Genomic DNA, 117,756 nt, shown 5'->3' with positions numbered 1-117,756 from the left:
TGCATGTTGAACTAACACATACGATATGTTGCATGTTGAACTAACACATACGATATGTTGCATGTTGAACTAACACATACGATATGTTGCATGTTGAACTAACACATACGCCTGCCTAAACTAGGATACTTTCTTACGCAACAAGAATTCAAATCAATATAGCTCCCTTATTTTGTTGAAATATGGACACAGAATAATTAAAGACATAAATATTAATGACTGTAAATTTAATTGCAATTGATTGACCAGAACGAATAAAACAAAAAACAAATGAAAAAACCAGTTCAAAAGCCAAATTCTCAAAATCGTGCAACGTAAAATAATTACACTGTGAAAAGTCATTAGTATAACAAATTTGAGTGGCTAATTCCTTGGGTGTCCTCTTTTGACTGTACCAACGTGAGCACATCTTTTTCTCATTGAAGCCACACATTTGTTTATAAAACTTTGAGGGATGTTTCCTCACTCTTCCACATGGGCCTACACTTGGTGTCTGTTCTATTGCATTTTTTGTTAAGCTTGTGTATCTCAGCTATAAATACAGATTTTGACTTAAAAATGTACATGAGATCACTTGTGCCTACATTTTGAGAAAGCACGCGATACAATTATTTATCCCAGACGATCGGACGCTTAAGCATATGGGCAAGGTAGCATGCAACATGCCAATTTCGCGGTTGCGCTACAGAATATTAATGCGATCCATAGTGTTTTTTTAATTAATTTTATGATTTCCTGGTGTAAGAACCCACTTATAATGTAAAATCGAAATTAAAGTATATTTCAATCGCGTTTGAACATTTTCACGTGCAATAAGATCAAGCGATACCTTTCCCACGTGCTTAAGAATCAGTTCGTCATGGATGAATGCTTTTATCGCAAGCTTCCATTGATTGTAGTGAACTGATCACATGTAAAATTTTTAATCAAAATCTTCACTCATTAGTGCGATATTGAATTTTAAAAAAGTGTTGCGTTAAAAAGATCTTCAAGTGTAGATTGCAGAGCAATAGTAAACAATGTGTCAATGTTCAGTTTATTTGAAATTACATGTATGATGTTAACATGAATACGTATAATTATTTAATCACGTGCAACCAATTTATCTGTGAGTGTTCAATCATTTGGTATGCGTCTCACAGAACCTCTGATAGTTCGAATCAAGATACAACGACAGCAGAAAGCGGAATGAACTACAATTCACTTAGCTATATATGGACAACAACGTGTAACCCTCATAGAAAGTTGTTTTTACATTAAACGCTGATAATTGCTGATATATCCACGACGCTATTAAACTAAAGGTCAGTGTTACGGAATCCCGAAAAGCCAGCGCTTATGCATGGATTGATTTTAAGATCTATATTACTACAGTACAATGATGATAATGCAATATATTCACGTGTCATCACCGTTGTAGAGTCTCGTTATCGGCATCTCGCTGTCGTCGCGTTATTATAATAGAACTGTCGCCTTCCGTTGTGTTTTCGCATATAACCAATAAATACAACATACACTTGATGTATGTAATTTTGGAAAACCTAGTTATATTGTTTGATTTATTAATGTTTACACGAAAATGACAACATATTCATTTATTCTATTAGGATATATGAAATCGACACTATGTATATACGCTGCTTTCACATGGGAATTAGTTTTAATTTGTTAGTATTACCTTTGGTGTACTCATTTGCATATTAACCTATTTAACTATTCAATAAACTGGTATATAAAAAAGAATTTAACTCAAAACACTATATCAGGATATATTTATTTTAGTTTGGACTTCTTATATAACAGAACACCAAAAACTAAAGTCATACAATTATTAAAACTTGGATCACCGGCTAGGAACAGTAATTGCAAACCCGAACCTCACACTTACCCCAGAAATAATTGCGTTATGAACGCTTTTCTAAAACCTTCACAATCAAGTGTATTTTGTATTTTATTTTCAGACAGAAAATGTTAACATATCATTTAATGTTTCTAGCGTCGTGAGTATCGGATACCAATTCAAATGATAAGGGATAGATTTTTAATTTATAAGTATGAAAAGAAATATGGCCCATCTATGAAAGACATTACTTAATCCAATAAGCGTTTCATATACAGAAACGTGTCAAACAAACTAGGTGTTAGCAACATCGCAAATATGTTTCATCCCCAATTAATAGCTCTACTGCTTTCATCCTCCTACGCCTGAAAAAGGAACAAAATTGAAGATCTGTATGTGGATACGTTCTACTGCAAACACCAAACTGTTGTATTATCGTATATAGGAAACGACCAACATAATTCATGTTGATCCCCATTTGTTATTTCATGTTTGTGACAGATATCGATGTGACAATAAAACTTCTTATTTTGCCATCGCGTGTCGTAGCCGCGTTGAATTGTCAATGAAAACTCAATATAATTAAGCTTTTTGTCTACGAAATCATGAAACATGACTTCCATTTTTTCTATAAAAATATAACGGTTTACGTTCGTAAACGTTGAAATAAGAACAAATGGACTGCTCTACACATACATTTCCTATTGACTGCGTAAAAAGTCTGATACGGTAGGTTACAGTAATGTTAGTATCTTATGTATGAATCAGTGCGCTGGAAAATGATGTATAGCGCATATAGTCCTCGAAGAAATAACACGTCTCCGTGGTCTTTACCCATATTTGATCCGCCATTGCAGCCATTGTAAATGCCTGCATAGAGGAACACGATTGGACGGTATCAATATGCTCGTACGAGCACGAATGTATGAGATCACCCTCCTGATACACTGCCCGTTGCAGTGTTTTCCCTTGGTGTACAATTTCCAGGCCGGAATACTTCGCATCTTGTATGCAATGTTGAACTGTGAACACATACAGACCAGGGACTGACACGGTGAATCTGCCATTGGACCGGTTATAACCTTGACCTTCGTTGACAGTTACATTAGTAAAAATTACGTCTTTCCCTTGCGACATGGTTAGCTCTGCTGGGGTTTGGGCGTAGAAATATAGCACAGGAACCACTAATTGATCTAAAATAAAAATTAAAGTTTAGTCATTCAAAGATATCATTAAACTATTTAAAATGTGTACAGATTGCACTAAAGGTTTTCAAAATCACATGTTATCAGTTTCATTCCCAAGTTATTGATACATGATTTGTTATCATTGTTTTATTGTGAAGCGCGTTGAATGAACTTTTAAGTTGTGTGTTCAACTTTTCTTCACTAAGGTGTTTTAACAGTGCCGTTATTCTGATTCTGGTTTAATTGCATTTTGGATCAACCGGAATGTGTTTGTACCATGAGATGCGTTTTATAGACAACGGCGAGTCTTTCGGATAAAATTTATATAAAAATGACATAATAATGGCACACTCAAATAACAAGTACACCGAAATTTAATATTCTTCCTACATACTCTGTCAAATCATGAGCCATTAATTGCAGTTGATTGAGTTTCTTAAATGTATGATCACAGCGATTAAATATGCCTAATTTGAATTTGTTAAATACATAATTACCGAATACATGAAATACTTACTATGTTATGTATTCAACGCAGACATCTGCGTTTGTTTCCCAAATCGAGAAATCCAGATACTTAACACAAATGGGGTTCATTACATACTTTGCATTTCCTGTTTAAAGCTACTGCATTAAAGCTGTATCGATCTCACTTCGTTTCGGTGGCAAAGTAAGGAGTAACACCCTCCATGACCAGTGTGTTTACCATATTGTTCGTGGATGCTGTGTTTTAAATAACTAGCAGCGGATTAAATACAATAAAGCACAATGCCATTAATATATTAATAAATGCAATTAAAAAATGACGACATGTGATTAATACCTGATTTAAGTACGGTCCAACCTGACCTAGCGGTCACCCGAGTATAGCGGTCATCTGATGTAAACGGTATGTCTAGATCAACCCCCATTTCAAGCCCCAAAACATAAAAATTATAATAATTAATCTTTATTACACCTGAATATCACGGTCACTTGACGTTATCGGCCATTGTATAACAAGACTTTAACACTTTCTTAACACGTGTAAAGCGGACACAACCAGTCATTTCGAGGTGCGGAACAAAACACTTAAATCGATCTGCAGTGTTGTCTCTCATCTCTGTCGTCAATGTTCGGTTAAATAATCTGATTTTGGTAACTGCTTTTTATATAACTGTAGTAGGGTGACGTATAAGGGACACTAATACTGCCTTGCTATATGAGCTAGCTTTTATGGCGACGCGGTAGAGCGTTCGCTTAAGAACCGGGAGGTCCCGGGTTCGAATCCCATGGCGGTGGGGATTTTCCAGCCCTGCTACAATGGCGTCCAACTGGTTGTGACATTCAGTGTTTTTTAATTAAAAGGTAAAGTCAATATTGTAAGTAATTTGGTAATTGCTCATGAACATTTTGAACGAGAAATATACTTGATCTGAGACTTCAAACCAGTTTGAGGAATCCTGCTGGAGGGTTCAACGCACCGTGGCAAGTGATAGTTTCGGGAGCAGCATTCCAGTACGTTAGGACCAGACAAACGGGGTATCGAGGACGAGAACACGGAGCAGCATTCCAGTACGTTAGGACAATCCAAACATGGTATCAAGGACGAGAATACGGAGGAATAAACTATAATATGACACTGAGATGATATTGTGACATTTTGAGGTTGACAAAGGAACAGTGTGGACTTGAATATAATTGTCTGACAATTGTGTTTTAATAACAAGTGGCGGACCGACTGCTGTTTCGGGTATTTGTGAGTACCTATTGTTTGTTATTGAGCATAATTGGTACATTAAACACACTTTTATTGATTATTTTATGAATTTTATCCTTTTGTCAAATCTGTAATCACTACACAAGTAAGTTAATAATCCTTTCTGGGTGTGGTTAATTTATTAACATTCCATATTATTTAATAATCCCATTGCACTAACTATTGGTGTAAGCTCTAAAAAAAACAAAAAAACAACAACAAAAATAAACAAAAAAAACAACAACAAACTATCCTATCAACATATGAAGCTGTCTTGAACCATTGTTCAGAAACAAAACATCCAATTCCAGAATTGGGGCATGTGCACTAGTGTTCATTATACATGATTGTTTACATATTTGATAAGTGATTATAAGTTGAGAAAAAGTAAATATTTCATTGCAAATATTTGAAGCTGGTATTGTCCAGTATGTTTGCAAAACTCTAGTTAATTTTCATAGATTTTTTTATTAGTTATTAATTTTTTCAGTAGAACTATTTCTAGTCTGGTGTAGCGATTTTCTTTGGGATTCCACCTGACAGGACTATTTTTGCATATTAATTAGCCCGCCAAGTTTCTAGCGATTTCATTGGTTGACTGACTGAAGAGACTGTGACTTTTTGGGAATTACCGGTCTATAAATAACTTGTCTTAAACAGGTTCCGGTTTAAATAGGAATAGTACTTTCGTGCATCGAATTGAGAAGTGGTTATAAACAAACATTGTTTTAAGGTATTTATGGGTTAATAATTTATAAATTATAGGTATAATAACATTCTATAATAGTTTAACTTCACACTGCCTGGCGTTAAAGAACATTCGTCATTAGGTAGGTAATTAAATTGCAGAAGACAGATACGATCAACTTTGCTGAAATTTACAGGTCAGTATTGTGTTGTGTTTAGACTGATAACTGATAAAACTTTTGTTTTTGTGTAAAGGTTGTTGCTTGATACATTGACAGTGAATGTGTATTTAGTATAGAGTTGTCATAGTTATATTAGATTAGTAGAGGCTTTGGTTTCTTGAATGATAATTATTAATTGAACTATTTTTAAATTGAATTGAAAACTAATTACAACTTTACTGACACTAGTTTCTGTTTACAGTAAACAATTTATTTAATTTATGGACTGCAGTTGGTACTTGTTTATGTTTTGAATAATAGTTTGATTAATTAATAATAAATTAACTTTACTGGTGTTGACAGAAAATAGATTTTGACAATTTTTAATTTAATTAAAATCTCATATTTTTTAACATGTGTTTGCATACTGACAGTGTTTTATATACTGTGTTGTGCTTGTATTTTATAATGTGTAATTAAAATGTTTAATACACATTTATAGACAGTGATGTGAAACGCTGATAATATTATGTGAATATCTAACGTGAAAGACATTGACTCTGAGTGACACTAGTTATGTATGTGTGACAGTTAAGAAAGTGATTATTTTTGGTGACATTTAGTGATTGACGCTTTATTGTGAAAACATTTTGACATAGTATTTATAACTTGTGTGAGTAATTCCATTTGAAAATAATGGCTTCGAAGAAAAGTGAAATTGAAGAAATTGAGACTGTTGGTGAGGAACAGATAACAACAGCCATCTCAGAAGAAGATAAATTGTTGTTGGATGCATTTCATGCTATGAAATTAAAGAATCCAAAAGTGAATAAGGAACAATTGCTAAAGTTAATGATGGAAGAAGACAACACTGTTTATGAAGATGAACATTGGAACCCGAGTACAATATCAGAGGAGAAAGATGAAGTGAAACAGAAATATCACCTGGCATCATACCATTTCCCTAAACTTTCAAAGTTTTATGGAGATGAATGAAAGGGAGAGGTCACATGGCCTACTTTAAAGTTCGAGCTGGAATCATTGATAGTTGAACAGATATTCAGTGAACAACAGATCTTGTTAGGACTCAGAAGAGCACTGATGGGCACAGCGGGAGACATCCTGCGAAGATTAGGTCCCAAGGCTAGTGTACAGAAAGTAATCCAGAAATTCGAAAGTACATTTGAAGCAGTAGATACCAAGGAAACAATTCTAAGGAAATTTCATGCCAGTCAACAACTAGACAGTGAAAGCATTGCTGGATATACTTCAAGAGTGGATGAAATTTACACACAGGCAATAAAGCTAGGAGGCATACAGATGGGAGATGAAGATAGCTTGAAGAGTGTTGTTTATCAAGGTCTTAAGAAAGAAATGAAACAAAGAGCAGCTTACAAATTTGACATCATAAGTGATTATGATAAATTTAAAATAGAATTGAGGAAGATTGAACAGGAAATGAAAACTGAAAAACCAGAACAGAAAAAATGCAATGCTGCTGTAAACATTGAAGAAAGAAAACAGACAGATATGGAAGAAGTTAAATCTTTATTAGGGAAACTTAACTCAAGAATAGATATCCTGGAAAAAGAAAGAATTCAACTTAAAGAAGAATTGAGACAAAATGCACAACAATTAACGTATCAACAATATGCAGGACAACATCAGCCATTACGCTACAACTTTAATCCAGGCGGGAAAAACAACTTTAACCGAGGAGGAGGAAACAACTTAAACAGAGGAGGAGGAGGTAGAAGTGATGTATCATACAGGGGACAGGGTCGAGGAAATTTAAGATATCAACTACGAAGGCCGGTTGCTTATAGAACATTCACGCCAACTTGCTATCGTTGTAATGAAAAGGGTCATATGCAAAATGAATGCCCAAAAGTATAGGTGCCTGCAAAGTAGGGTCAATTGGGGGCACTAAGGTAAAACAAGACCCAAAATTAGTGGGAGAGATAAATGAAGTAAATGTACTAGTAAATGATGTAAATACGCAGGCTTTATTGGATAGCGGTAGTTGTGTCAGCGTCATAGCAGAATCATTTTGGAAAGAAAATTTAAAAAATGAATTGAAATCTTTAGACAGTATTTTAAATATTGAATGTGCCGATGGACAACAGCTCCCATACATTGGATACATTGAAGCAGAGTTGAAGGTCATTGATGACCTACCAGAGGCCAAGCCTATTAGCTGTTTGTTTTTGGTAACAGCAGATACCAAATACTCTTTGAAAACTCCAATAATATTAGGGACACATATACTTGTCGAACTCTTACATGAATGCAAAGAAAGATTTGGACATCAATTTTTACAAAAAGCTAAGCTTCACACACCTTGGTTTTTGGCTTTCAGGTGTATGCATTTAAGAGACAAGAAACTTCAACGAAATTATAACAGAATTGCTTTATTAAAATCAGCTGGAACTTCAAAAATTATTTTAGGACCGAATGAGTCGACGGATATATATTGTTACACAGACAAGGAACTTGATTTACAAACAACACCTGCTATGACATCTGATAGTACTGAAAGTGGATTACCTGACTTTGTGGATATCACTCCAGGACTTGTGAATTACAGTTATGGGAAAAATGGACATATAATCGTCAATGTCTCAAACTTGACTACCAACAGCGTGGTGATTGCACCAAAAACTAATATTTGTGAACTGCAGCCTGTAGTTATTGCAGATGATGTTTTGAATGAAGAAAAAAAGACAGAAACAAATTTAATTAACAATTTAAACATTAATGAAAGTAAACAGTTGAATGAGGAACAATTACAAGAAATTAAGAATTTATTACTAACACATGTGGATGTATATTGTAAAAATGAAGAGGATATTGGAAAATGTAATTTAATCAAACATAGGATTGATTTGATTGATAATACACCTTTTAAGCAGAGACACAGACGCATACCACCAGGGATGGTTGATGAGATAAGGAATCATCTTGAACAGTTATTATCAGCTGGCATGATAAGAAAATCAAAGTCACCATATAGTTCTAATGTAGTACTTGTCAGAAAAAAGAATGGTTCTTTGCGGATGTGTGTTGATTATAGGCAGTTAAATAATATTTCAGTGAAAGATGCCTATGCACTTCCTAGAATAGAAGAAGTGTTTGATGTATTAAATGGTGCCAAGTATTTTTCAATTATAGACATGAAGTCTGGCTTCCACCAGGTAGAAATAGAAGAACAGCATAAAGAGCGGACAGCTTTCACAGTAGGACCATTAGGTTTCTATGAGTTTAACAAGATGCCTTTTGGTCTTTCAAATAGTCCAGCTACGTATCAGAGGCTTATGGAGGAATGTCTTGGAGATTTAAACATGAAAAACTGTATAATTTATTTGGATGATTTGATAATATTTTCAGATTCTTATGAGCAACATATTCAACGTCTTGACCAAGTTTTGACCAGACTAGCAGAATGTAATTTGAAATTAGCAGCAGACAAGTGTCATTTCTTTCAAACTAAAGTACATTTTCTTGGTCATGTAGTCAGCAGTAAAGGAATTGAGACAGACCCTGCAAAGATAGAGAAGATAAAGAACTGGCCTACTCCTCGGGACGCATATGAGTTGAGATCTTTTATTGCATTTGCCGGTTACTATCGAAGATTTATAAAAGACTTTTCAAAGATAACCAAACCATTAAGTGACTTATTACCTCCTTCATCAATTAAGAAAGGCTCAAAGAAAATGCAGAAAACATGGACATGGACTGAAACTGAACAAAATATTTTTGATAACTTGAAAACAGTATTAAGTTCACCACCAATTTTAGCTTATCCTGACTTTTCTAAGAAATTTGAGTTGCACACTGATGCTAGTGGAACAGGACTTGGAGCTGTGTTGTACCAAGATGGTAAAGTTATTGCCTTTGCAAGCAGGTCATTGACCAGATCAGAAAAGAATTACTCAGCCTTTAAGTTGGAATTTCTAGCACTCAAATGGTCAGTTACAGAAAAGTTTAAAGATTATTTAGCAATACAACATTTCCTAGTTTATACCGACAACAACCCACTTTCTTATGTTCTAACTTCTGCAAAATTGGACGCTACCGGTCAAAGATGGGCATCAGCATTGGGAAAATTTAATTTTGAAATCGAATATAGACCAGGATTGAGAAATGCAGATGATGATGGAATGAGTAGATACCCATATGAACGTATCAAAGATAGAAACTCAGAAGAAGTTATTAAAATTGATGATCTCACAGTTAAAGCCATTTGTGGTTCTACTGACAAACCACCATACATTGAGACAATCACATGTAATGTAAACATAGTGGAGGCTACTGATATGCCTGGCCATCCCATGGCACAAGTTGAAATGAGGCAGATAAGAACTGCTCAGAGAAATGATTGGTTAATTGAAAGGTGGAGAAGAGCAGTTATTGATCAGGTTTTGCCAAACATTCATCAATATAACACAAAAGAGGACAAATGTATGAGAAAACAATTTAATAATTTCAAAATGATAAGAGGAATACTGTATAGGGAAATTAAAGATAACGACAAAACATTGAGACAGTTGGTTTTACCATCTATATTTAGAATAGATGTGTTACTAGGATTACATGATCAGATTGGTCATCCAGGGAGAGACAGGATATTATCTTTATTAAAAGAGAGGTATTACTGGCCAAACATGACCTCAGATGTGGAAGCTTGGGTCTCAAAGTGTGACAGATGCCTCAGAAGAAAAACATCCACAAACATCAGAAGTGGACTTGTAAACATTGTGACAACATATCCAATGGAATTAGTGTCTATGGATTATCTCACATTAGAACCTTCAAAAGGATATGGTAACATATTGGTAATCACAGACCACTTCACAAAATATGCATTGGCTATTCCAACGCGCAATCAAACAGCAAAAACAACAGCTGAAGCGTTTTATAATAATTTTATTGTAAATTATGGTATCCCTGCAACACTTCACACTGATTAAGGGGCTAACTTTGAATCAGATTTGATAAAGGAATTATGTAATTTGATGGGGATAAAGAAATCAAGAACAACACCATACCACCCAATGGGTAATGGTTGCACAGAACGGTGGAACCGTACATTACTTAACATGCTTGGTACACTGGATCCTGATAAGAAGCCAAATTGGAAAGCGCATATTCCATCTTTGGTTTACGCTTACAATTGTACCCAACATGAAAGCACTAAAGTGTCGCCTTTTGAGTTGATGTTCGGAAGAACGCCTAAACTACCAATTGGTTCATTATTTGAAGCTGTGGATATCGACAGTAAGACAAATCAGACATCTAAGGAGTATTTAGATCAGTTGAGAAATAGGTTAAAGCACTCACATGAAGTGGCAAAACAGTATGCAGATACTGCAAGAGATAAGCAAAAATCTGAGTATGACAAGAAAGCTAAAGCAGCTAAACTGTTTGTTGGAGACAAAGTTCTATTAAAGACTCTGTTTCACGAAAATAAGCACAAAATAGCAGACAAGTTTGAAATGGACACTTACACAGTAATTGAACATCCAAGGGAGGATATTCCTGTGTACAGGATAAGGTCACAGGCTGGAATGGAACGTACTATACATCGTAATCATTTGTACCCAATAGAACATGGTGATGACAGAAGACGATATGTTAATGTAGAGGATATTTCTGGACTAGTAGATGGACATGTCAAAGCAGTTCCAAAGGATAGTCAGAAAGTAGATGGCGGAGATATAGATATGTTAGTAGAAAACAAAGTAGATAGTGACGTCACGGATCAGGTATGTGATAGTAATGGTCATGTTAAAGAATGTGATCAAGGAAATAGAGATGATGAAGATGATGATGATGATGACGATGATGATGATGATGATGATGATGATGATGATGATGATGATGATGATGATGATGATTGTGTACTTTGTACACATGATAGTAGAAAAGCCCATATGTATGAGGCAAAGAAATCTTGTCTAGGTAGTTTAAATAAACACCAGGATGCGCATCCTAAACCAAAACCTAGAGTTAGTTTGAAAAGCGGTACCAATACGAATTTTCAAGGTCAAGGTAGTCAGACAGACAACCAGGTTCAGCCTTTAGTAGATATTATAGCAAATCATAGAGAATCATTGGGGAATAGAGGTAGTGCTAGTGAAGTACAAGTAGATGTACATGCAGGACTGGGTACAGATGATATTGAACAGATGAGTGAAAGTGAAATACAGGCTCAGCCTAAGCCTTTACCACGAAATTCTACAAGGATTAAAAAGCCACCAGTTAGATATCGTGATTATCAGATAAGTCAAATGGTTTTAAGACCAAGAAACTACAAGGTTCATGCATTAGAAGTTATGGTATCTTCAGGTGTATTAGATGAACTTGATTCGGATGTTGTAAATAGCATAGTGAAAGCCGTTATGCAGTGAGCAATTATATGAAGTCATTTAAAAAATTTATGTTTTATTTATGATTTACTAATATATCTATTTGACATTTTTTTGAGAATTTATTTCCCTTATATTGTGTATAATATATCTATTTAAATGAAATAGATGTTGTACTAAGTACTAGTATTGTACATGGAAAATAGCAAAGAGACATGACATGTTCATTGATTGAACTCATGGTACAGGTAAGTATGTAACATTATTTATCTTTAATTGGGCAGTACAATTAGACCGATTTAGTGGGCAAGGTAAGTATGATGTCATAAATGTAAATGTATATACCTTTTATTTTATCATCTTTTAGTAGTCAATGTGGGTATTGAGATTTGTTTAAGTTGAATGTTAAATGAGCTGTGTTGTGAATATATGACCATTGACAAAGGACATTCCTAGACTAATGACAGTAGGTTTAGTATCGTGAGGACACGATCTTTTGTCAAAGGGGGCCGAACATAGACGATTTTATTTTTGTATGACTGTTTGGTTATTCTTGAATGGTTGAATACAACTGTATTTTTTATTGAGATTGTAGTTATATTCATTTTTTGACCAAATGACGAGACGTCATTTAACGGACAGGGGGAGTATGTGTCAGGGTGGATTTCACATCAAAAGTTTAGTATAGTTGTATGTAACCTGTTTTATGTGGTTACATCTTTTGTGTAATGTACGGTATTGTTTCACGAGCTCGCGCGCCAGAACAAATATGTCAAGAGACTAGTGAACATCTGTCAACTTTAAACTTCTTTAAATTATTAGGTATCATTATACAATAGATATGTACAAATGTGTAAATAAGTAATTACTGATTGAAATGCTGTTGCACATGCTTGTCAACTGTCATAAAGATTTATTTAAGATCAGCAAATTAACGTATTTATGAGATTTGTAATTCTTCTATGGTTCAAGATGGTTTCTATTTAAAATCACATTTTTCTTTTTTAATATGTGTGCACTTTTTAACAGCTTGCAGAGTAACATCACTTGCGGACACGGATTCGGAAGAAGCGCTGCGACGCCAGATTCCATAAATTTGTGAGTAAATGTGTGTTGAACTGTGTATATGTATGTATGTGTTTCACATATGTATTTGTGTTTTGAGATATGTATTTGGATGTCTAGGTCAATCAGTCGGTCTGGTCGCCACAACATTATTCTTGATGGAAATATATTTTATTCTGTAATTAATCTTATGTTGTAAATAGTACTAATGAGTTAAATGATTGTTTCATCATTTGTTAATATATTGATCTATATATTGTTGTTATATTTGCTGTTATAAATACTTTTCATATATATCGTATTATTTTACAGCAAGACAGCAATATTTATAATTTTGTGTTATATGTGTGTTATTGTTTATTTGCAGGACGTCTATTGATTCCTTCTTCGGATCAGAATGATTGTATTCCTGAATTAATTTATATTTATATAACACTGAACTGAAAAGAAATAAGTAAAGAAGAACCCACGACTTTGTGTTTTCCATTTAACCAACTAAACATTTGGAGGAAAAGTACATAAAGTTACAATTGGCGCCCAACGTAAATAACCAGCCCTGCTACATAACATATGCTGTTAGAAAACTAAATATATGAGTTAACAGATGGTGTGTTTTACTGGGGAACTTTCCGACAAAAAATTATCAGAGTATGTAACATGTTTTAAATAATGACCGCTAACTAAATAATCGGTAATGAGTACTTGACAACATTAAACAATTCCATAATAAAATATGGATTTGAACATAACATTGTTAGATCATTCTGTGTTTGAATATACTTACATCTGTTTTCATTACATGATGTTTTGCACATCACATTTTGAACATCAGACCCAACACAGAATTCTGCATGTCTGTCGTTCCACTGCAGTTCATATACCGCTCCTTGAAGGCCATAACCACACGTGTCTGAACAAGAGCTCCATGATCCACAATCCGTCAAAGCTAACAAAACAACTTAAACATTAAATTTACTTATATAATGATTATGTTTACTTAATTGTCATGGCATGTAAGACTAGTAATTGTAGAAAGTCATAGAAACAAATGACATTTCCAATTTATAACTTACAATTTATATTAATTTTTATAAATCGTCATTATTCTTGTTATCAATACATTTCGTACGATGGTAAAATGTTATGAAGCACAAGCGGACAACTATCGTAACATATTACAATGCGCCGTTTTATTAAAATAGCAACATGCAGGTTTACTTTAGGAAAAACATTACTTAATGACACCGGTGGGGTTTTACTTTTCGAACATATGGGTTTATTTATTGAGAGATAAACATTAGCTCTTGGCTATAAAATACAATTAATTGTCTATGTCAGTTGGTTGATTTGATAACTAGTTTATATTTAAAAATATGAATATAATAATTGCGCATAGAAACGTAAAATCGTAATATAAATCCACCTTATTCGCGATTGGCTTTTTGTTTAGTAATTATACGGTGCAGAAATTGTTTCAATAATTAATTATCGAAAAGACCATAACTATAAAGAAACAACTTGTTTGTGTGTCTGTTTTAATAAAATTATGCGTATACATAAATGTTTTGATATTACTGTTCTATGCGTGAACTGCACAATTTCCACAAGGATTACGATCGGTTTTCATCTTAAGTCTGCAAAGTTACTAACTGTCCACGATTTTATTGTGGAGGGGTACACATTACGGACCAATTAGTGTGCTTGGTATCTTGACAAGGGGTTATTCACGCGTGACTATTTCGCAACCCGCGCGAATTTTCGCTACCTTGGAGCCATTTTCCGATACTACTCGGGTTTGGTCAAGGGGCAATTAAGAAGTTATCAATAAAGGCGAGTGGCGGCGTTTGCCTTTGAAAAGGGCAGAGTTGCGCTCAAAAAATGCGACGTGGCGCTGCACAACGCAAAACGGGCCTAGGAAAAACACTAAATCAATTATATTGTTATGCGACATAATGGCACTAAATGGGTACGAGAAGACTAGCGCAAAAGTTAGGTTACTTTAAATAATGTTCGTTTGGAATAACCCGACCAACTTCATAAAAGGTTCGATCGGTAGGTTAGTGTTTTAGTTATTGTTTCGCTGATTTTCCTTTATTCAGGAATGTATGTTGATCAATGTGTCTACATTAATTATTAATCAAATTAAATGCGACTGAACATATAACTGCTGATATTAGTTGACATGTATAAAAGTCCACGAAACTATCATGCTGCGTGTTCAGCGTCTCATCTTCGTTTCGCTCCCGATACGCGAAATTCGTATGACAAGCACGTTCATTCTGAAATGTTGCTTTACTTTCACGATATGGCGGATATAAATTTCTCCAAATGACACATCGCATATATTGCATACATCTATTTTCATTAAGTTATTTACAATAATTATGTGAGAAAGCTATATGTTCGACACTTTTTAATCCGAATCACCTAATCTAAAATAGACTCTCGTACTGGATTGACGGTGCCTTTAACCTCAATATTTCGGAACGATCAGAAAATTGCAAATTTTATGCGCATCGAACATTTTATCTGCATGAAATACTTGTATATATTTTATAAAGTTACAACTTGTAACAAAATTGATTTTAGTTGTGTGTTTTTCGTATGTGTTTTATTCTCGTTTTTTGGTGTTTGGCATAAAAAAAGCCTGAATTTGTGTGCACAAAATGCACGCTATAATAACCGTCGATGTAACCTGAAAAACTAAATTAAATTTGGGAGGAATATACCATAATCCCCATTCACAAGATTTGTCTGAAATAATGTCGAAGGACGGTTACCCATATGTTACATTTGAAATCTCGAAATCCCATCCAGAAATACTGCCCATAGTGAAATCAGTGAAAAGAGCGATAGGGAGTACGTTATCAAGATTATACGCGAAATACTGTCACAAGTGCTCAAGGTGGTGTGACAATATTGTTGACACATTTTTTATACCGCCTGTATAATATTCCCCAAATAGCACGCATTATTGCACTCGTCATTCAAACTTGCGGGTTAGACTTACAATGGTGCAGTTTACCGCTTGAACAACACGCAGATATATGTGTGTCGAACGTTTCTCAACCCGTCAAATTTATAAATGATTAACAGCTATATCGTTAATTAAAGTGATACGTTAATATGGTATATATATATATTAATATATATATATACAGTCCAACCCCTACTTCCGGTCACCCCTCATCGCATTATTTTTTGAATGAAAATTTTGTTTTATAGCTGATTTTAGAAAGTAAGAAATACAATTATTTTAAGTCTATACATTGTTTAGTATATGTACACATATTTACCATTTTGTTTATACAAAATTGAACGTTATAAATTGCACTCGTTAGACTCAACTCCAACTCAAGACTCCCTATGACCAACCCTCTCTTAAGAGGCCACCCCGCTTAAGCAGCCAATTTGGCCGTTTCCCTTGACTGGCTGCTTAAGAGGGTTGGACTGTATAAATAAATATAATTAATATATTTAATATCGCCATATAAGAATAAATAAAATAAATAAGGCGCTAAATAAAAATCAAAAAAAAAAAAATATATATAAATATATATATATATATATATATATATATATATATATATATATAATATATATATATACATATATATATATATATATATATATTATTTATATAGAATATATGTAATAGGAAAATAGTGCGTTTCACAACAAAAACACCAAGGCTGCTATATCCGATCAGATCTGGGTAAGATCAGCAGCCTTCAACAGTTATCTCTATGACAATAGCTACCTGTTCACATCGTTTTCTGGTGTGTTAATTCATGTGTAATATTCAAGCGGTCCATACTTTTCATCTTTCTGAAATTTATGCATGAAACGAAAATGCTGGTATTTTTTTTTTACATAAAACGTACTGATCTTTATGCTTAACACCATAACATACCGATATATGATACAATTCATTACAAGGATAAGGGAAGTGTGACTTGTTGACATGGGTAATGACACAATCGTAATAAAGAAAAGCGCAAACGTTATGAATCCGCGATCAGAAAACATTCTTTTCGTTAACTTAAAAAAAAACTTGTTTTTCGTCTAAACGTTGTATCTGATATATGTTTATTCGTGTTACATACGGAACTTCCTACAAAATTATTGCATGTCTATTAATAAATCACCAGATGTGTACATTTCAAGTACTCACTGGTTTTTCTTTTTCTGATATTTATCGTTTGGACTGACATGTATTAAACACATTATTATTTTAAATTTATCTTTATGTTGATCCTCCTGTTAATGTTGGTGGTATTTAAACTACGTATGTATGTGGTATTTTAAGAAATAGTTTAAAAATCTTCACGCAGCGTTGTCGTTTCTTGCTCTCATGAACAATTGTTTTTGGATTTTTTCCTAAGTATTATATTATCAAAAGTAGTATCAATGTATTTCTTTTATATTTGGAAAATAGTGTATAAGTTAAGGTTCATAACAAAAAATAAATTACCCAAATCAAAAAAGGGAAATATAAAAATTGTAAAATTAGTGTTTCACGTGGCTATGCTCTCATCACGTGATTGGTTATGAAGGCAGGGATTCGATCCAGCTATGCTGGTTGCAGTCAAATCTCTGCGCGGAAATCGATAGTTTATGGTATGTTTTTCAACTCTCCATGTCGTATTTCAGTCAGAAACTTGGTTCTGGTACACGACCCATTGACCCTCCATACCATCCCTTATCATAATCATTTCTCGCAGTTGGCTCAAAAATGGCTGTGCAGAATTTCAATAATGAGCTACTCTAGTTTAGTAGAATATTGCAATGTGCTGCATTTATTATCATTATAATTGTTAGTAGTAATAGTAGTAGTAGTAGTAGTAGTAGTAGTAGTAGTGGTAGTAGTAGTAGTAGTAGTAGTAGTAGTAGTAGTAGTATTTGTTGTTGTAGTAGTAGTAGTAATAATTATATTATATTATATAATTATTATTACTATTATTATTATTATTATCATGTATTATAATTATCATTATTATTATTATAAGTTCGGCTGTTTTCGGAGAAAACCCGAGGTATTGTCATAGCCAGCTCGTCATGTCGTCCGCCGTCCGCCGGCGTCGTGCTAAAACTTTTACATTTTGTTCTAAAATCAAAGTGCTTCCACCTACAACTTTTAAAACTTTATATATAGATGCACCTTCTACACCCCCACACCCATTTTTGGGTCACTAGGTCAAAGGTCAAGGTCACTGTGACCTCTAAAAAAATAATCTGACAAGCTTTTATTTATTCAAAAATGCACCCGCAGCCAAGCGTTGACACCCGTTATGAGGTGCTCTTGTTATTATAATAATTATTATTATTATTATTATTATTATTATTATTATTATTATTATAATAATAATAATTATTATTATTATTATTAATATTGAATGTTTGTGTAATAAACAAAGATTATAGTTGCATATGAACACGTTTTTAGTAAATGCAATGAGTACAGTAGCCAGTAGCCCGTCTATTGAGCCGGTAAAATAGGGATCAACACAGCAGAATGCTCATACAAAGTGTAGACTATCGCTTTTGCTTTTGTTGCTGTTTTGTTTGTTTTTTGTTTGTTTGTTTTTCTTGTGTGAGGTTGTTGTTGTTGTTTTTTGTGGGTGTGTGTGTTGGGGGGGGGGGGGGGTTCAACTAGACTCGATTGATTAACTTAAGCCTTTAATTTTAAACGTTCAATTAAAATGCAGTTGGTTAAACGTTCTTGAAATATTTTGAAATCTGAATGTATGTACCGTCCATTAAAGTAACGAGATCATGAGCAATTTTGAGTACAACAAGCGAGCAAATACACTTTTCAAAGTTGTTTTCCCTTTATAATTTAGCAACTATTTATTGATTGAATATTTGATACATATTTCAAACTCAACTACTCAAACATCTATTGATATAAAGAAGTTTTGCATTCTTAAAAGATTATCTCACATTAGAACCTTCAAAAGGATATGGTAACATATTGGTAATCACAGACCACTTCACAAAATATGCATTGGCTATTCCAACGCGCAATCAAACAGCAAAAACAACAGCTGAAGCGTTTTATAATAATTTTATTGTAAATTATGGTATCCCTGCAACACTTCACACTGATTAAGGGGCTAACTTTGAATCAGATTTGATAAAGGAATTATGTAATTTGATGGGGATAAAGAAATCAAGAACAACACCATACCACCCAATGGGTAATGGTTGCACAGAACGGTGGAACCGTACATTACTTAACATGCTTGGTACACTGGATCCTGATAAGAAGCCAAATTGGAAAGCGCATATTCCATCTTTGGTTTACGCTTACAATTGTACCCAACATGAAAGCACTAAAGTGTCGCCTTTTGAGTTGATGTTCGGAAGAACGCCTAAACTACCAATTGGTTCATTATTTGAAGCTGTGGATATCGACAGTAAGACAAATCAGACATCTAAGGAGTATTTAGATCAGTTGAGAAATAGGTTAAAGCACTCACATGAAGTGGCAAAACAGTATGCAGATACTGCAAGAGATAAGCAAAAATCTGAGTATGACAAGAAAGCTAAAGCAGCTAAACTGTTTGTTGGAGACAAAGTTCTATTAAAGACTCTGTTTCACGAAAATAAGCACAAAATAGCAGACAAGTTTGAAATGGACACTTACACAGTAATTGAACATCCAAGGGAGGATATTCCTGTGTACAGGATAAGGTCACAGGCTGGAATGGAACGTACTATACATCGTAATCATTTGTACCCAATAGAACATGGTGATGACAGAAGACGATATGTTAATGTAGAGGATATTTCTGGACTAGTAGATGGACATGTCAAAGCAGTTCCAAAGGATAGTCAGAAAGTAGATGGCGGAGATATAGATATGTTAGTAGAAAACAAAGTAGATAGTGACGTCACGGATCAGGTATGTGATAGTAATGGTCATGTTAAAGAATGTGATCAAGGAAATAGAGATGATGAAGATGATGATGATGATGACGATGATGATGATGATGATGATGATGATGATGATGATGATGATGATGATGATGATGATGATTGTGTACTTTGTACACATGATAGTAGAAAAGCCCATATGTATGAGGCAAAGAAATCTTGTCTAGGTAGTTTAAATAAACACCAGGATGCGCATCCTAAACCAAAACCTAGAGTTAGTTTGAAAAGCGGTACCAATACGAATTTTCAAGGTCAAGGTAGTCAGACAGACAACCAGGTTCAGCCTTTAGTAGATATTATAGCAAATCATAGAGAATCATTGGGGAATAGAGGTAGTGCTAGTGAAGTACAAGTAGATGTACATGCAGGACTGGGTACAGATGATATTGAACAGATGAGTGAAAGTGAAATACAGGCTCAGCCTAAGCCTTTACCACGAAATTCTACAAGGATTAAAAAGCCACCAGTTAGATATCGTGATTATCAGATAAGTCAAATGGTTTTAAGACCAAGAAACTACAAGGTTCATGCATTAGAAGTTATGGTATCTTCAGGTGTATTAGATGAACTTGATTCGGATGTTGTAAATAGCATAGTGAAAGCCGTTATGCAGTGAGCAATTATATGAAGTCATTTAAAAAATTTATGTTTTATTTATGTTTTACTAATATATCTATTTGACATTTTTTTGAGAATTTATTTCCCTTATATTGTGTATAATATATCTATTTAAATGAAAAAGATGTTGTACTAAGTACTAGTATTGTACATGGAAAATAGCAAAGAGACATGACATGTTCATTGATTGAACTCATGGTACAGGTAAGTATGTAACATTATTTATCTTTAATTGGGCAGTACAATTAGACCGATTTAGTGGGCAAGGTAAGTATGATGTCATAAATGTAAATGTATATACCTTTTATTTTATCATCTTTTAGTAGTCAATGTGGGTATTGAGATTTGTTTAAGTTGAATGTTAAATGAGCTGTGTTGTGAATATATGACCATTGACAAAGGACATTCCTAGACTAATGACAGTAGGTTTAGTATCGTGAGGACACGATCTTTTGTCAAAGGGGGCCGAACATAGACGATTTTATTTTTGTATGACTGTTTGGTTATTCTTGAATGGTTGAATACAACTGTATTTTTTATTGAGATTGTAGTTATATTCATTTTTTGACCAAATGACGAGACGTCATTTAACGGACAGGGGGAGTATGTGTCAGGGTGGATTTCACATCAAAATTTTAGTATAGTTGTATGTAACCTGTTTTATGTGGTTACGTCTTTTGTGTAATGTACGGTATTGTTTCACGAGCTCGCGCGCCAGAACAAATATGTCAAGAGACTAGTGAACATCTGTCAACTTTAAACTTCTTTAAATTATTAGGTATCATTATACAATAGATATGTACAAATGTGTAAATAAGTAATTACTGATTGAAATGCTGTTGCACATGCTTGTCAACTGTCATAAAGATTTATTTAAGATCAGCAAATTAACGTATTTATGAGATTTGTAATTCTTCTATGGTTCAAGATGGTTTCTATTTAAAATCACATTTTCCTTTTTTAATATGTGTGCACTTTTTAACAGCTTGCAGAGTAACATCACTTGCGGACACGGATTCGGAAGAAGCGCTGCGACGCCAGATTCCATAAATTTGTGAGTAAATGTGTGTTGAACTGTGTATATGTATGTATGTGTTTCACATATGTATTTGTGTTTTGAGATATGTATTTGGATGTCTAGGTCAATCAGTCGGTCTGGTCGCCACAACATTATTCTTGATGGAAATATATTTTATTCTGTAATTAATCTTATGTTGTAAATAGTACTAATGAGTTAAATGATTGTTTCATCATTTGTTAATATATTGATCTATATATTGTTGTTATATTTGCTGTTATAAATACTTTTCATATATATCGTATTATTTTACAGCAAGACAGCAATATTTATAATTTTGTGTTATATGTGTGTTATTGTTTATTTGCAGGACGTCTATTGATTCCTTCTTCGGATCAGAATGATTGTATTCCTGAATTAATTTATATTTATATAACACTGAACTGAAAAGAAATAAGTAAAGAAGAACCCACGACTTTGTGTTTTCCATTTAACCAACTAAACATTTGGAGGAAAAGTACATAAAGTTACAATTGGCGCCCAACGTAAATAACCAGCCCTGCTACATAACATATGCTGTTAGAAAACTAAATATATGAGTTAACAGATGGTGTGTTTTACTGGGGAACTTTCCGACAAAAAATTATCAGAGTATGTAACATGTTTTAAATAATGACCGCTAACTAAATAATCGGTAATGAGTACTTGACAACATTAAACAATTCCATAATAAAATATGGATTTGAACATAACATTGTTAGATCATTCTGTGTTTGAATATACTTACATCTGTTTTCATTACATGATGTTTTGCACATCACATTTTGAACATCAGACCCAACACAGAATTCTGCATGTCTGTCGTTCCACTGCAGTTCATATACCGCTCCTTGAAGGCCATAACCACACGTGTCTGAACAAGAGCTCCATGATCCACAATCCGTCAAAGCTAACAAAACAACTTAAACATTAAATTTACTTATATAATGATTATGTTTACTTAATTGTCATGGCATGTAAGACTAGTAATTGTAGAAAGTCATAGAAACAAATGACATTTCCAATTTATAACTTACAATTTATATTAATTTTTATAAATCGTCATTATTCTTGTTATCAATACATTTCGTACGATGGTAAAATGTTATGAAGCACAAGCGGACAACTATCGTAACATATTACAATGCGCCGTTTTATTAAAATAGCAACATGCAGGTTTACTTTAGGAAAAACATTACTTAATGACACCGGTGGGGTTTTACTTTTCGAACATATGGGTTTATTTATTGAGAGATAAACATTAGCTCTTGGCTATAAAATACAATTAATTGTCTATGTCAGTTGGTTGATTTGATAACTAGTTTATATTTAAAAATATGAATATAATAATTGCGCATAGAAACGTAAAATCGTAATATAAATCCACCTTATTCGCGATTGGCTTTTTGTTTAGTAATTATACGGTGCAGAAATTGTTTCAATAATTAATTATCGAAAAGACCATAACTATAAAGAAACAACTTGTTTGTGTGTCTGTTTTAATAAAATTATGCGTATACATAAATGTTTTGATATTACTGTTCTATGCGTGAACTGCACAATTTCCACAAGGATTACACTCGGTTTTCATCTTAAGTCTGCAAAGTTACTAACTGTCCACGATTTTATTGTGGAGGGGTACACATTACGGACCAATTAGTGTGCTTGGTATCTTGACAAGGGGTTATTCACGCGTGACTATTTCGCAACCGCGCGAATTTTCGCTACCTTGGAGCCATTTTCCGATACTACTCGGGTTTGGTCAAGGGGCAATTAAGAAGTTATCAATAAAGGCGAGTGGCGGCGTTTGCCTTTGAAAAGGGCAGAGTTGCGCTCAAAAAATGCGACGTGGCGCTGCACAACGCAAAACGGGCCTAGGAAAAACACTAAATCAATTATATTGTTATGCGACATAATGGCACTAAATGGGTACGAGAAGACTAGCGCAAAAGTTAGGTTACTTTAAATAATGTTCGTTTGGAATAACCCGACCAACTTCATAAAAGGTTCGATCGGTAGGTTAGTGTTTTAGTTATTGTTTCGCTGATTTTCCTTTATTCAGGAATGTATGTTGATCAATGTGTCTACATTAATTATTAATCAAATTAAATGCGACTGAACATATAACTGCTGATATTAGTTGACATGTATAAAAGTCCACGAAACTATCATGCTGCGTGTTCAGCGTCTCATCTTCGTTTCGCTCCCGATACGCGAAATTCGTATGACAAGCACGTTCATTCTGAAATGTTGCTTTACTTTCACGATATGGCGGATATAAATTTCTCCAAATGACACATCGCATATATTGCATACATCTATTTTCATAAAGTTATTTACAATAATTATGTGAGAAAGCTATATGTTCGACACTTTTTAATCCGAATCACCTAATCTAAAATAGACTCTCGTACTGGATTGACGGTGCCTTTAACCTCAATATTTCGGAACGATCAGAAAATTGCAAATTTTATGCGCACCGAACATTTTATCTGCATGAAATACTTGTATATATTTTATAAAGTTACAACTTGTAACAAAATTGATTTTAGTTGTGTGTTTTTCGTATGTGTTTTATTCTCGTTTTTTGGTGTTTGGCATAAAAAAAGCCTGAATTTTTGTGCACAAAATGCACGCTATAATAACCGTCGATGTAACCTGAAAAACTAAATTAAATTTGGGAGGAATATACCATAATCCCCATTCACAAGATTTGTCTGAAATAATGTCGAAGGACGGTTACCCATATGTTACATTTGAAATCTCGAAATCCCATCCAGAAATACTGCCCATAGTGAAATCAGTGAAAAGAGCGATAGGGAGTACGTTATCAAGATTATACGCGAAATACTGTCACAAGTGCTCAAGGTGGTGTGACAATATTGTTGACACATTTTTTATACCGCCTGTATAATATTCCCCAAATAGCACGCATTATTGCACTCGTCATTCAAACTTGCGGGTTAGACTTACAATGGTGCAGTTTACCGCTTGAACAACACGCAGATATATGTGTGTCGAACGTTTCTCAACCCGTCAAATTTATAAATGATTAACAGCTATATCGTTAATTAAAGTGATACGTTAATATGGTATATATATATATATTTATATATATATATACAGTCCAACCCCTACTTCCGGTCACCCCTAATCGCATTATTTTTTGAATGAAAATTTTGTTTTATAGCTGATTTTAGAAAGTAAGAAATACAATTATTTTAAGTCTATACATTGTTTAGTATATGTACACATATTTACCATTTTGTTTATACAAAATTGAACAGTTGGCCATGCACTCCCTATGACTCAACTCCAACTCAAGACTCCCTATGACCCAACCCTCTCTTAAGAGGCCACCCCGCTTAAGCAGCCAATTTGGCCGTTTCCCTTGACTGGCTGCTTAAGAGGGGTTGGACTGTATAAATAAATATAATTATATATTTAATATATATAATTAGATAAATAAATAAATAAATAAATAAATAAATAAATAAATAAATATATATATATATATATATATATATATATATATATATATATATATATATATATATATATATACATATATATATATATATATATTATTTATATAGAATATATGTAATAGGAAAATAGTATTTCACAACAAAAACAACAAAGAGAAATTCAGATTCTACGCGGTGCATTGTAAATTTTACACCAGTTATGTCACAAATCATGTTGATTTAAAATGATGTATAAGTATAACGCTGTTTTACTGATAATTTGTCAATGAAAACGATGCATACAACGTGATTTTTTAATAATATATTTGCGTACAATTAAAGATTGCTGATAAATAGGCATAGTGTTATGAGAGGAGGACTGCAAGTTCATCACAAAATAAAACAGCTGCTTATAGTTAAATCGTACGCAAAAAAGTACGGACATTAATACAACGTTGGGCCCGCTTAATAGAGAGAGATAAACCATTTTAAGGTATGGCTTCATATATTTAGTTCACTAAAGCGTCTGCCATGACTAAGATGCAAATAAACTACAGTATGCTCTTACTACAAACTAATTTTTGGAAAACACATTGTTATTTACTTGCAAAAACTGGCTTTGAGCAGATCTCGTAATCGATGCTGTCTCCAAAGCAAGGGTCTCCGTCACTTGAAGGCCTGGGATTATTACAAGCTCGGTCACGTCTCCTCAAACCCACTCCGCATGTGACACTGCACGATCCCACGCGGTACAAGCACCATGGGCCATATATTACATAACCAATTTAGCAGTCAATAAGTTTCACCAAAAGCATATTTGATACTTAAATGAATTATGTACAATGTAATTCATTTCATCTTGACAAAAAATAAGATGTGAAGGCAATGGTAATTTTAAAACAAATACTAGTACATGCAATGTATAAGATATTCTTTGTGCAGTTGTTATGAATGTCGTATGACTCATCGGACGACATTAGATTCGCCTAACTTGGACATCTGTTGAGAAGACATTGTCCATTGTGCTGTGAAGGACCCTGACAATCCTCTCGTCCATTGAGAGGTCTTGGGTTGTCTGGTCCTCGATATTGTTCCGTTGCCACATGTGACGTCACAGATCAAAAAGCGCTCTACATTGACCACCCGCCGTTGACTATGAATAGCAATGCATGTACATGCCATTGTTCATTATATAACACAAGCATTATCTATAGTTGTCTTGTTACATGATGCCAAGAATTGCAGCTTTGATTTATATCGATCGTCTTCTGGAGGCAATTTTGCATTGAAAAAATTAAAACAACGCTTTAAAAATCGTCCCAGTGCGTAATATTATGCAATAGAAATCTTGGAATGCATTTGTAATCTATTTAATTTGTAATCTATTTAAGTGCGTAACCGGTTAAGCCAATAATCCAGTTGTGCGTTAAGTGTAAGGTAACCTTTGAATCAAAAGTAAGTAAATCAAAAATGCCGTGTAATTAAATATGGCGCCCAAACCTGTTCTCGGTTCGAAAAAGGGACGTCTCAAGCAAACAGCGGCTCCTGCAGGAAGTAACTGTATACAATATGTCAATAGAGGTCAATCTTATGATGCTTCTAGAATTGTTAGTCATTTAGTTTTATTTGTGTATACATGTCAAGCATTTTACAGTTCAATATAATCAATGCATTACAATATCGTAACATGTTAAGTACAAATACAAATACTACGATATAGCTTACATTGTAACTTCAAGTGTAAATGCGCAAATCAACGAACCCTTTAATTGTTTTACCTTTCTATGTCATACGATAGTTTATTTTGTGGTTCTTTAAAAAAACATACCAGTACAAATTGGATAATGAAAATGCTGTCAAATATCTTCCCCAAATTATTTTTGGAGCAAATATCGGAACATATTACGTGTTTGTATATTTTCGTAAACAGTGTTTCCTTAAGATATATAATTAAACACACAACTAGAACTATGGGAATTGAAATATATAGAGGATATTTGTTGGATTCAGTTATGTCGTGATCATAGAAAATATATATTTTCACTCGTGGCTGCGCCATTCGTGAAAATATAATTTTCTATGATCACTCGTGAATTAAAATCGATATTCCACCAAATCCAACAAATTTTATTTTTATTTTATGCTTTTTTTCATCGTTTATTTACATTGTAAACAAATTTAACTGGAGAACTTCGCTGGAACAATGACGTCATTTCGTAAAAAAATGACGTCATTTCACAGTACAGCTGAAAAATATCGATAATTTTTACTGTTATTTTTCACTGTTTGCAACAGTGATATATCAGTTTTAATTCACTGATAGTTCTATATTAACCACATGAAAGCATACAATACAAAGAGCTATTTCCGTAAACGCGCACAACAGTACGAGCCAATTACTGCCGTCATCGCAACTCTGAAAACTGGTTTATAACGTTATTCGTTTGATTAATTTTGCATACAAATTTAAATAATAATAATAAATATAGTCTCAGGCGTCTTCATGAAGGAATTTCATGGCTTAATAAAAGACTAATGGCACGCATTTGTCTCTTGTTAATGTTTTACAGCATCTTTATGGCTATATAAGATATGCTTATTAAGTTTTCGTAAAATCTGCTTATATTTGCAACTATTTATTCTATCAACTCAGCATACCTAAAAACAAGCGTTTTTCTTAACGCCAAATTCAAGTTATAAATTGTTGCTTCGTTAGATTATTATTTTCGTTAGTTTTTCGCTATTAATAATATAATTCCATTCGCTTATACAGTACACACTCCTCGTATGTTAACTTAAATTATATATTTCATGACTGTTTATTTTCAGATGAGCTCGTGCTTCCACAAGTTCATTTCTTCGTCCGAATTGCTGAAGGTCCATTGACACTATCGCCATATCAGAATATCATCTTCAAAAAGGCGCAAATCAACAAAGGGCAAGGTTATGACGTGGCATCTGGGAAATTTACTGTCTCCGTCCCTGGGTTGTATGCCTTCGCAGTTCAGTACTGCGTTCAGGCGAACCAAGCTGGTTACATTGATATTGTAAAGCAAGGCACCATTCTGCAAAGATCACTTTCTGAAAAAGGCGGTGCTGGAAATCAGTGCGTGTCCATGCAGGCGTTCACCAAGGCTGCTATATCCGATCAGATCTGGGTAAGATCAGCAGCCTTCAACAGTTATCTCTATGACAATAGCTACCTGTTCACATCGTTTTCTGGTGTGTTAATTCATGTGTAATATTCAAGCGGTCCATACTTTTCATCTTTCTGAAATTTATGCATGAAACGAAAATGCTGGTATTTTTTTTTTACATAAAACGTACTGATCTTTATGCTTAACACCATAACATACCGATATATGATACAATTCATTACAAGGATAAGGGAAGTGTGACTTGTTGACATGGGTAATGACACAATCGTAATAAAGAAAAGCGCAAACGTTATGAATCCGCGATCAGAAAACATTCTTTTCGTTAACTTGTTTTTCGTCTAAACGTTGTATCTGATATATGTTTATTCGTGTTACATACGGAACTTCCTACAAAATTATTGCATGTCTATTAATAAATCACCAGATGTGTACATTTCAAGTACTCACTGGTTTTTCTTTTTCTGATATTTATCGTTTGGACTGACATGTATTAAACACATTATTATTTTAAATTTATCTTTATGTTGATCCTCCTGTTAATGTTGGTGGTATTTAAACTACGTATGTATGTGGTATTTTAAGAAATAGTTTAAAAATCTTCACGCAGCGTTGTCGTTTCTTGCTCTCATGAACAATTGTTTTTGGATTTTTTCCTAAGTATTATATTATCAAAAGTAGTATCAATGTATTTCTTTTATATTTGGAAAATAGTGTATAAGTTAAGGTTCATAACAAAAAATAAATTACCCAAATCAAAAAAGGGAAATATAAAAATTGTAAAATTAGTGTTTCACGTGGCTATGCTCTCATCACGTGATTGGTTATGAAGGCAGGGATTCGATCCAGCTATGCTGGTTGCAGTCAAATCTCTGCGCGGAAATCGATAGTTTATGGTATGTTTTTCAACTCTCCATGTCGTATTTCAGTCAGAAACTTGGTTCTGGTACACGACCCATTGACCCTCCATACCATCCCTTATCATAATCATTTCTCGCAGTTGGCTCAAAAATGGCTGTGCAGAATTTCAATAATGAGCTACTCTAGTTTAGTAGAATATTGCAATGTGCTGCATTTATTATCATTATAATTGTTAGTAGTAATAGTAGTAGTAGTAGTAGTAGTAGTAGTAGTAGTGGTAGTAGTAGTAGTAGTAGTAGTAGTAGTAGTAGTAGTATTTGTTGTTGTAGTAGTAGTAGTAATAATATTATTATTACTATTATTATTATTATTATCATGTATTATAATTATCATTATTATTATTATAAGTTCGGCTGTTTTCGGAGAAAACCCGAGGTATTGTCATAGCCAGCTCGTCATGTCGTCCGCCGTCCGCCGGCGTCGTGCTAAAACTTTTACATTTTGTTCTAAAATCAAAGTGCTTCCACCTACAACTTTTAAAACTTTATATATAGATGCACCTTCTACACCCCACACCCATTTTTGGGTCACTAGGTCAAAGGTCAAGGTCACTGTGACCTCTAAAAAAATAATCTGACAAGCTTTTATTTATTCAAAAATGCACCCGCAGCCAAGCGTTGACACCCGTTATGAGGTGCTCTTGTTATTATAATTATTATTATTATTATTATTATTATTATTATTATTATTATTATAATAATAATTATTATTATTATTATTAATATTGAATGTTTGTGTACTAAACAAAGATTATAGTTGCATATGAACACGTTTTTAGTAAATGCAATGAGTACAGTAGCCAGTAGCCCGTCTATTGAGCCGGTAAAATAGGGATCAACACAGCAGAATGCTCATACAAAGTGTAGACTATCGCTTTTGCTTTTGTTGCTGTTTTGTTTGTTTTTTGTTTGTTTGTTTTTCTTGTGTGAGGTTGTTGTTGTTGTTTTTTGTGGGTGTGTGTGTTGGGGGGGGGGGTTCAACTAGACTCGATTGATTAACTTAAGCCTTTAATTTTAAACGTTCAATTAAAATGCAGTTGGTTAAACGTTCTTGAAATATTTTGAAATCTGAATGTATGTACCGTCCATTAAAGTAACGAGATCATGAGCAATTTTGAGTACAACAAGCGAGCAAATACAATTTTCAAAGTTGTTTTCCCTTTATAATTTAGCAACTATTTATTGATTGAATATTTGATACATATTTCAAACTCAACTACTCAAACATCTATTGATATAAAGAAGTTTTGCATTCTTAAAAGACTCGTTACGTTATTTTTTATGAAAAGATCCCTGGAAGGATATATGTCTTTAACGCAAAAAATTACAGCGGTACTTGAACAGAATCGTATTTATGACGGTAGTAACACATTGATGTACGTCAAATTAACGTCTATACCGGGACACCATTGGTTGGTCGGCAAAATAAAAACATCTGTCCCTGGCTGATTTTGTCTATATGTGATAACAATCCAATGTCGCGACGTCAAAACTCAATTAAAGTAAAAAAAAAATACGGCTAAATTATAAAACATAAAGTTTAAAAATCTATCATGATGGTTCATTTCACTGCATTTGGACGCTCAAACTTACATAGCGACAGAGAATATCATTATATATAATGGAAATTATGTTATGATAAATCAAGATTTATGAAATGATGAAAATATAAGAGATAACTTCCAAAATTAACTATATATACTTAATACAGACGATATTTGCATTCAAGATTTATATGCATTCTTATGAAGTAATTTCCTTGGCTATCTGTGTGCGAAACATATATTAGTTATGCTGCTTTAATGTTATTTTTACAGTATTTTTTGCCGAAACATATTGGCAATTTAAAATCTTATACATTTTAACACATTATAAATAACTATAAGATCGAGAACACATACATGTTATATCTATAGTGCTGGCATTTTTAAAATAAATTAATTTGATTAACGCCACTTGAAAAGGTCATGTGATAATGATATTACACCTTACAACTACAAACCAACGTATTACCCCAAATCGGCACACAGCTCACTACAAACCAACGTATCACCCCAAATCGGCACACAGCTCTAAGACTCTTCAGATAGTACCGAGACTTTGTTTGTATACCCAGTGGATAATTGAAGATGTTTTGTCTTCATTATTCAAAGGTAAATTTGTGTAATTGGCCATAAGGGTGTTTATGAATGATTATATGCTTTAATCTTCGCCTGGGATTTCCGTGAACAATTGCTCATGAATTCAAATGAGGGAGGCCTGTTATAGAGTAAGCATTATATTGAAAATATCATTCATGACAACCTCCAGGCCCAGCACACCTGCATTTCCATCGGTGACAGACCAATATGTAACTTGAGATTCTCTGATGACATTGACCTATTGGATGGCATGAGCAGTGAACCCCAAGACCTCACCAACATACTCTATGAAAGCAGGAGCATACGGGCTGGAGGTCAGAACTGAGAAGATCCATGGTAAAAAGCACGAAGAAGACCAGTGTAGTTATCACCATGAACGACAAGAAGCTGGAAATTGTGACAAGCTTTAAATATTTTTAAGAAATCCTGTCCACGGATGGAACCAGTACCGCTGAGATCAGAATAATAATTGCAATTGCGACCGCAGCGATTGCACAGACTGAGCAGGTTGCGGACAAGCAGCTTCATCAGCTTCGCCAGCAAGCACGGGCTCTTCAAGTCCCTCGTAATCTAAATCCTTCAGTACGGCTGCGATGATGATGATGATGATGATGCTGATGATGATGTTGATGATGATGACGATGATGATGATGATGATGATGATGATGATGATGATGATGATGATGATGATGATGATGATGATGATGATGATGATGATGATGATAATGATGATGACGATGACGATGGCGATGATGATGACTTTGACGATGACGATGATGATGGTGAAGGTGATGGTGATAGTTATGGTGATGATGATGATGATGCTGATGATGATGATAATGATGATGATGATGATGATGATAAGGATGATGATGATGATGATGATGATGATGATGATGATGATGATGATGATGATGATGATGATGATGATGATGATGGTGATGATGACGATGATGATGATGATGATGACGATGATGATGATGATGTTGCCGCTGCTGCTGATAATGATGATGATGATGATGATGATGGTGGTGGTGGTGATGATGATGATGAGATGATGATGATGATTTTTTTTTATTCAATATAATACATACAATGTATACATGTATATTATCATACAACATAGTGGTTGTACAAAGCAATTAAGTTCAGACATGTTATACAAGATATGCTAATATATATTTTTTTAAAGAGAAAAAAAAGAACAACAGAAGAATAGTTATGAAAAATGATGAGTTGTATAAAGTCGGAAGAAAGCATACTGGACTTGTGTGTTTTGTTGTATATTCACAATGATCTTATAAGATGGAAAAAAAATATATACAAAAATATTTTAGTAATATAAACTAACATTAGAGTGAAATGTATATAAGTGGACAAACATTATAAGAATTTAATCCGATTCCATTTTTGTTCAAAGATTTGTAATGTGTCATTACTGAGGGCTATTTCTTTCTTAATCTGGATTTTTAGTTTAAGACTATTGACAAAACAATTAAAATTTGGTACTTGTTTTTTGTACTTCATGTTAAAGATAAAATATTTCATCAATATAAGAATAAAATTCACAATATTATAACAGTCTATTGATTTCAATGAGTAAATTCCGAAACTTACATTTAAGAAAGATAGTTTAACGTTTAGTTGCTGTTGTTCAAGAAAAGATACTAATTGATTCCAAATAGGCTGGATGTGTTTGCACTCCCAAAAAAGATGTTCTATAGTTTCGATGTTTTCACCGCAGAAGTCACACAGATTTGAGTTAGATAATTTACATTTAAAGAGATATTTATTTGTAGCTATAATTCTACTGATGTATTTATATTGAAAATTTCTCAGTGTGCTTTCAATAGTTGCTTTATATGGCATGGTAAATATGTGTTTCCAATTAAGTTCATGTTCTCCGAAAAGGGCTTGCCATTTATTTTGGGTTTTGGAGTTTTCTGTAGGTTTTTTAATTTGCAGTGTGTAAAATATTTTATTCGGTTTGTTTTTTCTTCCAAGTATGTTTTCTACGAAAGTTGTTTGAGTACATGGTGTATTATTGTATTGATTTCAGATTTAATATGCATGGGTATGCTTTTGATTAGTGTGTAGTACTTCAGAAAATTATTTGAAGGTATTCCGTATATGTAGCATAATTCGTCAAAAGAGTAGAAATCCTTGATTCTGTAGTCATATAATTGGTCGACATATTTAATGCTTCGTTCAAACCAATCTTTATAGAAAAACGTCTTATTGTTTGAAGTTATGTCTTTATTGTTCCAAAAAATAGTTTTACTGCTGGTTTTGGTTTCTAGGTTAAGAGTGACATCACTCCATGCTGATAGAACATCAGACAGAAATATGTTTTTGTTTGCAATTTCATGTAAGATAGTATTGCTGATGTTACATTCAAAGAGTAAGGAGTCACCATATTGTTTTAGGATTTTCTGGTAGAATAATTTCCAATTACTCGTATTTGTATTATCTTGGTATCTTTTAACCCAGCTGCATTTGATTGCATTCAAGAATGAGTCAATGTTCGTTAATTGAATACCTCCATTTTCTACAGATTGAATTAACTGAGTTCGTTTTATTTTATCAGGCTTACCGTCCCATATGAAATTAAATATTGCTGATTTTATATCGTTAATAACATCATTTGGTGGATTTGGGAGAACTGTTAATACATAAATTAGTTTAGGAAGTGCAAATGTTTTCAATACTGTGTTTTTTCCGATTAGTGTAAGTTTACGGTGATGCCATGATTTTAAGCAGTTTATGAAATTCTGTAATTTAGGTAGTATGTTTTTAAGAACTGTATCCTTTTCATTATTTGTGAAAGTAATTCCTAACGTTGTGGCTTCATCGGATGTCCAATTAAATTTCATTTCTTTTTTATATACGACATTACTTTGTTTTAATTTACCTACTCGTAGCACAGTACATTTACTTTTGTTTAGTTTAAGACCCGATGTCATTCCGTAGATGGTTAGTGACTCTATTAGGTTATGGAAAGAATCGTAATTGTCGTTTAAGAAATAAGTTGCATCGTCAGCAAATAGGGACTGTTTGATATCTTCATCAAGATCTAGTGATATGCCTTTTATGTGTTTATTTGATTGGATGTGATGTGATAGATACTCGATGCAAATAATGAATAGCGATGATGAGAGTGGACATCCTTGTCGAACCCCTCGTTCGATGTTAAAACTATTTGAAAAGAAGCCATTGTTAATGATTATACTGTTAATATCGGTATAGAATAGTTTAACCCATTGAATGAGACTTTCACCAAAGTTCATATTTTCTAAGCAAGAGAACATACATTAATGATCGAGTGAATCGAATGCCTTTTCAAAATCTGCAGAGAATATAAGACCAGGATTGTTTGAATTGTAAAAATAGTTTATGCATTCTTGGATAAGACGAACGTTTTCACCAATGTAACGTCCTTTTATGAAACCAGATTGAGATTTTGAAATGATTGATGGTAATATTTTTATTCTGTTTGCTATACTTTTAGTTGCAATTTTATAATCATTATTTAGTTAACTAATCGGGCGCCAGTTTGATAAGGATTCTAAGTTTTTTCCAGGTTTTGGAATAAGTGATATAATACCTTGTTTTTGTAGCGTAGTTAAGTTTTCGTTGTTAAATGAATAGTTAAGTGAATTAATTAGATGTGTTTTTATATCATTCCAGAATATTTTATAAAATTCGATTGTGATGCCATCAGATCCTGGGCTTTTGTTATTTTGCATATCTTTAAGGGCTAATCGACATTCATATTCATTAAGTAATCCGTCGCACAGTTGTTTTTCCTCTTGGTTTAAAGCGTGATGTGTATTTTTAAAAAGGGTGTTATTTTCAACATTTTTTCGTTTATAGAGGGTTTCGATAAATAAACGTTGTTCTTCTAGTATTTGAGTCATGTTTGTTATATCTTTGCCATTGACTACTATTTTGTGTACAGTTTTTTGTTCACTTCTACGTTTTTCAATGTTTGCGAAGTATTTTGTATTTTTTTCATTGTGTTCAACATGCTGTGCACGCGCTCTTAGTATTATTCCATTGAGATGTGTATGATAAATTCCGTCTATTATTTGTTTTTTAATGTTATTTCATTTTCAATGTCGGTGGTATCATTTGTGTTTGTTTGATGCAATTGTTTTTCAAGTGTTTCAATGGTTTTGATGGTTTCAGTTTCAAGTTTGTGTGTTTCTTTACGTTTAAATGATGTGTATCTTATTGTTGTGTTACGTATATTTCCTTTAATTACTTCCCATATGGTGTTTGGGTTTGCATCTTTATTATTTTGAACTGTATTTAATATTTCCTGTTTTATTTGTATTTGATATTGTGTATCCAATAAGATGCTGTTGTTAATTTTAAAGTATCCTGGGCCTCTTTCAGGTTGTATATTGTGCAGTTTAAGTTCAACTATAGAGTGGTCAGTCATAAATCCTGGTTTTATGTTACATGTGTCAATAATGTTGCAAAGAGATTCAGATATTACAAAAAATAGTCTTATCTACAAAATATTGTTGGTTTTGTGTTTGAGTGCCAGGTGTATTTGCTTTCGTTTGGGTATACTGTACGCCAGATATCTATTATATTGTAGTTTTCAATTATGTTATTTAAAATGTTTCATTTTTAGGATGAGTATAAATGTTTCCATTCTTGTTATCTAATAATGGGTTCAGGACAGTATTGAAATCACCGCCGATTATAATATTTTTATCTTGGTTACTAATTATAAAGGATTGTAATGTTTCGTAAAATGCGGAATCATCTATGTTAGGACCGTAAACGTTGATTAATGTTAGTTCTGTTTCATGTATTTTGATATCTATACTTGCTAGTCTGCCAATTATTATTTCGTTAATGTTATCAACTGTGATCCCTATGTTACGTTTTATCAGAAAGGCAATGCCTTGTTTATTAGTATATTGTCCACTGAGGAAGATGTCCCCGTCCCATTCATTTTTTAAGGTTTGCGCTAAAGTGTGTGTCAAGTGACTTTCTTGTAATAAGCATACATTATATTTTTTTTCGTTTAACCATTTGAAGATTTTTATGCGTTTATCTTTGCTGTTTAGCCCTTTTACATTTAAAGTACATAGCTTGATCATTTAAAAAAGGGTGATGTAAATGATAATGTATGTGTGCTTGTCCAGTTAGTTTCTATTTGAAAACGTGTCGAGTTGGTTTCTATTATAAGAAGTAAGATGTCTACACAAACAAACAAAATTAGAAAACAAAAATAAGGGATACAAAAGGATGAATATTCCATAAAAAAGAAGGAGTAAAAAAAAATAATCATAAATGTGAGATTATAACAATAATAAGCGACTGGTCTCCAATAGAGACATAAAAAGCGCATTTCCTTACACTGGAAATACACAAACTAATTGAATTAGTGATCTGAGATACAAAAAGTATATATGTATAACACCGTAGATTATATGGTAGCTTATAGTAATAATGATAATACTAATTTTATAGCATACATGAATATGCTAGTCCTTTTCTTTCTTTTTTTTTATCCTTTCGTTTTTGCTCCCATATAGACCGCGACAGTTCAACGACGCAATATTTATATCATTCATTGACAAAAATAGGTGGCATTAAATTATAAACACAGTGTTTTTGTCTCTTCTTCAAAAGATATTTTAGTGAAATAGAAATAAAGGTCAGATAAGTACACTGTACACAACAATTCACCATCCAAGTTACAAAAATAGCTATTTCATAAAGAAAACACATTGTGTTTTGCTAAACATTATCATATGTAAGAAGATTTTTCTTCTAAACAAACATACATAGGTTAAAAGAAAACAACACAAAAGGTTATATGTACAAACAAAATACAAATATTATGTTTAGGGATGATGATTAAATACGGTTCTGTCAACATCGTATAAATGTAGGTAGTGATCTGAAAAAAAACACGTATATATGGCACCGTTCAATGGATGATGACTCTTTGAAAAAAAAAATCACTGTATAGCGAAAGTCGTTTTTTACCTAATATATAGCATTATAAGTGTACGTATCCTGGTTTCCATGTGATGTAGATTTATATTCAAAAATTAAAAAAGAGTCGATCAACTAACGTACTGCTATCGTATCGACATCAACATTTAACTAGTTACACGTAGCCATGTGTGTTGGGGGGGGGGTACGTGGGTGTGTGCGAGCTTGTTGTGTGCGTGTGTTGTGCTGTTACGGGTTTGTGTGTGTAAGCGCAAGTTTGTGTATGCGTGTGTGCGCGCATGCGTGTGTGTGTATGTGCTTGTGTGTATGTGTATGTGTATGTGTATGTGTGTGTGTGTGTGTGTGTGTGTGTGTGTGTGTGTGTGTGTGTGTGTGTGTGTGTGTGTGTGTGTGTGTGTGTGTGTGTGTGTGTGTGTGTGTGTGTGTGTGTGTGTGTGTGTGTGTGTGTGTTGTGTGTGTGTGTGTGTGTGTTGTGTGTGTGTGTGTGTGTGTGTGTGTGTGTGTGTGTGTGTGTGTGTGTGTGTGTGTGTGTGTGTGTGTGTGTGTGTGTGTGTGTGTGTGTGTGTGTGTGTGTGTGTGTGGTGTGTGTGTGTGTGTGTGTGTGTGTGTGTGTGTGTGTGTGTGTGTGTGTGTGTGTGTGTGTGTGTGTGTGTGTGTGTGTGTGTGTGTGTGTGTGTGTGTGTGTGTGTGTGTGTGATCGCGTATGTATCCGCACGTGTGTGTGCGCGTGCGTGCATGTGTGTGTGCATGTTTGAGTGTGTGCGTGTGCTGGTTTTACTTTGCGTGCGCGCGAGCGTGTGAGTTATGGGCATGCGTACGTGTATATGTTTGTGCGTTTTTGCGTGTTGGTTTTTGCGTGTGTGTATGTTGTTATAATTATTAAGCGTTGATTACAATAATAACTAAATAAATATGGCTATTGTAATTACAAAATATTGTTAATATCAAGAGACACATGCTCTATAAGAAAAACAAATGATTTGTATGGTAAAGCTGTAAAATAACAGATGTACACAGGTACTTTTTCACATCCGTCTCTTTGTCGATCCAAATATACGAAAACGAAATGTGCTTAGATCGACTGACGGATACTCACGCGTTTATTAAATAAAGGGAGACATGTTAGAAGTTATCTACGATTGGAATGTAAATCTCATATTGTATTCAGTCTGTATCCGGCCGTCAGTTAATCTAGTTCCGAAAAAAAGATGAACTAGACTAACCACCGGATGTGTTAATACTAAACTATCAAAGTTATGAGCGTTAAACTCTCAGTAGGAAAGTTGTATTTGGTAAAAAAAGAGTTCGAATACTTTTAATTATGTGAACATCTGTATACCATGCCTTTAAAGTGTACCTGTAATAATAATAAAGCACAGTAATACTACTGGAAAAGTATCTTGAAGAAACTAACAACAACATGGAAAACAAAAAGAAAACATACATAAATAAATATATATGTAAGTGTACTGGATGTATTCAGTACAATAGTTGGCAGGTCCCATGACAGGAAGAGAATGATCTGAAATTATAGAATCAATAATTATGAAGCTATATCAGTCTTTTTTTTAATTATGTGAGGAATCTTCAATTGGCCCATTTAACCGCTTCCAAATAAAGTATAAAAATCATTTTATTCTAAGTAGTGTTAAATAGAAAGATAGAAATGGGGCCATTGATTTATTTAGGTAGTAAGACTTCGCATTTTATTAACATATAAACATAGAATGAAAACAAAATTTGTTTAAATGAAATGATGCCATGTAGCATGGTGTAAAAGCTGAACTATTAACACTTAGAGCATTATTTCTACAATTTGAATAGTTATATTATAAACAGTATTTAAGTAATCGTACTATTTAAAAAAAAATATGCACGATACTCTAAAGACAGATAGATTAAATAGACTATACATGTATACTAGTAACAGGCGTATATTTTTTTTCTTTGAAAAGGCAAATCTTAACAGTTATTATGCGTTTTGCTACTAGGACATTCATAGATGTTATATTTGCTTTAAAAAAGAAAACACGCATCAAATATATTCAATATAAATTATTTTCTATAATGATGATGATGATGATGATGATGAGGATGAGGAGGTGGAGGAGGAGGAGGAGGAGGAGGAGGCCTATACTTATACATGTTTATTTTGTATTAATTAAGATATTTGTATATTATTAAATACAAAACAAATCCATTCAAGGAGAGAAGATTGTGTAACGTAACGAATAAGTCGGATATCATTGTATAAATGGAATAATCAAATTTTGATTAACGACGGCCTGGCCGACGACGATAACTATGACAATGATGATGATAGGCAAGTAGGCCAGAAACTGCTCGCAATAGGAAACGTTCAATCTACAAACAGTAATCAATTTTATATTAATAGGTTATTGAATTGACTTTCCATTTGGAAAGTATAGGGTATGAACAGGGATACAGCAGTGCGTTTTGCAACGATTTTACTGCGTGTTCATCATGTAACAAGCTAAGAACTGCGAAGATCGCTGTATTTGATCTTATTGATATAACTTTTTATCTTTCAACAACACCAAACACAATCAACGCCATATATCTTTTTTAAGGTATATCTTAGTTTATTTTAATCATAAATATATATTCCTGTAAATTTCCCAATAAATTCTCGTATTCGTGTAATAGTCCTCACTGTTTAGTTTAAAAAGTGAATTTTAGAGGCATCATTTCTGGCTTCATCAAAATCTCGACTCTTCGTCAAAATATCTAGTAAGTCAATACAATAAAATGTCATCGAAATAAAAACAAAACAATAAACTCGATATAGTTGCAGGTTCATTCTACGTAATGACAATATAAGATAGATTGTGTAGCAGGCTTATTCAGCCCGAAGCTTCTTCGGTGTAGGCCTAAAACATGTGATGATTCGGCCTAAGGCTCATTCGACCCCAAATAAACGGAATATATTCGACCCAATCTTTAACTATGAATATACTTTTTGACACACCATTATCTTTTAATTGTTATTATATTGTATTTGCAAATATACAATATTTTTTCTCCCAAACAAAATTGCATTATAAATGTTGTCTCTGACCTAAGCTTTCTTTTCAATAATTTTCTTTCCGCTTATTTACTTTTATACGAATGATGTCCCCTGAAAACTTATTCGAATTAGTCGGAAACATAAAAATAATTTATTAATTTTTACAGTTGTATCGAGACAGACTTTGTTCAAGCTTAAAGGTGATGGTTATTCATATTTATTGCATATAATTACACGTGTCCGACATCAAAGTTTCGCTTTCCACATAGACGATACCATGATCATGTTATAAAACTTTAACAATCTTTTTAATTCAAAATCAAATTCCAGTTTTGATATTAAAACAATTGGATATTATGCTCAAAATACAGAAATTGAATGCATAGGATATTTATCTCTTTATCGAGGCACATAATGTAAAAAATTCAGATTTTAACCAATATAAACTCAAACTGAATCTTGAAAAATTAATTCCTGTGAAATGTCCTCGGCTAGGTTTACTAGATTTACCGAAAGCGCGCGCTTTCGGTATCGGTACCGAAATCTCAATAGAATTACCGAAAGCACATTGGATATACTTTTAGTATTCCGAGCGTCGGAAACTTTAAGTATCTTGGCGTAATGAGTGCAGTTATGCGACATTTTTGTTTACTTCCGTGATCTTGGTTGTAAAGCGTCTGTATGAAACATGTATGTCGTAAAATTAAAGCAAGCTGTAATAATAATAGCAAATTAAGCACGTAAAAATAGACGCCGTACACGCACTAAAAGGAATAACTTACCCGGTATTTTTTAGTTGAAACAAAAACATTCCAAAAATATCCAGATGACTGAAAATATTTTTTAAGTCGCAATAGCGTTTTAATGTAATCTATTTAAAGCTTTTGAAATCGGCTCGTTCCGTCATTCGCCGATTGGTCACGAATGACAAAATTACGTCATGCTTTGCGAGGTAAGCACAACTAAATCGATAAATACGCATACCCCTCTAGGAGAATAATACGGGAGGTAATGAAAGGCATATTCAACAAATACGAATACCCCCCTTGGAGACTTTTTCCGACTCTAGTTTTTTCCAACCTATTAGAAGGCTCGACGAGTCAAATTTTTTTACTTTTTTACAAAGTTTATATATTATTCTTGGTGGGGAATTTTTCCAGTATTGGGGAAAATTTTGGTCAACTTAGGGGAAAAAAGTGGTTACTTCGGTTGGGGAAGCGGCCGATATTCGGCTTCTTCAAAGAAGGTTTCTTTGGCCATGTATGGGTAAATGATTTATTCTTCCTTACAGTTGTATGGAATGCCATTTTCTTGGGCAGCCCGACGGATCGATTGTTTTTCAGAAATGATGCCTCTAAAATGCACTCTTTAAACTAAACAGTGAGGACTATAACACGAATACGAGAATTTATTGGGAAATTTACAGGATAATATATTTATGATTTAAATAAACTAAGATATACCTTAAAAAAGATATATGGCGTTGATTGTGTTTGGTGTTGTTGAAAGATAAAAAGTTATATCAATAAGATCCAGCGAACGCCTTTTTCTTCGCAGTTCTTTGCTTGTTACATGCTGAACACGCAGTAAAATCGTTGCAAAACGCACTGCTGTATCCCTGTTCATACCCTATACTTTCCAAATGGAAAGTCAATTCAATAACCTATTAATATAAAATTAGATTACTGTTTGTAGATTGAACGTTTCCTATTGCGAGCAGTTTCTGGCCTACTTGCCTATCATCATCATTGTCATAGTTATCGTCGTCGGCCAGGCCGTCGTTAATCAAAATTTGATTATTCCATTTATACAATGATATCCGACCGTATTCGTTACGTTACACAATCTTCTCTCCTTGAATGGATTTGTTTTATATTTAATGATATACAAATATCTTAATTAATACGAAATAAACATGTATAAGTATAGGCACCATCACCATCACCATAATCATCGTCATCTACATCGTCATAGTCATCATCATCGTCATCGCCATCATCATCATCGCAGCCGTACTGAAGGATTTAGATTACGAGGGACTTGAAGAGCCCGTGCTTGCTGGCGAAGCTGATGAAGCTGCTTATCCACAACCTGCTCAGTCTGTGCAATCGCTGCGGTCGCAATTGCAATTATTATTCTGATCTCAGCGGTACTGGTTCCATCCGTGGACAGGATTTCTTAAAAATATTTAAAGCTTGTCACAATTTCCAGCTTATCGTCGTTCATGGTGATGACTACACTGGTCTTCTTCGTGCTTTTTACCATGGATCTTCTCAGTTGTGACCGCCAGCCCGTATGCTCCTGCTCTTTCATAGAGCATGTTGGTGAGGTCTTGGGGTTCACTGCTCATGCCATCCAATAGGTCAATGTAATCAGAGAATCTAGAGTTACGTATTGGTCTTCCACCGATGGAAATGCAGGTGTGCTGGTCCTGGAGGGTGTCATGAATGATATTTTCAACACAAGGCTTACCCTATAACAGGCCTCCCTCATTTGAATTCATGACCAATTGTTCACGGAAATCCCAGGCGAAGATTAAAGAATATAATCATTCATAAACACCCTTATGGCCAATTACACAAATTTACCTTTGAATAATGAAGACAAAACATCTTCAATTATCCACTGGGCATACAAACAAAGTCTCGGAACTATCTGAAGAGTCTTAGAGCTGTGTGCCGATTTGGGGTGATACGTTGGTTTGTAGTGAGCTGTGTGCCGATTTGGGGTGATACGTTGGTTTGTAGTTGTAAGGTGTAATATCATTATCACATGACCTTTTCAAGTGGCGTTAATCAAATTAGTTAATTTTAAAAATGCCAGCACTATAGATATTGCATGTATATGTTCTCGATCTTATAGTCATTTATAATGTGTTAAAAATGTATAAGATTTTAAATTGCCAATATGTTTCGGCAAAAACATACTGTGAAAATAACATTTAAGCAGGATAACTAATATATGTTTCGCACACAGATAGCCAAGGAAATTACTTCATAAGAATGCATATAAATCTTGAATGCAAATATCTGAATTAGCTATATATATTTAATTTTGAAATTTATCTCTTTTATATTTTCATCATTTCATAAATCTTGATTTATCATAACATAATTTCTATTATATATAATGATATTCTCTGTCGCTATGTAAGTTTGAGCGTCTCAATGCAGTGAAATGAACCATCATGATAGATTTTTAAACTTTATGTTTTATAATTTAGCCTTACTATTTTTTGACTGAAATTGATTTAAAACGCGATTTCGTTTTTTTGACGTCGCGCCATTGGATTGTTATCACATATAGACAAAATCAGCCAGGGACAGATGTTTTTATTTTGTCGAACAACAATGTTGTCCCGGTATTGTCGTTAATTTGACGTTCTGCTGTGTTGATCCCTATTTTACCGGCTCAATAGACGGGCTACTGGCTACTGTACTCATTGCATTTACTAAAAAAGTGTTCATATGCAAATATAATCTTTGTTTATTACACAAACATTCCATAATAATAATAATAATAATAATAATAATAATAATAATAATAATAATAATAACAATAATAATAATAACAAGAGCACCGCATAACGGGTTCCAACGCTCGGCTGCGGGTGCATTTTTGAATAAATGAAAGCTTGTCAGAATATTTATTTAAGAGGTCACAGTGACCTTGACCTTTGACCTAGTGACCCAACAATGGGTGTGGCGTGTAGAAGGTGCATCTACATATGAAGTTTCAAAGTTGTAGGTGGAAGCACTTTGATTTTAGAACAAAATGTTAAAGTTTTAGCACGACGCCGGCGGACGGCGGACGACATGACGAGCTGGCTATGACAATACCTCGAGTTTTCTCCGAAAACAGCCGAACTTATAATTATAATAATAATAATAATAATAATAATACATAAAAATAATAGTAATAATTATAAAAATAATATTAATATTAATAATACATTGTAATAATAATTATCATAATAATAATAATAATAGTATTAATAATATTACTACTACTACTACAACAACAACAACAACTACTACTACTACTTCTACTTCTACTACTACTACTCCTACTACTACTACAACTATTACTACTAACAATAATAATGATAATAAATGCAGCACATTGCAATATTCTACTAAACTAGAGTAGCTCATTATTGAAATCCTGCACAGCCATTTTGAGCCAACTGCGAGAAATGATTATGATAAGAGATGTTATGGAGGGTCAATGGGTCGTGTACCAGAACCAAATTTCTGACTGAAATACGACATGGAGAGTTAAAAAACATACCATAAACTATCGATTTCCGCGCAGAGATTTGACTGGAACCAGCATAGCTGGACCGAATCCCTGCCTTTATAACGATTCACGTGATGAGAGCATAGCCACGCGGAACACTAATTTTACAATTGTTACATTTCCCTTTTTTTAATTTGGGTAATTTATTTTTTGTTATGAACCTTAACTAAAACATTATTTTCTAAATATAAAAGAAATAAATTGATACTACTTTTGATAATATAATTCTAAGAAAAAAAAATCCAAAAACAATTGTTCATGAGAGCAAGAAACGACAACGCTGCGTGGAGATTTTTAAACTATGTCTTAAAATACCACATACATACGTAGTTTAAGTACCACCAACATTAACAGGAGGATCAACATAAAGATAAATTTAAAATAATAATGTGCTTAATACATGTCAGTCCAAACGATAAATATCAGAAAAAAGAAAAACCAGTGAGTACTTGAAATGTAAATATCTGGTGATTTATTAATAGACATGCAAGCATTTTGTAGGAAGTTCCGTATGTTATATGAATAAACAAATATAAGATACCACGTTTAGACGAAAAACAAGTTCTTTTTTAAGTTAATTAAAAGAATGTTTTCTGATCGCGGATTCATAACGTTAGCGGTCTTTGTCCTTGTAATGAATTGTATCATATATCGGTATGTTATGGTGTTAAGCATAACAATCAGTACTGTTTTATGTAAAAAAAATACCAGCATTTTCGTTTCATGCATTAATTTCAGCACGATGAAAAGTATGGACCGCTTGAATATTACACATGAATTAACACACCAGAAAACGATGTGAACATGTTTTCATTGTCATAGAGATAGCTGCTGGAGATTCCTGATTTTACCCAGATCTGATCGGATATAGCAGCCCTGGTGAACGCCTGCATGGACACGCACTGATATGCCTCACTCCTTCTTTCAAACATTGATCTTTGCAGAATGGTGCCTTGCTTCACAATATCAATGTAACCATATAGGTGCGGCTGAACGCAGTACTGGACTGCGAAGGCATACAACCCAGGGACGGAGACAGTAAATTTCCCAGATGCCACGTCATAACCTTGACCTTCGTTGATTTGCGCATTTGTGAAGATGATATTCTGTCCTGGCGATAGTGTCGATGAACCTTCAGCAATTCGGACGTAGAAATGAACCTGTGGAATCACTAGCTGATCTGAAAATAAACAGTCATGAAATATATAATTTAAGTTTACATACGAGGAGAGTGTACTGTGCACGCGAATGGAATGATATTAGAGCGGTGGCATCTAATGCCGAACGTGCATCTAATACCGAACACTTTACAATTATCGCTATTATCAAGCTGCTTGAAATGTTATAACATATAATTAATATTTCATTTCAGCTATGATCGATTAAGTTCTCTATTCAACACTGCTACAGAATCGGTAATTAGTGTCTTTGCGCTTGTATAGCTTCGTTCAATTTTGATTCCGTAAGCGCGTGCAATTTACAATGATAGACACGTTAAATCGTGAGTTAAAGGGATACGTTTAACATTTAACAATCTTGCCCAAGCACTGTGATCCTAAATACTTAAAAAAAATATTATTGATTTTATTAACTTGAATACCTGTTCTTGATTTAATTCCATGCCTATGAGGTTGAATATTTTAAGTCTTAGCGGAAACAACGTCTATGAAATTGACATTGCATGTGACTTCCCACTATCTAGAATACGTGTAATAGGATAAACGCAGTCCTGTTACACAACCAAAACAACAAAGAGACATAATTCAGATTCTGCGCGATGCATGGTAAACTTAACACCGTCTTTCATCTCTGACATCAATGTACGGTTAAAAAATCTGATTGCAGAAACTGCCTTTTATATAATAAATGCTGTTAAAAATAAAAATATACGAGATAATAGAAGGTTTGTTTTACTTGGTAACTTTCCAAATAAAGTTTATAAGTGTCCGTAACATGTTTTAAATAATTACCGCTAACTAAATAATCGGTAATAAGTACTTGACAACATGAACTCTGGATTCGAGCATAACATTGTTGGATCATTCTGTGTTTGAATATACTTACATCTGTTTTCATTACATGATGTTTTGCACATCACATTTTGAACATCAGACCCAACACAGAAATTCTGCATGTCAGACGTTGCACTGCAGTTCCTATAGCGCTCCCTTAGGCCATAACCACAGGTGTCAGAACAAGAGCTCCAGGATCCCCAAGCTGTCCAAGCTTAAAAACAAAATTAAAATAAAATTGACTTATATAATGATTATGTTTACTTCATTGGCATGGCATGTAAGACTAGTAATTATAGAAAAAAATGACATTTCCAATTGATAACATACAATTTATCTTAATAGTTATACATCGTCATTATTCTTATTATCAATACATTTCGCACGATGGTTAATGTTATGAAGCTCAAGCGGACAACTCTCGTAAAATATAACAATGCACCTTTTAATTAAAAAAGCAACATGCAGGCTTAGTTAAGGAAAAACGTTAGTTTAAGGACATCAGTCGGGTTTTACTTTTTGAACATATAGATTAATTTATAGAGTGATAAGCAGAAGCACTTGGCTATACAATACAATAATTGTTTATGTCAGTTGGTTAATTTAGTAACTAGTTTATTTGATTATAAATTTCCATTAAATTAAAGTTGCTTACACCCATTGTATGTTTGTTTTAAGTTTACATATATATTTATCTTCCTCGGGTGTGTTTCTATTATTTATTCTTAAAAATATGAAAACATGTATTACATGTATGTTAGAGCTCACACGGGTCAAAAATTTTCTTCGGGTCGGGTCGGCGGCTCAAAATTAAAATACTCGATAAAATTCGGGTCGGGTCAGATAATACTTAAAATAAAACTACATTTACTGTCATAGCATGTTTAAGATTTCTTCAATATTCAACGGTTTGTTAAGTATAATGTTTAGAATGTCATAATTTTTATTGTTTTGATTTATTTAATTATGAATAAAAAACTGAACTGCATAAACAAATTAATTAAGTTTACACAACGTTGTTGAATTAATCAGCAAACGTAAGTATTACTTGAAGTAGCGATCAAAAGTGCTTGCACAGGAAAAACAACCTGTCAAGCAAAAAAAAAGCTTGTCTTATTTTGAGGAGAGAAGCCAAAATAATTTTCACTGTAAGCTCTAACTGCATTTTTTTACTTTGAAGTCAATATATTTTAAAATACAAATTTCGGTTTTTAACGTGACTATTTTGGAATCTGAATATCAAATTTAACTCGACATTTATGCTTTTGGTGCGTCACTTCTATTCATTTATGCTTACCCGGTATTTGTAATAACAAAACTGCTTAAACAGATAAAAGGTAGTGATTTTACTTCACTTGTTTAAAAGAGATGGTTTGACTACACGTTCAACATGTAATCTTGTACTTCGTAGCTTGCGACCCGAACCGGTATCGTTCGCAGAAACTTTGACCCGGATTCGCGGGTATTTTTTTGACCCACGGATTCAGATTTTTTCGGGTACCCGTTTGGGCACTAATGTACGTTATTCGATATAATGACATTAAAGAGTGCTACAAGGGGTAAGAATAGGCTAATATGACAGTCAGGCCTTCCGTAGAAAATGCTTGGAATAACCCGACCAACTTCATATCAGGTTAGTGTTTTAGTTTCGATTGAATATGGCTTTAACCTAGATATTTTGGGACTGAATAGAACAATTGCGAATGTACTGCACAACGGAAATTATATTAGTAATAAATACGTGTATATATTTTATTAAATTGCAACATGTAACACATTTATTATGGTTGTAAGTGGTATTGCTTGATGTGTATTTCTTTTTCATTTTTGATGTTTGACAAAAATGTTTTTGCCTGAATTTGTATGCCAAAATGCACGCTATAACGTCAGTCGATGTGTGTTGAAAACAATAATACAATGAGGAGGAATATATCACAATCCCCCTTCTAAAGTCTTAGTGGAAACAACGTCTTTGAATTTGACATTGCATGTGGCTTCCCATCATCTAGAATACGTGTAATAGGTTAACCGCAGTCCCGTTACACAACAGATTCTGCGCGGTGCATGGTAAACTCTACACCGGTTATTTGTCACAAATCATGTTGCCTAAAATGAATCTGTGTTATTAATGTGTCAAGGATAAACGATACATACACCGTGAATTTATATAATATATTTGCAATAAATTACAGGTTGCAAATAAAAGTGGCAAAGGAAGATATAAAGTTTCCGTATTATTTTCCTATAAGACAGACGCAGCTAAATATATTTTACTCGCTTGATAACAGTTAATCGAGGAGGACCGCAAGATCGTCATAAAGTAAAACAGCTGCCTATAGTGAAATCGAGGGCAAAAAACATACAAGTACGGACTCTAATACAAATGTTGGCCGGCGCAATAAGGGAGAGTTGATCGTTATATCCCAAACGAACAATTTGTAAAGTATGGCTTCATATATTTAGTTCACTAAAGCGTCCGCCATGCAATGACTAAGATGCAAAAAAACTAAAATATGCGCTTACTTTAAACTGTCTTTTGGAAAACTAAATGTTATTTACTTGCACAAACTGGCTTTGAGCAGATCTCGTAGTTAATGTTGTCTCCAAAGCAATGGTTTCCGTCCCTTGAAGGCCAGGGATTATCGCAAGCTCGGTCACGTCTCCTCAGACCCGTTCCGCACGTGACACTGCACGACCCCCATTCAATCCACGCGCTCCAAGCCCCATGGGCTATATATTACATAACTCGTTTAGCATTCACTGAGTTGCACCAAAAGCGTCTTATTTGATAATTAAATGATGTGTGTACAATGTGATACATTTCATCTTCACACCAACTAAGATGTGAAGTGAATGGTAATTTAAAAACAAAAAAACATTAGTTAATTATGTGTGAGGTTGTTGTGTATTTCTCATTGACTCATCGAACGACCAAAAGATAGATTCGCCTTACTTGGACAACTGTTGAGAAGACAGTCTGCATATTTTAAAGAAGGACCCTGACAATCCTCTCCTCCATTGAGAGGTTTTGGGTCGTTACACTGTCTGGTCCTCGTCATTGTTCCGTTGCCACATGTAACGTCACAGATCCCATCATCGCTCCACATTGACCATCCGCCGTTGACTATGAACAGCAATACATGTATATACCATTGTCCATTATATAACACTAGCATTGCAACTGACTAATTGTCGTGTAAAATGATGCCAAGAAGTACAGCTTTGACTTATATATATCGTATTATGGAGACAAAAACATCACGTAAGGTTGACAAAAATGATGTCAACACGATGTATGTCATTTGAGTTGAATTTACGACTTGGATCAATATAATTACAAGACTCGCGTTTTAAAGACATATTGCTTTCTTATAAATAAGACATAACATTTGCAATGAAGTAGTAGTCCCCGTTGTGACCTGTATAAAAGAGCTCCTATAATTCTTATACAAACCCATTTTTCAAACATTTCAAACATATCAGTCGTTATTATACGATATTCTACAAAATTGTTTATGCGTATTCAGATACGTACCTAAGTTGCATAATCCGCAGAATTTGCGACATGTCTGGTATGCATTATGGTGGTCATTGCAAACTCCGTAACTTTTATTGAACACATCGCAGCTCTGAGCCTGGTCAACGCATGCTTTACATGATTAAACATGAGGTTATTAATATTCGCAGCAATCTAAGCAATTACAAGTGTATACAGGTATGATATATAGGTTTTACTTAACTAAAAACTAATAATTCAACCATTTATATGATACGATAATTAAATCTAAAATGTATGTATAAAATACAACATACACATGTTGCATACTTTCTATGCAGACAACATAATATCCACAATTATTTTCAGAACTTACCATATGTAGGGGTCGTGTCCAGCAGAAAACCTGAAACAGATTTAATATGACTTCCTGAATGACGCTGTTATTTAAAAAGCAAAAGAAAAACACTTAATCCATTGATAAACAATAACAATTCATACCACATTCATTTACCTGACAAAGGGCAGCAAGATAAAACGATCACGCAGACGAAACCTGAAAGTGATACGTAAATCAAGCACACTATCAATACAATTGTATTAGCGCAATGAATTATGGAAAATATATATTTTCGCAATAGCATTAACAGAAATATTTTACATGCAGTTAATGTGTTAATGTTATATATCATATATGACATTCGAAACAAATCTTAAATGGCATTTTTACAACGTTTTTTTTCACTTAATGATTAAATATGAAATTAATTCATATTGATGTTAATCACGTTTATAAACCGTTTAAACAAACCATTAATGAAATGATAAGCCATGACTCGATCTCCAAAAGTTTGCTTACACTATAATCTTGCTACATGGGCTCAACACTACTTATATAGTTTTACTGTTATCTTGCCTAGTCATTGTCGAATTTGCGTAACCAGACGAAATAGCAATGAACGTAATAACAAAATAATTTATTAAAATAAATATAGATATGGACCGGCATGTTGGCTTGTTAAGCATTCTTTATTGGTAATCATTCTAAGCCGTACGTGCTTTTATGATGATTTTGTAACAAACACACTTTGTCCCTGTTGTTTAATAATCGTGATGCTTGATAGATAACAGTAATAAATGATAACCCGTATTGGATATACACAGACGTTTAAGACGTACATGCCTTTCACAGACTAGGTTACAAATACTTAGACAAATACATTTCTTATATCATTATAAATTAATCACACCGCAAGTGTCTAAAATGAGGTTCCTAGTTGATTAATACAAATAGCAGGCTGACATTACCGGCATCCGAGTCATACGTTGTTATGTTTGGACGACATAACTTATAGCATGTTATAATGTACCTGATTTCACGACTTGCACCGAATATACTTTACATAGGCGTTTGTTAAAATAATTAATTAAGTATTTTTTAGTATAAGAGTGCTTGCACAATGTAAACACATCATATTAATAAAATGTCATAGCGTGTCATCTTTATTACACCTTATTGTTTAAGATTGTTAATGATATATTCTTGTTGAAAAGTACTTTGTGTGTCAATATGTATTGACTATATCATATATGAGTGATGTTATCGCAGAAATATGGCTAGCATTTAGTTTTAACGGTTACTTCTTTGTTGTAGATTTTTAATTCGTTTGTCGGACACATATCAATGTTGGTTATATACGCATGTAATTAAATATTTCCATGTGCTTAATAACGTTTCTCTAGCAAAGTGATTGTAATCAAATTACACATGCCAGGATCCGCGTTTCAGGACACTTCGAACAATTCCTCATACTGGTTATTTAAAACCAATATTTACTTTAGCTCGATTGCATCGAAAGCCTATATCTTAAAGAAACGCTCTCGAGTCCGTTTCCTGGGCCTAAAACCGGTCTTTGGTGTCCTTGGGGAAGATCGAGAGAACGCTCCCCGAGTGGGGATCGACTCCGTGACCTCGATAGGCGGACACCGTATCAATTACGCCACGGCGAACATATTGCTAGTTAAATTTGTTTATGCTAAAAACTCATGATCGAAAAGAAAAAGCAGATTTCTGCGGCCCATGATCATACTGTTGCAATTTGCTATATATTTGTATTCACGTTGTAGATTTACAAGTCTTACATCGGACTTGTTTCTTAAAACCTTTCGGATCATATCATAAAAAAATAATGTGACTACGTTTCTAATTAAAACGTTTCACATGTTTATTGTGAATTATATCAAGACTAACTTGATTTCGTTAAAACAAATCCAGCGACTATTATAAAGGTTCAAATGCACTAAAGTTTTTCATGTTTATTTAACTTACTAATCCGTAATATGCACGTCTAAATACGTACACAATACTCTGCATCCATACTTAATCATGAGAAAGAACATCTAGTGATATTAGGATATTAGGAGTTGTTACTTCCAAAACAGTTGAAACATGAATTTGTAAAAGAAGTGATCATCCATGTGTTTCGTGTTCCTGCAAAATCATTATCATTATTGAAATTGAATAAAAAAGTGATGCAATGTGTTAACCTTAAAAAAGTATATTTATATGCGAACCGTTTTTAATTTTTAAATTTGCAGACTTTTTTGTTATAGGTTTTGCGCTGGAGGAACTCAATCCCAACCTTCAAGGTTTATTTTTACATGATTCTGTTACGTGTAAATGTCATATGAAACAACGTTCGCAATCCTAATAAAAACTTAACCATAAAGTCGTTCAATTTATGTTCATGCAAGTATGCAACGGAGCAAATGAAGAATGCATTCACAGGTAAAATGATAACATTTTCCTGTGCATGGGTATGCCTATGGAAGGGAATTTCCGCCAGTACATGCATGCTGTTAAATGACAATCTTATTTAAATACAGAACATGCATGCTGTTTTATGACATTCTTATTTTAACTACTGTAATATGCTTTCTGATACATGGTAGTTGCATTTTGCCTAGTTACATTTGCTGTGTAAGCACTTTATCCAATTGTCACATATTGATAAGTTTAGAATTACGTCGTATTTATCTTTACTTCGTTAGTGTTATTGACAACTGCAGTTAAACTTCTGGAATTTGTATTAATGCTAATTTAAACGGCGTTCTTTGATTGACTATGAGCATTTGGTAATTTTGCAACTGAATTTAACTAGCTTTTAAAATCTTTATTGATCTATATTACTTCTTAAGTCGATTGCTAGTGCGTATCTTATTTAGAATTAGTTTTCGATTTTGCATACACCGCCATTATAAATAGTTCAGGTTGCAAAATGGTGAAAAGACCATGCATACAGATTTCTGCGGCTCATGATCACTATGTTTACAATGTGTTGTATTTTTAGTGACGAATATTAAAGATGCTTATATCGATCTTATTTCTGAGGACCTTGCCGAAAAGTAACTTTGTTATTAACATTATATGGGACTAGATTTTTGTACTTTCAAATATGTCTATTCAAAGTTCAAGCACGTTTATCAAAATGTGTAAAGTGTTGTGAGTTATGTAAATGATTACTTATACTCGTTTACAGAAAGTTAGGTTTAATCGTAATTTTCCAAATGCACCATTTGGATTGTTTTGTTAAATGTTTTTGTTTACGTTTCTTACCAGGTGTATGTACGACTAGATAAGTACGTCATACATTTTACATAAACTTAATAATGAGTAAGAACATTAAGTGGCATTAGTATTTTCTACTTTCAGAAACTTGAATTTGTACAAGAAGTGACCATCAAACCCACAACACTGCATAATGTTATAGCGTTCAAATTACAATGGTCATGTTCTTAAAATTTTGGACTGAAATTGGTTGGGTGTAAAACTTGTTGAGGCTGAATTATTTAATATGCAAATGCACAACTTTGTATCATAAAGCACAACGCCTACTAGTGTGAATATATGAGTAAAAACGTGTTGTCGTGCTCTGTCGGACAATATTGTATTTGCAAAAAGTTTAATTAAGTGTTGCAATTTATAAATTCATTGTATGCGATCAATTCAAATGAAAAGTTTATAGAGAAAACATGTTTCAGGTACATGATGGGTTTGTCTGATGTTTATTTTTCAGTCAAAGGTAAATCATCTTATCTCTCCACACACCACTATGTCTTAAATATGTTATATGTTCTTGTAGTATCATAATTGTTATTAAAATTAAAGAATATTGACATGCAATGTGTTAAAACGTTAAAACGTTTATTTATCTGCGAACTATTTAAGAGTGATGTGTTTAGATTTTTTCTTGTCATTAGGTTTTGTGCTGCATGAACTCAACCGCACCATTCAATGTTCATTCTAAAATGTTACTGATTCTTTTGTATGGCACATAATACAAATGTCATCAATACAAATGTAACCACCAAGGCGTTCATTGAACGCTCATGCAAAGATATAAATATTCATATATAACCGTATAACAATATAATGTAAATATGTTACAAACTCTTAACAAACAAGATATGTGGCCTATTCTCAAGAAACAACGAGTTATTTTTTTAATTCAGTATTTGATAAGATAATGTTTGTTTTTTAAGCAGTAAGAGGTTGACTTCTAATAGGCGACTGGATTGTAACTCGTCAATACCCTGATAACGATATGAAGTCTATGTCAAACATAACATGAGGAATACACCATGTTTTGACAAGGCGAAATAACTGAAGTTAAAAATTATTAATTCATTTCCATTAACAGGGATTGATATCATGCAAATTCATCGAATTTGTTCTAGCGATAATAAATGTTTGGTAAAAAAAATATGTATAGCCTACAAATGATTGAGGCCCATGGGGAGTTAAAAATTACCACAAGCTTCGTATTAAATGGTTTGTTTTTGTGTGCTTCAACTGAGTATCAAATTTAGCCAGATATTCCGTAAAAAAAACTACCGGCTAAGTTAAACATACCGGCGGGTGTCTTTTAATCTATATCGTGTCATATCGTCGGAAATGAAAGAGCAACATGTCTTGATTATGTAGATGCCATCTGTATCTGATTGCGCATATACTATACACTCACTGTTTTGCTTTATGTTACACATAAACCTAGGTTCGGGTAGTTATGTCCCAATTTCAAAATGCTTATTGATCCTAAATACAGTCTTGGAATTGTGCAGGTGACAACACAGGAAATGGCATTGCAGTCGTTGTCGTCTTTCGGTAGAAAGGTTGGAAATACCATAGGATTACCATATCTCTGAATCCCTCTTGACAATGAGCTCTGATGTACTGTTATATTAATCAAATCAATACAATCAATCTTTCCTTTTTATTTTAATCCTTCAATAAGACGGGTGTCACACATGTGTAACACTTAAATACAATATATACGTTTGTTATTTCAAGAACTTCTAAGGTACTCTGTTTATCGAAGGCAGAAACGTGACTCATGTAGATTAAATTTTAGTGGCAACCTCGCCATAGCAAAAAGTGTTTGGTAAAAGCATGTGTGATCGCACTGAGTCCGTCGTTGTGCGTTTTGCTACGTGCGCCTTCAATCCCTACACGAAAGTTCGTCTAAACCGCAAGGCAAACTTGTATGCGACTTTGCAGGATCTGAATTTGAGTGATGCTCTACAAATGTTTCGTAAATTGTTCCGGTCGGTCGCATAAATATGTGACTTTGCAAAAAGTTAATTTATCTGTGACAAAGATATGAATGATTCCCTTCAGTGTATACTTAAGTCTCGAGAACCTAAACTATATTTCGTAAATAAATATTTTGAGTAACATCTCCCCCTCCAAAGTACAAATGGATTTTTACAAGATTTAACAAAAGTGATATTTTGAAGGCCATGGGCTTTTATTACATTGTCATTATGGTGTACGCATAACTCTGGTTTTCGTTGCAAGTGATAGCAAAAATGTTAATTTAAGAAATCTAATTAATGCCAATCGGATTCAATTCAAATATAGCGTAAATAGTTCATATGTGTATTGTGAATGTGTTGTCTGAATGTGAAAAGGTGTGTTTCTTTCATGCACGGTAAATGTATGAATGTCGAATTCAGATATGAGTACTATATCGAAACTTAACAGAAAAGTTGTTATAACACAGTTGGGCCGGTACAGTTACGTGTTTACTTCCAAATATTGGATCAACATGAGTTGGAAAACACGCTGACGCCCCCTATGTGACAAGCAAATAGTAAATGAAATATATAACATTCAGGAATTAACACATGTATTGTCTATATTCTCCCATTACAAATAATTGTATTAATTCCAACCAATAATAAATGCATTTAGTAAAACCCTGAAGAGACGTTTAATGTTGATATATATATACTGAAATATGCAATGTTGTTCCTTGATTTTGTTAATGTTTGCATAGGGTCCATAGAGTCCGAAATCAGCATTCCATTTATCGCCCCAAGTCCATGCGGAGAAGCAATTAGTTAAAAAGGTATCAATTATTCCGACTGCATTTGTTCTTCGCTTAAACAATGAATGGTTTGAGTGATGATACCTTATATTGTTTTCTATGGTAAGAATGTTTCTTTAAATCGCTTGATGGATTTAAATATGATTACACAAGTGCTAATAAACTGTATTTGAAAACCAATACATGACAATATTTTTATTGCATATTTCGTAATTGATGTTTTCACCAAAGCAGTTGTTTCCGTCATTTATCACTCTGAATAAGTCTTCAAATGGGTCAATTCGCTTGAATCTTGATGACTTTGTAATTTATTTGCTTCTTACTTCCAGAGTTGCTGTAAAAAACGAAGTACTAATAGGCGTACCCGATTGAGAATATATGGGAAGTCGGAGTTTAAATACCTTACCTAGACTAGGTAATTATATATTGTTAATACTATTTATATGCGGTTTACTTAAACTATGTTTCGCGTTGTCGTTAAGATTTAAGTATGTAAGAACCGGCAGTTGTGATATTGATCATTAATCGACTAAAACTAAATACATATGATTGGCCCAATTGAGTATACTACTATAAAAATTATGTTTTATTTAACCACACACATTCATGAACCCGCACTTTTAAGGTTCATGTAAAGTCCCAAAATGACCCCACATAGATGAAATTTTAAAATATAAAAATGATCAGTAATACCCAAAATAAGTTAATGAAATTTACATATAGTTGCAATAATCACATTTTTATTCCATATATGTATACAATTAAAAATAAAACACTCACAAATGTTAGTGATAATGTAATTATTAGCAAAAATATTGCAACGTATGGCAAATTCTCAATTTCATTAAAAAAACACAAATGCACCAAATAAAAACACCAACAGTATATGCAAGTTATATGTAAGGTACTCCTAGCATTGAATTGCGTCAATACATCCCCACAAAGACACTATGCGTATTTCAAAATGAACATGTCAATGCCAAGAGTAGCTATTTATAGATTTTGGAAAAATACTAACTTTCCACGCGCAAATCATGCGATCAATAAGAGTTATGATCTTAAAAAATAAAATTAATGAAAATATATCATTTTCATAATATCTCCATAACAATGACACTTACTTGAAACGCACTATTTGAAAAGAATCTTGATATAATTGACTCTCCTTCCGATTTAATTTCATCGGTCGTCCATGTTGGTCAGAAATGTGTATTTATTCGTATTTGCGAATTTATTAAATATTGCTTATATTAAATTTTTTCTGTATAACATAACTTGAAATTACCTCATAAACAAATCATACAAATTTTAGAACAAACGGATCGTGAGTAATTTATAAATGATCGATTTTGAAACGAAATATTTTTCGAATGTACTTCCGGCAAATAATGGCTACCTGAACAAGTAAACATGACAAGACAATAACAAATGCATTTTTTGATCGATGGCAAGGTTTTTATAGAAATGTAAGTGTTCAGTTGGTTTAATATGTACGTGTGCCCAACATTTTTATAATTCATTTTTCCGATCCCACAAATATAATGCCTAGATCGTTAAATGAAATATTGTTATGTCGACTTCCTTGAAACCGGATGTTTTATGCCCCACATGTTTAACTAACGTGTATGGAGTTCGAGATGTGACATAAACATGTTGTAATTTGTTTAAGTAAGCCAATTAGTCGTCGTTCCGAGTCCTATATATTTCAAATGAACAATCAAAGTGTTTCCCTTTTGGTAATATAGTTTATTATTTGTAATTGTGTCATTTTTTGACTATAATGAGTACTGTATTGCGAGTAAATAAGCAATTGTGAAAATGAAGGTTCACTGGTAAGTCCACCATACTTAAAGTTGTTCCCAATTATTGTGTTAACTCTTGACATTTTTTTATGTTTTTCTTTTGCATATTTTAGGATTGTTGGTGTGTGTTGTGTGGACTTTTCATTTGTATTACCTAACATTAAGTGTATACAATATTTTGACCAAAGGAATTTGTTCAATTTAACTCCGTTTGTTATTTTGATAATTTCATGCATGCGCTGTATATTTCTTCAAAAGCAACATTTTGCATCATATTTTTTATTAGCATTTTCGTATATGTTGTACAAGTGTTTACGAGGCTATTGACTTATAAATTGAATTTATTGCCATAATATCTATTGAAGTATTCCTATGTGAAGAATACGCCTTTTTACACTTTACATGAACCTTAAGTAAAACGATGAACTGTACGAGAACTGAGAAATGGCTATAGCAAACTCTAGCCGAATGTGAGTTGTTAAGTGAGCCTGCGAGGCAAAAGCCAATCGAATCAAGGCTTTTAAAGTTCACAATGAACATATTTTAGACATCACTGCCGCACATTATCGGAATGCGTGTCTTTTCCAAAATTCACTGTGTCGGAAGCAGTGCATTATTATTAAATGTCTTAAATAGCGTTCGTATATATAACAAAATACATTACACTGCACTGGTGCAATAATTTATATAAGGCTCCGTCTACCTTTACTGATCTGATATTGAACACCGAAAAAGTAGCAGCATTCTCAAACGAAATCATGATGATTTTCAATATGTACATCGAATATGCAGTGGTTGTTCGATATTTAATGTTGTTTAGCACTTCAATTGTTTACGTACTTTCTTTTTTATAAGGGCGATATACATAACTTGTGCATTATATTTCTTTCTTTGTTCAAGTAATCACGATTTGAAACGAAATACTAAGTATCGTCCAAAGAAACTTTGGTGTCTATGGTTTGTACGGACTTGTTTTTAATTGCCATATGGGTATTACTAACTTCTATAATTGGTACTTGTCATTTATTCCTCGCAACTAACTTAGTTATCGTATGTATGATTAGGTCAGTACGGCACATAATATACACATTACAAGAGACATCTGTTGATATTAATTAAAACTAGAGGTTTTCACTTTTGAAACAACTTTTTCGCATTGCCGCATTTCGTTATATGTCATAAGGCATATGTTATACAAGAAGTTGAAAATGCGACATTATTTGTGCTGATATTAGTTTTAATTATATGCACACATCTTTATATCATAAAAACGATACGCGTATATTAAGTGTATGTATACTTTTTCGGACAGGTGTTTGTCAGACAGACATGCATACATTAATGCAGACAGAAAATGCTTTAAAACGATTATTGTACGAACGACGTTAATTTGTTCATATGCGGTACGCCATAATTATTATAACAAATGTTCAATCATCTAGTATTGGTCTCGTATTAACTTTGAAACTTTCGAATCTTGGTAAAACAAAAAGAAAAAAATATGTTTAAGTGTAACTAAAGTTTGTATTATGTGCGCATATCTTGAGCGTCACTGCAGGTAGGATGGAATACGTGGTCGTTAAGGAGCACATGCAGTGCCACGTGCGATGAAGTAATCACGAGACGCGACAGACGCTTGATAATCCCGTGTCCTCTGAAGATGAGCTACATTGCCGAGGCGAGAACATCAAGTACGAGACATAGGAGCATCCTAGCAGCACATATATGTGACTTTATTAATGTCAATCTAATACGTGTTTGAACAAACCCCAATGTGTCATGTTTACGTTAAAATGTCAACATCACAATCTTATTTGAGCATGTTGCATTTAACATATACCAATGTAATCTCCAGAGTATAATACTAGAACATGATGTTGCTCATAGATAAAGCTCGGAAAAAAGTTGACGTGATTGATCGCAATAATTAAACACTCGTCCATTGATCATTATATGGTTTTCTATAGAACTTTTAACAAAAGATGACCATCATATGTTTATGTATGTTACATTGTCAGGTTGTCTTCATATCTGGAATTCCATTGATTATATATGCAGCACTATATAAAGTAGAGACAATCTGATATAGGTTTGAGTCTTTATAAAACTCAACGGAAAATTCGAACCCGCACTTATGGAACACTATAATAATAAAAATGCATTAAATAAATATTATTATATAAATAGCCACACTCATGGAACACCATAATAATTAATATTCATTATATAACATCCACCAGTGACAACTCTAAGACAATTTCGTAAAACAAATGCGTGATTTTATTGTTTATTTTGACAATATGTAGCCCGGGCTCAAGTCTTGAAATCCCTATAGAAACCAGATGTGTGACCCATTGTGTATGACACTTGTAAAAACATAGTTTTCTTGATAATATCGAGGCCGATTTCGAAACTTGGTAATGAGCGCTCAGAAAGAAGTCACCCAATCAAATCTCAGAAAAATCATGTTTCTATATAGTCCACATTTTTCAACTCAATCCTGATAAAATTTGGTCAGAATGTTTTTCTTGACAATATGTAGGCAGAGTTTGAATTGGGGCCACGTGTTTCCAAAATATTGGTCACCATGTCAAATGTTAGAAAAATAAATTGTTACCATACTAGATGTCACATGTATGACTTAATCTTTCTGAAACTTTGCCAGAATAGTTATCTTTGGAATATATAGGCCCAACTCGAATCTAGGTTATATGAGAAAATCTCGAGAAACCTTGTTTCCACTTTACAATATATGTCTCAACCTAAACCATCTAGGTCATCACATCAAGTCTTTGAGGACTGGTGTACCTGAACCTCATGCGACCTGCTCCGAACCGTAATAAACATTTTGTTTAATTTCATAAATATGAATTTGTGAAATTGGAAAAACAAACATATATATGTGTGTTTTCAATTTATATGTTCTTAATTTTAACATTCGTTTTCTTTCTTTATAAAGTACCGGAAGACGGCACTTTCTCAATTGGGAACAATAAACACATTTCCCATTTGCTGTACACACAATTCGTCATGTAGGTGGGGGTACATAGATTCTAAATAGTCCTTCGGTATATCTGTTCAACTTGTGTGTGTTGCGCGTAACTCAAAAACTATTGATGCTAGATGAATGACATTTTGCGAACATATAAACATGCGTGTGAAGTGTGAAGTTCCGCATCTCTATATATTGGTTAAAATATTTTTGACATAGTCAGATTTATGGCAAAAACTTAACACTTAGTAAGCTGTGTCACGCGTTACTCACTCATTATTTTGCTAGAGGGCGGACACTTTAATATGAGAAAAGTCACAATAAACTCATTTCATTTACCAGCGTTCAAAATTCCACACATCCATTGTGTGTCTTTTTTCGATATGAATACAAAAGGCGGAATATTGGGGTCCTTGCCATACGGACACATTTGAAGCTCATTTCAGTATCATAAGTTTGCCTTATGTTAAGCCTGCACGATTATTGTTGATGCTTTCAAGAGTGTAAGTGTCGCTGACCTTTGTTGTCGCTGACCCAAGGATGTCCACTCTTATCGGTCCGCCTATTGCAGGCAAGCGCTCTTTAGCTCTAATACCACATGTTCGAGATGGGGTTTTCAATATCTGATTAACCCAATATATCTTTGGTTTTATACTATAGGTACTTTACATATAATCAGGTTTGTTGTAATTTAAAATTAACAGTGACATGATCAAATTTATTATTTTGACTTTGGTACTACCTTATTTGAATGTAATTCAATGAATATGATTATGAATATTCAATGAAGACTTCCATGTCGAGGTAACAATAGATACAATAGAAAGTATGCCCAATTGCATGAAGTTACGATTTTGACTCTATTAGTTTACCATAAATAATGAATGTTAATATAAATTTCAAATAACGTCAATCGAGTAATTACAGTTTTGTGAGGGCATAATTGTACTGTAATCATATTCCAGCTATGGTACGCGATGATTGTATCGTACCAATATTCCATAATGGTCATACAATGATTGTATGGTACCAATATCCCTACTTGGACACGCAATCATTGTATTTTACAAGAATACCATAAAGGGTCATGCAAATGATTGTATTGTACCAATATCCGTGCTTGGCCATTTAATCATTGTACCGTACCAAAATCCCACATATGTCATGCAATTATTGTGTTGTACAAATATCACTGCTAGGCCGAGCAATGACTCTATTGAACACATATTCCAGCTAGATCACGCAATTGTTGTCTTGTACTAATAAGTCATCAAGGCCATACAATGAAACACTAATGTATGTGTGGTATAGTCCTGGTGGTATCTTACTTATTAACATGATTTATAAAGTTTAAATACATTTTACAGAATAGTCCTTTGTTGATTTGTTCTACCACATATTCACTGTCTGTATATATTTGGTAATGTTTATAAATTAATATACCGTATGTACAATTTGTTGGGTAAATAAACGTTCTGACTCATTTCACTGTCTATATATAATTTGGTAATCTCTGTAAATTAATCTCCCGTATGTACGATTTTTTTGGGAAAATGAAACGGTCTAACACATTTTCTCTCTCTGTATATATTTGATGATTTGATATATATCCAGCTACCGTATGTAAGATTTGTCGGGTAAACACAACACAAATACGAAATATAAATGTGATAACATTTGTTGTGAATAATTTTGTGGGTTTTTTTCACGTAGAAAACACATGTGTACTATAATTACCGACTCCTCAAGAAAAAAAAAACACGAAAATACATTTATTTACCGTCATCAATTTTCTGTTCGCTTCGCCATCGTTTACATAGTTGATTAAAAGCATCTGTAAAAATTAAGATATAACTGATATAACTGATTAACACATGTACATTATTAAGTCATTAACACATAAGGACAAAATGGCATTTTTTGGAATATAATTTATTGCATGGCACGATATTTATCATTGCGACGCATTTATTAATGCTGATTATGCTGTCTTTACACGTGTACCAATGCTCCCGTAAACGAATTTCGTCTGAAAACATCATCATTTTGGAACGCAGATGTGGTAAAATCTGATGATTTCACCCAGATCTGGTCTGACACATCAGCCTTGGTAAATACCTGCATGGACACGCTTAGATAATTTCCGTTCACATTCTGATCCTCGAACGAAGACTTTTGTAACGTTTTATATTGATTTACAATTTCTAAATAAGCTGTTTTCTGATTTTCAGTGCAGAATTGAACTGCAAACGAATACAGTCCAGGTACTGACACAGTGAATCTGCCGCTTGACGGGTCATAGCCTTGGCCTTCGTTTGCCTCGACCGTTGTGTAAACAACAGTCTGACCTGTTGATAAAGAGAGAGATGCTGGTGCCCGGGCGTAGAAGTATATCGTAGGGATCACCAACTGGTCTTTAAATAGAAAATGCATTCATTATAGTATTTGTTGTTCAATTGGCATAAGGTGATAATCTTGCATAACCGATGAAAATTGAAATATGAATGCAGACTGGCGACTATTGTAACAAATAGGATATATGAAAATTATAAGAAGGAGTTATCTTGTGTTTTTTAAGAATAAAAGAAACGCACCATTTTCAAAAATGAAAAACAACTTATAAACGATACATACTTGAAAATATTAGGCAGAAAAACGTTAAACTTTGATACCTATAAAACATGAATTCAAACTAAAATTCAAGTAAATTAAAATGCACACGTGCCCCTTATGTTCAATAACTATGACAACATGAACTATACTCTGGCCATATATTTGCTTTGGATTTCAATAAAATTCAAAAATGGGTGATAGCATGAATCATTTAAAGAGACTATTTTTATTGTTTTGTATGCATTGAACACTGTACACAGATATGACTGATGGAAAAATACTAATTTAATTTCGACGAAATTTTCGCATAGGCATTTCTTGAGAGACCCCTAATACATATATATATCAAATGCAATACAAAAATAGTGTTTTTAAACAATTCAACCAGTATGATTGGTTTTATGTCATATACTAAAGTTTGACAAAGACATACACGGCTGCAAATGTCCTCTTCAGATTGCTGAACGGTTCATCATATAATTATTCGTGAGAGTAGCAAGTGCTTTTAGTTTATATTTCATTCAAAGAAGTAATGTTGTCCGTGATCTACCATCAAAACAATCATCTTACTTAAGATATAACCCGGGATGGCCAATATAGCTGTTTAAGTCATGAACAACTTCTTACATTTTGAAATAACTGGTAGCATATTCACAAAACATAAGTTATGTTTTTTGTATACATGACTTTTGGTAAATTTAATCTAGTATTATAACAACAATTTACGAACAGCGATTTCTGATAACAATTGTGTTTTAAGTTTAATGTAAAACAAGTGTTCTCCTCATAATGGATGGGACTCAAGATATGTAATATTCTGAATTTTGCTTGGTATAATGAATTAAGAATTAATATTAAAATATTCAAATTAAATTATGATTGTTTTCGCCAACACTGATTGTACTAAAATACAATATTTTAAAAAGCTTTGTTTTCGATATAAAAATACCAAACTAACGTTTTATCGCACTTAACAAAATATGTATAATACCACTTCGTAGACGCATAACGTAGCATTTCAACACAACCAACACATTGATTTTTTTAACTACATTCCATAACGAGCCTAAACTTGAAAGATGGCGTCAGATTGACCTCTTTTGGATTGAATTTATATGAACACGACATAAAACAGAATACTTAAATAATCATCACACCGAAATGTAATATTCTTCCTACATACTGTCAAACCATTATAACTCGTGGGCCATTAATTGTAGTTGATTGAGTTGGTCGACCGATCCACAAATGCATGATCACAGCGGATTATTGTGCCCAAATTTGAATTTGTTCAAGATATAATTACCAAGACATAAAATACTTACTATTCATCGTATTCCATGCACACTTCTGCGTGTGTGTACCCAATCGATAAATAGGGATACTTAACATAAGGGAGTTCATTACACACAATTTGCATTTCCTGTTTAAAGCTATTGCATTGAAGCACCATCGATCCCATTTACTTCGTTTCGGTGGAAAAGTAAATATTAACGCTAATTGTTAGCACCCGCCATGACCAGTGTGTTTATTATGTTGTTCAGGAATGCTGTATTTTAAATAGCCAACTAGAGACGGATTATTATTATACCGGATTAAATGCAATAAATCACACTGATATTAATGCATTAATAGATGAAATTAAACAATAATGACATTTGATTAACACCTGATTTAAGTACAGTTCAACCAGACCTAGCGGTCACCCGATAATAGTGATCATCTGATGTCAGCGGAATGTCTAGATCAACCCATACCCCTCAAGCCAAAAAAAAATTATTATATAATTAGTCTTTATTACACCTGGATATCATGGTCACTTGGCGTAATCGGCCAGTATATGACACAATTGCACACTTTCTTAACACGTGTTAAGCGGACATGTGGCAGTCATTTTGAGATGCGAAAAGTAAACACATTAATCGATCGGCAGTGTTGTCTCTCATCTCTGACATCAATTTTCGGTTTAATAACCTGATTTTGGTAGATGACATTTACATAATAAATGATGTTAGAAAACAAAATATAATAGTTAACAGAAGGTTTGTTTTACTGGGGAACTTTCCAAATAAAGTTTATCAGAGTAGGAAACATGGTTTACATGATTACCGCTAACTAAATAATCGGTAATTAGTACTTGACAACATGAAGCAATTCCATAATACAATATGGATTTCAGCATTACATTGTTTGATCATTCTCTGTTTGAATATACTTACATCTGTTTTCATTACATGATGTTTTGCACATCACATTTTGAACATCAGACCCAACACAGAAGTTCTGCATGTCAGACGTTCCGCTGCAATTCCTATAGCGCTCTTTGAGGCCATAACCACAAGTGTCAGAACAAGAGCTCCATGATCCCCAATCCGTCCATGCTAAAAATAACATTAAAATAAAATTGACATATATAATGATTATGTTTTCTTTATTGTCATGGCATTTAAGACTAGTAATTGTAAAAAGTCATAGAAACAAATAAAATTTCCAATTTATAACATACAATTTATATTAATTGTTATAAATCGTCCTTATTCTTGTTATCAATACATTTCGTTCGATGGTAAAATGTTATCAAGCAAATGCGGACAACTCTCGTAACGTTTTACAATGCACCGTTTTATTAAAAAAGGAACATGCAGACTTAGTTTAGGAAAAAGTTAGATAAGGACATCAGTCGGTGTTACTTTTCGAACATATGGGTTCATTTATTGAGTGATAAACAGAAGCACTTGGCTATACAATACAATAATTGTTCATGTCAGTTGGTTAATTTGGTAACTAGTTTATTTGATTCTTAATATCCTTTAATTACAGTTGCTTACACCCATTGTATGTTTATTTTAAGTTTACATATATATTTATCTTCCTCGGATTTGTTTCTATTATTTATATTTAAAAATATGAAAACATGTATTATGTTATATATATAATGATATTAAAGAGTGCTACAAGGGGAAAGAGTAGATAAGTATAACTGTGAGGCCATCCTTAAAAAATGTTCGCTTGGAATAACCCGACCAACTTTATATCAGGTTAGTGTTTTTGTTTGAATTGAATATGTCTTTAACCTAGATATTTGGGGACGATCAGAACAATTGCGAATGTACTGCACACCGGACATTATATCTATTCTGCGCGGCGCACGGTAAACTTCACACCGGTTTTAAGTTCCAAATCATGTTGATATAAATAGTTGCCTAAAAATGACTATGTGTTTGTCAAGGAAAACGATACATACACCGTGAATTTAAATAATATATTTGCATATAAGTAAAGATTTAAAATTAAAGTGGCCTACGAAGACATAATGCTTCCGTTTAATTTTTATATATTACAGACGCAGCGAAATACATTTTACTCGCTTGTTCAAAATTAATCGAGGAAAACCGCAAGATCATTACACAGTAAAACAGCTGCTTATAGTACATTTGTGTGCAAAAAACAAACAAGTACGGACTTTAATAAAAAATTGTGCCAGCTAAATAAGGGAGAGTTGATCGGTATATCCCAATCGAACAATGTTTAAAGTATGGCTTCATATATTTAGTTCACTAAAGCGTCCGCCATGACTTAGATGCAAACTAATTAGAATAAGCGCTTACTTAAAACTACCTTTTTGAAAACACAATGCTATTTACTTGCACAAACTGGCATTGAGCAGATCTCGTAGTTTATGTTGTCTCCAAAGCAAGGGTTTCCGCCCATTGAAGGCCATGGATTATCGCAAGCTCGGTCACGTCTCCTCAGACCCGTTCCGCACGTGACACTGCACGAACCCCATTCATTCCACGCGCTCCAAGCACCATGGGCTGTATATTACATAACTCTTTTATCATTCAATTAGTTGCACCAAAATCTTCAGATTTAATTATTAAATGAAGTGTGTACAATGTGATTCATTTCATTTGGACACAAACTAAGATGTGAAATGAATGGTAAGTTTTAAACAAATGCATGCATTTCATCAAATAGTCTTTGTGACGTTGTTGTGTATGTCGTATTGACTCATCAAACGACCTTAAGATTCGCCTTACTTGGACATCTGTTGAGAATGCATTGCCCATTGTTTTGTGAAGGACCCTGGCAATCCTCTCCTCCATTCGAAGGTTTTGGGCTGTTACACTGTCTGGTCCTAGTCTTTGTTCCGTTGCCACATGTGACGTCACAGATCCCATAATCGTTCCATATTGACCACTCACCGTTGACTATGGAAAGCAATATATGTATGTGCCATTGTTCATTATATAAGGCTAGTATTACCACTGACACATTGTCGTGTTACATGATGCCGAGAAGTGCAGCTTTGATTTACATCTATCGTATTCTGTAGACAAATGCATCACGTAAGGTTGAATAAAAATATGTCAACACGATGTCTGTGAATTTAGTTCAATTAACGACTGAACTCGATATAAATTTAAGACTCAGTGCGTTTTAAACACCTATTGCTTTCTTATCAATAAGACGTACAGTTTTCAATGAAATAGTAGACTTCATTGTGACCTGCATAAAAGAGATCCTATAATTCTTAAACAAACTCATTTTTCAAACATTTCAAACATATCAGTCGTTATAATACGACTTTCTACAAAATTGCCTATGCGAATTAGGATACGTACCTACGCCACATAATCCACAGAATTTTCGACAATTTTGGTGTGCATTATGTTGGTCTTTGCAGACGCCGAACGTCGAATTGAATTCATCACACTTCGGCAGGTGGTCAACGCATGCTTTACATGATTAAACATTGGGTTAATAATAATCACAGCAATCTAAGCAATTGCAAGTGTATACAAGTATGATATATAGGTTTTACTAAATATTTAACAGTTTTCATTGTTTCGTATGATACGATAATTTCATTTAAAATGTATGCTTTAAAATACAACATAAACATATTGCATACTTGCTATTCAGACAACACACTCTTCACAATTATTTGCAGAACTTACCATATGTTGGGGTCGTGTCCATACTTGCTATTCAGACAACAAAATCTTCACAATTATTTGCAGAATTTACCATATGTTGGGGTCGTGTCTATACTTGCTATTCAGACAACACACTCTTCACAATTATTTGTAGAACTTACCATATGTTGGGGTCGTGTCTATACTTGCTATTCAGACAATACACTCTTCACAATTATTTGTAGAACTTACCATATGTTGGGGTCGTGTCTATACTTGCTATTCAGACAACATACTCTTCACAATTATTTGCAGAACTTACCATATGTTGGGGTCGTGTCTATACTTGCTATTCAGACAACATAATCTTCACAATTATTTGCAGAACTTACAATATGTTGGGGTCGTGTCCAGCAGAAAACCTGAAACGGATTTAATATGATTTCCCGAATGACGCAGTTATTTACAAAGCAAAAGAATGAAATGAACCAATTGAAAAACAATAACTATTCATTCCAAATGCATTTACCTGAAGAAGGACAGCATGTTAAAACGATCACGCAGACGAAACCTAAAAGTGAAAACGTAAATCAAGCACACTATACATGTGTATTAGCTCAATGAATTCTGGAAGATCTATATTTTCGCAATAGCAATTACAGAAATAGTGTACATGCATTTAATGTGTAAATGTTATATATCATATATGACGTTCGAAACAAATCTTAAACTACATTTTACAACTATGTATTCCAAATATTCCTTATAAGTTGCATTGATTCATATTGTTACTTATCACGTTTATAATTTTTTTAACAAACCATTAATGAGATGATAAGTCATGACTCTATCTTCAAACGTTTGCTTACTCTATAATCCTGCTACATGGGCTAAAAGCTACTTATATGGTTATACTGTTATCTTGCCTAGTCATTGTCGAATTTGCGTTACCAGACGAAAAAGCAATGAACGTAACAACAAAATAATTTATTACAATTAACATGGATATGCACCGGCATGTTGGCTTGTTTAACACTCAATATTGGTAATCGTCCTAAGCCTTACATTTGAGAACGTGCTTTTATGATGAGTTTGTAACAAACACACTTTGTCCCTGTTTCCTAATAATCGTGAATCTTGATAGATTACAATACTTAATGATAACCCGTATTGAATATACACGGACGTTTAAGACAAAAATGCCTTTCACACTAGGTTACAAATACTTAGACAAATATAGTGTTTACATCATTATAAATTAATCACACCGCAACTGTCTACAATGACGTGCCTAGTTGATTGATACCAATAGCAGGCTGACATGGCCGGCATTCGAGTCATGCGTTGTTATGTTTGGACAGCACAACTTAAAGCATGTTATTGTGTACTTGATTTCACGATTTGCACCAAATATGCTACGTAGGCGTTTGTTAAATTAATTAAATATATTTTCTGTATAAGAGGGTTTGTACAATGTAAACACATCATATTAATAAGATGTCATCGCGTGCCATCTTTATTGCACCTTATTGATCAGGATTGTCAATGATATATTCGTGTTGAACAGTATAAGTACTTTGTGTGTCAATATTAATTGACTATATAATACATGTGTGATGTTATCGCAGCAATATGGCTAGCATTTAGTTTTAATGGTTACTTCTTTGTTGTAGATGTTTAATTCGTTTGTAGCACACATAATAATGTTGGTTATACACGCATGTAATTCAATATTTCCATGGGCTTAATAACTTTTCTCAAGCAAAGAGAATATAATCGAATTGAAAACGCCAGGTTCCGCGTTTCAAAACACTTCGAACAATTCCTCATACTGGTTATTAGAAACCTATTTATTATAGTTCAATTGCATCGAAAGTCTAAGACTTATAGAAACGCTCTCGAGTCCGTTTCCTGGGCCTAAACCCGGTTCTTGGTGTCCTTGGGGAAAATCGAGAGAACGCTCCCCAAGTGGGGATCGAACCCGTGACCTCGCTAGGCGGACACCTTATCAATAACGCCACGGCGAACTTATTGCTGGTTAAATTTGTTTATGCTAAAAACTCATGATCGAAAAGAAAAAGCAGCTTTCTGCGGCCCATGATCATACTGTTGCAATTTGATATATATTTGTATTGACGTTGTAGATTTACAAGTCTAACATCGGACTTGTTTCTTAAAACATTTCAGAACATATTCTAAAAAATGAATGTGACTACGTGTCTTATTATAACGTTTCACATGTTTATTGTGAATTATATCAAGAATAACTCGATTTCGTTAAAACAAATCCGGCGTCTATTATAAATTATCAAAAGCACCAAAGTTTTTTTATGTCTATTTAACTTACTAATCCGTAATATGCACGCCTAGATCAGTACGGCACACCCTGCATCCATACTTAATCATGCGAAAGAACATCTAGTGATATTAGGATATTAGGAGTTGTTACTTCCAAAACAGTTGAAACATGAATTTGTAAAAGAAGTGACCATCTATGTTTTTCGTGTTCCTGCATAATCATAATCATTATTGAAATTGAATAAAAAAGGGATGCAATATGTTAACATTAAAAAAGTATATTTATATGCGAACCGTTTTTAATTTTTAAATTTGCAGACTTTTTCATTTTAGGTTTTGCGCTGGAGGAACTCAATCCCAATCTTCAAGGTTTATTTTTACATGATACTGTTACGTGTAAATGTCATATGAAACAACGTTTGCAATCCTAATAAAAGCTTAACCATAAAGTCGTTCAATTTATGTTCATGCAATTATGCAACGGAGCAAATGAAGAATGCATTTACAGGTAAAATGATAACATTTTCCTGTGCATGTGTATGCCTATGGAAGGGAATTTCCGCCAGTACATTCATGCTGATAAATGTCAATCTTATTTAAATACAGACCATGCATGCTGTGAAATGACAATCTTATTTTAACTACTGTAATATGCTTTCTGATACATGGTAGCTCTAGTTGCATTTTGCCCAGTTACATTTGCTGTGTAAGCACTTCATCCAATTGTCACATATTGATAAGTTTAGAATTACGTCTTATTTATCTTTACTTCGTTAGTGTTATTGACAACTGCGGTTAAACTTTTGGAATTTGTATTAATGCTTATTTAAACGGCGTTCTTTGATTGACTATGAACATTTGGTAATTTTGCAACTGAATTTAACTAGCTTTTAATATCTTTATTGATTACTTCTTAAGTCGATTGCTAGTGCGTCTCTGATTTAGAGTTCAAAGTTCAAGCACGTTTATCAAAATGTGTAAAGTGTTGTGAGCTATGCAAATAATTACTTATACTCGTTTACAGAAAGTTAGGTTTAATCGTAAGGTTTCAAATGCACCACTTGGATTATTTTGTTAATTGTTTTTGTTAAAGTTTCTTACCAGGTGAATGTACGACTAGATAAGTACGTCATACATTGTACATAAACTTAATAATGAGTAAGAACATTAAGTGGCATGAGTATTTTCTACTTTCAGAAACTTGAATTTGTACAAGAAGTGACCATCAAACCCACAACACTGCATAATGTTATAGCGTTCAAATTACAATGGTCATGTTCTTAAAATTTTGGACTGAAATTTGTTGGTTGTAAAACTTGTTGAGGCTGAATTATTAAATATGCAAATGCACAACTTTGTATCATAAAGCACAACGCCTACTAGTGTGAATATATGAGTAAAAAAGTGTTGTCGTACTCTGTCGGACAATATTGTATTTGCAAAAAGTTTAATGAAGTGTTGCAATTTATAAATGCATTGTATGCGATCAATTCAAATGAAAAGTGTATAGAGAAAACATGTTTCAGGTACATGATGGATTTGTCTGATGTTTATTTTTCAGTCAAAGGTAAATCATCTTATCTCTCCACACACCACTATGTCTTAAATATGTTATATGTTCTTGTAGTATCATAATTGTTATTATAATTAAAGAATATTGACATGCAATGTGTTAAAATGTTAAAACGTTTATTTATCTGCGAACTGTTTTAGAGTGATGTGTTTAGATTTTTTCTTGTCATAAGGTTTTGTGCTGCATGAACTCAATCGCACCATTCAATGTTCATTCTAAAATGTTACTGATTCTTTTGTATGGCACATAATACAAATGTCATCAATACAAATGTAACCACCAAGGCGTTCATTGAACGCTCATGCAAAGATATAAATATTCATATATAACCGTAGAACAATATAATGTAAAAAATATACAAACTTTTAACAAACAAGATACTTGGCCTATTCTCAAGAAAAAACGAGTTATTTTTTAATTTTTTAAAGCAGTAAGAGGTTGACTTCTAATAGGCGACTGGATTGTAACTCGTCAATACCCTGATAACGATATGAAGTCTATGTCAAACATAACATGAGGAATACACCATGTATTGACAAGGCGAAATAACTGAAGTTAAAAATTATTAATTCATTTCCATTAACAGGGATTGATATCATGCAAATTCATCGAATTTGTTCTAGCAATAATAAATTTTTGGTAAAAAAACATGTATAGCCTACAAATGATTGAGGCCCATGGGGAATTAAAAATTACCACAAGCTTCGTATTAAATGGTTTGTTTTTGTGTGCTTCAACTTAGTATCAAATTTAGCCAGATATTCCGTAAAAACAACTACCGGCTAAGTTAAACATACCGGCGGATGTCTTTTAATCTGTATCGTGTCATATCGTCGGAGATGAAAGAGCAACATGTCTTGATTATGTAGATGCCATCTGTATCTAATTGCGCATATACTATACACTCACTGTTTTGCTTTATGTTACACATAAACCAAGGTTCGGGTAGTTATGTCTCAATTTCAAAATGCTTATTGATCCTAAATACAGTCTTGAAATTGTGCAGGTGACAACACAGGAAATGGCATTGCAGTCGTTGTCGTCTTTCGGTTGAAAGGTTGGAAATACCATAGGATTACCATATCTCTGAATCCATCTTGACAATGAGCTCTGATGTACTGTTATATTAATCAAATCATTACAATCAATCGTTCCTTTTTATGTTAATCCTTCAATAAGACGGGTGTCACATATGTGTAACACTTTAATACAATATATACGTTTGTTATTTCAAGAACTTCTAAGGTACTCTGTTTATCGAAGGCAGAAACGTGACTCATGTGGATTAAATTTTAGTGGCAACCTCGCCATAGCACAAAGTGTTTGGTAAGAGCATCAGTGATCGCACTGAGTCCGTCGTCGTGCGTTTTGCTACGTGCGCCTTCAATCCCTAGACGAAAGTTCGTCAAAACCGCAAGGCAAACTTGAATGCGACTTTGCAGGATCAGAATTTGAGTGATGCTCTACAAATGTTATGTAAATTGTTTCGGTTTGTCGCATAAATATGTGACTTTGCAAACAGTTAATTTATCTGTGACAAAGATATGAATGATTCCCTTCAGTGTATACTTAAGTCTCGAGAACCTAAAATATATTTTGTAAATAAATATTTTGAGTAACATCTCCTCCTCCAAAGTACAAATGGATTTTTACAAGATTTAACAAAAGTGATGTTTTGAAGGCCATGGGCTTTTATTACATTGTCATTATGGTGTACGCATAACTCTGGTTTTCGTGGCAAGTGATAGAAAAAATGTTAATTCAAGAAATCTAATTTATGCAAATCGGATTCAATTCAAATACAGCGTAAATAGTTCATATGTGTATTGTGAATAGTGTTGTCTTAATGTGAAAAAGGTCTGTTTCTTTCATGCACGGCAAAGGTATGAATGTCGAATTAAGATACGAGTACTATATAGAAACTTAACAGAATAGTTGTTATTACACAGTTGGGCCGGTACAGTTACGTGTTTACTTCCAAAGATTGTATCAACATGAGTTGGAAAACACGCTGATGCTCCCTATGTGACAAAGCTAATAGTAAATGAAATATATAACATTCAGGAATCAACACATCAATTGTCTATATTCTCCCATTACAAATAATTGTATTAATTCCAACCAATAATACATTCATTTAGTAAAACCCTGTAGAGGCGTTTAATGTTGATATATATATATACTGAAATATGCAATGTTGTTCCTTGATTTTGTTAATGTTTGCATAGAGTCCATAGAGTCCGAAATCAGCATTCCATTTATCGCCCCTAGTCCATGTGGAGAAGCAATTAGTTCCAAAGGTATCAATTATTCCGACCTTATTTATCCTTTGCTTAAACACTAAATGTTGTGAGTGATGATACGTTATATTGTTTTCCATGTTGATAATGTTTCTTTAAATCGTTTGATGGATTTAAATATGATTGCACATGTCTTTATAAACTGTTTTTAAAACCAATACATGAACATATTTTAATTGCATATTTCGTAACTGATGTTTTCACCAAATCAGTTATTTCCGTTTTCCTCTTACCTCCAGAGTTGCTGTAACACTGTAACAAATGAAGTACTAATAGGTGTACCCGATTGAGAATATATGGGAAGTCGGAGTTTAAATTCCTTACCCAGACTAGGTTATTATATATTGTTAATACTATTTATATGCTATTTACTTAAACTATGTTTCGCGTTGTCGTTAACATTTAAGTACGTAAGAACCGGCAGTTGTGATGTTTTTCAATAAACGACTAATACTAAATGCATATGACTGGTCAAATTGAGTATACTACAAGACCAATTATGTTTTATTTAACCACACACATACGTAAACCTTCACGTTCAAGTAAAACAAGATATACTGTAAGAGAACTGAGAAATGGCTATAGCAAACTCTAACCAAGTGTGAGTTTTAAAGTGAGCCTGCAAGGTAAAAGCCACTTGAATCAAGGCTTTTTAAGTTCACAATGAACAGGTTTTAGACGTCACTGCCGCACATTATCGGCATGCGAGTCATTTCCAAAATTCACTGTGTTGGATCTAGTGCATCATTATAAACTGTTATAAATAGCGTTTATATAAATAAGAATTACATTACACTGCATTGGTGCAATATAAGGTTTTATATAAGGCCCCGTCTACCTTTACCGATCTGATATTGAACACCGCAAAACAAGCAGCACTCTCAAACGAAATCATGATGATGTACAATATTTACATCAAATATGCATTGTTTGTGCGATATGTTATGCTGTTTAGCACTTCAATTGTTCACGTACGTTCTTTTTTATAAGGGCGATATACATAAGCTCGTGCACTCTATTCCCTTCTTTGTTCAAGTAATCAAGTATCGTCCAAAGAGACATTTGGTGTCTGTGGTTTATACAGACGTGTTTTTAATTGCTATATGGATATTACTAACTTCTATAATTGGTACATTTCATTTATTCCTTGCAACTAACTTGTACATCGTATGTACGACTAGGTCAGTACGACACATATTATACACATTACAAAAGACATCTGTTGATATTAATTAAAACTAGAGGTTGCCACTTTTGAAACACCTTTCTCGCAATGCCGCATTTCGTAATATGGCATAAGGATTATGTTTTACAAGTAGTTGAAAATGCGACATTATTTGTTCTTATATTAGTATTAATTAAATATACATATCTTTATATAATAGAAACGATACGTGCATAATATATGTATTCTTCTTTGACAGATTTTTTGTCAGACAGACATGCATATATTCATGCATACAAATAATGCTTTTAAAACGATGCCTGTACGAAAGACGTTAATTTGTTCATATGCGAAACGGAATAATTATAATAAGTGTTCAATCATCTAGTATTGGTAACATATAATTTTTGAAACTTTCGAACCTTGGTAAAACAAAAAGACAAATTTATGTTTAGGTGTTACTAAAGTTTGTTTTATGTCGACACATCTTTAACATCACTGCAGGGAGGATGAAATACGTGGTCGTTAAGGAGCACATGCACGTGCGATAAGGTGATCAAGAGACGCGACAGACGCTTGATAACCCCGTGACATATGAAGATGTGCTACATTGCCGATGCGAGAGCATCGAGTACGAGACATACCAGCAGCCTAGCAGCACATATATCTGATTTTATTAATGTCAATTTTGATGCGTGTGTGTTTGTACAAACCCCAGTGTGCTTTCCCGTGACATGGTTATGTTAACATGTGTGTTCCTCTAAGTAACAATTTAAGTTCAGAGTTACCATCTTATTGGAACATGTTGCATTTAGCATATATAAATGTTGTATCCAGAATAATAATAATACGATGTTGCGCAGAGATAAAGCTCGACAAAAAGTTGACTTGATTGGCAGATCGCAATAATGTAATAATCGTACTAAATGAACTTCATTGTTTTTGCATTATTCTGATTAAGACTTAACCATTTGTTCGTTTCCAAAAGGCTTAAACAATGACGATCTTATATTTTTACCTTTGGTATTTAAGGTAGAATTTGCGGTTCATTCGATCAAATTCGCCAAATTAACTTTAGAATATCTAGATAGATCTGTTACAAGGAGATTTGGGTGATTTCTGTCATGAAATACCTTTATTTAAGCGGTAACTTGTGTATAGTTAATGCAGATTAAAGAAACATAATTTGGCCTAACATAGTTGTTGTGTTGTTCTTGTAAAAAACGTCTTGTATTGCCCTTTTACAAGCCCACATATGCACATTTGTCTGTCGTTAGTTTTATATACTTTTAAGCTAGAAACTTAAAGCCGAATGGTGATCGATGAGAGTTTGGATCTTTATATAATGATTGTAAACGGATAATTGTACAAATGGATCGTAAATTCCTGATTCACTATTCCTTTTGAATACTGACTTCCGTATGATATGCACAAGTATATTTGATTATTTTAATTTCCGCTGCATATCTTTTTTAAATATCAATCTAAGCATTACTTATTACGTTAAGTCTTTTTTTTCATTTTAAAAATAGATCTAATTAAAACAAAACAAGTATTAATTTAATCTTCATTCCCATTGACTTGCAGAGTTGTCAATCTCCACAATCCTGTTTCGGGTCAGAACTCCCTCCAATAAAAGCATGACAAATGATGACGTCACCTTAATAAACATGCTAATCAACGCCGTTGATGCCTAAAACGTCGTGTCAGGATTATTTTACATCTCCCGTTGACAGCACATACCTCATAATACTCTAATTCTGCGTGGCGAAAAACAGATTCGCGCAAGGGGCGAACACAAGAAAACCGTGCAGAGGCCCGGATCATCGCGGCGCGGTAGATTTATGTCGCCAACCTGCCTTCCATGACGAGCATAATCCCACCCTCCTATATGAGGACAATGTTCTCTGGAGCGTCGATGTACATTTGAAGGGACTTTTTCACAGATTTTGGCATGTCCCAAAGTTAGCTATTAAATGTTTTTAATTGATAAATGTAAACAATCGAATTAAAGAGCGTCAGTATAAAAGTAAAGAAAGCACAAAAAGTAATCCACACCTTGGCTCGAACCACTGGCCCTTTGAGTAAAAGCCTATCGATTCAACTATTTGGACATCCGTGCTGATATAATGACGTAGGTTTTTATACTTTATATAAGCAATCCTCGTATGTTACAAATATAACGATAACAACAGAACTATCCAAATTATTCCATCGTTTCGCGTTTAAAATGCTTTATAATTTTCAGATGTTTAAATCGCCAAATGTTGCATGTAATGGACATTGTAGAGCATGGCCAATGTTCAGTACAAGTATTTCCTTGCAAAAACATAATAAAAACGAAAATTTGCAAATCTGAAACATTTTTCATACAATAATACAAAAATGACCAAACGCGAATGCAAAGGCTTTCAATTAACCACTTATTAAACCCATACGATCAGCGAAAAAAGGGAAACACTGTAAACGAAAATGTATGCATTTAACAGGCAATGCAGATCAACGATACGATACAAAGTTTCATCTTAACAATGATTGAGGATATGTGTTTTCTTTCGAGGTATACCGTTAAATACATTGCACTATTAAAGGTTGTATATTTCCACACGGTATTTTACGATCACAAAATGGAAACACAGCAGCAGATGTGTTTCCGTAAACAAGGTGTGCAAATAGATGTATGCTAATCGGAATGAACAACGGTCGGAAATATAAAATGGAAGTGTTATGAAATCCATTACTTATAGAAATAAGATGCTGTCTTTTATTTTTTTAGATACCATCGGTTGCGAATGTTTTGAAACTGATCACATAATCGTAAAAAACATAATCTGGATTAAAAAATTACCTTTATACCTAGATGTTCAGCTCTTATGTTTGGTGTGTTTAATAACACCCATCATACATGCATGATAGTCCCCTTTGTTGTTTATCAATTGTTGTTATCAACTTTCAACTTTAAACTTAAACCTTCTGTGAAAGCGTTATTTACCTTAGACGCTGATATTCCCACGGTGACAAAACGCTTCATATCGAGTTAAATAGAAATTTTTACACTGAACGTTCATCGCTTTATATTTACGTAATTATGCAGCACAATTCCACAGCTGTATTCCAACCAGTTTTGAAACTTGTGAAGTATGATTAACGAAAAAAAAATTCAGCCATAAATGATGTTTTATAAACCTTATAATATATTCAAAATATTATATGTAATTTATATTGATTATTTTATTTAAGAACTTTTGTAGTGGTAATACAGTTATATTTTTTTCAAGGCGATGCGAGGTATTATATCCTACTAAGTAAGTCCGTATGATTACACGTTAAGGAACTATTTAAGTAGAATTTCCTGAACAAAAGATACATTACCATCTTAGAGATCTGTTAAAATAAGTCAAATATACAGAAATTAAAAGGCACAATCAACAGTCAAACGAATATTAAAAGAAACCAATTTAAATATCGTAAGAAAAACTGCAGTCCTATGTATATGGGCGTAGCTACTATTCCCGACTTTACTTCAATACTCCATCGAAAACAATAAATACATTAGTTAATAAATCAAAGGATCAAATACAACATCATCACTACTTCATAACTGACAAGTCTATCATTCCCCACTCCATATGTATATCGATGTAAAGTAAGATCGTTTTCATATACGGCAGTACAAGTGTTTATACCTGATTATTATATGTACTTTATAAAACTGATTGAAGAAAATCGTCAAACTGATTGGCACTGTGAAAGAAATAAAAAACACCACAAACTAAAATGAGTTTCTATTAAGTAATTATTGAAAATCAGATGATGTATATACTCTGATTAATCGTTCAAAATAAGAGCAAGTCCACACATAATAAAGTTTGGTTTGGGATAAATTGTTTCTTATGAACATCTTTCCGACCAAAATACAAAAATACCCTTAACCCTGTCAAACTTTTTGAGGTTTAATAATGATTTTCTTTATCGACGCTAGAGTGTGATGGCTCTTTAGTTAATGAAATACGTATTCTACTTAAGTACCAAGCGTACAATAAGGTATATAAAGAAGTAATTATTCTACTTAAGTGGCAGACGTAAAGTAAGGTATATAATGAAGTAAGTATTCTACTTAAGTTCCAAGCGTGCAGTATGGTATATATTCCAATCGGGCCTCGGGCGTTCAAGTATCAACAAGTAATCTAATGTGTTTATAACAAATCATCTAGTTTCCAGTGAAATGAACGTCATTTTCTGTCTAAATAACTTATACAATTTTATTATATCGAAGTTTATAGTATGGATCGCAAATTGGTCTATAAATAGAAAGAGTACTCATTATAGTAGTCGTTGTTCATTTGGGATAATGATATTATGGTTACTTATCAGCTAAACCTTGAAATGTCAAACAAACGTGATACAGCACGACAAGTTATTCAACAACTATGAACATTGTTAATGTTCTTCCAAAAAACATAATAATAACATACATTTAGAGAACATTACTGAAATAAAACAAAGTCAATGTTTACACACATTTGCTCCCTATGTTGATTCACAGTGCAAACACGAAATATATTATATTGCTTAGGATTTTAATAAAACGGTTTAAATTTAACCAATAAAGTGATAAAAGGGCATATTGTAAAATATGACATTTTATATGTGCTCTAAACTGTACGTACATATAATTGTAAGAAACTACTGCACTAATGTCCAAACAATTCCACATACTTGTTCTTGGGCGATTCCTTAGATTTTCTATAAAAAAAATACAAAATAATGCAGCAATTTACAAACAAATCAACCAATGGTGGCATATTATATGATATATACAGTGAAACTTAGTGTCAATTTGGGAAAGCTATTTGCGCTTATGAATATGCCCTTACGCTTAACCTAGCACCATAACATTGTTTTCAACAGTTATATGTTCGTTTTGTGTATATTACATTCACAAATGAATGCCGTTCGTGATCTGCAAACAAATTCGCGAACTTTAAAAAATAGACCACTTGATGCTGGTGGATTTACTAACGTATACAACTCAGAAACCACTTTTTGGATGATATTAACCAATCATATTAAATTAACTATTTACATATTATTGATTCTGGTATTATTACATGGATGTTTTCATGTTTTAATCATAATAAAGTAAACATTTATATTGCAACTGCGATGATACATATTGTAGATTTTCTACAGATTCAAAACAATCTTAGTAATATATTATTTAGTGATGAGATAAATACTTAGCGTTGGCGTCTGATAGACATTTATGCCGTGTTATTTTTCAACCCCAGAACATATATTAATACTTAAACTTTTTTAAATCTTGTTTTCTTCTTTCATGAGTGTTATGATCCCCGACGTTTTGGATTCAATATTACTCAGACCATGTAAAAGCATGGTATTGTCAATGCCAGGCAGGTGCGCGTACTGCCGGCACGTGTTCGCACGTTGCATAGTTCATTTGGTTTTTATCTGGTTTATCTGGGCCAATAAATGATTGTGGCATTCAGGACTGGGGAAAATATGTTGATGACGCGTCTCATGTGCCACAAACTGTGGAAACTTCCGACTCCGATTCCGACGTCAGTACTGTTAAGGAGTAAAAAAGTGTTAAATCGTTGAAATATTTATAATAGAATAACAACGATTTAAGTCGATTTACTCCTCAACGTATAGGTATGTTCAATTGGTAAATCGGAATCTAAATTTGTTAAATGCGTATCTCGACTTTTAAACCGTAATTGTTTCAACAGTAGGACAATATTGTATTAAAATTTTATATTTATATTATGCAGTGGGCAAATACGTAGTAGAAGTAGTGGTTGAATAGTCATGCATGAAAAGTACCATTATACGAATGCGCTTCATCGATTACAATAGTGTATTATACAAATGTTTGTACTTGGCAAAACGTATAATTTTCACCAACAGATCAGTCTTACTAGAGAAATGTGTGCTTGTAAAGCGGAATATTCACGGCTTTAATACATAGATATATATTTGCCTAAGAAGATGTGTGCATCATCCAGTTCATTCGCTTTTATAGTCACGTGCCAGTTGTTATTGATACAAGTTATCGGCTGATAAAATACGTTAACATTTTTTAGATGTTAAGAATATTTAGATCTAATATTGTATTTGCTTATTTGAATATTTATAAGTCATTGTGAAGCGAACAGTTTACATTTAAAAATTATACACTTTTACGTTATTTGTCGTTATGAAGGTATGTGCAGGACTGCTTATGCCATAATCATTGTAAAACGTTTATGCGTTTGTAATGCAAAGACGTCAAATGTCGTATTCAATACTGTTGTTTATAATATATATTACCATGAAATATTGTGCATTAATTTGTTTTATCATAATGTGATACTGGTGATTTATGTTTCATTTTTAATCGTATACTTGAGCCTGTATTGAGTATTTACATTATGTTTTCTTCTTTTAATTTTAATTTTAATCCGTTACCATGGAAACATGTAAAAGTATGTATTATACGATTATTTGTACATGTAATAATTTTTTATTGTAATAAGGGAAATAATTCAGATATATTTTAAGTTGTTAGGTTTATTTTGTTTTCCGATCGATATTTACTTTGCAAAATGACATATCATATCATATACATATAGAATTGTTTCCATGGAAACGGCTATTGTTCTTTCACCTATTATAAATTAAACATATCTGCACATCATTCGATTAATAGGGAATGCCATAGGAAAAGGCTGCATTTCATATAACATGATAGTTGTCTTTTATTTGATTTCTTTAGAAAAAAATGTATTCAACATTTTATTGTGTAGCGCGTTACCATGACAACCAACGACAATAAGTTGCTTTTTCACAACATGCTGTGTGTGTTCACTATTCATGTACATTTTTATAATTTTCATGATTACGTATAAAGTATATGCATTTACATTTGCAATTGATTTTATATATCATAACACATATTCACATTCATTTATGATGTTGCCATGGCGACCATAATACAGCGATATTAACTATAAAACTGTTGTTTTCCTTTACTTAATATATTGCCCTTTAAGATAGAAGTAAAGTCATATAATTCTGTAACAGGGCATTTTCACCCTTTCGTGAACCTAGCCCTTTGATGGCGCTTAAATAGAGAGGTGAACACACTTTATCAAACACATTTCTTTTAGTTGTGAATGATAAATGTTCATTTATTGGTCAGAATTAACATAAGCCCAAAACATAAATACACATCACGACCAAGTTATAACCTATATATTCTCTAATCAGAACGTTTGCTATGTACGTGTTTTTTCAAAAGCAATAATTTATATAAATTCCTCTTAAAATGTAATACTGCATCATGATTAATTGCTACGAACAAAAACAGTATCGCATTGCGCTAAATTATCATTTGGGATTATAAATGAACATCATAGAGATGTCGGCTCCTTTATGTTATCAGTATGCATATAATATTGACGCAAAACGAGATATAGATGCGCACAAAAGTCATCCTTATACAATGTATCTTAGTAGTCAATTGTAACAGATAACTTGAAAACAAAACATGTATACATAACAAGGATTATGCACGAGTTAAATGCCAAAAATGTACACACACAATCTTCTTCTAACATATGAATATGAGCGACGGGTGTTTGATAGAATTACTAAAATTCTTTATTTGATACCATCAATCAAATATTGTTTGCTTCAGTTAAAACGATTTGTGTGTAGGCCAATGCCGACATGTTTACCCGTTTTTTTGCGGAACCAAAATTGTGTCCATGTGTTCAAGTGTTGTAGGAACGAATCTACACAGATAAAAGAGGATTTCATAACAGAGTGCATATCATTTTGTAATAAAGTATTGTTTGCAGTTGGGTATAACTTTTCTTTCAATTATTTTATGTAACTGCTTCATCTGATCTTTTATTATAGTTTTTATTCATGTTTCTGTATCTGTTTTTGAAAAAAATATTAAGATCGGATATAATCGCTTCAATTAAGACAAGTGGTGTTCAATTGTTTAAATTGTATTTTTCTGTACGGCAGAAAACTCGTTCATGTACACACGATATGTAATATGTTGGGAAGTCCTTATTAGTCTGTGAAAATTATTTCATACAACACAGAGGTATGTCTTTTTTTTTAAATATATTTTAATATTCAATGATCTTTTGTTACTTAACACGGATATTAACATTTTACAATAATTAGTGAGTAAAACGGTGAAGTGATCCGTTACAAAGTTTGTTCTTATCATGTCTCTGGGGTCAAATCTGGTCATGTCACAAGCGTGAAATGATAATATAAAGTTTGCACAAGTATTACTTTAAACGATTTCTTCTTTAAAAGTACAAGGCCCAGTGTTTAAATATTCGGAATGTACATCATATAGAAGTATGTTACTAAAGTAGTAAAAATCATGGCTCTTTGGTAAAAATTGGTCCTCACCAATAGAGAACTTCGAGTGATTAAACTAATGAATATGTTTTATTCATAGATTTTATCGTCACCAACCAGAACTAAAGCTATGAAACAAACACTTCCAATAATATGCTACCCTAATTTAAATACTTTCTAAACAGTGTTCTCTCCATATTCCTATATTTGTTTGACTCTCTCGCCAGTATTCTTACCGACTGCTAAAGATGTTGTGTCCGAATCATACATGTACAATAGCTCTTCAATATTAACCATCACCAGTGTACACAATCGATATCATACACCTGGGTTATGTTTTTAAAGATCCCATAACCAGTAGTCTGACCAACCGGTTCGGTTGCCGGGCTGCAACCATCGCCAGTTCGATACTCGCCGCCGTCGGGTTCGTTCCCTGCCTTACGGTACTCAAACTCTATTTCCTGTATTTCAGATCCGGGATATTTGCCGGTCATTGGAAAAAAACTTAATCAGTTATGTGGCATAACGGCCTGTGTGTTCAGATCTCTGAATGTGGATGAACATGCGTGTTTTGCTCAACCTGTGTAATACAGCAATAACATGTTAAGGAAATGACAATTTTCAAAAAATTTAATTGATTAAAAAACGAATAATCAATTATATTCAAATAAGCGAAACAACAATCCTGATTAAAATATGTTAAACATAAATGTTTGTTAATTGAATATCTTATGTCGACATCGACATCGTTATTTTTGTAATGCGTTCATAACGCTTTTCGTCGATAATTTAGCTAACACCTGTATTATCGACATAGGGTTTAACTTCGCTTCAGATTCAAAGCCTGCGAGACGTAATGTATGGAGCTAGCTTTCGCCCCGTGATCCATAGGGAAAGACATATTAAAAAAAAAATATTTAAGCTATTTAAAATAATAACGTTTTGTTATTAAATAAATAAAATAATAAATTTATAAAAAAGACGAAAATTTGTGAACAAGTGTAACAAGTCACACATTCCACTTGTGTGCATAGTTGTTTTAACCTATTTTTTTCCCTAAAAATTGAGTCTCTTGGTCGTTATTTCTTTCCGGCTTAAGCAGGAGGATTCCATGAGTTGAGTGAAAGGACATGTTTTATTTTATATAATTTAATATGGAAATAGTCACCATTTGTGTATGCTTTATGATCACATACATTTAAATTACAGATTTTAACAACTTCCCGGAGAGACCAGTGTGTGAGAGTTTAAAGCAACCATTCCATAAATGGTAAGATGAAATTACTGAAGTTGTGATAAATGTATAAAACGTAGTATAAAAGCATATATGTATGTAATATATTAATAATTCTATGGTTTTCTATACAACTTTGTGAAAAACGCCACTAGATGACCATCATATTCCTATGAATGTTATTTTGTCAGTTGTTCATCATAACTGGAATTCTATTGACTATATTTATATGCAGCACTAAATAAAGTAGAAACAATCTGATAAAAGTTAACGTCTTTATAAAAGTCAAGGGTCAATTCTAACCCGCACTTGTAGAACACTATAATAATTAATATGTATTATATAAATATGTATAATATAAATACCCGCACTTATGGAACACTATAATAATTAATATGTATTATATGAATACCAAAAATGTTACACAAGTCTCCTTAAGCTTATTCTCTTAAAACCGGCTTACATTTGTTTTAGAAATATGTTTCAGGTCGCAAAATCAAATCTTACACAACTTTGTTAAAAATATCGTGATTACAATTTTTTATCTTGACAATATGTAGGCGAGTACAACTCTTGAAATCACAATAGAAGAATAGAAGCCAGATGTATGACTCATTTTGTATGAACCTTGTAAAAACAAAGTTATTTTGACAATATCAAGGCCGATTTCAAAACTTGGTAATGGGCGCTCAAAAAAGAAGTCACCTAATCAAATCTCAAAAAAATCATGTTACTATATAGGTTACATTTTACAACTCAATCCTGATGAAATTTGGTCAGAATGTTTTTCATAACAATATCTAGGCTTATAAATTATATATAAATTACCGTTTATAAGTAAAACAATTGCTTATAGTGAAACCGTGCTCAAAAACATATATATATTTAGTTCACTAAAGCTTCCTTCATGACTAAGATGCAAACAAACTACAATATGCGCTTACTTTAAACTAACTTTTAGAAACCACAATATTTACTTGCACAAACTGGCTTTGAGCAGATCTCGTAATCAATGCTGTCTCCAAAGCAAGGGTCTCCGTCACTTAAAGGCCTGGGATTATCACAAGCTCGGTCACGTCTCCTCAAACCCACTCTGCACGTGACACTACACGACCCCCATCCATTCCACGCGGTCCAAGCACCATGGGCTATATATTACATAACTCTTTAAGCATTCAATAAGTTACACCAAAAGCCTCATATTTGATACTTAAATGAAATATGTACAATGTGATTCATTTTATCTTGACACAAACTAATATGTGAAGTGAATGGTAAGTTTAAAACAAATACATGTAATGTATAAGATAGTCTTTGTGAAGTTGTTGTGTATGTCGTATTGACTCATTGGACGACCTTTAGATTCGCCTTACTTGGACATCTGTTGAGAATGCATTGCCCATTGGTTTGTGAAGGACCCTGGCAATCCTCTCCTCCATTCAAAGGTTTTGGGTTGTTACACTGTCTGGTCCGCGTCATTGTTCCGTTGCCACATGTGACGTCACAGATCCCAAAAGCGCTCCACATTGACCACCCGCCGTGGACTATGAACAGCAATACATGTACATGCCAGTGTTCATTATATAACACTAGCATTACCACTGACACGTTGTCTTGTTACATGATGCCAGGAATAGAAGTGCACCTTTGATTTATATATATCATATTCTGGAGACAAATACATTACGTAAGGTCAATAAAATGATGTCAACACGATGTATGTGATTTGAGTTGAATTAACGACTTGAATCAATATAATTACAAGCCTCAGCGCGTTTTAAACACATATTGCTTTCTTATAAATAAGACGTACAGTTTTCAATGAAATAGTAGCCCTCGTTGTGACTTGCATAAAAGAGATCCTATAATTCTTAACAAAACCCATTTTTCAAACATTTCGAACATATCAGTCGTTATGATACGACGTTCGACTTAATTGCTTATGCGTATTCAGATACGTACCTACGTTGCATAATCCACAAAATTTTCGACATATCTGATATGCATTATGATGGTCTTTGCAAACGCCGAATGATGTATTGAAGACGTCGCAGTTCTGCTGCTGGTCGACGCATGCTTTACGTGATTAAACATGGGGTTAGTAATATTCGCAGCAATGGAAGCATTTGCAAGTGTATACAGTTATGATATATAGGTTTTACTTAACTTAAAACTAAACATTCAACCATTTGTATTGTTTTATATGATACGATAATTTCATTTAAAATGTAAGTTTAAAAATACAACATAAACATGTTGCATACTTTCTATTCAGACAACATATTCTTCACAATTATTTGCAGAACTTACCATATGTAGGGGTCGTGTCCAGAAGAAAACCTGAAACGAATTTGATACGATTTCCCAAATGACGCAGTTATTTACAAAGCAAAATAAAAACACTTAGTCCATTGAACAACAATAACAATTAATCCCAAATTCATTTACCTGACGAAGGAGAGCAAGATAAAACGATCACGCAGACGAAACCTGAAAGTGATACGTAAATCAAGCACACTATCTATACAATTGTATTAGAACAATGAATTCTGGAAGATCTATATTTTCACAAAAGCATTTAAAGAAATAGTGTACATGCATTTAATGTGTAAATGTTATATATCATATGTGACGTTTGAAACAAATCTTAAACTACATTTTACAACTATTTATTCCACATATTCCCTACATATGACATTTATTCATATTGATACTTATCACGTTTATAATCCGCTTAAACAAACCATTAAAGAGATGATAAGTCATGACTCGATCTCCAAAAGTTTGCTTACTCTATAATCCTTCGAAATGGGCTCAAAACTACTTATATAGTTTTACTGTAATCTTGCCTAGTCATTGGCGAATTTGCGTTACCAGACGAAATAGCAATGCACGCAATAACACAATAATTTATTACAATTAACATGGATATGGACCAGCATGTTTGCGGGTTTAACACTCAATATTAGTAATCGTCCTTAGCCTTACATTTGAGAACGTGCTTTTATGATGAGTTTGTAACAAACACACACTTTGTTCCTGTTGCCTAATAATCGTGATACTTGATATATTACAGTACTTAATGATAACCCGTATTGAATATACACGGACGTTTAAGACGAATATGCCTTTAACAGCCTAGGTTTCAAATACTTAGACAAATATATTTCTTATATTTTCTGTATATATGAGTGCTTGTACAATGTTAACACATCATATTAATAAAAATGTAATCGCGTGTCATATTTATTGCACATTATTGTTCAGGACCGGCAATGCTATATTATTGTAAGTATTTTGAGTGTCAATATGCATTGACTATATAATATATGTGTGAATGTATCGTAGCCATATTGCTACCATTTAGATGGAAAGGTTAGTTCTTTGTTGCAGATATTTAATTCGTTTGTGCACATTGCAATGTTGGTTATGCATGCATGTCATTCAATATTTCCATGAGCTTTATAACCTTTTTCTTGCAAAACAATTGTAATCGAATTGAACACGCATAGTTCCGCGTTTCAAATTCAAACATTTCCTTATGCTTGTTAACTATCTTCAAGCTAACAAAATCATTATCGAAAAGAAAACGCAGATTTTTGCGGCCCATGATCGCACTGTTGCTATATTTTATTGGCGTTGTAGATCATGAATGAACATCCGACATGTTTCTTAAGATCTTTCCGAATATATTAGAAAAATGAATGTTGCTACGTTTCCTATTAATATGCTTTAACATGTTTAATCAAATAACATGTGTATAGTGAATTATATAAAGATTTACTCGATTTCTTTAAAACAAAGTCAGCTTATGTGGTAAATTTTCAAATACGGAAATTTGAGTTTTTGTTTTACTGACTTATCCGTAATTTAAACGTCTAGAAATGTACGGCACACACTGAATCCTTACTTCATCGTGAGCAAGAACATCTAGTGGCATTAAGATGTGCTACTTTTAAAACAGTTAAAACAAGAATTTGTAAAAATAATTGAACACCAAACATACAATGCCGCATGTTGTTATCACATGTAGATGATTCAAGTTATGTTTTACATTTGTTTTACTAATAATGAGCATACAATTTAATCATTAAGGTATGATTATTTAAGTTGCATATGCATAACTTTGTATCTTTTAGCAAATGCCTGCTAGTTTGAACATGTACGTCGAAAAGTGTTGTTGTACTTTGTCAGACAAGTTTGTATGTGCAAATATTACAATAGTTTCATCTACGTTTTTGCGATGTATACATGAATTGTACAAATCAATGAAACGTTACGAGACAAAACATGTTTCAGGCACAAGATGGACTTGTCTGATTTGCAATTGTTAAGTAAAAGGTAAATCGTCTAATTTTCTACTAATAATTTTGTTTTAATTGTAGTCCTTGTTTGTAAGTTTTGTTCGGAATAAACTCAATCCCAACCTTCTATGTTTAATTTTGAATGATAATGTTTTGTTTACATGTTACTTGATACAACGTTAACAAATTCAATACAAATGTAATAATCGATTCGTTCAAAGCATGTGTTTGTAATGATGCAACGGAATACATGAAGAATGAATTCAAACGTTATGATAAAATGTAACAATACATGTATGTGCCAAGTAACGTGCGTTTGACACTCGAAATTAAATTGTACGCCTTTTTAGAATATACAAATACGATTTCACTTTCTATGAGTAACACAAAAACAACTGAATATAAATGCTGTTATCGTATGCCGATTTCATATCATTTCGTAATCATACCATGCTAGGATGTCTGCCATCTACGTAGCGTATGTTACATAGTCAATGCTAAAACGTGTGTATGTGTTCACAAAATTTGTTTAAACGACCAACAGACAAGTACACTTTATATCGTTGCAGTTCGAGAATCACGTAGCACATTATGAATTATGAATTATGTATGTAGCACACATATCTTCATTACATGTATGTTGTGTGTAGCAAATTAGTTCAACTTATATTTGGACATAGGATATGTTGCATGTTGAACTAGCACATATGCCTGCCTACTACTGGAGACTTTACTAATGCAACACGTATTAAAATCAATATAGCTCCCTTATTTTTTTGAAATTTGGACAAAGAATAATAAGTATTAATGTCTGTAAATTTAATTGCAATTATTTGACAATAACAAATAAAACAAAACACAAATAAAACATCATTTCAAAAGTCAAATTCTAAAAATCGTACAGCGTAAAATAATAACATTGAGAAAAGTCATTGATATAACAAAGTTGAGTGACTCATTCCTTGTGTGTCCTCCCGTGGCTCTACCAACATCACGTACATCTCTTTCTCATTGAAGCCACTCATTTGTTTATAAAGCTTTGAGGGATGTTTCCTCACCGTTCCAAATTTGCCTACACTGGGTGACTTGTCTATTGCATGGTTTTGTTAAACTTGTGTATCTCAGCTATAAAGAAAAGTTTTGAATTAAACCTGTACATTAGATCATTTGTGACTACATTGTGAGCAAGCACACGATACAATCATTCATCCCTGACGATCGGACGCTTAAGTATATGGGGAATGTAGCGTACGGAATATTTATGCGATCCAAATTATTTTTTAATTTATTTTAAGATTTCCTGGTGTAAGAACCCACTTCAAATGATGAAATCGAAAATAAATTATATTTAAATCGCGTTTCAATATTTGCACGTGCAGTAAGATAAAACGATACCTACCACACTGCTTAAGAATCCGTTCGTCGCGGATGAATGGTTTTATCGCTAGCTTGCATAGATTGTAGTCCAATGATCACATGCAAAATTTAAAATAAAAATCTGTACTCATAAGTGAGATATTTAATTTTAAAAATTGTTGCGTGAGAAAGGTGTAGATTGCAGAGCAATAGTAAACAATGTGTTAATTTACATTTAATCTGAAATTATCATGTTAACAATAATTATTGCATAAACTCTATCTATAATGCCCTCTGGTGGGGTGCAGAAACTTGACAAAAGGAGGGCTTGAACGGAAGAAATCGTGCATTAACAAGGCGATTCACGTGCCGTTCAAGCCCTGTTATGTGTTTTTCATATCCATAATCTGGTCCACACGTAGTTACTTCCCTTCTCCACGCTTCGACGACGGCGTTCGACGACTTTCCAAGCATAAATTGGGAACTGAAGCGAATCTGTGCACTTTCTTGACAACAGCTTTATTGTATTGGCAACGTCAATGAAGTTAAGGTTATTTACTCAACACTTTCAAAAGACTATGCTGTAAATTTACGTGATTATGTACCTTAAACGATCCTGCTGTAAATTCCAAAATAAACACATTTTAAATCGTAAACTACCTATCCGAAGGTAAAGCCTCGTCATTTCGGATGATGACCGAGTGAGGCATAAGTAAAACACAACCTTGAACTGTATTGAAATAATCGAATTATTTTGTCGATGTCGAATGATTATTCAATTGAATGTGTTTTAATTCCCTTTTTATTATTGTTTAATTTGAGTTACAATGCAATGATGTTAAATTGTATTTAAACTGATATGTATCATGAATTTTGCTGGGCCAAGTATGAGGCTAAGCGCTCTAAAACCGGTTTTTACCTTCAATGCTTTGCATTGACCGTTCCAAGTCGGTTACTTCAGCTTTATTCTTGTATGTGTTTATGTTGTTTTATATTGTGCTGTTTTGTACTGTTAAGGCAAATGGTCACTTGCCTTAAATAAAGGAACAACTAATTGTATATAATGAGAATGCAATACTGCTCCAGCAGCTGGAGTTTCACTTCTTTATATTGTGTCATTTGACGTGTTAATACTGACGTCATGAGCACGCGCTTATAATATTAAAAAAAAAGATTTTGTCGCTGTTTGTGTTGCATTGTGTGTTTAAAGTATATTACATCTTAGTATCAAATTGTTTGTTTTGTTGAATCTGATTTGATTTTACTAAAACGTATTCCTTTATAGCTGATTCCGAGTAATATGACCATCCTCAACATATGACTGATATAAGAACTTCCTGTTGAACATGATATAAAAAAATATATCAGGCAATGTTATATCAGGCAGATATCAATGCGGTGGTATAATAAAACATTTTAACGCGTTCATATTAAATAGCGACATCTGAAGACACGTGTACGTAAAGTGCTTAAGGTTTGACGGGTGTGGCAAATTTCGGTGTTAAAGCCTAATGAACGCTTCGTATTTTGTGAGCAGATTTGCATAGAGAAGAAGGAAGTAATCACATCAGTGTTTATTAAAACAAATCCTTTATGATAATGCAATATATTCACGTTCCATCACCATTGTAGTGTCTCGTTATCGGCATCGCAAAGTCTTGTCGTCGCGTAATTATATAGAGTTGTCGCCTTCCGTTGTGTATGCGCATATAATCAATGAACACAACTGCCACTTGGTGGCTGTAATTTTGGAAAACCCACTTATATTGTTATGTATTAAAGTTTACACGAAATTGACAACATATTGATTTAGTCTATTAGGATATATGAAATCGACACTATGTATATACGCTGCTTTGACCTGGCACTTTGTTTTATTTGTCAGTATTACCTTTGTGTACACAATTGCATATTTTCTATTTAACTATTCAATAAACTGGTATATAAAAAGAATGTAACTCAAAACACTATATCAGAATATCTTTATTTTATTTTGGACTTCTTTTATAACAGAACATCGACAACTAAAGCCATACAATTATTAAAACTTGGAACACCGGCTAGGAACATTAATTGCAAACCCGAACCTCATACTTACCCCAGAAATAATTGCATTTTAAACGCTTGTCTAAAACCTTTTCAATCAAGTGTATTTTCAGACAGAAATGTTTACATATAATTTCCTGTTTGTATATAGATGTGACAATAATGCTACCAATACTACCATCGCATGCCGTAGCCGCATTGTATTGTGGATACAAAGTGAATGTAATTAAGCTTTTTTTCTACGAAATCATAGAAGACGAAATTCATTTTATTTTTAAAAGATATGACGTTTACGTTCGTCAACGTTACAATAAGAACAAATGCACTGCTCTACATGTACGTTCCTTGTGACTGCGTAAAAAGTCGGATACTGTATGTTACAGTCATGTAAGTATCTTATGTATGAATCAGTGCGCCGGAAAATGATGTATAGCGAACACCGTCCTCATAGAAATAACACTCTCCCGTGGTCTTCACCCATATTTCATCCGCCATTGTAGCCATTGTAAATGCCTGCATAGCGGAACACGAGTATAGGTCATCACCATCCTGGTACACTGCCCGTTGCAGTGTTTTCCCTTGGTGAACAATTTCCAGGTCGGAAAACTTCGCAGATTGGATGCAGTGTTGAACTGTGAACACATACAGGCCGGCGACTGACACAGTGAATCTGCCATTGGATGGGTTATAGCCTTGACCTTCATTGACATTCACAGAAGTGAAAATGACGTCTAGTACCGACGTCATGGTTAGCTGTGCTGGGGTTTTGGCGTAGAAATATATCACAGGAACCACTAATTGATCTGAAATAAAATAAAAAATGAATACATTCATAGATATAATAACAAAATAAAATCAACGCGTGTACACATTTCACACACTGTTTTCAAAAACAAATATTCTGAGTTTCATATCCAGGTCATTGATGTCTTAGTATCGTGTGTAAGGATTTACAGGTGAATATGAACGTAATGAACTCGATTGTTTTTATTGTGGTGCACAGAACTAGTGTTCTAATTATTTTAACTCAGGTTCGCGACCAATTTTATTTTATTACATCTTAGACAAATTGCTGCAATCACAGGAATATGTTTTACACCATAAAACGCCTTTTGTCGTTAATTACGAGTCTTTTTCGGTGAATTATTAGAAGTTGTGCAAGCTAACCGCTTACTGAAATAACCATCATAGCGCAACTTTCATTAAAATGTACGATTGTCTTGATATTCTTCCGTCATTATTATAATACTAATCATGAATAATTATAAATACATGCACAACTGCTTTAGATAATATAGAAGGATAGTGTTCAGCAATAGAAGGTTTGTTTTACTTGGGAACTTTCCAAATACAGTTTATAAGTGTACGCAACATGTTTTAAATAATTACCGCTAACTAAATAATCGGTAATAAGTACTTGACAACATGAACTATGGATTCGAGCATAACATTGTTGGATCATTCTGTGTTTGAATATACTTACATCTGTTTTCATTACATGATGTTTTGCACATCACATTTTGAACATCAGACCCAACACAGAAATTCTGCATGTCAGACGTTCCACTGCAGTTCCTATAGCGCTCCCTGAGGCCATAGCCACAGGTGTCTGAACAAGAGCTCCAGGATCCCCAATCCGTCCATGCTAAAAAACAACATTTAAATAAAATTGACTTATATAATGATTTTGTTTTCTTAATTGCCATGTCATGTAAGACTACTACTTCTAGAAAAACATAGAAACAAATGACATTTCCAATTGATAACATACAATTTATATTAATTGTTATAAATCGTCCTTATTCTTGTTATCAATACATTTCGTTCGATGGTAAAATGTTATCAAGTAAATGCGGACAACTCTCGTAACGTTTTACAATGCACCGTTTTATTAAAAAAGCAACATGCAGACTTAGTTTAGAAAAAAGTTAGATAAAACATCAGTCGGGTTTTACTTTTTGAACATACGGGTTTATATATTGAGTGATAAACAGAAGCTCTTGGCTATAAAATACAATAATTTTCTATGTCAGTTGGTTAATTTGGTAACTAGTTTATTTGATTCTTAATATCCTTTAAATTAAAGTTGCTTACACCCATTGTATGTTTATTTTATGTTTACATATATATTTATCTTCCTCGGATTTGTTTCTATTATTTATATTTAAAAATATGAAAACAAGTATTATGTTATAGATATAATGATATTAAAGAGTGCTACAAGGGGAAAGAGTAGATAAGTATAACTGTGAGGCCATCCTTAAAAAATGTTCGCTTGGAATAACCCGACCAACTTTATATAAGGTCAGTGTTTTTGTTTGGATTGAATATGTCTTTAACCTAGATATTTGGGGACGATCAGAACAATTGCGAATGTACTGCAAACCGGACATTATATCTATTCTGAACGGCGCATGGAAAACTTCACACCGGTTTTAAGTTCCAAATCATGTTGACATAAATAGTTGCCTAAAAATGACTATGTTTTGTCAAGGAAAACGATGCATACACCGTGAATTTAAATAATATATTTGCATATAAGTAAAGATTAAAAAATTAAAGTGGCATAATAAGACATAATGCTTCCGTTTAATTTTTATATCACAGACGCAGCGAAATACATTTTACATCAATATTCGGTTAAATAATATGATTGTGTAGCTGACTTTTATATAATAAATGCTGATAGAAAAAAATACGAATTAACAGAAGGTTTGTTTTACTTGGGAACTTTCCAAATAAAGATAATTAGTGTACGTAACATGTTTTAAATAATAACCGCTAACTAAATAATCGGTAATAAGTACTTGACAACATGAACTATGGATTCGAGCATACAATTGTTGGATCATTCTGTGTTTGAATATACTTACATCTGTTTTCATTACATGATGTTTTGCACATCACATTTTGAACATCAGACCCACATGATGTTTTGCACATCACATTTTGAACATCAGACCCAACACAGAAATTCTGCATGTCAGACGTTCCACTGCAGTTCCTATAGCGCTCTTTGAGGCCATAACCACACGTGTCTGAACAAGAGCTCCAGGATCCCCAATCTGTCCATGCTAAAAATAACATTAAAATAAAATTGACATATATAATGATTTTGTTTTCTTTATTGTCATGGCATTTAAGACTAGTAATTGTAAAAAGTCTTAGAAACAAATGAAATTTCCAATATATAACATACAATTAATATTAATTGTTATAAATCGTCCTTATTCTTGTTATCAATACATTTCGTTCGATGGTAAAATGTTATCAAGCAAATGCGGACAACACTCGTAACGTTTTACAATGCACCGTTTTATTAAAAAAGCAACATGCAGACTTAGTTTAGGAAAAAGTTAGATAAGGACATCAGTCGGGTTTTACTGTTCATTTATAGAGTGATAAACAGAAGCACTTGGCTATACAATACAATAATTTTCTATGTCAGTTGGTTAATTTGGTAACTAGTTTATTTAATTATCAATTTCCATTAAATTAAAGTTGCTTACACCCATTGTATGTTTATTTTAAGTTTACATATATATTTATCTTCCTCGGGTTTGTTTCTATTATTTATATTTAAAAATATGAAAACATGTATTACATGTATGTTAGGGCTCACACGGGTCAAAATTATTCTTCGGGTCGGGTCGGCGGGTAAAAATTAAAATATCCGAGAAAATTCGGATCGGGTCAGATAATACATAAGTTACTTAAAATAAAACTACATTTACTGTCATAGCATCTTTAAGATTTCTTAAATATTCAACTGTTTGTCAAGTATAATGTTTATAATATTTTACTTTTTATTGTTTTGATTTATTTAATTATGAATAAAATACTGAACTGCATAAAACAATTTATTAAGTTTACACAACGTTGTTGAACTTAATCAGCAAACGTAAGTATTACTAGGAATAGCGATCAAAAGTGCTTGTACAGGAAAAACAACCTGTCAAGCAAAAAAAAAAAGCTTGTCTTATTTTGAGAAGAGAAGCCAACATAATTTACACTGTAAGCTATAACTGCATTTTTTACTTTGAAGTCAATATATTTTAAAATATAAATTTCGTTTTTTAACGTAACTATTTAGGGGTCTGAATAACAAATTAAACTCGACATTTATGCTTTTGGTGCGTCACTTTCATTCATTTATGCTTACCCGGTATTTGTAAAAACAAAACTGTTTAAAAAGATAAAAGGGAGTGATTTTACTTCACTTGTTTAAAAGAGATGATTTGACTACACATTCAACATGTAATCTTGTACTTCGTAGCTTGCGACTCGAACCGGTATCGTTCGCAGAAACTTTGACCCGGATTCGCGGGTATTTTTTTGACTCACGGATTCATTTTTTTTAGGGTACCCGTTTGAGCACTTATGTACGTTTTTCGATATAATGACATTAAAGAGTGCTACAATGGGTAAGAATAGGCTAATATGACTGTCGTTAGTGTTTTAGTTTCGATTGAATATGCCTTTAACCTAGATATTTTGGAACTGAATAGAACAATTGCGAATGTAAAGCACACCGGAAATTATATTAGTAATAAATACGTGTATATATTTTATTAAATTACAACATGTAACATACTTGATTATGGTTGTAAGTGTTAATTTTTAATGTGTGTTTCCTTCTCATTTTTGATGTTTGACAAAAATGTTTTTTCCTGAATTTGTATGCCAAAATGCACGCTATAACGTCAGTCGATGTGTGCTGAAAACAATAATACAATTGGGAGAAATATATCACAATCCCCAAAGACCTATAGATATTCTATAGGTCTTTGCAATCCCCCATCTAAAGGCTTAGTGGAAACAACGTCTTTAAATTTGAAATTGCATGTGACTTCCCATCATCTAGAATACGTGTAATAGGTTTACCGCAGTCCCGTTGCACAACCAAAACAACAAAGATAAATAATTCAGATTCTGCGCGGTGCATGGTAAACATTACACCGGTTATATGTCACAAATCATGTTGAACTAAATTGTTGCCTAAAATGAATCTGTGTTATTAATTTGTCAAGGATAAACGATACATACAACGTGAATTTATATAATATATTTGCATTTACTTAAAGGTTGCAAATAAAAGTGGCAAAGGAAGATATAAAGTTTCCGTATTATTTTCTTATAAGACAGACGCAGCTAAATATATTTTACTCGCTTGATAATAGTTAATCGAGGAGGACCGCAAGATCGTCATAAAGTAAAACAGCTGCCTATAGTGAAATCGAGGGCAAAAACAAACAAATACGGACTCTAATACAAATGTTGGCCGGCGCAATAAGGGAGAGTTGATCGTTATATCCCAATCGAACAATTTGTAAAGTATGGCTTCATATATTTAGTTCACTAAAGCTTCCGCCATGCAATGACTAAGATGCAAAATAACTAAAATATGCGCTTACTTTAAACTGTCTTTTGGAAAACAAAATGTTATTTACTTGCACAAACTGGCTTTGAGCAGATCTCGTAGTTGATGTTGTCTCCAAAGCAATGGTTTCCGTCACTTGAAGGCCAGGGATTATCACAAGCTCGGTCACGTCTCCTCAGACCCGTTCCGCACGTGACACTGCACGACCCCCATTCATTCCACGCGCTCCAAGCACCATGGGCTATATATTGCATAACTCGTTTAGCATTCACTGAGTTGCACCAAAAGCATCTTATTTGATACTTAAATGAAGTGTGTACAATGTGATACATTTCATCTGCACAGCAACTAAGATGTGAAGTGAATGGTAATTTTAAAAAAATACGTACAATTTATAATGTGTGTGGTTGTTGTGTATGTCGCATTGACTCATCGAACGACCAATAAATAGATTCGCCTTACTTGGACATCTGTTAAGAAGACAGTCTGCATTGTTTAATGAAGGACCCTGACAATCCTCCCCTCCATTGAGTGGTTTTGGGTTGCTACACTGTCTGGTCCTCGTCATTGTTCCGTTGCCACATGTGACGTCACAGATCCCAAAAGCGCTCCACATTGACCATCCGCCGTGGACTATAAACAACAATATAAACAAATGTGCATTAAAATAGGCTTACAGTACAACTTACACGTTGTTGTATAGCATGATGAACAGAATTGAAGTTTTGATTTATATCCATCGAGTTCTTGAGACAAATACATCACGTGAGTTTCAATCAAACGGTTTAAAAACGATGAGTGTAATTCGAGTTGAATTGACGACTTGAATCACCATTAAAACAAGCGTCTTAAACAAATATAGCTTACTGTTGAATATGATGTGACTGTGTGATTAAGTAGTAGTTCAATTTGCAACTTGTATAAACGAGATATTTTAAACCAATTCATATTTCAAACATATCATTCCGTATAATATGCCTTTTTACGAAATTGCGTTGACTATGAACAGCAATACATGTATATGCCAGTGTTCATTATTTAGAGGATAATACACGGCTGAGCCGGGCCGGGCAGTGATAATCGGCCCGCAGGGAGCATGAGTGTCGCAGGGACCTGGGACCGATTATCACTGCCCGGCCCGGCTCAGCCGTGTATAAACGTCTATAATATATATCTTACTTTTATACTAAATTATAGACGGACACAGGTTTTGAGTCATAAAATCATACTATTTTGGTCCTTCACTAAAATTTATGAAGAACCAGATTTCCGCACTTATATTTTCATTGAATTGATTACGCAATTGATGACGTATCTCATGTGACGTAATTAAAATGACGAAACAAGTAGACGCTTTGGATTTAAGGACAACAACAAACAATTGATGGATTAAATTTAAAAAAGTGTCAGTAAATTGTTCTTTAACTGTTCGAAGAAAATAGATGTTGAATTAAAAGGGTAATTTCTTTGATGAATAAGTCGTTCCTTTGTCAGTCGATCAAAGAATGTCCATCCACAAAGAATTGCCTGCTTACATCCAGTGCTTTTAAATGGAAAATATAAATGGCGATGAAGAAATGTGTCCAGAATTTTAACACGTAATGGAAGCAAATTAAATTTTACGAAAATAATAAAAATACACATGGTTATTACACAACTTCGTTGAGTAGAACAATAACCAGAAGTTGTTTTACTTCTTTATGGCTAAGACTGAATGTGGACGCCATTTCTTCCAGTTGAACGTCACGCGCACACATTCTGAGGGCCGAATATTTATAATGACCCCGCAATAGTGATAATGGCATGAACAACTGTACAAATTAGTTACTATATAAGGTATGTATTATATAACACTAGCATTACCACTGACACGTTGTCTTGTTACCTGATGCCAAGAAGTGAACTTTGATTAATATCTATCGTATTCTGGAGACAAATACATCACGTAAGATCAATACAATGATGTCATCACGATGCATGTGATTCGAGTTGAAATACTACTTGGATTGATATAATTACAAGACTCAGCGCGTTTTAAACACATATTTCTTTCTTATAAATAAGACGTCAAGTTTTCAATGAAATAGTAGCCCTCGTTGTGACATGCATAAAATATATCCTATAATTCTTAAACAAACCCATGTTCAGACATTTCAAACATATCAGTCGTTATAATACGACTTTCTACTAAATTGCTTATGCGTATTCAGATACGTACCTACGTTGCATAATCCACAAAATTTACGGCATATCTGATATGCGTTATGAGGATCTTTGCAAACGCCGACTGTTGAGTTAAAGACATCGCAGTTCGGCTGCTGGTCGACGCATGCTGTACATGATAAAATATGGGGTTATTGATATTCGCAGCAATGTAAGCAATTGTTTGTGTATACAGGTAAACGTTCAACCATTTTTTTGTTTTATATGATACGATCATTTCACTTAAAATGTAAGTTTAAAAATACAACATAAACATGTTGAATACTTGTTATTCAGACAACATAAACTTCACAATTATTTGCAGAACTTACCATAAGTAGGGGTCGTGTCCAGCAGAACTTACCATATGTAGGGGTCGTGTCCAGCAGAACTTACCATATGTAGGGGTCGGGTCCAGCAGAACTTACCATATGTAGGGGTCGTGTCCAGCAGAAAACCTGAAACGGATTTGGTATGATATCCCGAATGACGCAGGTATTTACAAAGCAAACGAGAAACACTTAATCAATTGAAAAACAACAACAATTCATACAAATTCATTTACCTGAAGAAAGACAGCTTGTTAAAACGATCACGCAGACGAAACCTGAAAGTGATACGTAAATCAAGCACACTATCAATACAATTATTTTAGCACAATGAATTCTGGAAGATCTATATTTTCGCAAAAGCATATACAGAAATAGTGTACATGCATTTAATGTGTAAATGTATATATTATATGACGTTCAAAACAAATCTTAAACTACATTTTGCAACTATTTATTCCAAATATGCCATATACATTACATTTATTCATATTGATACTTATCACGTTTATAATCCAGTTAAACAAACCATTAATGAGATGATAATACATGACTCAATCTTCAACCGTTTGCTTACTCTATAATCCTTCTACATGGGCTAAATACTACTTATATAGTTTTACTGTTATCTTGCCTAGTCATTGTCGAATTTGCGTTACCAGACGAAAAAGCAATGCACGTAATAACAAAATAATTTATTACAATTAATATAGATATGGACCGGCATGTGTGCTTGTTTAACACTCAATATTGGTAATCGTCCTAAGCCTTACATTTGAGAACGTGCTTTTATGATGAGTTTGTAACAAACACACTTTGTCCCTGTTTCCTAATAATCGTGATTCTTGATAGATTACAGTACTTAATGATAACCCGTATTGAATGAACACGGACGTTTAAAACAAAATGCCTTACACACTAGGCTACAAATACTTAGACAAATATTTTTCTTATATTATTATACATTAATCACACCGCAAGTGTCTACAATGAGGTTCCTAGTTGATTAATACCAATAGCAGGCTGACATGGCCAGCATTCGAGTCATAAATAGCTAAGATTGGACGACACAACTTATTTATTGTTATTTTGTACTTGATTTCACGATTTGTACCAAATATACTATATAGGCGTTTAAAAAAAATAAATTAAATAGATTTTCCTTATAACGGTGCTTGTACATTGTAAACACATCATATCAATAAATTTTCATCGCGTGTCATCTTTATTGCACCTTATTATTAAGGCCCGGAAATGCTATATTATTGTCGAATTTTATAAGTATTTTGAGTGTCAATATGTATTTACTCTGTAATATATGTTTGAATGTATCGTAGCCATATTGCTAACATTTAGTTTGAACGGTTACTTCTTTGTTGCAGATGTTTAATTCGTTTGTGCACATAATAATGTTGATTATACATGCATGTCATTCAATACTTCAATGTGCTTTATAACTTTTCTCTAGCAAAAGCATTGTAATCGAATTGAACGCGCATAGTTCCGCGTTTCAAATTCGAACATTTCGTTGTGCTCGTAAACTGTATTTAAGCCAACAAAAACAATATCGAAAAGAAAACGCAGATTTCTTCGGCCCATGATCGCATTGCTGCACGTTGCTATAATTTATTTGCCTTGTAGATCATAAATGCTAACATCCGACATGTTTCTTAAGATTTGTCCGAATATATTATAAAAATTATAAAAATGAATGTGGCTTTGTTTCCTGTTATTATGTTTTAACATGTTCACTCAAATAATATATATATATATATATATATATATATATATATATATATATATATATCGTTATAATATCGTTATCGTTATAATATCGTTCATGTTCAAATACGCAAATTTGATTTTTTTGTTTAACTGATTTATCAATAATATATAAGTTTAGAAAAGTACGGCACACACTGAAACCTAACGTTATCGTGAGCAAGAACGTCTAATTGTTTTAAGATTTGTTTCTTTCAAAATAGTTAAAACAAGAATTTGTAAAAAGAAGTGACCATCCAACCGACAACGCCGCATGTTGTTACACCCGATCCTGTTTTATAAGCTACTACTAGTAGAAACTTATTAGACACTTTAGCCTACTACTACTACTAATAAAAGATGCCTTTCCTACTGCGGTAAAATTTATTAGCTACTGCCAACACTAATAGACGAGTAACGCGTGACGTCACACGCACCTGCAAAATTTAGACTCCGCCCACTGGTTGGCCAAAAGAGATGGAATTCATTTTAGCGCATATAAAGACGGTTGACAAAATCATCGTTTTTAATGATAATCATGCGCAATATCAAATATTATTTTACTAATTATGTCTGAATAAAACATTAGCATGCAAGAAAATGCATTTTTGGAACGATGATATTGTTATTATTTGTTTTTAATAACAATGAACTCGGGAGTAGAACACAATGTAAGAGCTCGGTATGTGGTAACGACAAAAATCTCCATACTTTGCACTTCTTCGCGACCATTTTTAGTTACAAAGTTCTCATAAATTGAAATTATTGTAGCTAAACAAAACATGCCGATACATTTTCCACCAGCGTAATAATCCGGTATTTTATGAATGAAAGTCACTTGACAAAATACTACGATATGAACAGAAATGCGTAAAATTGACCCAATTTCCCACGGTATTCGTCTGCTGCTTCGATACTAAAATGGCTGAAGTTCGAATCGGGGCATTGTGCTCTTATCGCGGATCGAATGATAACTGAGTTATCGATACAAGACATGATGGACTTGTCAAAAAGTTCTTGATTCGATCCGTGACAAGTGGATAAATTAAATGCGTTTTTAGTTTTGAAATCTTTGAGAAATACACAAGTACATACAAAGAACTGGACGATTTTTTTCGTGAAACAACAGGATTTGGACTTGACGATGACACAAGTTTTTTGGACGCGGAATTTGATGATATTGGCGAAGTGCCACAGCCGAAACGTTTCAAGGAAGTTTCAAGCATTGACATAACAAAAATTAAGCAACAAAACACAGAGAAAACAACTAATAAACATACCAAATGGGCAGTGAACATACTGAAAGGTAATGAAATAAATACACAACATGTAGTCTGTGTTCTTATTTTTATATGGTCAAAAAATATTGTCAAGTAAATTATAACATCTTAACAACATTATTTAACAAGAGCATAGCATAGCGGGTGCCAACGCTCGGCTGTGGGTGCAGTTTTGTTTTTTTGACCTTTGACCTTGAAGGATGACCTTGACCTTTCACCACTCAAAACGTGCAGCTCCATGGGATTCACATGCATGCCAAATATCAAGTTGCTCTCTTCAATATTGCAAAAGTAATGGCAAATGTTAAAGTTATCGGACGGTGCATGACGAGCTGGGCAGTGGCTATGACAATACCTCGGGTTTTCTTCGAAAACAGCCGAGCTAATAATAACATTACAATACTTTGTTAACATTACATGAAACAGTTCAACTTCCAAGGCTAACATAGCAACAATTAATGAGCCTTGTCAAGCAATAATGATGTTCATTAGGAGAAAAATTATTTTTCTCTTAACATTCATGCTAGAACCAGTATTCTTTTCATCAAACAATCAATCACACCATAATAATCCAATTTGTAAAAATAAAAATAGTACATGTATTTTATGTTGCATGCATCCAGTAAACAAAATGGCATAATTTTTCTGCACATGTTAGATGTTTTATAATAGTGGATTGAAGCTAAATTTATTTAACACATTTGCATCAATAATGTTGTGAAAACAAGGCCATTCAGGCAATTGCATGCATATTTTGTCCCAATAAAATCTAAAATTGGTTATAAAACGATTAAAAACATGTAGATGATTGAGATATGAACTGTGAAATGGCTCTGAACTATTTTATACCAGTAATAACCATTCAAATGTGTTTTTCTTGTTAAAAAATTATTATTTATTTGGCTTAAACAAACATTATTTTAATCATTTATTCATTGAACAATTTTCATCTTATCCCATTTTAAGCGGATTGAGGTTTAAAGTGAGTATGCATGATTTATATATGTGTTAAATTGTAATATATTCATAAAAATATGCTACAATAAGACAAAATATGCAAGAAAATTTATACATTAAAGACGAATTTTATAAAATGCAGCAAAGACAAATTATCGCCTGAGCCGATTGCGATGAAGATATTTCGTACATATTTTCCTACAATAACCGAAGCATTCGTCTTTTTATTAGGATCAGAGTAAGTGTAAGTTTGTCGTATGAATAGGTATCGTTGCAGGAAATTAAAATGATCCGTAAAACTAAATTTAGATTCACATCGTGCACGCATAATATACATGCTGGCGAATTCGACTGTTCAGAATTTTTCTCTTTCAGAATTAAACAACTGGCTTATTTTGCATTTTTCGACAGATGTTCTTCTGAACTTTTATTTTAATTTTTTTTTGAAATATATGTTCTTTTTACATATTTTATATATATTAATTCATAAATATTTGAAAATTATTTTCACTTTAAATGAACAACTTAATGTTTATGGATTACAATTAGATCTAACTGAAATAAGTCTTTATTCAAACAGGTGATTAAATCAAATATTAGTATTTTGTTTCATGGTTTAAAATCCATCCTGGCATAAAATGGTTCAGATGCTTTTTACATAAGACCTAACAAACAGAGAACAATGAATGAATTTAAATACATTATTCTTTTTTTAGAATGGATTCTAGAGAACCAAAGAAAAACAGTTGACTTTGAGACTTTGACTGACAGGGAGCTAAATGAAATTCTTGAACAGTTCTATGCATCTCTTCAAAGTAAGAGGGGCGCTGAATACTCGAAGTCTGCTTTGGTATCCATACGGGCAGGAATCAACAGGTACCTGACAAGTGAGCCTTTTTCTCGTCCAATCTCATTGATGAAAGACAGGGTTTTTATGTCATCTAACCAGGTATTGACTGGCATCATAAAGGGTCTGAAACGAGAAGAAAAGGCTGTTAGTAAACACAAAGAACCCATCAATGTTGCAGATCACAACAAATTATACCAGTGTGGAGTATTTTCCTTAAATACACCACAATCTCTACAAGATAAAGTCATGTACGAATTATTTCGCAGTTTGGACGTCGTGGACGTGAAGGGCTGCACTCTCTGACCAAATCGGCTTTTACAATTAAAACCGACATAAATGGAAAAGGGTATGTTGCCATGACATACAATGACGCTTACAAAACACACCATGGTCTTGAAAACAAAGAAAAAATGAAAGACGCAAGAATGTACGAAACATCAAATGAATTTTGTCCTCTAAAATCATTTGAGAAATATCTTTCAAAATTAAACCCAGAGTGTGACAGGCTCTTTCCGCGGCCAGCTAGAGTGTTCTTAGGAGACACACACTCGGTATAAACACAATAAACAGTTTCATGCCAAATCTCTCTGTTAAAGCCAATCTGAGCAAAAGGTACACTAACCATTGCATCCGAGAGTTTGTCTCGACACATCTTCATTGCCAGGGTTTCTCAAATGCAGCCATCATGTCAGTGTCAGGACACATAAATGTCCAAAGCCTCACATCATATGTCAAACCCCAGGATAAGGAGAAACGAACCATCAGCAACGCCCTCGCTTATAAGGGAGCATCGTGTGAGCCAGCTCTCTCTTCACCACTGGAAATTTCCACTTGCAGTGCATCTTCTGACAGTAACAGCCATGCCTGGACTGAATCTGACCAATTAACATCATCAACTGCATCTAATCTCAACCTGCTAAACACTTTTAGTCAATCCAAGCAGTGGTCGATCTTCTCAGGTCCCATTAATTCCACCACAATAAATATAAACATCCATAAACAAATCAAAAGATGAAAAGCACTTCCTGTTTACAAACAGCATAACACGAATAACGGATGAAGATGAGACGTTGAATGAACACTATTTGTAATTTGTTCTGTACAGTATCGTGAGTTTATTCAAATTTTTTGTCACATATACAGTGTTGTTTTCTTGTAGATGTACCACTCTTGCGTTAATTTAAAATGGTCAATGAAAACATGTTAGTTTACGCAAGTTGTTGTTGTTCTTATTTAACCAAACGTGAGAAATGAAATGATTTTTTCCCATCCAGTTTGGCTGTTATTGAGGGCTGTTATCTGATCGACAGAACAGCCGAAAGCTATTTTCTTGGGCGGAGCTTCACATAAAATAGTATGCAAGAAAAATAAGATACATTCTATAAATCTTTAGTAACAATCGTGTTAGAATCGAAATAATTCGTGTACGTTATAGTTTGTTGTCGAATATCCCACGGCCGGAAGTTTAGATGCGTGGTTTCAAATCACTCGTGCTTCGCACTCGTGATTTAATCCCTACGCATCTAAACTTCCGGCCGTGGGTTATTCGACAACAAACTATAACGTACACGAATTATTTCTTAAATAGATCGATTTTATGTACGCAACATACCGGTAGTACCTGATTTGAACCATTATTTGTCTGAAAAACATTAAATAAATTGTCTTGATTAAGGTATTGGTTTGATTTAATTATTTACACCAATGTTGACATTTTTTATTGCAGCATTTTAATCTCGATGTTTTATTGCACCTTTGTTCATCACAACCCGATTATCTCGTTATGATCGGATACTGTCCAGACAATTACAAAGAAAACAAGTTGTCATAAACCCAGGGACCTATACCTGGGTCCCTGCATAAACCACATGTTGCAGACGAGTGTCTGGTCATTAAACACAATTTATGATACCTCCATGTCATCCCTTGGCATATTAAGCAGTCATTTAAGCCAAATTTGAAAGCAAAAATACCGAACAGTTGCTTCAATAAAATATTTTAACATTAAACATGACATTTTTGGAAATGGATTCACAGGAACTAGTAGCCAGTTGAATCATAATAATACAGTGTTTAATAACTATAAATAACAAAAAAATATTGTGCAATTTTACTGCTACGCAATTGAGGTATTTAACGGGTGCCGGCAAATGTAAACTCCGCTATTACGTGTATAGATTGTACGTTATTGCAGTGTACGAAACACCGTCATGAAAACAAGCAATCACAATAGGGAAAAACATACTTGCGTTGAATAAATTAAATATATAGAATTATTGATCATAAAATGCTAGATATTAATCACTCCTTATCACTTGTAAAGCGATTTCAATATACATGCAAAGACAGTTTAATTTGCATAACATGCAAAGTTATTTTCCGTATGTATGCTAACATTTATTATTAGTGTGATTAAATGTAAACGAAACGAAAATTCATTAAATGGAAAAGAAAATTACCACAACATTAAAAAGTGTAATGTATACAGCGTTTTATTGCTTTGTATTATAATTGAAATGCACTTTAATTCGCTGATGAAAAATAACACTATCCACACCACTTAATCAAATTATATGATGTTTTGTTATTGTTTAAATATCATATTTTTAAGTCTTACTATCAGAAATAATACGGCTAATTTATTGTTTTGTTTTGTGGAATTGTCAGTATTTAGTCTTCCGACCATGTTTACTCCATGGTTATAACTACGTCGTATTTTATGAAGAGGAAATTATATGTGTGAATATACATTAAGGGGTACCTAATATGATATATTTGCACTATTTTCAAGAGTTTTAATGATTCATTTGGATTTGTTAGCAATTTATTGACTAAACAAAAGCCCTTTATACATGTTTTACGTTACGGTAACCAGTGTTTTTAGCCAACCAGTCAGTGCGCATGCGCGGAAAATCCCAAATGTAAACAATAACAATTAACTCGTCTATAAACGATCACGGTTGGCCTGAATTACGTCGACCAATAAATGAAAAGCACTCTTTACGGCATCTAAGATGGAGGCATCCAGTTCTGTTGCAGTACCGACAGTAGGCTACGTTCTAAATTTCTATATTATCATCACGATTAAGTGTTGGCGTATCGCCATGTTTATAAGTAGACTATTTAGCGACTGAAGACAATAACGATTGCTTTCACTGAAATATTGTTTCAAGGAATCTGATTGTGCTATATTTTGGATTTAAAGCGTTATTATTTATGACTGACCTACTTTGGCTAGGTCGATCTACACAATACCTTTAACTCAAACCAAACTGAAATGAAAACTGCTGGTGTACCCTAGTATGGTTAGCAACGATTGTACTTTAAAGACCGGGATTTCTTTACCAGAGTATCGTATCGATATATTCATTTGTCAATGTTTCTCTTGTCTTATGTTTCGTCCTGTAGTATTTCGTCCTTTGTTTTTTAAGAAAAGCATTTTAACAAATTTCATCGAACTTCTAATTTGCTAAATCTTTAGATATTTTTCCATACCCACCCACTATTTTAATGTTTCGTTTTTACCTACTCTACTGTAAACACAAAAAATCAAAATAAAGCATAAGCACGAACAAATTTATTCAAAGAAACTAAGCTATTAACAAATCACAAAAAATCCTACCATATAAGTTATGCTGGGGCGAGTAGTTATATATGTGGGGCGAATCCTTATAAAATAAGGGGCGAGTTTATATGGGGCGAGTCGTTCCCTATCTGGCTACAGTACTAGTTCTTTTTGAATGCTCTTAGCTTTAATGGGTGCATACGGAGGGTCAATAACTGTGAGTAACTATTTCACAACTGTGTTTATATTGTTTCTAAAATTTCACATTTTTGAGTTAATGACCCGCAGCCTTTTCACAAAATGTCCAGGCTATGGCATCTTTACAAATTTTGGTGAAAAACCCATGAAGTCCCATAATACACTGATTTTTATATCCCTTGCCGACAGGGATATGTGAATCGCGACCATCCGTCCGTTCCAATTGTGTCCGGAGCATAACTTCATCCCATATAAAGCCAGTCTTATTAAACTTGCTACAAATGTTCCCCATCATTAGATTATGTGTCACCCTAAATTACCAGGTCCCTGGCCACATCCAAGGTCAAGGTTACACTTATAGGTCAAATGTCTGTGCGGTCAAATGTTTCCATCCAGTTCATGTCCATAGCATAACTTCATTTATTAATATTAAGCCAATTTCACTAAACTTGCTGCGAATGTTCCCCATTGTTAGATGGTGTATCGCGCTAAACAACCAGACACTTATTCCAAGGTGAAGGTCACACTTAGGTAAAGCGTCTTTATATGGTACAATGTTTCCATCCCGTTCGTGTCCAGAACATGATGTTGACATTTATTAGGTGAAATTCATTTAACTTGGCACAAACGTTCCGCACCATTATTCAATGTGCCTTGCTTAAAGGGTTTCTTGCCTCCAAGGTAAAGGTCACACTTATAGGTCAAATGTCCATAATGTTCTACACTGATTTATGTCTAGAGCATAATTTTGTTATTTTTAGCTTTTGTCCGTCGTGCGACGTTCGTCGTCAACATTTTGCCTTATGAACACCCTAGAGGCCACATTTATTGTCTGATCTTCATGAAATTTGGTCAGAACATTTGTCCCATTGATACCTCGACTGAGTTCGAAACTGGATCTTGCTGGATCAAAAACTAGGTCACTAGGTAAAAAACAAGAGAAAACCCTTGTGAACACTGTAGAAGTCACATTTGATGCCCAATCTTCATGTAACTTTGTCAAAATGTTTGTCTAAATAATATGTTGGTTGAGTTCAAAAATGGTTCCGGTCCGTTGAAAAACATGGCCGCCAGGGGACAGGGCAGTATTTCATATATGGCTATAGCGAAACCTTGTGAACACTCTAGAAGTCACAATTTTTTCCCAATCATCATGAAACTTGATCAAAACATTCGTGTCATTGATATCTCGGACGAGTTCGAAAATGGTCCAAATCGGTGAAAAAAACATGGCCGCCAGGGGGCGGGGCAGTTTTCCTTATATGGCTATGGTAAAACCTTGTTAACACTCTAGAGGCCACATTTGTTGTTAAATCTTCATGAAATTTGGTCAGATGATTGGTATGTATGATATCTTGGATGAGTTTGAAAATGGTTACGCTTTCTTGAAAAACATGGCTGCCAAGGGGCGGGGCATTTTTCCTAATATGGTTATAGTAAAAACTTGTGAACACTCTAGAAGCCACAGTTATTGTCCAATCTTCATGTAATTTGGTGAGAAGATTGGTCGTAATGATATCTTGGATGAGTTCGAAAATGGTTACGTTGGTTTGAAAAACATGGTTGCCAAGGGGCGGGGCATTTTTCCCTTTATTGCTATAGTAAAATCTTGTTAACACTCTAGAGGCCACATTTATTGTCCGATCTTCATGAAACTTGGTCAGAAGGTTCATCCCAATAATATCTTGGACGAGTTTAAAAATGATGCCGATTGGTTGAAAAAACATGGCTTCAAGGGGGCGGGGCATTTGTCCTTATATGGCAGCCATATTGGCTATAGTAAAACCTTCCACATTTATTTTCCGATCTTCATGAAACTTGGTCAGAAGATTTGTCCTAATGCCATCTTGGATGAGTTCGAAAATGGTTTCGGTTGCTTAAAAAATATTGCCACCTGGGGGCGGGGAATTTTTCCTTATATGGCTAATTATCTATATATCATGCTTAAGTAAAACCTTGTTAACACTCTAGAGGCCACATGTATTGTCCGATTATCATGAAACTTGGTCAAATGATTTGTCCCAATGATATCTTTGGATTAGTTTGAAGATGGTTCCGGTAGATGGAAAAATATGGCCGCCAAGGGGGCGTGGCATTTTTCCTTATAAAGCTATAGTTAAACATTGTTAACACTCCAGAAGCCATATTTATTGTACGATCATCATGAAACTTTGTCAGAAGTTTTGTCCCAATGATATTTGGGACAAGTTCGAAAATGGTTCCAGTTGCTTGAAAAACATGGCCACCAGTTGGCGGGGAATTTTTCCTTATATGGACTTATGAATTTTCATGAAATTTTGTCAGTATATTTGTTTAAATGATATCTTGAATATGTTTAAAAATGGTTCTGTTGAAAAACGTGGCTGCCAGGCTGTTCACTAGTCATGAAAGTTGGTAAGAACATTTTGTTCTAATGACATCTTGGGCTGCACAGAACAGGTCAGTTCCTTTGAATCTCAGGTGTGCGACTTTGGGTCTTTCAGGCCCACTTGTTTAAGCAAATGTAATTACACTTGTTACAAATTGTTTCCATCATTAGAGGATGTTTCGCGATATAAAGCCAGGTCCCTACCTCCAAGGTCAAGGTCACAAAGGGCAAATGGCTATACATTGTACAATTTTTTAATTCAGGAACATATCCTAGCCACTTATGGTTCGAGCTTTATAACAATGTTCCCCATTACAGGACATTACATTACCCCCCGCATATAAATTGAAGGCGGATTTCGAAATCGTGACAGTCCGTCCTTCCTGTTAGTGTCCGAAGTATAACTTTGTCATTTATCAAGCCAATTTCATTAACCTTTCTACAACTGTTTCCCATCATTAGATAAAGTGTCATGCTATACAACCGGTCTCTACCTCCAAGGGCAAGGGCACACTTATAGGTCAAATGTCCAAATATGTTAAACTGTTTTCATCCCGTCTGTGTCGAGAGTATAACATTGTCATTTATTAAGCACAGGTTAGAATTTAATTATTATTTAATGTTATATGCCCATTATTATGTGTGTTTTAACATTAAATATGAGTTTTAGATCCGATTCCAACACTTTTTATAATGAATTACACTGAATTGTAATGACCTGTATTAGGTTATTTTGACCTGAATTCAATTTTTCGATGCCAAGGACCTGTTGGCGGGGAATATGTCTGCAACTGTGAAGTTCTTGTTTTATTTTCAAAACAACCTGTGACTCTCAAAAGGAAACTTTTTAGCTGATAATCAACAGAAAAGATATTAATAAGGTATATATTTTCATTTATATGGTGAACCATCATATATTTGCATCCAAAAGCTGATTTAATAAAGCGTGTGTGATTATAAAAAAGTAGGTATTTGGAATGAATTTAATGAAAACGTCTAAATGCTATAGGAGAAATCCGTTTTAGGAAACTTGTATTTTGCTTGGGGAAACAGCATGTGTTCGGCTGTAAAATATTGGAGGAAAATTGACTGATATAAAATTTCGAAACTCCCAAAACATAATCAGGAGAGCGGACCTTATTATCAACAAAAAATCCCTTATTTAAGGCAAATGAACATTTGCCTAACAGAAAAAAACACAAAAAAAACCACATTAAAACATAAAACATAAAATGTGACTAAATCTGGCAGTGATTTCTTTTGCTTTTATTATACCCCCAAAAACGAGGTTTAGGGGGGTATATAGGAGTGAGTTTGTAGGTTGGTCGGTCTGTCTGTCTGTCGGTCGGTCCGTATATAGTGGCCGCTCTCTAATTCAAGTTGTTTTCATCCGATTTTCACCAAACTTAGTCAGATGTTGAATCAAGATGATGTCTAGGTCAAATTCGAATATGGGTCATGCCGGGTCAAAAACTAGGGCACGGGGTCACTTAGTGCGTTTTAAACATTGATCGTGAAGTCCGCTCTCTATTTCAAGTAGTTTTCATCCGAGCTTCACCAAACTTGGTCAGAAGTTGTATCAAGATGATCTTATGGCCATGTTCGAACATGGGCCGTGCCAGATAAAAAAACTAGGTCATGGGAATATCGGTGGTAATTTTGTGCAAAAATATTACTGTCTGGGAACACTGTCTGACCTTGGAAAGGTCAATATAAAGCAATGGGAGGTTAAACATATTTGAGAGATTCCAACCTTGGTCCAGCAATATACATGTACTAATTAGATATAAGAAAAGACACAAAACAAGACAACATTGAAAACTCAATGTTTTTAGAAGCTTGGGTCACCGCCTTGGAACTGTCAAAGGGTCATGTACGCACTGCCGGTTTAAACCAGTTTAAACCGGTTACCTGACCAAGGACTTGGTTCACAATTGACCATCGTATAAACATGTGTAAATAAACATTGACTTGGTAGCATTCCTGTTCAAACAAGCAAATTCGTTGAATTGATATCCTCCGCCAATATGCTTAAGGACACAAAAGTGTTTTAATTGACACTACAAAAGGATTTTTTAAGATACAAAGGACCATGACTCTGTTATTAACAGATGTTGTACAATGCCATTTAGCATGTATCATCCTCTTATCCATATATATACTCATATCAAGTTTCAAGGAAATCTGACAAAGCACTTGCAAGATATGGCTCCGGACACAAAAGTGACGGACGGATGAAAAGACGAACGGACTGAAAAATGGAAGGATGGACGGACGGACAGCGCCAAAACAATATCTGTCCGCCTATAGCGGGGATAATTAAACAGAAATACGAGAGAATAATACTTTTATTGATTTAATTACACAATGGTTTCATGTTAAACACCAGAACTGCAACTATTTGAGAAATGATGATTTGAAGTAAATACGAGTATGTACATAATTTAAGGCCAAGCCCAAGGTAAAATAATCGTCCAAGTGTAAGGTTTTCCAACTAGAGCTGTGTTTGGTTCATTCACTTCTCAGTTATTGACACTGTTTGAGTTCTCTCCCGGCTACAGTTAGTTAGGGTGTAGGTCACGATTCAGCACAATGTGCTCATGGTGAGCTTTTGTGATCGCCTTTTATCTGTAGTGCGTCGTCCATTGTGCGACCTCAGCATTTGCCTTGTTAACACTCTAGATGCCACATTTATTGTCCAATATTCATGACATTTGGTCAGAAGATTAGTCTCAATAATGTCTTCGATGAGTTCGAAAATGGTTACATTTGCTTGAAAAACATGGCTGCCATGGGGCGGGGCATTTTTCCTTATATGGTTATATATGGCTATAGTAAAATCTTGTTTACACTCTAGAGGCCACATTTATAGTCAGAAGTCTGAACTTGGTCAGAAGATTCATCCCGATAATATCTTAGAAGAATTAGAAAAATGATACCGGTTGGTTAAAAAACAAAGATGCCAGGGGGCGGGGCATTTTTCCTTTTATGGCTATAGTAAAACCTTGATAACACTCTAGAGGCCACATTTATTTTCTGATCGTCATGCAACTTGGTCAGAAGATTTGTCCCAATTATATCTTGTTATCTCAAGTGAGCGACTTTGTGCCTTTCAGGCACTCTTGTTTAAACACATTGCATGTTCTGTGCATTTCAAAAAAGGAAAACCATTTTGTCATTTAATAAGACCCAGTTCATTCACTGCACAATTGATGAAGTTATGACTTCTTAAAGGGTGCAACATAAAAAACAGCACCCTCCTATTTTGCTCTTGATCTTTCTTTACCTCAGATGTGGAAGGACCTCATAAACTTATTTTGAAAGTTTGCGTTTCCTTAAACCTCACTGTCTTTTTGACCATTTTAAAATTCAAAAAAACATAATAAACTTAAAACAATGTTTGCCCACATGTTGGTCTCGCCCCGCAACAGTCCATATTCTTTCTCTCATACTGCTACCAATGTTCTGCCAAGAGTGCATTTATGTTTAATTATTTGATAGTTAACTATCTTAACACACAATTTAAAATTTGTAACTATCTTGATGCAGGTAGGACTGCCTAAGGATGGATCAAACAATAGTGGATGTGCATTTTGCTGCATACCCAGGGACTCTCAATTACTCCCATGGCAGGGCAGCACCCCTGCTCCCCAATGAATGTCGACTTGTGTTTTTCTGCAATGAAGACTTGTAAGTATTCCACATTGTGAAAACTGGTTCATGGGTTTGTTTCTGGAGTTAAAATTATTGTTTGTGAAATTGTGAAGTAGCCTGCAATCAGCCGCTGTTTTATTAGGTGAAAAAGCCCTGTATCTATAAACGCTTTCAACACTCCTAAATCAACTGACCATATTTGGATCTTTAAAATGACCTACTTTTGCACTTTAATTAAGAATTATCAAATTCTTGGTATACCAAAATGGTGCATTTCATATGACACCAATACTGCGTGCTACAAAGCTTTCATAGTTGCATGGATTTTATCTTTCAACCGTTTCAAAGTCCCACATCACTCGACTTCAGTTTTATCTTGACATTTACCTATTTTTTGCACTAAGACTTCAAATGGGCAAATAAATTGATACTGATCCAGCTTCCACCAGGGGTGTCAGCATTTATATTTATACTTTAATTTAGGGTCACATAACCCGAAATTTAATGTTAAAACCCTTTCATGCCTTAAAAATGTTTGTCATGCTTTAATAACCTTTTTGCGTTTTGGCCATTATAAAAACTTTCAAAGAAATTTTGTTTTAAATTAGTGCATGTTCAATGTCACAAGGCATTCAATTTTGCTATAGTTCAGCCCCTGTTTCAACATGGAATGTTGAGTTTCACTGTGGAAACTGATTTATCAGGAGCATGCTACTTAGATACTAAAGGCTTCAACTAGACTATTTAACTCTGAGAAAGTGGAGCTTGCCATCTGCGGATGTCAATTGTATTATCCTACTAATGTAACCATTGGGAGAATTTTATAGAACCATAGTTTTTCATCTGAGCGTATGTTTTCTGCCATGTCTTAGAAGCTTTTCTTAATTCTTCTCAACGAAAATGCATACAAATGGAAAGAAGAAAACTTTAAAACTTTTATACATATGAGTGGTGTTCTGAGAAAACTGGGCATAATGCATGTGCGTAAAGTGTCGTCCCAGATTAGCCTCTGCAGTCCGCACAGGCTTATTAAGGACGACACTTTCCAGTTAAATTATATTTTTGCTAAGAAGAGACTTCATTTAAACGAAAAAAGTCATAAAAGCGGAAAGTTTTGTCCCAGATTAGCCTGTGCGGATTGCACAGGCTAATCTGGGACAACACATTACGCACATGCATTAAGCCCAGTTTTCTCAGAACACGACACACATATATACACATACTTCAAGAACAGTCCCTGGGGGCTAAACTGAGACTATATATCATGTCTTGATATGTATAAATATGAATTTTAATTGTACTATATCTATACAAGGACATTGTTGCTACATGTAGTTGGACACGTAGATTGTTATAACTACTACTTTATCTTAAGTATTGCTGCTCATGCGCGTCAACGTTCCTGCATTACAGGTTTAGGGACGTGGGATGTAACTGCAGAATTTGAAGCAAATGTGACTTCGACCCTCTAGATCGATAAGAGAAAGAACACTGAACTTAAATTTCGGATATAACCCTGAACAATTGTCATCAATCACATGACAGTCTGCTCAGCACCAGAGGTCAAGGTCACAGTGACAAAAAACATATTCACACAATGGCTGTCACTACAACGGAGAGCCCATATGGGGGGCATGCATGTTTTACAAACAGCCCTTGTTTATCTGTAA

At 33.6% G+C, this 117,756-nt stretch overlaps 3 protein-coding genes across 8 annotated transcripts; all 3 read right to left on the bottom strand.

The window, feature by feature from the left end:
• Nucleotides 1–2,593: 2,593 nt before the first annotated feature.
• LOC127835606 (uncharacterized) lies at nucleotides 2,594–2,977 on the bottom strand. The gene has a single exon (XM_052362043.1). The coding sequence runs from the start codon at nucleotides 2,975–2,977 to the stop codon at nucleotides 2,594–2,596; it is 384 nt and encodes a 127-aa protein (XP_052218003.1).
• Nucleotides 2,978–13,914: 10,937 nt separating this feature from the next.
• On the bottom strand, nucleotides 13,915–87,514 carry LOC127834392 (coadhesin-like). Of its 6 annotated transcripts, XM_052360214.1 has the most exons (8): nucleotides 50,972–51,031; nucleotides 50,675–50,716; nucleotides 50,537–50,566; nucleotides 50,200–50,313; nucleotides 49,618–49,788; nucleotides 49,224–49,394; nucleotides 46,717–46,878; nucleotides 45,282–45,832 (listed from the first exon to the last, which is right to left on the bottom strand). In XM_052360214.1, exons 1-8 carry the CDS (start codon nucleotides 50,991–50,993, stop codon nucleotides 45,420–45,422), a joined length of 1,125 nt encoding a protein of 374 aa, XP_052216174.1. In that variant the 5' UTR covers nucleotides 50,994–51,031; the 3' UTR covers nucleotides 45,282–45,419. The 6 variants fall into 6 exon arrangements, 4 of the variants coding, with proteins under 4 accessions (XP_052216174.1, XP_052216177.1, XP_052216176.1 ...); XR_008027914.1 differs by lacking the exons at nucleotides 45,282–45,832; nucleotides 46,717–46,878; nucleotides 49,224–49,394; ... (3 more) ...; nucleotides 50,675–50,716; nucleotides 50,972–51,031 and adding exons at nucleotides 13,915–13,992; nucleotides 67,601–67,771; nucleotides 67,997–68,167; ... (1 more) ...; nucleotides 69,405–69,446; nucleotides 69,697–69,766; XR_008027913.1 differs by lacking the exons at nucleotides 45,282–45,832; nucleotides 46,717–46,878; nucleotides 49,224–49,394; ... (3 more) ...; nucleotides 50,675–50,716; nucleotides 50,972–51,031 and adding exons at nucleotides 22,493–22,570; nucleotides 67,601–67,771; nucleotides 67,997–68,167; ... (1 more) ...; nucleotides 69,405–69,446; nucleotides 69,697–69,766.
• A 6,424-nt stretch (nucleotides 87,515–93,938) lies between these two features.
• On the bottom strand, nucleotides 93,939–95,935 carry LOC127835605 (complement C1q-like protein 3). Its single transcript, XM_052362042.1, has 3 exons — nucleotides 95,929–95,935; nucleotides 95,026–95,187; nucleotides 93,939–94,345 (listed from the first exon to the last, which is right to left on the bottom strand). Exons 1-3 carry the CDS (start codon nucleotides 95,933–95,935, stop codon nucleotides 93,939–93,941), a joined length of 576 nt encoding a protein of 191 aa, XP_052218002.1.
• Between the last annotated feature and the right edge of the window lie 21,821 nt (nucleotides 95,936–117,756).

Source organism: Dreissena polymorpha, chromosome 6 (assembly GCF_020536995.1).
Source record: "Dreissena polymorpha isolate Duluth1 chromosome 6, UMN_Dpol_1.0, whole genome shotgun sequence".
In the NCBI taxonomy this organism is placed as follows: Eukaryota; Metazoa; Mollusca; class Bivalvia; order Myida; family Dreissenidae; genus Dreissena; species Dreissena polymorpha.
The sequence above is the reverse complement of the archived record's forward strand: the minus strand, read 5'-3'. Positions and strand labels throughout refer to the sequence as shown.

Excerpts from the sequence above, each read along its gene's own strand:
- LOC127835606 (XM_052362043.1), bottom strand. The coding sequence starts at position 2,977 with ATGTCGCAAGGGAAAGACGTAATTTTTACTAATGTAACTGTCAACGAA.
- LOC127834392 (XM_052360214.1), bottom strand. The coding sequence starts at position 50,993 with ATGGCTTATCATTTCATTAATG. Across the intron at positions 50,314-50,536 it reads GGACACGACCCCTACATATG|CATGCGTTGACCAGGCTCAG; the intron begins GTAAGTTCTGAA and ends AATCATGTAAAG. Across the intron at positions 49,789-50,199 it reads CTGCGGATTATGCAACTTAG|TCAACGGCGGATGGTCAATG; the intron begins GTACGTATCTGA and ends TGCTGTTCATAG.
- LOC127835605 (XM_052362042.1), bottom strand. Across the intron at positions 94,346-95,025 it reads ATCATGTAATGAAAACAGAT|ATCAATTAGTGGTTCCTGTG; the intron begins GTAAGTATATTC and ends ATTTTATTTCAG.